This window comes from Mustela putorius, unplaced genomic scaffold (assembly GCF_011764305.1).
Source record: "Mustela putorius furo isolate JIRA1106 unplaced genomic scaffold, ASM1176430v1.1 tig00001215_pilon_pilon_pilon, whole genome shotgun sequence".
Taxonomy (NCBI): domain Eukaryota; kingdom Metazoa; phylum Chordata; class Mammalia; order Carnivora; family Mustelidae; genus Mustela; species Mustela putorius.
In genome coordinates this window covers 488590-632768 of record NW_025421638.1, presented here as the reverse complement: position 1 = coordinate 632768, position 144179 = coordinate 488590, and the positions used below count along the sequence as shown (strand labels likewise).

The 144179-nt window shown below is 34.3% G+C and overlaps 1 long non-coding RNA gene across 1 annotated transcript; it reads right to left on the bottom strand.

Moving 5' to 3' along the window:
* Nucleotides 1-50151: 50151 nt before the first annotated feature.
* LOC101692780 lies at nucleotides 50152-114050 on the bottom strand. The gene is made up of 3 exons (XR_006608828.1): nucleotides 113917-114050; nucleotides 100180-100212; nucleotides 50152-50331 (listed from the first exon to the last, which is right to left on the bottom strand). It is a non-coding gene; the product is annotated as an uncharacterized LOC101692780 (long non-coding RNA).
* Between the last annotated feature and the right edge of the window lie 30129 nt (nucleotides 114051-144179).

Sequence of the window (144179 nt, the reverse complement as noted above, 5' to 3'; positions counted from 1 at the left end):
GATTATCATGGAGCTAGCTGGGCTCAAAAAAAGTGTGGAATATATTGGAGAATCCCTTTATGGAAAAATAAAATCCCTTTCTGGTGAAATAAAAGAACTAAAATCTAATCAAGTTGAAATCAAACAAAGCTATTAACAAGGTGCAATAAAAAATGGAGGCTTTTCCTGCTATGATAAATGAGGCAAAAAGAGAATTAGTGATATACAAGACCAAATGATGGAGAATAAAGAAGCTGAGCAAAAATCAACCAACTATTGGACCCCAAGAAGAGATTTCAAGAGATAAGCCATACCATAAGATGAAACAATATAGAATAATTGGGATCCCAGAAGAAGAAGAAAGAGAGAGGGGCAGAGGATATATGGGAGCAAATTTTAGTAGAGAATTTCCCCAATATGGCAAAGGGAACTAGTATCAAAACCAGGAGGCACAGAGAACGCCCCTCAAAATCAATAAAAATAAGTTCAGACCCCATCACCTAATAGTAAAACTTACAAGTTTCAGTAATAAAGTAAAAATCCTGAAAGCAGCTTAGGACAAGAGGTCTTTAACATACAATGGTAGAAATATTAGATTGTCAGCAGACCTATCCATGGAGACCTGGCAGGCCAGAAAGGACTGGCATGATATATTCAGAGCAATAAACAATAACAACATGTAACCAAGAATACTATATCCAGCTAGGCTTTCACTGAAAATAGAAGGAGAGATGAAAAGCTTCTAGAACAAACAAAAATTAAAAGAATCTGTAAACACCAAACCAGGTCTACAGGAAATATTGAAGAAAGTCCTCTAAGCAAATAGACAGCTGTAAAGTAACAGACCAGAAATGGATAGAAACAATATACAGTAATAGTCACCTTACAAGCAATACAATGGCATTAAGTTCAGGGTATCAGAATGGATAAAAAACTAGACCCATTGATATGCTGTCTATACGAAACTCATTTTAGACCCAAAGAAACCTTCAGATTTAAAGTGAGGGAGTAAAAACAATTTACCATGCTAATGGACATCAAAAGAAAGCTGGGATGGTAATCCTTATATCAGATATTAGATTTTAAGCTAAAGAATATAATAAGAGATGAGGAAGGACACTGTATCGTACTTAAAGGGTTGGTCTAACAAGATGATCTACCAATTTTAGATAACTCTGCCCCTAAGAGGAGAGGAAACAATTATATAAACCAATTAAGAACAAAACGAAAGAAACACATGAACAATACTACACTAATAGGGGACTTAAACATGCCCCTCAATGAAGTGGACAGATCATCTAAGCAAAAGATCAACCAGGAAATAAAGACTTTAAATGACACACTGGACCAGATGGACATCACAGATATATTCAGAAAATTCATCCCAAAGCAACAGAATATACATTCTTCTCTAGTGCACTATGAAAATTCTCCAGAATAGATCATCACATCCTGAGCCACAAATCAAGTCTCAACTGGTACCAAAAGACTGGGATCTTTCCCTGTAAATTTTCAGATCACAATGCTCTGAAGCTAGAACTCAATCACAAGAGGAAAGTTGGAAAGAACTCAAATATGGAGGCTAAGGAGCATCCTACTAAAGAATGAGTAGCTCATTCATTAAATTAATTAAACCAGGAAATTAAAGAAGAATTCAGAAAATTCATGGAAACAAGTTTTTTTTTTTTTTTTTTAAATTTTTTATTTTTTATAAACATATATTTTTATCCCCAGGGGTACAGGTCTGTGAATCACCAGGTTTACACACTTCACAGCAAACAAGTTTAAATGAAAACACACTGTTCAAAATCTTGGGACACGACAAAGGCAGTCGTGAGAGGAAGATATATAGCAATATAATCCTTTCTCAAGAAACAAAAATGGTCTTAAGTATAGAACCTAACCCTACACCTAAAGAAGTTGGGGAAAGAACAGCAAAGAAACCAAGCATGAGAAGAGAAATAATAAAGATAAGAGCAGAAATCAATGAAATAGAAACTAAAAGAACAATTGAACAGATCAATGAAACTAGGAGCTGGTTCTTTTGAAAGAATTAATAAGATTGATAAACCCCTGGCCAGACTTAACAAAAAGAAAAGAGAAAGGACCCAAATGAATAAAATCATGAATGAAAGAGGAGAGATCACTACCAACACCAAAGAAATACAGACACTTATAAGAATATATTAAGAGCAACCATATGCCAGACAATCTGGAAGAAATGGATACATTCCTAGAGATCTATAAACTACCACAACTGAACCAGGAAGAATAGAAAACCTGAACAGACCCATAAGCAGTAACAAGATTGAAGCAATAATCAAAATTCTCCCAACAATCAAGAGCCCAGAGCCAGATGGCTTCCCCGGGGAATTCTACCAATGCAAGGAAAAATCCCAAACTCCATTTATGAGGTCAGCATTATCTTGATCACAAAACGAGACAAAGACCCCATCAAAAAGGAGAACCACAGACCAATATCCTTGATGAATACGAATGCAAATTCTCACCAAATACTAGCCAATAGGATCCAACGGTACATTAAAAGGATTATTTACCACAACCAAGTGGGATTTACTCTTGGGATGCAAAGTTGGTTCATTATTCATAAATTAATCAATTTGTTATAATACATTAATAAAAAAAGAAGAACCATATGATACTCTCAATAGTTGCTGAAAAACCATTTGACAAAGTACAGCATCCTTTCTTGAACAAAACTCTTCAAAGTGTAGGGATAGAGAGTACATACCTCAATATCATTAAAACCATCTATGAAAAACCCACAGCGGATATCATTCTCAATGGAGAAAAAGCTAGAGCTTTTCCACTAAGGTCAAGAACACCACAGGGATGTCCATTATCAGCAGGGATGTCCATTATGCTATTCAACATAGTTCTAGAAGTCCTGGCCTCAGCAGTCAGACAACAAAAATAAGTAAAATGCATCCGAATCAGCAAAGAAGAAGTCAAACTGTCACTATTTGCAGATGATACGATACTTCTTGTGGGAAACCCAAAAGACTCGATTCCAAAACTGCTAGAACTCATACAGGAATACAGTAAAGTGTCAGGATATAAAACCAATGCACAGAAAACAGTTGCATTTCTATGCACCAACAGCAAATCAGAAGAAGAAGAAATTAAGGAGTCAATCCCATTTACAACTGCACCAAAAACTGTAAGATACCTCAGAATAAACCTAACCAAAGAGGCAAAGAATATGTACTCAGAAAACTATGAAGTACTCATGAAAGAAACTGAGGAAGACACAAAGAAATGGAAAAAAAATGTTCCATGCTCATGGATTGGAAGAAAAAATATTGTGAAAATGTCTATGCTACCTAAAGCAGTCTACATATTTAATGCAATCTCTATCAAAATACAATCATTTTCCCCAAAGAAATGGAACAAATGATTCCTAAAATTTATATGGAACCAGGAAAGACTCCAAATAGCCAGAGGAATGTTGAAAAAGAAAGCCAAAGTTGGTGACATCACAATTCCAGACTTCAAGTTGTATTGCAAAGCTGTAATAATTAAGTGTGGCATTGGCACAAAAATAGACACATAGATCAATGGAACAGCATAGAGAGCCCAGAAACAGACCCTCAACTCTATGGTTAACTAATCTTCAACAAAGCAGGAAAGAATTTCCAATGGATAAAGGACACTCTCTTCAACAAATGGTGTTGGGAAAATGGTGTTGGGAAAATACAGCACACACAAAAATAGACTCAAAATAGATGAAAGACCTTAGTGTGAGACAGGAATCCATCAAAATCCTTGCGAAGAACACAGGCAGCAACCTCTTTGACCTCAGCCACAGCAACCTCTTCCTAAAAACATCACCAAAGGCAAGGGAAGCAAGGGAAAAGGTGAACTATTCAGACTTCATCCAGATCAAAATCTTCTGCACAGCAAAGAAAACAGTCAACAAAACCAAAGGACAAATGACAGAATGGGAGAAGATATTCGCAAATGACATATCTGATAAAGGGTTAATATCCAAAATCTATAAAGAACTTATCAAACTGAACACCCAAAGTACAAATAATCCAATCAAGAAATGTAGAGGACATGAACAGACATTTCTGCAAAGAAGACATCCAGATGGTCAACAGAAACATGAAAAAGTACTCCACATCATGTGGCATTAGGGAAATACAAATCAAAACCACAATGAGATACCACCTCACACCAGTCAGAATGACTAAAATTAACATGTCGGAAATGACAGATGTTGGAGAGGATGTGGAGAAAGGAGAACCCTCCTACACTGTTGATGTAAATGCAAGCTTGTGCAGCCACTCTGGGAAACAGCATTGAGGTTCCTCAAAAGTTGAAAATAGATCTACCTTATGACCCAGCAATTGCACTAGTGGGTATTTACCCTACAGATACAAATGTAGTGATCTGAAGGGCATGTGCACCCCAATGTTTAAAGCAGCAATGCCCACAATAGTCAAACTATGGAAAGAACCTAGACGTCCATCAACAGATGAATGGATAAGAAGAGGTGGTATATATATACAAAGGTATATTATGCAGCCATCAAAAGAAATGAAATCTTGTCATTTACAATGATGGGGATGGAAGTAGAGTGTATTATGCTGAGTAAAATAAGTCAATCAGGGAAAGACAACTATCATATGATCTCTCTGATATGCGGAATTTGAGAGGCAGGGTAGAGGGTTGTTGACAGCACAGAAAGAAAAAATGAAACAAGATGGGGCAGGAAGGGAGACAAACCGTAAGAGACTCTTAATCCCATGAAACAAACTGAGGATTGTTGGGGAATGGGGGTAGGAATAGGGTGGCTGGGTTTTGGACTTTGTGGGGGTATGTGCTATGGTGAGTGGTGTGAAATATGTAAGCCTGATGATTCACAGACATGTACCTGTGGGGCACATAATATGTTATATATTAATAAAGAAATTAACTTACTAATTTATTTAAAAAAAGAATAGGTAAAAACTTCCCTAATCCAGAGAGGGAAACAGATATCCAAGTCTAGGAATCAGAGTCCCAAATAAGATGAAGCCAAGGAGGTCCACACTGAAACACATATTAATTATAATGACAAAAACTTAGTGGTCAAGAAAGAATTTTAAAAGCAGTAAAGGAAAACAGTTACAAAGGAAACCCAGAAAGCTATCAGCTGATTTTTCAGCCACATCTTTGCAGACCCAAAAGAAAATGGCAGAACATATTCAAAATGATGAAGAAAAAAAATTATGCAACCAAAAATATTCCACCCAGAAATGTCACTATTCAGAATTGAAGAAAATATAAAAAGTTTCCCAAAATTAAAGGAGTCCATCATCACCAAACCAGCATTATAGGAAATGTTAAAAAGAATTCTCTGAGTGGAAAGAAAAAACCAGATCTATCTGAAATTATGATAGAATATTATTTCACTGGTGAAAGCACATATATAGTGAGTGTAGATTAATCATTTGTAAAGTCAGTATTGAGGTTAAAACACAAAAGTAATAAAATCTATTAGATACAAAAACTAAAAGGGATACAAAATATAAAAGCATTTAAAATATGACATCATATACATAAAACATAAAGGGGGAGTAAAAATTAACTGTTTTTAGAATATGTTCAAACTTAAGTGAACCCAAAGGTAACCACAAATCATAAATCCATAGTAGATATGTATAATATAGAGAAAGGAATCCAAGCATTATACTAAAAGCAGGCTTCAAATCACAAGAGAAGAAGAAAGCAACAGAGAAGCACTACAAAAACAACCAGAAAACAATGAACAAAATGACAATAAATACATACTTGTTATGTAAGACTCAGAGCCAAGGGTGAATGATAACTCAGCAAGACCAAAGACATGACGCAGGACAGTGATTGAAACAAGGTTTATTGGACGAACTTACATATAGGGAGTTCCAGAGAAGCAGGTTTGACAAGGCATCCCACTGCTAGAACTGACAAGACAGGAATTTATAGTGTAGAAACTGGAATAGCAACTCTCTGTAGCCTTTTTGCTCCTTGCTGGCAAGTATTCCAAGTGCCTCCATCCAGACATTCTTCATTATAAAGAAAATACTCGGGTTGGTCACACCAGAGTCCCTGACCTTGAATCCTGAACAATATTTACCTACTCTGCTTGATGGGAATACAGAGAGAAGATGGAATCTGTACATTCTAAAGATAATTATTAGCAAGGGTATTCAGGATATGCATGTGCAAACCATCCATCCAGGATGTACCATACATAAATACACTAATAATTATTTTAAATATAAATAGATTAAGTGTTTCAATCTAAAGACATGTGGTAACTAAACAGATACTAAAATCAGGTCCAGCAATATGCTATCTACAAGAGACTCACATCAGGCCTTAAGGCAAATATAGACTGAAAGTGAAGAGATGGAAAAATACATTCTATGCATATGGAAATGAAAAAAAAAAAGTCACAGGGTAACAATGCTCATATCAAATAAAATAGACTTTAAAACAATGACATTAGCATGAGTCAAAGAAGGGCACTACCTAATAATAAAGCAATCAATCCTACCAGATGATGTAACAATTGTAAATATCTTTGCACCCAGTATATGAGAATATACATACACAAAGTAATTAACAAACATAAAGGGAGAAACAGACAGTAACACAGTAATAGTAGGGGACTTTTACACCTCACATCAATGGCTAGATCATCAAGATAGTAAATCAACAAAGAAAGAGTGGCTTTGACCGACATGTTAGACAACTTGGACATTACAAATATACACAGAATATGCCACACAAAAACAACAGAATATACATTTTTTTTTCAAGTGCATGGAATACTTTCCAGGATAGGTCACATGTTATGCCACAAAACAAATCTCATGTACCAAGATGATGAAAATCCTATCAAGTATCCTTTCTGATGACAGTTATAAAACTAAAAATTATAAGAAAAATATCTGGAAAAAAGCAAATATGTACAGCTTAAACAACATCCTACTAAAAACATTGAATGAGTCAACCAAAAAATCAAAAATGAAATGAAAAAAAATACATCAAGAAAATAAAAACAAAAATGTAATGGTCCAAAATCTTTGGAATTCAACAAAAGAATTCTAAGAGAAGAGATAATAGGGATACAAGCTTACTTCAAGAAACAAGAATAATCTCGAACAACTTTACCTTAAACCTAAAAAGGATAGAAAAAGAGGAATAAATTCCAAAGATATTAGAAGGAAGGAAATAATGAAGATTAGAGTAGAAATAGAAACATAATAGAAAACCTAATAAAAAAGATTGATGAACACAAGAAAACACAATAAAAAAGATCAATGAAAGCAAGACCTTATTCTTTGAAAAGACAAGATTAATAAGCCTTTAGCCAGATTCATCAAAAAAAAGAGAGAACTCAAAATCAGAAATGAAGGAAGAGAAATATAACCAACACCAAAGAAATACAAAGGATTATAATATAATATTATGAAAAACTATATACCAACAAAATGTATCCATTTTATCCATCTATTATAGATGGATAAATCCCTAGAAAAATGCAATCTTCCAAAACTAAGGTGGAAAGAAATAGAAAATATAAGCAGACCAATTACTATTAATGAAATTTAATCAGTAATCAAAAATTACCAACAGAGAGAAGTCCAGGACCATTTGGCTTCACAAGTGAATTTAACAAACATTTAAATAAAAGTTAGTATCTATTTTCTTAAAACTATTTCAAAAAAAAAAAAAGAAAGAAAAACCCAACTTCATTCTGTTATGCCAGCATCAGTCTGGTGGCAAAACCAGACAAAGACACCACAAAAAAGGAAAACTACAGGTCAATATATCTGATGGAAATATATTCAAAAATCTTCCAAATATAAATATTGGCAAACCGCAATACATTAAATGTGACAATACATTAAATGTGAGGTGACAACCTCACACTTGTCAGAATGGCTAAAATCAACAATACAGGAAACAACAGATATTGGGAAGGATTCAGAAAAAGGGGAACCCTCTTGTACTGTTGGTGGGAATGTAAAACTGTTGGTGAGAAATTATACCCACTCTGGAAGACAATACAGAGGTTCTTTCATTATTTCCTTCCCTCTAATATCTTTGGAATTTATTCCTCTTTTTCTATCCTTTTTAGGTTTAAGGTAAAGTTGTTCGAGATTATTCTTGTTTCTTGAAGTAAGCTTGTATCCCTATTATCTCTTCTCTTAGAATTCTTTTGTTGAATTCCAAAGATTTTGGACCATTACATTTTTGTTTTTATATTTGTCTTGATGTATTTTTTTTCATTTCATTTTGATTTTTTGGTTGACCTTCTAACCCAGGATAACACTACTATTTACCCGTAGGTTACAAAAATGATGATTCAAAGGGATAACCCCACCCAGATATTTATAGCAGCATTTTCAACAATAGTCAAATTATTGAGAGCTCAAATGTCCATCAACTAATGAATGGATGAAGAGAATATGGTATACACACATGCACATGTGTGCGCATGCACACACACACACACACACGCACACACATACACATAGAGGAATATTACTCTATGAAGTCTTGCCATCTGCAATGACTGGCATGGAGCTAGAGTATATTATGCTAAGCAAAATATGTCAGAGAAAGATAAATACCATTTGAGTTCACTCATATGTGAAATTTAAGAAACAAAACAGACAGACACAGCAGAAGAGGGGAGAAGAGAAGAGAGAAAAAAAGTCAGAGACTTTTAATAGTAGAGACCAAACAGGGCTGATGGAAGGGAGTTGGCAGATGGATGGGCTAAATGAGTGATAAATATAAAGGAGGGCATATGATGTGATGAGTACTGAGTGTTATATTATATATAAGTGATGAATCACTAATTCTATTCCTGATACCAATATTATATTATATGTTAAATAAGTAGAATTTAAGTAAAAACTTGAAGCAAAAAATTAATTAAAAAATAAAAACAGAACTACCACATGATCCAGTATTCCCACTTTAAAAAATTGACAAGATCTTGAAGAAAATATTTGTGTATCTGTATTCATTGAAGCATAATTCTAATAGCTGAAATTGTTAGCCAATCTAAATATTTGTCAACAAATGAATGGGTGAAGGAAATGTGAAAAATACATACAATATAATATATTAAGCCATAAAAGGAAAGGATTTATATAATATGTAACAGAATGGTTGAACCTGGAAGACATTAAGTTAAGTGAAAAAGAATAAAACAGTCACAGAAAAAGAAATTTATATAAGTTATCTAAAATAGTCAAGCTCATGGTCAACTAATCTTCAACATACCAGGAAAGAATGTCCAATGGAAAAAGTCTCTTCAATAAATGGTGTTGGGAAAATTGGACAGCCACATGCAGAAAAATATAATTGGACCATTTCCTTAAACCAAATATGAAAATAGACTCAAAATGGGTGAAGGACCTCGATGTGAGAAAGGAATCCATCAAAATCCTTAAGAGGAACACAGGCAGCAACCTTTTCGACCTCAGCTGCCACAAGTTCTTCCTAGGAACATCACAAAAGGCAAGGAAAGCAAGGGCAAAATGAACTATTGGAACTTCATCAAGATCAAAAGCTTTTGCACAAAAAAAAAAAAAAAAAAAAAAGCTTTTGCATAGAAAAGGAAACAGTTAACAAAACCAAAAGACAACTGACAGAATGGGAGAAGATATTTGCTAATGACCTATCAGTTAAAGGGTTAGTATCCAAAATCTATAAAGAACTTAGCAAACTCAACACCCAAAGAATATATAATCAAATCAAGAAATGCTCAGAGGACATGAACAGACATTTCTGCAAAGAAGACATCCAGATGGTCAACAGACACATGAAAAAGTGTTCCACATCACTCGGCATCAGGGAAATACAAATCAAAACCACAATGAGATACCACCTTCCTCACACCAGTCAGAATGGCTAAAATTTAACAAGTTTCAGAATGGCTAAAATTTAGCAAGTTAGGAAATAACAGATGCTGGCGAGGGTGTAGAGAAAGGGGAATCCTCCTACTCTGTTGGTGGGAATGCAAACTGGTGCAACCACTCTAGAAAACAGCATATAATATCAGGATATAAAATCAATGCACAGAAATCAGTTGCATGTCTCTACACCAACAGCAAGACAGAAGAAAGGGAAATTAAGGAGTCAATCCCATTTACAATTGCATAAGATACCTAGGAATAAACCTAACCAAAGAGACACAGAATCTATACTATAGAAAACTATAAAGTACTCATGAAAGAAATTGAGGAAGACACAAAGAAATGGAAAAATGTTCCATGCTCCTGGATTGGAAGAATAAATATTGTGAAAATGTCTATGCTACCTAAAGCAATCTACACATTTAATGCAATTCCTATCAAAGTACCATCCATCTTTTTCAAAGAAATGGAACAAATAATGCTAAAATTTATATGGAACCAGAAAAGACCTCAAATAGCCAAAGGGATATTGAAAAAGAAAGCCAACGTTGGTGGCATCACAATTCCGGACTTCAAGCTCTATTACAAAGCTGTCATCATCAAGACAGCATGGTACTGGCACAAAAACAGACACATAGATCAATGGAACAGAATAGAGAGCCCAGAAATAGACCCTCAACTCTATGGTCAACTAATCTTCGACAAAGCAGAAAAGAATGTCCAATGGAAAAAAGACAGCCTCTTCAATAAATGGTGCTGGGAAAATTGGACAGCCACATGCAGAAAAATGAAATTGGACCATTTCCTTACACCACACACAAAAATAGACTCAAAATGGATGAAGGACCTCAATGTGCGAAAGGAATCCATCAAAATCCTTGAGGAGATCACAGGCAGCAACCTCTTCGACCTCAGCCGCAGCAACATCTTCCTAGGAACAACGCCAAAGGCAAGGGAAGCAAGGGCAAAAATGAACTATTGGGATTTCATCATGATCAAAAGCTTTTGCACAGCAAAGGAAATAGTTAACAAAATCAAAAGACAATTGACAGAATGGGAGAAGATATTTGCAAACGACATATCAGATAAAGGACTAGTGTCCAGAATCTATAAAGAACTTAGCAAACTCAACACCCAAAGAACAAATAATCCAATCAAGAAATGGGCAGAGGACATGAACAGACATTTCTGCAAAGAAGACATCCAGATGGCCAACAGACACATGAAAAAGTGCTCCATATCACTTGGCATCAGGGAAATACAAATCAAAACCACAATGCGATATCACCTCACACCAGTCAGAATGGCTAAAATCAACAAGTCAGGAAATGACAGATGCTGGCGAGGATGCGGACAAAGGGGAACCCTCCTACACTGTTCGTGGGAATGCAGAGTGGTGCAGCCACTCTGGAAAACAGCATGGAGGTTCCTCAAAATGTTGAAAATAGAACTGCCCTATGACCCAGCAATTGCACTATTGGGTATTTACCCTAAAGATACAAACGTAGTGATCCAAAGGGGAACGTGTACTCGAATGTTTATAGCAGCAATGTCCACAATAGCCCAACTATGGAAAGAACCTAGATGTCCATCAACAGATGAATGGATCAAGAAGATGTGGTATATATACACAATGGAATACTATGCAGCCATCAAAAGAAATGAAATCTTGACATTTGCGACAACATGGATGGAACTAGAGCGTATCATGCTTAGCGAAATAAGTCAAGCGGAGAAAGACAACTACCATATGATCTCCCTGATATGAGGAAGTGGTGATGCAACATGGGGGCTTAAGTGGGTACGAGAAGAATAAATGAAAGAAGATGGGATTGGGAGGGAGACAAACCATAAGTGACTCTTAATCTCACAAAACAAACTGAGGGTTGCTGGGGGGAGGGGATTTGGGAGAATGGGGTGGTATTATGGACATTGGGGAGGGTATGTGTTTTGGTGAGTGCTGTGAAGTGTGTAAACCTGGTGATTCCCAGACCTGTACCCCTGGGTATAAAAATATATGTTTATAAAAAATAAAAAATTATATAAAAAAAAAAAAGGAAGAGAAAAGAAACACAAAATAGAGTCACTTGTGTTAGGCCCACATCATTAAATCAAAGCTTAATACCTAACTTACAGTTTCAAACTCTCCCTGATCAGCACTAGTAAAACAATCTGCCTGATAGCCTCCTGTTGTTCCCTAAAGGAAGTTGATCTTCCAACAAAAAGCCACTTCTTGCTAGTAAATTCCTTGTGTCATTCCTTTCTGCCTATAAGCCTTTCATTTTGTACAGCTTTTCAGGGCTCGTTTTTATCTGCTAGATGGGATGCTGCCCAATTTATAAACCATTAGATAAAGCTAATACAATCTTTAAAATTGACTCCGTTGAGTTTTGTTTGTTTTTTTAACAAGATCCTAGGAATTGTCATTAGACAGCTTTTTAGTTAGTGTTTTCTATCTAAATTTTAAGTTTATTATATAACAGCCTATATTTTTCCATTTGCTCATCTTAGCCCCTACTTTTTACTATGTGGAGTGATTCAATTGTTTATTTTATGCGTTTCACTTCTTCAGGCTCCCAGCTGAAAATTTATTTTGTCAATATTCTTATAAATATAAATGCTAGAAATCCATCTATTGGCTTAAAAGAAAATTCATTTGTTTAAGGAATGAATATTGCCCAGGAAAGTCAATACCTTTAACAGAGACAATAGTAGAGCTTACCATGTAACAACAAAGTCATTATCAGCTCTTTATCCTTAAAGCTGGCTCCCTTCATACATGTCATAAGGTATAAGTCCTCTTTCTCTAGCCATGACAACGTAAAAGTCACAGCCTTATGCCAACAAGACCAGAGAAGATAGAACTTTACCTTATTTTATAATGAAAAATCTTTAGCTTCACTCAAATCAGATCAACTTATTTCACACATGTGTATCTTTAAATCACCCAACAAGTTTCAGTGTATGTAACATTTATTAAGAAAAGATGAGATATACGTGGAAGGAAGTGGTCAATTCCACTCAAATGAAATTATGTAAGAGTGAGGAGTGGTTTCCCATGGAAAATTTAAGAGTTCATTTTCTGGAAGAATAGTAGAACAGTACACTTCAAGAGTTTATTTTCTGGAAGTAAAGTAGAAAGGTACATTATTATTCCAGGATACTGTGGTGCTTTTTTTGTTTGTTTGTTTGGTTGGTTTTGTTTTTTTCCTTAAGATTGCATTTATTTATTTGACAGACAGACATCACAAGTAGGCAGGGGCAGTGGTGGGCGGGGAAGCAGTCTCCTTGCCAAGCAGAGAGCCCAATGTTGGTCTCCATCCCAGCACCCTGGAATCATGACCTGAGCCGAAGGGAGAGGCTTTAACCCACTGAGCCAGTGACCCAGGCACCCCTACTGCAGTGCTTTTAAAACTGTTAAGGGATAGTTTCTTGAGGGCAAAGCCTTTTTCTTGTTTGAATGCCATGTCAAAAACATTAATTTGAATGAATTGTTTTATAACAGAAGAAGGGTGGTCCAGCTTTATACTACAGGCTTAATCTTTAAGACTTTTTTTTCTCTTGCTATTGAAAACAGAATCCCAGTTTCTAAATTTAGTATCCATTATCTTCCCAGAGTTTGTAGATTATGGTTAAGTTCACATACAAAAAAATATATATATATATATTTCCTTCATTCTTTCCCTTAACTGTGTTCTTTACTTTGTGACATGAGGAGAAGTGGTGGGTGGGTAAAGCTTACAGATTTGGTGTTCAGGTTTGGGAATTTATACTAGACACATATATACACACATGTATTTAGGTATGTTCATTACTCTATGTCCATGTACAGATAGGTGGGTAGCTGGATATATACACCAAAATACCCTTATACTTATTTTATTTAGGCTGCAGACCTGAAAAAATAAAGTGGTAAAAGTTCATTATTTATACAATGAAACAGTAGATAGTCTTTTTTCACATGACAAAAACCTTTTCAGTTCTTGTTCTATTTTTATATTTTTTTCCATTTTGCAAACTTTAAAAATATGAATTATTTTGATATTACAAGCTTCTTTATTTAAAAATTCACAATAATTCTTTATCTAATTTAAAACTAGACTAAAATAATTTAATTATTTCAGCTAATTGATATATGCTACTTAATTATAATATTATTATAGTATAATCAAAACATATACCTGTTTCCATGTTTGTTACTTTTTAAATAAGTTCTACATCCAATATGGGGCTTGAACTTATGACCATGAGATCAAGAATCATATGCTCTACTGACTGAGCCAGCCAGGTGCCCTATCCATGTTCCATTTATTAATGCAAGCAATGTTTCAACCACAGAGTAGGCTACAAATGACTTTTAGGTTATGCATTTGTGCAAGGAACACATTTCTGGATGAATTCTGATCATAGGCCCTGGTATTAAATTATGAACTAACCCTAAAGATTGTTAGACATACTTTAGTACTTGAAAATTATAGGTCAGTATATATATCCCCCCCAAATCTACCTACTTGTTTCAGTGATCTGGTACATTGAATTATATACAATAGATTCCTTCTAAAGCTATACAGAAATATTAAACATGTAAATTGATATACAAGAAAACTTAATGTATTTAGTATTTCTAGCTAGAATTTAATATTAGGAAACATATACTTTCTTTAAATTATCCAGGAGACTCATTTTTATTCACAGGTAACAGGAAATTATTTCTGACAGAAAACTTGATCTAAACCAGGATTGTACGATTTTTCCAGTTGGCATAGTAAAGAAGGAATAAATTTCCATAGAGTGAGTTCATTATGACTAACTTTACAGCCTACTCGTAGATTTATGTTATACTATATGAATGTTTTTTTGACAAGTTTCAACTTTTAAAACATGTTATATAAATCATTAATACCAAATTCCCCTCTAAATTTTTACAACAACCTGTTGTTTACAACAGGACTCATTATTTTGATTTGATAATGCTATAGAAGAGTGTTCTCCCCCAGGATTATATTTTACTTTCAGTACAGAACTGATATTTACAGTAAGTGTTTTGGATCAAAAATGCCATCCTTAAGAAACAGCTAGAGATGCTAGTAGAATATAAGAATCCTGAGCTCCTTGGTCCCACAACTACACCTATGTAACCAACTCTGAAAATGATCTAAAGAATGACAGAACAGATTTTCCATGGCTAGTCATAGAGAAAGGGCCACTCTGAAAAGGATAGGAGAGGCAGAGAAGTGGTCAGAATACATGCTTTTCACATGACTAACCACAAACAGGAGAGAGAGCCCAAGAACAGAGAAATAAGGGGACCATGCTCCACACCAAGAACCTGACTGTGGGAACTGCCACTGGTAACACAAGTCCCTATAATATCTAGTTTTGAAAATCAATGGGACTTAACTCCAAGAGATCCAAAGCAATACAAAACTGAGTACTTTCCCTTAGAAAGCCAGCAAACTGAAACCAAAACAATACAGAAAGAGCAGTTTGAAAAGTGCCAGGGTTATACATGAAGTAGATTTATAGATTAATCTTAGAACCTGTGCTTGAGGTGGCAGGGATTTGCAGGGGATCTATCTAGGAACAAAAGTGGTGAGTGGTGTCATTTTCTCACCATCACTCAAACTAAGTAGCTGGAATTACAGAAGCCAGTTCTAAAAATCTCAAAATACTTTGTCATCAATGTGTGTCCCACCTGGCATTCCCCTGCAGACCTACCCTACTCAACCTGCCAACCTAGGCAGGCATTCCTCCAACCAACTCCTACCCAGTAGGCAGCCTCAGTCAGAAGTTGCACCATTACAAAGAGACTCCTGCCCTGGGTAAGTGGTAGGGGGGGAAGTGGGGTATGTGGACATCTCCACACACCAGCACACTTGGAAGTCCTGCAGCTGGTTTTCTTAGCTGACTGCACAGAGACGTAAGCCCTATCCTCCTGTATGCTTCCAACTGTGTCAAAACAAACTGTAGACAGATTGGTTGAGTGCCAACTCTATCTACCAAGAGGGCTGTGGCCAATATAGTCAGGTCTCTTAAGAGGACAGGGAGAAAACCCTGCCCAGTGCACCCACAACAGGCAAAACAGGTCATTGCAGATTGAACTGAAAGCAATTGTGGCTCATCATATCAGGAGGGCACATGGAGTGGGGACATCCCAGGAGTGCCTGGTTCTAGTGACAGTAGGGATTGTGTTATAGGGCACTTCAGGACCTCTTCTATATAAGGCCAGGACTTTCAAGACCAGGCGACATAGCTGGCCTAACCTAACGTATAGAAAGGAACACAGAGTTCAACAAAATCATGAGATTGAGGAATATGTCCCAAATATAAGAACAAGACAAAACAATGGAAAAAAAAGAGCTAAATGAAATAGAGATAGGCAAGATGCCTGATAAAGAATTCAAAGTAATGGTCATAAGGACACTCAGAAAACTTGAGATAAGTGGATAAACTCAAGGAAAGCTTTAATGAAGGGATATATAGATTATTAAAAAAGAAGAACCAGGTAAAGTTGAAAATACAATAAATGAAATGAAAAATCCATTAGATGGAACTGAAGCAGATTAGAGGATGCAGAAGAATATATCAGCAATCTGGAAGGCACAGCAATGTAAAGTACTCAAGGTAAACAGGTAAAAGAAAAAGGGAATTTTAAAAAGTGAGACTGCATTAAAGGATCTCTGGGATAACATCAAGCAAATTAACATTCACAATGTAAAGGTCCCAGAAGAAGAGACAGAGAAGGAGGCAGAAAATGTACTTGAAGAAATAATAGCTGAAAACTTTTCTAACCTGGGGAAGAAAACAGATATCCAAGTCCAAGAAGCAGAGAGGACCCCAAACATAACAAACCTGATTAGGCCCATACCAAGATACATAATAACATATTAAAATGCCAAAGATTAAAGATAAAGAGAGTCTTAGAGCAGTAAGAGAGAAACACCGTTTTAAGTACAGAGGAAACCCCATGAGGTCATCTGCTGATTTTTCAGCAAAAACTTTAAAGTGGCAAGAGATATTCAAAGTCATGGATTGATGGGGGCAGGGGGACTACAACAAAGAATACACTACATGGCAATGTTATCATTCCGAAATGTAGAGAAAAAGATTTTCCTAGACAAATACAAGTTAAAGGAGTTCATTATCACCAAATCAGCCTTATAAGAAATGTTAAGGGAATTTTAAAGTAGAATGAAAACTCCATAACTAGAAGAAAATTATAGAAGGAAAAAATTCACAGCCAAATGCATAGAGTAAAGGTAATATATTAACTACTTATAGAGCCAGTATGGGGTTAAAACACAAGGGCAGTGAAATTAGTTACATCTACAAACATTACTCAAGTGATATATAACTTAAAAAAATACATGATATACATAAAATAATGGATGGGAGAGTAAAAAGAACGTGTTTTTAAAATAGGTATGAACTTAAGCAAATATCAGTATAAACTTATTTAAAATAGGATATTATATACAAAACCAAATGTTAGCAAAAATCAAAAATTTATAATAAATACTACAAAAAAAGAGAAAGGATTTTGAGCATAACACTAACGTCATCAAACAACAAAGAGAGCAAGGGAAAAACAAAGGAACAGAAAAGCACTACAGAAAACAACTAGTAGCAATCAACAAAGTGACAGTAAGTACATATGTATCAATAATTACTTTAAATGAAAATTTATTAAATGTTCCAATGAAACGACATAGGGTGATTGAATGGATAGAAAAGCAAGACCCATCTACATGTTGACTATAAGAGACTTCAGATCAAAAGACACATAAATACTCAAAATGAAAGGATAGGAAAATATTCCATGCAAGAGGAAGTGACAAAAAAAAATAATAAGCCAGTGTAACAATAATTATATCAGACAAATAGAGCATAAAACAGACTATTGCAAGAGACAAAGAAATGAATTATACAATGATAAACAGATCAATCCATCAAGAAAATATAACAATTATAAATATCTACACAGTCAGCATAGGAACACCAAAACACATAAAGCAAATATTAAAAGACAAAGGAAGAAATTGACAGTAATATGATAGTAGGAGGGAAATTTAACACCCTAATTACATGAATTGATAGATCGCTCAGACAGAAAATCAACAACAAAACAATGGCTTTGAATGACACATTAGAGTAGACGGACCTAACAGATATATAAAAACATTCCATTCAAAAATAGCAAGATATACATTTTTTTTTCAAAGTGTGCAAGGGACATTCTCCAGGATAGATGACATTAGGCCACAAAACAAGTCTCAGTGAATTTAAGAAGACTAAAATCATATCAAGGGTTTTTTTTTTGTTTTTTTTTTTGTTTGTTTTTCCCCAACCATAGTGATATAAAATTAAAAATCAATTATAAGAAAAAACACGAACACATGGAGGCTAGTAGACAAATCAATAAATCAATAGATAAATCAAACAGGAAATAAAAAAATACATGGGGATAAATATGAAGACACATTTCAAAATCTTTGAGATGCAGCAAAAGTGGTTTAATAAGAAAGTTTATAGTAATAAGGTATACCTCAAGAAACAAGAAAAATTTGAAATGAACAATCTAACCTTACACCTAAAAGAACTAGAATAAAAAGAATAAGCAGATCCTAAAGCTAGCAAGATAAAGGTTAGAGCAAATATAAGTGTCATAGAAATTTTTAAAAAGTAGAAAAGATATCAATGAAATAAAGCTGATTGTTTGAAAAAATGAAGAAATTTAATTAGCCTTTATACAGAGTCATCTAAGAAAAATAGAAAGAAAGAACTCAAAATCAGAAACAGAGGGAAATAATAAACAACACCCCAGAAATACACAGAACTAGAAGTCTATAATACTCTAAGGGAATACAATTAACAATTATACACTAAACTGTACAACCTAGAAGAAATGGATAAATTCCTAGAAACAATCTTCCAAAGTTGATATAGGAACCAATAGAAAATTTGAACAGACTGGTTACTTGTAATAAAATTGAATCAGTTATCAAGAAACCACAAATAAAATGCCAGAACCAAATGGTTTCACAGGTCAATTCTACCAAACACTGAAAGAAATCATATTATCTGTTATTCTCAAACTATATAAAAAAATAGAAGAATGAAAATTTCCAAGTTCATTCTATAAAGCCTGCAGTTACCCTATGCCAAAACCAAAGACAACATCAAAAGAAAACTATATGCCAATATCACTGATGAACATAAATACAAAAATCCTCAACAAATATTACAAATTAAATTAAATTCAACAATACAATGCAACGGGGATGCAATAGTGGTTCAATATTAGCAAATCAATGTGATAAATCACATTAACGGAGCAAGGATAAAAACCTTATGATCATTTCAATAGATACTGGAAATCATTTGATCAAATATAACATCTGTTCATGATAAAAACTTTCAATGGATAGAGAAGGAGCACACAACATAATAAATATCATAAATGAAACACTTATAGATAACATCATACTTAACAGTGAAAAACTGAAAGCTTCCTCTAAGATCAAGAACAAGACAAAGATGTCCATTCTTGCCCCTTTGATTCAACATAGTACTGGAAATCCTAGCTCTGGAAATCAGGCAAGGAAAAAAAAATAACAAATTGGTAAGCAGGAAGTAAATATCAATCTATGCCGATGACAGATGCAGATGACATAATACCATATGTAAAAACTTTCCCTTACACCATACACAAAGATAAACTCAAAATGGATAAAAGACCTCAATGTGAGGCAAGAATATGTCAAAATCCTAGAGAACATCATCAGTAATCTCTTTGACATGAGCCAAAGAAACTTCTTTCAAGACACATCTCCAAAGGCAAAGGAAACAATTTACAGATGAAGAAAGTGAGACATAGGGGATAAACTGCCAATTATCACCTATTTGGAGGTAGACATAAGGTTTGAACTCAGATCGCTGCCAGAGTTCAAGTCTGTTGAAGTATTGCAACACACGTAAGCCAAATTCAGTCTGGAAACAGGCCTTTGTTCATAATATACCTGTTTATAGATTTCCATAATTACAATATAGCACAGGTGGCAAATAATGAAAGCCCCTATTCTCTAATACATCAAATACTGTTAGTCTACATATGATATGTATATGTTTCCAGATTATTTAATTTTTCATCTTTCTTCCAGGTGTTCCATCTTTCTCTTGTAACTAATACTCAATTAAATAACAGCAAGATATTGAGGACATTGGGTAAAATAGTAAAAAAAAATTTTTTTCAGGGTCCAAAAAAAGGAAAAGTGTTATTCTTCCTTTCCCTTTTGTTGGGGAGTTTATACACTGAGTTTATTTTACAAATCTTTAGAAATATGGACCACAATTTTACTAATTATAATAACTTCATATTTTAGAATTTTAAAATTAATTTTGCTAAATGCATTTTAAGATATATGCTTCATTAACTTATTTAGGTTATCTTTAATGTCCCACCATTTAATTAGAATTCTTTAATGTGGTATTAGTCTATTTCTTTCTGACTTATGTAACTTATCATTTTACCTTCTAGATCCATCTATTTCCCTGAAAATGACAATATCTCATGTTCTTTTTCAAAAAAACTTTTTTAATTGCCCAATTCATATTTTTTTAATTATTTATTTCAGGGGTACAGGTCTGTAATTCATCAGTCTTACACAAATCACAGCATTCACCATAGAAGATACCCTCCCCAATGTCTACTAACCAGTCACCGCATCCCTCCCCATCCTCCCACCCAACACCCCTCCAGCAACCATCAATTTGTTTCCTGAGATTGAGAGTCTCTTATGGTTTGTCTCCTGCTCTGGTTTCATCTTGTTTCATTTTTTCCCTCTCTTCCCCTATGATCCTCTGTCTTGTTTCTCAAATTCTTCATATTAGTGAAATAATATGATAATTGCCTTTTTCTGATTGATTTGTTTCATTTAGAGCGATACCTCTAGTTCCATCCACATCATTGCAAATGGCAAGATTTCAGGGTTTTTTTGATGGCTGCATAGTATTTCAGTGTGTGTGTGCATGCGTGCACGCACGTGTGTATGTATGCATATATGTATGTGATGTGATATATATCACATCTTCTTTATCCATTCATCTGTTGGTGGACATCTAGGCTCTTTCCATAGTTTGGCTATTGTGGACATTGCTGGTATAAACTTTAGGGTGCACATGCCCCTTTGGATCACATCACTTGTATCTTCAAGGTTGAATAATAATCCTCTTGTGTGTGTGTGTGTGTGTATACATCTACCACATCTTCTCTATCTAGTCATCAGTTGATGGATACTTAGGCTTTTTCCATAGTTTGTTGTTATAAATAATGCTACTGTAAACATAGGGGTGCATGTATCCCTTTGAATTAGTATTTTGTATTTTGGAGGTAAATACACTGTAGTGTGATTACTGGAGTATAGGGTAGTTTGATTTTTAACTTTTTAAAGAAACCCATGCTATTTTCCAGAATGGCTGCACCACTTTTCTTTGCCATCAACAGTCCAAAAGGATTCCTTTTTATCCAAGAGTTCACCAACATTTTTTTGTTTCTTGTGTTTTAGATCTTAGCTATTCTGGGAGGTGTGAGGTGATATCTCATTGTAGTTTTTATTTGCATTTCCTTGATGAATGATGTTGAGCATCTTTACATGTATCTGCTGACAGCTGGATGTCTTTTTTGTAAGATTTTATTATTTGGGGGCACCTGGGTGGCTCAGTGGGTTAAAGCCTCTGCCTTCAGCTCGGGTCATGATCCCAGGGTCCTGGGATCGAGCCCCACATCAGACTCTCTGCTTGGCAGGGAGCCTGCCCCCCTTCCTCTATCTGCCTGTCTCTCTGCCTACTTGTGGTCTCTGTCAAATAAATAAAGAAAATCTTTAAAAAAAAAAGATTTTATTATTTGTCAGGGAGAGAGAGAACACACAAGCAGGGGAAGTGGAAGGTAAAGAGAGAAGCAGGCTCCTCGCTGAACAAGAAACCCAGTGTGGGACTCAATTCCATGACCCTGGGATCCTGACATGAGCTGAAGGTAGATGCTTAACCAAATGAGCCACCCACGTGTCCTAAGATGTCTTCTTTAGAGAAATGTCTGTTCATGACTTTTACCCATATTTAATTGGATTATTTGCTTTTTGGGTGTTGAGTTTTTGAAGTTCTTCATAGATTTAGGATACTAACACTTTACCTTATATGTCATCTTGTCCCATTTCAGAAGTTGCCCTGTAGTTTTGTTGATTGCTTCCTTCATCACACAAGAAAAAAATATACAGTGGAAAAAAGGCAGTCTCTTCAATAAATGGTGCTGGGAAAACTGGACAGCTATGTGTAGAAGAATGAAACTTGACCATTCTCTTGTACCATACACAAAGATAAACTTGATATGGATAAAAGACCTCAGTGTGAGTCAGGAATCATCAGAATCCTAGAGGAGAACATAGGCGGTAAACTCTTCATCATCGGCCACAGCAACTTCTTTCAAGATATGTCTCCAAAGGCAAAAGAAACAAAAGTGAAAATGAACTTTGGGGACTTCATCAAAATCAAAAGCTTCTGCACAGCAAAGGGAACAGTCAAGAAAACAAAGAGGCAACCCATGGAATGGGAAAGTTATTCACAAATGACACCACAGACAAAGGACTGATATCCAAGATCTATAAAGAACTCCTGAAACTCAACACACACAAAACAGATAATCATGTCAAAAAATGGACAGAAGATATGAACAGACACTTCTCCAAAGAAGACATACAAATGGCTAACAGACATATGAAAAAAATGTTCATTATCATTAGCCATCAGGGAGATTCAAATCAAAACCCCATTGAGATACCGCCTTACACCAGTTAGAATAACCCAAATTAACAAGACAGTAAACAAAAGGTGTTGGAGAGGATGTGGAGAAAGGAGAACCCTCTTACCTTGTTTGTGGGAATGCAAGTTGGTGCAGCCACTTTGGAAAACAGCATGGAGTTTCCTTAAAAAATTAAAAATAGAGCTACCCTATGACCCTGCAATTGCACTACTGGGTATTTACCCCAGAGATATTAATATAGTGAAAAGAATGGACATCTGTACTCCAATGTTCATAGCAGCAATGGCCACAGTCGCCAAACTGTGAAAAGAACCAAGATGCCCTTCAACAGATGAATGGGTAAAGAAGATATGGTTCATATATAAAATGGATTATTATGCCTCCATCAGAAAAGATGAATACCCAACTTTTGTATCAACATGTACGGGACTGGAAGAGATTATGCTGAGTGAAATAAGTCAAGCAGAGAAAGTCAATTATTATATGGTTTCACTTACTTGTGGAGCATAAGGAATAACATGGAGGACATTGGAAGATGGAGGGGAGAAGTGAGTTGGGGGAAACTGGATGGGAGATGAACTATGAGAGACTGTGGACTCTGAGAAACAAACTGAGGGTTTTGGAGGGGAGAAGGGTGGGGGGATGAGTGATCCTGGTGGTGGGTATAAGGAGAGAACATATTGCATGGACCACTGGGTGTGATGTATAAACAATGAATGCTGGAACACTGATAACAAATAAAATAAAATGAAAACAAGCAAACAAACAAATAAATAAATAAATATGGCAATAAGGACTTCATTAAAATTCATTAGAATTACTACATAATTTAGTAAACTTGCAGGATAAAAATTAATATGCAGAAATTGGTTGCATTTCTTTTTTTTTAAGATTTTATTTATTTATTTGACAAAGATCACAAGTAGGCAGAGAGGCAGGCAGAGAGAGAGAGAGGAGGAAGCAGGCCCCTACTGAGCAGAGAACCTGATGTGGGGCTCAATCCCAGGACATGGGATCATGACCTGAGCCGATGTCAGAAGCTTTAACTCACTGAGCTACCCAGGCACCCCTGGTTACATTTCTATATACTAATAATCAAGTGGAAAATCAAGAAAGCAATCTCATTTGCAATTTCACCAAAAAGAATGGAATGCTTAAGAATAAACTGAATCAAGTAGATGGAAGAACTATGTACTGAAAACTATAAGATATTGCTGAAAGAACTTAACGAGGACATAAACAAATAGAAGGATATATAATACTCATGGATTGGAAGAACGTTAAAATGCCCATACTACCCAGAGCAATCTACCATTTCAATGTACTCTCTATCAAAATACCAACAGATTTTTTTTCACAGAACTAAAATGATTCTGAAATTTATAAGTAACTATAGAAGACCCAGAAGAGCCAAAGTAAATTTGAGAAGGAAGAAGAAACCTAGAGGTATCACAATCTCAGATTTCATGATGTCTACAAAGCTGTGGTAATCAAAAACAATATGGTACTGACAACGGTCGGGGGGCAGGGTGAGGATGTGGAGGAAGAAAGAAAAAGAAAAACAAAACAATAACAACAACAACAAAAAGACCCAAACAGATCGATGGAAACTGATAGAAAGTCCAATATGAAATCTATCCATTTGGCCAATTAATATATGACAAAGAAAGCAAGAATATTCAATGGGGAAAACAGGGAAACAAAAAGCAAAAATAAATTACTGGGGCTACACCAAAGGCAACCACACACACACACGCATGAAAGCTACTAAATGGAAGAAGATGCTTGCAAATAATATATCTGATAAAATATTAATATCCAATATATAGAAATAACTTACACATCTTAAATCACACCGAAAAAAAAAAATCAGTCTGATCAAAACTGTGCAGAGAACCTGAATGGACACTTTTCCAAAGAAAACATACAGATGGTCCACAGACACATGACAGATACTCAACAACACAGGAATCAGAGAAATACTAATAAAAACCACAATGAGTGAGGTCACTTCACCTCAATCAAAATTACTAGTACCAAAAGACAACAAATAACAAATGTTGTCGAGAAGGTAGGGAAAAGGGAACACTATTGGTGGGAATGTAAATTGGTGCAGTCACTGTGGAAACAATATGAAATTTTGCCAAAAAGTTAATAAAAATATTATATGATCCCGGGGTGCTTGGGTGGCTCAGTAGGTTAAGCCTCTGTCTTCACCACAGGGCATGGTCTCATGGTCCTGGGATTGAGGCCCACATTGGGCTCTCTGCTCAGTGGGGAGCCTGCTTCCCCTTTCTCTCTGCCTACTTGTGATCTCTCTCCTCTCTCAAGTAAATAAATAAAATCTTTAAAAAAATATTATATGATCCAGTAATTTCACCACTTACTTACCCAAGGAAAATAAAAACATGAATTTGAAAATTTATATACTCTTTTTCATTGTAGCACTATTTACAATAGCCAAAGATTGGAACAACTCAAGTGTCCATTGACAGATGAATAAAGAAATGCTGTAGGGGCACCTGGATGGCTCAGTCAGTTAGGCATCTGCCTTGGCTCAGGTCATGATCTCAGGATCCTGGGATCGAGCCCTTTGTTGGGCTTCCTTCTCCATGCGTAGCCTGCCCCTCCCCCTACTTGTATACTCTCTGTGGCTAATTAATTAATTAATTGATTGATTTTTTAAAAGTGCTGTATGTCTGTGAATATATACACATATATCCAATGGAATATTACTCAGGTATAAAAAATGAGATCTTGACATTTGCTACAAGTTGAATGGACCTTTAGAGTATTATGCTAAGTAAAATACAATCAAAGACAATTACCACATGATTTATATGTTACACCTGAGAAAGAAAGAAGCAAACAAACAAAAAATCAAAACAGACACTGGAATACAGAGAAATGATTGTTGTCAGAAGGGAGGTGGGTGAAAGATGGGAAAATGGTAAAGAAGATTAAGAGGTACAATTTTGTAATTATAAAATAAGTCATGGAAATATATATAACACAGGGAATATACTAAAAATATTGTAATAGTGTTTTTTGTAACACAGCAAGCATTGAATAACATAATTTTAACTGCTATGCTATACATCTGAAATATAACATTATAATTACACTTTAAAAATCAAATATCTCATCTGATTATTCACTTCTGTGAGATGCCAATTCCTATGGGGACCCACTATGACCAAATTTCATTGCTTCCAGACTGTCACTTCTATCCTTTCAGACCCAAGAGCTATATGGACTATCCTTTCAGGCTGAAGGTTCTCATACTGAGTAAATAATTGTAAAATTAATCTATTTATACTTCTGGCTACCTTAGAAATTTGTGAGGAAATTGATAATGGTAAATAAAAAACAAAAGAAAATATTGGTAGAGTATATCTAATTTTTTAGGAGTGTATAAAATAGAATTTCTGAATTCAATGTATGATACTGAAAGAGTAAAGTGACTGGGATGCCTGGTGGCTCACTCAGTTGAACATTTGACTCTTGATTTCCCCTTCAGTCACGATCTCAGGGTTGTGAGCCCACGTGAGGCTCTGCACCCAGAAGAGTCTCTTATTCCCTCTCTTTCCTCTTCCCCCACTCGCTTGCCCCTGCTTGCTCTCTCTAATAAATAAAATATTTTTTTAAAAGTGTGAGTAATAGTCATTAATAGTCATATTACTCATATAGTCACAATAGTCACATGTAAGTGACTAATACCTTGCTTGGTTGACTGAAAACTATTCAGTGTATATTAATTTATGATACAAGTTCTTACTTTGTATAGTATATACAAAGAAATGCAAAGTTCTACAAAGATAGGGATACTAAAGTGTCTGTATTCTATGTAACTTACTTCAACATCATCCATAAGAGCTAGATTATTACAAGGTATTGCACGGTTCATGGGTTATCAAAATATTAGCACTGCTGGAATGTTCTGTAGAGACTGTTCTCTGAAGACAAGTTATGATGGTATCACCATTGGTCACCTGATCTCAATGATGTCAATAGAATATAGGACAGAGAGGGTTAATAGAAGTTCTGTACTACATTATTCTGTCCTGGGGAAGCCCAATAGCAAAAATTAACCTACGAGCTTCCTATAGAGACTCAATGTCCAAACCTTCTGTTGTGTATGCCAAAGATATGTACAACTGAAAAGATGAGTCCCATTGAGAACATTTTTTTGTCAGGATATACAAGGTCTGTATAAATTAAGTAGGTTAAAAATGGTGAAAAATAGATGTATACAGTAACTAATGGAGAATATGTAATTGTTTATTTAAAAAATCCAAGTGTGAGGTTAAAAAAAATTGCACCTTTAACATAATACAGAAACAGCTCATGTGATTTTTCCCTTATATCGTATTTTTCCAAATAAAGTTAATACTAAGGTATACAAGAATTTTTTAGCTAAGGGAATACCTATTAGATTTACAAAAAATATTGAACTCCCTGTTATGACTTATGTGTCCTGACAGGGGTGGACCTGTTCCCCCCTTTGCTATGTTCTAGCCAAGGGCCATTTTGCTTTCATCTGCAATATATTTATTAGATTTCTCCTAATCCTGGATATCCATTGTCCTAGAATTCTGTTCTCATATCTACATGTGTTTGACTTCTTCTTAGTATCCATCCAAATGTCACTTCTTTGTCGAGACCAACCTTGAGTTGACCAATTAAAAATTTCCATCATCAATCTATCATTTTCCCATATTTTTATGTTCTCATAGTATTTATCACTATCTGAAATATCGATTTATCTATTTACATGCTAGCATGCCCTCCTCTCCCAATTTAAGTATTATAAGAGCAGATATTCACTGCTGTAACATCAGCTTTAGGACATAATGGCGTAAGACACATAGTGGGTGCTTAATAAAAATCATTATTATGTGCAAGTCATGAGTTACAGGCTATTTTTTTAAACATTTTTGGGACAGAGTTAATATTTCCTTTAGATAAAATAAGTCTATGCATTTTTTTAATCTGAAGAATTTATTTCTTTTTGTAGAATCTCTTTATCAACACATAACCTTTGTAAACTTCAAAAATACTTTTATTGAAAATATCAAGGAAGACCAGATGAATTGGATCAAGTAGGTAGAACCTCCAAATGGTAACTGTCTGTTCACATGAAAGGTAAATGTTTATGATCTGTAAGTCTCGATGAAGACTGAGAACAGATAATGCTCTTGTCATAAGGTTGAGGTAAAATATATGGAAGTTTACTGAAGACTTCAGATCTCATGGTAGACTCAATATAAAATAAAGTGTTAGGGCACCTGGGTGGCTTAGTTAGATAAGCAACTGCCTTTGGCCCAAGTCATGATCCTGAAGCCGTGGGATCTAGTTCCAAATTGGGCTCCCTTCTTGACAGGGAGTCTGCTTCTCCCTCTGCCTTTCAACCTCTTGTGCTCCCTCTCTAATTCTCCCAATCTCAAATAAATAAATAAAATCTTTAAAACAATAAAATAAAATGATAATTTATGGACTCAGGACTTAAATCACAGCCTCCTAACAGAGAGGGGGTGGGAAGTGAACATGGAGGAACAAAGTCAAATTCCAATGCATTGAGATTCCAGAAAAGCAGATTGAGATTCAAGGACTGAGCCTAATTTTCATGTAGGAAATGAAAAGCTGACCAAAAATTCAAGATTTATGCCATTGTATGGACTGGATGAAGATGGGGGGAGATAGAAAGACTGGAACTCCTCCTTGGCTGCTCAGGTACCTGGACCTTGCAGACTATGGGATCATCCAGGATGGTAAAACAAAGTCTATTGTACTTCAGGGCATAAAATTTTGTTCTGAATATAGGGGAATCTCATAGGAATAATACTAACACAATATAATATAAGCACGTAAAACAATGAAATAAATGAAATAAAAGCACTATTGAAGACAGTACATCATTACAAACTGATGGGACTTTTAATAACATCTGTATGTATTAAAAATTATCTATATCTATCAGCATTTAAAAATATAAATTATATTCTATAAAGATTAAGTAGAATCCTTTGTATAACAGGATATTTGAAAGTTTACTAAAATCTGACAGAAAATCAAACCTTTCACTTGGGATAAATACTATGTATTGCTATCATTTAACATTATCTAATTTTCTGGCAAATTTATGCAAACACACACAAACTAACCAGTAGAAGAAATAATTTTTACTGATCTGTTTTTTACCTGACCAATCCAAAGAATTTCACAAATTGAGTATTTTTTAAAATATGATAAGGTGGTTAGATACAGAAACATGCTACAAAAAATAGGTTTGTCTATTTGAACAAATACTGCCTAGAAATGAAAACGAGAATCAATCTAACTACTTAGAAATGTAGGTAGACTATATCAGAACATATATGAAGAATATGAAATAATACTAAAATGTAAAATAAAAGTCTGAATAAGTAGCAAGATATACTATGTTTATGTATTCTCTGTGCATTTCTTTCAAGTGAAATAAATTTAATTGATTCTAATTAGAATTTTGTTTTTCAGTATTAGGGAAAAAAATCTTAAAATCTGGAATACCTTTGTGATGACGACTGGGTGTTAGGTAGAAGTACTGAATCACTAAACTGTATACCTGAAACTAATATTACACTGTATGTTAACTAATTGTAATTTAAATGAAAACTTTTTTAAAAATCTGATTATAAAGTGAACTGAAACTAAGATTAGGTTAGGGATCTTGCCTTACCAGATAGCAGAATACATGATAAAATCTGTGTGATCAATATGCCCTAAGGATGACAAAAAATAGATCACAGGATAGATGTGAGAAATCAAGCAGATGTAAGAGAATCCAACTATATAAAAATGTAGTTTAACACAGAGACCATCAATAAATTATTTGAAAGAAGGCATTGGCACCAAAACATGACTAGATGATAAATGGGTCCTTACGTTATATCATACACAAAACGAAATCTTAAGGTTTTCAGTACATTTACCTATTTTGTTATAAACTCTGCTCCCTGATCCACCACAGGGGAAGAACTTTCTGCAAACCAGACAACCATTATTTGCTTTTCCTTTTTTCTTAAATTGCTCCTCAATCGCCTCCTAGACACAATCCTATCTAGTTTATCAAAAAAGAAATTATTCCTATGAGCAAATTTCCTGGTCTGCAACTTAGATCAAAATATTCTTGGAATATGTATATACATTAGTATAAAAGAAGAACAGGGACCCTTGAGAGAGAAACAGGTTAGAAAACACCTGAACATATTAAATATTTGAAGTAAACCCTGCATCAAATTATTTTAGATGATGCAATTTAATCATGTTGATTGCTACATCAGGACCACAAATGTTTCTTACTAAATATGTGTCATTTAACTATATGTATGCTGATATACTTTCAATTTCCAGAAAATCAACTGAATTTATCTTTATGGTAGCATCCAAATTAAGATGAACACCATTCTGGGTTTTTATGTTTCATGAAAATGCTTTCTTCTGCTAGTTATACTTGAGGTTTACTTATTATTCATGCTGAAACTCAAAGGTACCACAGGGCACATGTGGTTCAAAAGTCTCTAGTGATATAGTTTAGTTATCTGATCTCCTTTTCTTTCAGCTCTCATTTGACAGCATGGAGAAGCCTGCCCTTTTGAAAAAAAAAAATTTTTCATTCACAATATTTTCTCTTCTTATTATTTCATCAGTACAGTTTAAATCAAAACTTACTTTCACAGTGAAACAGTGCATGCCATCTCTGAAGAATGAACTTTTAGGTAAACAAAACTCCAAACATGTTTATAAAAAATAACCCAATTCTGTTCTGTGTACAAAACCTTGGCTCATTACATGTGTGTTTTTAATATTTGGATTTTTGTGTGTTTTTAATATTTTGATTATAATCTAAATTAAAATTTAGATAATATCTTGGGTACATGTTGGAAATATTTTTTTCCTCTCAATTATCTTTATGTGTGTATATGGTATATATTACATTAACATTGATACCTATAAAAAAAGAATTTTCCTTGTGATTAATAGCCTTTTTTTTTTTAATACTCATTGGGAAAAAAGATGGTCTCTTCAATATATGGTGTTGAGAATACTGGAAAGCAACACGAAAAAGAAATTCAACCACTTTCTTATACCATAGACAAATCTAAATTCAAAATGGATTAAAGACCTAAATGTGAGACTTAAAACCATAAAAATCCTAGAAGAGAATATAAATAGTAACCTCTTTGACATTGTCTGTAGCAACTTCTCTCTAGGCTAGGCCTACTGAGAAAAGGGAAAAAAAGCAAAAATAAACTATCGGGATTTCATCAAGATAAAAAGCTTCTGTGCAGTGAAGGTAACAATCCACAAAACTAAAAGGCAACCTTTACAATGGAAGAAGGTATTTGCAAATTATTTGATAAAGTGTTAGTATCTAAAACATATAAAGAATTTATATATTCAACACCCCCAAAAAATCCAATTAAAAAAAGCAGAAGACATGAATAGCCATTTTTCCAAAGACAACACCCAGATGGCCAACCGACACATGAAAAGATGTTCAACATGACTGATCATCAGGGAAATGCAAATTAAAACTACAATGAGATATCAACTCACACCAGTCAGAATAGCTAAAATCAACAACACAGGGCACAGGAGCTACTGAGTATGTAGAGAAAGGGTCAGGATCCTACACTGTTGGGAATGCAAACAGCTGCAACCACTCTGGAAAACAGTATGGAGGTTCCTCAAAAAGTTAAAAATAGAGTTATCTTATGATCTAGCAATTGCACTACTAAAAAAGACACAAGACACAAAAATACTGATTCAAAGGGACACATATACTCCAATGATTATAGCATTATCAACAATAGCCAAATTATGTAAAAAACTAAACGTCCACCTACTGACAAATGGATAAAAAAGAGGAGGTATCAATACACAATGGAATATTACTCAGCCATCAAAAAGAATGAAATCTTGCCATTTACAATGATGAGGATGGAGCTAAAGTGACTTATGCCAGGCAAAATAAGTCACGTAGAGAAAGACAAATACCATTTGATTTCACTTGTATTTGGAATTTAAGAAACAAAACAGATGAACATAAGAGGGAGTTAAAAAAAAAAGTCAAATAAGGAAACAGACTTAGCTATAGAGAATACACCGGAAGGTTACTGGAGGAGAGGCAGCAGGGGGTAGGGTTTAAATGGGTGATGGGGAGGTCACTCATGACGAGCACTGAGTGATGTATGTAAGTGATGAATTACTAAATTCTACACTTGAAACGAATATTAAACTATATGCTAACTGAAATTTAAATGAAAACAGAAAAAGAAAAATATGTATTATTTTTTGTATTCTTTGTATCTCTAAACTTTTGGTAAAGAAATTCTACGTTGGCATTTAGACATTTGAAAATAGATGGTTGCTTTTCTGACTTGCAAAGCAGAAAATAATCACCACCCACACTTGAAGTTACAAACCGATCATGTAGACAATTCACCATTTGTTACTGTAAGTACTAAAGATTATGTGAATCCTCCATATTGAGAAAACTTAAGGTACAACATGTTTAATTTCCATATTGTTAATGCTTTATACATTAAAACTGAGAACATAATTCAAATGTATTAAAACAAAAATACTTCTTTATCCTTACTTGAACATATCAAATTTGAGCATCTTTTAGAGGAGGGGAGAGAAGTTACAGCCTGTCATTGTACCTGCTATTTACATATTTGAGATATAGATTTTATCATAACAGTTTTGTAGAAAATACTTCATTATAAATTTCAAAGGATAAATCACTGAGTCATTAACATACACAGTTCATTATGGGCAGTCCTGGCTTTCCTGTATATATATTCTTAAATCTAGCCTGCATTTAATAAATATAATGATTTGAAAAATACATACAACTTTAATATAGTATTTCAAAATTGTTTAAGTCATTGCTTGACTTAAAAATATGTACCTACTACATAGTAATGTAAAGTATAAACTTTCTCAATCTAAAAATTAAGAAATTTACATCTTTATAATAAAATAATCTCACCCATGCTGAAGAAAATAATTTTATAAAGAGTTTTATAAAGTGTTTGAAGTGTGTAAATGAGATTGTTTCAGCCAAAAAAATCAAAATAAACTTTTAATCCTATAAATATTTGTCTATTATTCAGTATTTCAGTGGAAAAGGACAAAAGGAAATTTCTGGCTACTATTATAAGACTTTCAAGGTCTTGCTTGGCAAAAATTGGGACAAGAATGTTAGCAATTGCTGCTTCATATCAAGTCAGCAACTAATAAGATTCCATACCTCACGGTCATTTATTGAGCTACATTTCCCAGGGCATTAAGTCGCCCAAGTTCTGTTACAGGTGCTGATTCATTTTCTACTCACAAAGAACAGTCTAGAAGAAACAATAAAGCAAAAGAAGTTAAATATGATGTGATTCTAGAAATGTATTATCCCCAAACAAACAAAATTCTTAAGAAAGGTCAATAAGGGCTTCTGAGTGGCTTAGATCGTCGGGCAGCTGCCTTCGGCTCAGGTCATGATCCCAGATCCTGGAATCGAGTCCCGCTTGGGGATCCCTGCCCAGCAAGGAAACTGTTACTCCTTTTCCTACTTCCCCTGCTTATATTTCCTCTCTTGTTTCCTCTCTCTCTGTCAAGTAAATAAATAAGGACCTTTAAAAAAAAAAAAGACCAAAAAATAAAAAAAGTAAATAAACTTGGTAGAGGAGGACATTCTTGTAGGAATCAAAATTTAAGATAAAATTGACATTTATCACAAAAAAAGAAACAGAATAAACTGAAATTCAAAAAGAGACAAGAGTCACTTATGGTTTGTCAAACCTGGTGATTCACAGACCTGTACCCCTGGGGATAAAAATATATGTTTATCAAAAATAAAAAATTAAAAAAAAAAAAAAAAAAAAAAAAAAAAGAAAAGAGACAAGAAATTTAAATATACTAGAATAAACTTTAGTAAAATATAATTTTGAGAGTTATCATTTGGGAGGAAAATGGACTTCCAAATTCAACATTTTTACACCTTAAGATTTTATGTACATTTATCACTTCATTCATAATGATGCCTGGCTCTCACTGTCCTCGTTAACCTGTTGCCGAATCTTATGTTAACTTAGGAGAAAAAAAGTTCCTCATTTAACTTCTGCAGAAGAAAGACATTTTAACAGGTGGATAAATGAAGCAAAGGGATTACTGCACTCAATTCTCAAAGTATCAATTAAGATATGTAAAATTTAGCCACAAAAATAAGCTGATTTGGGCCAAAAAATGTGTTTTTATTGATTTTCCCATTTAGCTTATGTGGTATTTTGATATATTTAAGGGTTTTTCAAAATTTTATCATCCCAAAACAAAAACTGCAGAATGAAAATAATTCAAAAGAATGCTTATCCACTATCCTTTAAAAATACATGTGTAAATGGAGAGCTTCATGATATGAATGAAACATTCATAAACATTGAGTTTAGGTAACATCCCTTGCTCATCTCCAGTATTTTTATGAATTGTTTTTTCCTAGTCTCATTTGTCTTTCTGAATCCCTGTTGAGAAGTTAAAATGTTTTCTGAATATATAAGCGTCTGTTCAGGACAGACTGGTGATATAAATAGTCCTGTCTGTTTCCTCATGCTGAGGAAAAAATGTATATTGATAACTGAAAATTAATACTCCCACCTAAGAGATTAAGAACACTTGTCTTCAGAAATAACTTTAGTTTCAAAAATACTTATTTTGGGGGGGGGGGTATTTTTGTAGTATGCTTCACAATTGATTTTCTCCTTCTCATTACTCATTCACTGCCTGTAGACATTTCTAAGAGTGTTACTTCCCAGTAGACTATCATCTCTTCTTCTTAAGACGAACAGGTCAGCAACCACAGCAAGATTGTATAAGTTTTAAGGAAGATTATTTTTCTGTATCAATTAATGACACTAGAGTTGAAGTGTAGCTGAAGGTATTTAGGGAAATCATCCCCATTATGTTCCCAAGAAATGGAAAAATGCTGTCTATGGAAAACAAAGAACCAAACCAGAATTCCTTAAAAATGATAACAAAATTTAACCTTATTTCTTCCACCTGTCCAAAATGTAAAACACAGTTTTTATTTTTCTTCACAACAATGCAATTATAATAGTGATAATCATTTTGTCGTGTACACATGGGATGATATATGTATATAAGATTGCACAGTACAGTACAAGTACAAATACAAATACTTGGTCTCTCTATCTCTCAAATACACACACACACACACACACACACACACACACCCCTATGCAGAGACTGACATGTGAGGTCACCAGCCATAACAAGTTTTCAATTTCTTGCATGCAAGAACAACAAACTTATATACATTATGTGTTTAGTAATTATTCTATTGGTACTAAATATTAAAAAGTTCTTAACAATTTCTACTTAAATGTTTTAACCATCATACCTTATTCTTAGCAAGTGGGCTCTGGATCATTCCTCAAACTCCTGAATAAATGTAAATGCATTTTGGCATGTGTCCTTATGGAACTACAGTTTAAATGCTCTAGAAAACTTCAGTAAAAGATTTCACTTAATTAAAATAAAACAAAACAGAAAAATGAAGGAAAGTGAGGTCCTTGAAAATCATTCCCTTCTGCTTTTCCCTGTGGATATTTACAAATTTTAATTTCTGTTACTAAAGTATATAGCTAGTGATAAAAATATTTAAAAACTGAAGTCCAGGAGGAGGCAAAATTAAAGTTCTGTATGACAGAAGCTTATTAAAGTTAATGGATACCTGAAAGTATAATCAACAGTGATTTGCTCAGAAACCTCTAAGCTAAAAAGATTAAAGAAACAAGGCACTTATTTTATAATATAGATTCTTAGTAAACAATATATGACTGAGATTAGTTTTTAAAAGAAAAAAAATACCATTGGTGGCAGACATTTAAAAAAAAAACTGTAAGAGGAAAAAAATTACAATTATGCTAAAGTAGTTCACACATTTATCTTAGCAAATCTCAAGTTTTAAAGTTATCAATGCTTTTTGATATTTTATTCTATAGAAAAATTACATCTAAAATCCAAACCAGGGGTGCCTGGGTGATTCAGTTGATTAAACATAAAGCATCTGTCTTTGGCTCAAGTGATGTTCCCAGGACCCTGCAAAGAGCAGGGAGCCTTCTTCTTACTCTCCCTCTGCCTGCCACTCTCCCTGCTTATGCACATTCTGTGTCTCACACACTATCTGTCAAATAAATAAATCTACTTTAAAAAAATAAAATCCAAGCCAAACCAATATTTTATGGAAGCCAACATTAGCCTTTTGCCAACAAAATTTTCTCAGTAAGACGCTCTCTTTCAGAAATGCCCAGGTATTTTGATAAATCCCACCTCCCTTCACAAAGATGGTTCCTCCCAGATCTAAGAATTATGCTCTCCTTTGTGTTAAAAAAGTGAAATGAAGTAGAGATCAGGCAATGTAGAACAGAGTTTATTTTTCATTTAAAGTTTTAATTTAAATTACAGTTAGTTAACATATAGTGTAATATTAGTTTCAGGAGCAGAATTAGTGATGTATCACTTACTTATAACACCCAGTGCTATCACAATAAGCACCTTCATGGTAAAGTCCTCGTTCATTACCCAAGAGTGTTGTGGAATATTCCTGCAGCTAATCGAGTGTTCCAAAGGCAATGAAGAGTTTCCTGGGGTTGTCTCGAAGACTAGTGTATTTAGGGCCAACACTTCTCATCTCAGGACCAAAGAATGATAGAAAAATAGAATAAGAATAGGCAAGTCCATGATTTTGACATCATTGGTCCAATGACAAAATCTCGAGAAAAATATTTAAACAACCTAATAATGGGACACCAAGTGTCTGTATTTGATTAACTTTAATTACAATTCTGGAGGTAAAAACATATGAAATGCTAAAATGAGTTATACTTTTATGACACATTTCTAGGCTTGGTATCAATAAATAAGTTTACAGCACAAACAATAATAACTGTATTTGCAAATTAAATACTAACTTAACCAAACTGGAAATGATTGAGTTTTTTTAATTGACTAAAAACTTTAATCAAGCATTTTATCACCATTTGTGGTGTAGTGAAAAAACGTTTTAAGTTTAAAAAAAAATCCCTTGGGGGTGCCTGGGTGGCTCAGTGGGTTAAGCCGCTGCCTTCGGCTCAGGTCATGATCTCAGGGTCCTAGGATCGAGTCCCGCATCGGGCTCTCTGCTCAGCAGGGAGCCTGCTTCCTCCTCTCTCTCTCTCTCTGCCTGCCTCTCTGCCTACTTGTGATCTCTCTCTGTCAAATAAATAAATAAAATCTTAAGAAAAAAAAAATCCCTTGGATATCATACATACCGAAGTACTTCTGAAATGGATTCATAGGTGGTTTTATTACATTATTTTCAAGTTTAGCCAGGTTTTGAAGTCATTTCAAGTTCAAGTCATGAACTTAAATTAAAAGCATTTATAAATAGTGAAGCTAGATGTTTAAATAAATTGGTATTTTCCCCCAATTCGTTATTTAGACACTAAATCTATCAACAAGTTCATTGAAGCAATTTTATATTCTAATGGAACTAAATAGGCAGTACTTTCTTCTTATTCATTCTAGAGACAAAAAATGAACGAGAAACACTACTACCCCTTAGGAAGAAATAAAGTCAGAGACAGTTATTAAAGCTATAATTTAGTACTTCTCTCCATGTATTAGTTCACACTGATTGGGAGTTCTTAAATATATTCATGGAATTAGCATAATTCCATGTTCAGAGTAAATCTTGTATTAATAATGATTAGGAAATAATTATTTGATAATTTTGCTTGCAATTTCCTTAAAATTGAACAGTGGAATAAAAATTAAACTTTGATAGATACCTGAGAACTTTACCTATCAAAAATCTTCCTTAAGTGATGTATTTTTTTAATTTTATATGTTGCTAGGTCAAAAATGATCTTAACAGATTTGAAATGATCCAACTTTCTCTAATTCTATTGATAACCATCACAATATCATACCCTATTCAAAGTATTAATGTAAGGCAAGATGTTGATTTCCTTTTCTCTGAAGAAATTGGGAAATGTTATGCTGGGAGTTAGATGGCCAAATATTTAAGGAGAATGGAAAACTGTAGAAGTAGCTGATGTGAAAGTTAGGAGAAAAATGAAAGATTGTCCTGCAACAATAAAGGCACAATTGAATTAACATTATAAATTAGGAGCAGAAACACTGAGTTTTTATGATTTTACACAGTATCCAGCCGCTTCAAATTTCACATACGGAAAGAATAGTTGGGGTTTCTAACACTTAAGGATACAAGATTAGGGTTTATTTAAAAGAATATAGTGGGAATGATTGAATGAGAAAAAATGACCTAAAATACGAAATTTGAATTTGAGATTTCAAAGATGTAGTAAGTCAATATTATTTTAAAAAAAGAACAGAATATAGCCTTGAAATATTCATGCAAGGATGTCCAATGAATAGGAGGGTTCATACAACAAAATACTAGATGATCTTGGATATTAGAAACAAAACCAGAAGTCAGCAAAAATCTAAGGTTGTGTTCTACATTTGAAAACCAACACTAAATTTAAGTTTACTTATAATCAAGAAGAGCTCAAAAGTGCTATAGTTTACAGTTTTTAGCCTCAGTGGAAGAGAACTATTTTACTTATGGCAGGAGTTGGGGGGCATTTACATGCAGCAGTAAACAATATCACACAGGTCTGGGCTCCCACATTGTTTTTAGGGCCGTGGGTAATGGAGAATAAAGTATTGAAATGAGAGTATAACAGAAGAATTTTCGTTTCAGTACAATGTGACTAAGGGAATGGGAAGAGACAAGTTAGGATGAATTGTTTTCTCAACACATGTACACCAAAACAAAAAGTTTCCAGAAGATTCAGTGAAATGATTTGGGAATGGAAGAGAGGGTTTTGGGTAAAGCCAAGTAACTACAGGCTTAGATAAGATGATAGTGTGGGAGACAAAACACAACCAGAGAGTATTATCTTGGGATCACAGGCAATAAGATATAAAATTCAACAGTTTTAAATGGCCAAAGCATTTCCTCAAGTTTTAGTTAAAACTGTACCCAGATGGGGGCACCTGGGTCGCTCAGTGGGCTCAGCCTCTGCCTTCGGCTCAGGTCATGATCCCAGGGACCTGGGATCAAGCCCCACATCGGGCTCTCTGCTCAGTGGGGAGCTTTTCCCCCTTGCTCTCTGCCTCCCTCTCTGTCTACTTGTGAGCTCTCTCTGTCAAATAAATAAAAACATACAAACAAAAAAATAAAACAAACAAACAAACAACAACAACAAAAAAAACAGTGCCCAGATGGATTGGTGCAAACCAGACTGTCAATGACAGTCAACACTGGCTTAGCGGGTTGTACCTTTGATGGGTATTTATTGTTTAGTACTTATGGGGACTCCTATTTGAAAGGGTAGAAGATTGAAATATGTAATTTTAAAAACTGTTTTCACATGCTCAACTAGGAAGAAAATATAAGTTAGAGCAGGGTTTTAAGAAAATCATAAATACTATATTGAAACTCAAAGTTGATAATTATGTTAAAATTCAGATAAGAAAAAACAAAAGTCTTGGCATTTTATGAAGCTTAATCAATTAAAGGAAGAGAAAAAGATTTAGGTAAGTATCTGGCTATAGAAGGAAATACACAACTTAATTAAAAATGCACATTTCATTCATGTTGGATTTTGAATAAGTTGAGATGAATCCCAACAGTAGCAGATGGTCCCAAATTTCAACTTTATTCCTGATAGAAGCCAGATCGGAGATTGAGCCTTCCTACTTGTCACCTCAGCTTCTTACTGAACTTATTTGTGAGGGTATGGATCATGATGAACCTGTAAGGCCTACCCCAACAGGGTAGAGCTCCTGCACAAATAAATACCTGAAGTGGTGAAGGAGACTGCTCTGTGAAGCAGGATGGCACTAGAGGAAGGGTGTGAGTCAGTCATGTCCTAATGCTCTTCTCAGATTATTAGGCAAGGCAAGATGAAGTAGGTGAAGGAGAAGAGAGTCTAAGAACATTGTCCAGGAAAACCTGTCCACAAGAACATTAGAAGTAGGGAAAACACATTTCTAATACAAAGCAATTTGAAAAAAAAAAAAAAAGCAAAATTAAAAGGCAATAAATAAGTTGACCTTTTCCATTGGATATTCAAATAAAAACATATTAAGTTTTAAGAAAAAATCTAAGTGTTTAAAAAAGAGAAAAAAAGACAACGTGTGTATGAGAGTGGGGGGGACAAATGTGTCTTTAAGCTATTGGTTATTTTTACTTTCTTGTAATTAATCACTTTTTATTATCTGTTCCAGCCAAAGCTTAGAAGTGTGTGTATTCTAAATGGAATATGTAGTCCTTTTTTTTTTTAATTGTGTTGTGTCAATCATCATACAGTACACCATTAGCTTTTGATGTAGTGTTCCATGATTCATTGTTTGTGCATAATACCTAGTGCTCCATGCAATCTGTGCCTTCCTTAATACCCATCATTGGGCTCACCCATTCTCTAACACCCTCCCTTCTAAAACCTTCAGTTTGTTTCCCAGAGTCCCTAGTCTCTCTTTCCTGGAGTCCCTCTGTCTCCCCTGTCTCCCACTCCAGTTTCATCCCCTTCATTTTCCCCTTCTTTCTCCTAATGTTCTCCATGCTATTCCTTATGTTCCACAAATAAGTGAAGTCATATGATAATTGACTTTGTTTGACTTATTTCACTTAGGAATATGTTGTCTTAATTTGTTCTTTTTTTCATTCAAAATGCTAGTCTTTAGTGTGTTTATTTTACACTTTCATACATTTATTCATCCTATGCCTATTTTTTCAGTGCCACTTTGTGCTTAGTTTATATGTACAAGAAATTGCATGGATTAGAAAACAGGGTCTATATCCTCTAAAAATGTAGAGTTATTTGGATGAAAAGGAAACCAAAGTTTTGATACACACAATTAAAAAAGCTAGACTTTTTAATCTAGATGAACAAGACCAAGAGGCAGACTAGCTTTGTACTTCCTAGTCACATATATTCATTAGGTCTATGTGAGCCATTGTTAGCTAAACTAAAGCCCTCCAATTAAGTGAGATCACATATGTGTTATTAAATTCATCTTTTTCTTGGCTAAAAGAAAAATGTTGCTAAGCACATTTTACGAGCTGTTTACATAGTTTGGATTTGCTGGACTGGTTGGTCTATTGACAGGTGGATTGTTTTGCATCTTTACAGGCATGCATGCCATGGAACGGACATGAGGGAGAACGCTTGCTTGGTGGTGAGCTGTTTGAAAGTTGCTATCTCTCTGCCTTGGACATATCAGTGATAGACATAGAAAATAGCATTTTCTTAAAATGTTGGAAAATAAACTAGGTATTGGTAATTTTTCCTCAACAGGGAATTAAGAAAATTCTTGCTCACAGGAATGCCTAGCTAGCTCAGTCACAGATCCTGTGGCTTTTGACTGTGGGTTCATAAGTTCGAGCCCCACAGTGGTGTAGAGATTACGTAAATAAACTAAAAAAAAATTCTTGCTCACATTTTTTTTTCAATATTGAATTAGGATTTATATAATTTGTGTCAGATATATGTATCTCAAAAGATCATATGAAAAATAACATGTTTTTAAGACGCTTTGGTCAACTTTGCTCTAAATTGGATGTATCACAAACCTAATATGAAGGAAATGACAAAAATCCATTATCAACTAGAAATGAAGGGACACAATGGCAAATTAGCTTCTAAGCTGTAGTGTTTTCTCTTTTATTGTTTCTGCTCTATTTGTTAAAGTTTTACTGGAAAACAAGGACCTTATCCCTTTTTACTTTTACTATTTTTGACTTCTATTCTTTCACCTCATTTCTAATTTTATTTGAGGAACTATTAGGATTATAAGCCTCTCCTGCCATGGGTGATAATGTCTGTAGTCCTATCTCACCCATCACTTCAAAGCTCGATCTTTCAGGGCCTGAATATCCACTAAATCATGTAATTTAAAAAAAATGTTTAAAGCTAAGTTTAATTTCTTGAATTATACAATTTAACGTGTTGACTCCATATAATTGCTACCAAAAAAAAAGAGATAAGCTGTTAATTCTTTATTTCCTAAATTTCCTTTGTATTTGATGTGTTATTTAAAAATCCAGCTTAGTTTTATTATATGTCTGTTAGATATATTTATGCAAAATATATGCTCAACTGTGAATGTTAATGAAACATCAGCATGAAAGTTCAAATATATTATCTTTTCCATGAAACAAAATCAACAATTAGAAGGTGACCTATTTATGCAATAGATTTTTTATGTCAGAAGGTTAATCATAAGTATATAGGAGTTTCTTTAAAATTATATGTGTGGTAAATAAGATTAGAGATCGTTCAAACCTAGGTAAACGTAATGGAACAAAAACAATCCTACACATCCATATACTAATGCAATAAAATTCCTAATATTCTAATCATATTATGCATTTTGCTTCACATCAGGGCTGGCCTTCCTCTTGCTCCCACACATGAAAACTCTAGGAGAGGGGAAAAGTAGCTCTCTGCTACACTCGAAGTCTAAGTTGTCTCATAATACAATTCCTGGTCCCAAAATATTTTAGTTTACTATGAATTTGATTAGAAATTTTCAACTCACTTGGTTTGTAGAATTCCTTCTCAAGGCTGTCCATCAGCCACATACTTAACTGGAGCAAGTATCTGGTGAGATCAGAGTTTACTTCTGACCCTCATCCAGTATTGGCTTCATATGAAATGTTTCCACTGCCCTCTCTCTCTGAATCTTGGTGTTATTAAAGCAACACTAAAACTGAACTTTAACATCCTAAGTAGACTTTTTAAAACAGGGAAGGACAAAGTCTCAGTCAACAACAAAGCAGCTCCTTCATTGTGACATTGTCTGGGAAGAGGGTTTTTGGCCTCTCATGACTTTTTTTCATTGTCCCAGTGTACAATTTAGTTCTTGATAGTCTGATTAACAAAGTTATCAGATTTATCATGCATACAAAGGGACAAATTCTCATAATGCCTTTCAACAAAATAGAAACATTCAGTCTCAGATTTTCAAGTGTCATCAAGTAACATCAGATTGAAAATCAACTTCTTATAGACAATGGCAGTTTTTGTCTAAGGAAGAATTTGATCAGCTATTTCTTGAGAGGAATAGCACATTTTGGTAGGCCTACTTTGATTTAATGAAAATTTAAGTTGGTTTGAAATACTATTAGTAAGTATTTTCAAAAAAAGTCTCTATTATTAAGACTTTTTTGACTAACTTTACATTTACAGCAAAAATGAGAGGAAAGTATAGAAATTTCCCATATAACCCCTAGTTTCATGCATGCAATGCCTCCTCCATGATCAACGTCCCCCACAACAGTGGCACATTGTGTATTTCTTTTCTGAGGTATCTGCTAAAGTCTTTGACTTGTTTCTCAGTTAGAGTGATTTTATATTGTTGAGTCTTTTTTTTTTCTTCCAGATTTTATTTATTTACTTGAGAGAAAGAGAGAGAGAGTATGAAAGGGGAGAGGTCAGAGGCAGAACAGAAGAACACTCCCCCTGAGCAGGGAGTTTGATGTGGGACTTGATCCCGGGACTCCAGGATCGTGACCTGAGACAAAGACAGTTGCTTAACAAACTGCGTCACCAAGAATCCACTATAAAGTTGAGTCTAAAGAGTTGTTTGGATATTTTAATAATAGTCTCACTGACTTTCTGCCTGCCAGGTCAGTCCATTTGGATAAAAGTTGTGTCAAAGCCACCAACTATAATAATGGATTTATCTATTTTTCCTACAGTCCTATCAGTTTTTCCAACACTACAGTCTGGAAACTTTGTTAGACACATAGATTTTAAGGATTGATAAGGCTTCATGGACAACAGAGCAGTTTATCATTATGTAATGCCCTTCTTCATCACTGACAACTTTACTCGCTTTTAAGTTAGCTCTGTGTGCAATTAATATAGCTACTCTTGCTCTTTATGATTTCTCTTAGCATGATATATTTTCATCACCCATCTACTTACAATATTCATCTTTATATATAAAGACAATTTGTCTTTTAACTGGGGCTTTTAGACTATTGATGTTCTGTCATTATTGGTACAATTGGATTATCATAGAACTATCATGGTTTTCTATTTGCTGCCCGTGTTCTTTGTTCATTTTATCTTCCACTGTGTTTTCTGATTTTTATTGAAGATTATATAATTTCCTTTCTTAGCATATAAGTTATAAAAAATGGTTAACCTAGAGTTTGCAATCAACGTTCTTTGATTGATAAGAAGAGCAGAATTAAACCATAAGTGACTCTTAATCTCACAAAACAAACTGAGGGTTGCTGGGGGGAGGGGGTTTGGGAGAAGGGGGTGGGATTATGGACATTGGGGAGGGTATGTGCTTGGGTGAGTGCTGTGAAGTGTGTAAACCTGGTGATTCACAGACCTGTACCCCTGGGGATAAAAATATATGTTTATAAAAAATAAAATATTAATAAAAAAAAAAGAAGAGGAAGAGCAGAGTGCTCTGAGGTATCACAGAATGGTTTCTTTTCCCTCCGTCTGCTGGAAGCTCAAAGGGATTTATCTGATATTTACTAAGAATTTGATGGGGAGCCTAGAGGCAATCAGTGCCAGGATAAGAAAACATGAACTATAATTGACAAATTGCTATGACTCAGTATGGACAACCCCATCAAAAAGGCAAAGGGTACTCAGTCACAGGGGAGTCTCCACAAGTTTGTGAATTTCATCTCTAGGATCTCTACTAGGTTCTTGGAGTAAAATCCTGTGCATCCAGCAGGCAAAGGGGAAAAGGAACCATTATGAAATACACCAGAAGCACCTTTCTTAACCAGGCGAGCCCTCAAAAGAAACTAACCAGAATAAAACTACTATATCTGTATGACATTTTCATTATACTGTTTTTCCTGACTATTACCAGATGATTATATTTAAAATATCATCTAATAGTTCCTAAAGCTATTTTTTTCAAGATACTTTAATTTCAATTCATACAGGATTCATGTACCCACTTCTCATATCAATTGGTACATTAATCATGTTCATTGATTAGTAATGGTACATTGTTTTTTTTTTTTTTAAGATTTTATTTATTTATTTATTTGACAGAGAGAGATCACAGTAGGTAGAGAGGCAGGCAGAGAGAGAGAGAGGAGGAAGCAGGCCCCTGCTGAGCAGAGAGCCCGATGCGGGACTCGATCCCAGGACCCTGAGATCATGACCTGAGCCAAAGGCAGCGGCTTAACCCACTGAGCCACCCAGGCGCCCCAATGGTACATTGTTTTAATAATTAAACTCAAGTACCTTTATCTCATACTAATGTAAGGGCTTATATATGGAATGTTTTACTATTAACAGAGATTAAGCAACTCCAGGTGAAAATACAAAAGAACTGTTCAATATTCCAATCTAGTAGTTTAATTGCTATATATAATTTTATTTGTGATCATTTCAAATGGTTCAGATTTAAATACAGGCAATGAGTTTATAAAAATTAAAACGTGAGTCTAAGGAAGAGTCAAGAATTCTTAAGTCCAGTCTCTGATCTTCAAGACAATCACATATAAATAAGTAATAGGACTTCTAAACTTTTAAATAAAGGAAAATTGTTCTTTGTCCATTATAAGGACAATAATTTTATTAAATATATAAATATAATAATAAAACTATGTTTAAAGTTTGTTCCCCTCCCAGAGTAAGCCAGTTTTGTATTTATGGATTTTTAGAAATATTTTTTAAGTAACAAAATTCAAAGGATACTCATTTAGATTGTTGTTTTGTGCTTCCCTGGTTCACTAAAATGACCTTAGTTTCCCCCCCCCCAATTTAATTACCTATCCATCTGCATAAGTTAACCAGAGTATAGAATTTTGGAAACATGCAGAGCAATGTCTAAAAATAATATGCTAAGATATAGAAATAATAAAATGGTAACTGAAACCAAATACTTACAAATGACCAAAATAAAGAAGAATCAGATTAGCTGAGCAGAGGTTCTTTCAACATAGAGAGATGCTCTCTATTCCAGATGTAGTCCATCTTATACAGCAGTGCAATAACAGGAAAGAAAGTTTTACCTTAACTTTTATTATAAGTTTTCCACCTTATCATATGGTTGGTAAAATGAAGGCTCAATACCATATGAATCAGAGGACAATCCTCAAAAATTTCTTATTAAATATCAATAATAGTTATATACATACCTACACATATATTCATATATTTTAAACATATATGTATATATTTTAAAATATGTATATTTTAATACAGACTAAATATATATATATACACACACATATATATATATGTATATACACATGTATATATAAAGAGAAAGTATTTGCTGTTAGGACTTCTTATTTCTTTTTCTCTAACACTGGATGGCACTGTCATTCGAACTTAATATGTAAAAGTGGACAATTGGCTTTCACTGCTATTTTTATTAAGTGAATTTCATATAAAAATTAAGTAATGAGTTATGGATAATCTCTTTTTTTAAAGATTTTTCATTATTTACTAGAGAGAGAAAATACAGTTACAAGTGGTAGAGAGGAGCAGAAGGAAAGAATCAATAGACTCGCCACTGAGCACTGAGCCTGATCTCCCAACCTTGACATCATGACCTGAACCAAGACAAAGAGTTGGATGCCTAGCTGACTGAGCCACCCAGGCACCTTGGATAGTTTCTATTCATTTACTCCAAGAACACTTTTCCTGGATGGACACTTTCTCTTAGTTTGCACATGCTTTCAACTATTCTTTTTATTAAAATGGCTCTGAATCCTATGTTCCCTTTTTTGATTTCATAAGCCAAAAATGGACTAAATATCCAGACAGGAACCATAAATTCAGCAGGTATAAAACTTAAAAGTCATCATAACCGCCAATGAATTTCATTATGATCCAGCTCTTTCTACCAACACCTTGTAACTGAGAGCAAAAATCTGGAAATCATGACCAATAAACTCTCTTCAACACTGTTGTGACCTGACCTCTTCTTAATACATGAGGAACCTGCACCCAGTTTTGGTTTGAATACAGAGACACACGATGCCACACACACCAACAAAGGTGTTGTGTGAAAAAGATTACTATACTTACTTATTTGAGGTCTCAGAGATGAGCAGAGCAGTCTCAAGAAGTTCCACAACAGCTTGAGAAAGCAAGGAAAGCATCCAGGGCTGGGGTTTTTGTTGTGGTCAGGGGTGGGCCTGGGTGAGGACTCCCATAGAAAGGCAGGAAATTGGGTGGTTTGAATCTCCTGCAAGTGCTGAAGGGAAACACTTGGGGTTCCTTATCTCTTTGCCCAGGTGTGGGGCACAAGAAGAGGCAAACGTGAGGTCTAAAAGCTGTTTAGAGTCAATCATCAAAATAGAATTTAACTCTTATTACAAATAAAATCACTAACATTTTCTTACAGTTTACCACCAAAATTTTCTTCCCTCTCCACTTTTGAACCCCTTCTAAGAAGTTATCGTCTGAATCTCTATGATAGATTTCTGACCCATCTTATTACTATAGTTATGCATTCATGTTCTGTCTTTCACACATATAGGTTCTAGAACACAGCAAGAACTACACTGTTCCCCACAGCAATACCTCCTCCAAAAACCTTTTGTGCTTAAATAAAACTGAAGGACATCTTTACTATTACATATGCAACCTATCTATTGATCTATGCTTTTATATATCCATTAATTTATCTTCCTCAATAACCATTTTAAATGGAAGCCATACCTACTATTATTGTATTATGTAAATTACCTGTGGCTGGCACAATGAATGGCAATAACAGTTGCTGAAAATTTGAGCATTTAGGGCTCACAACCATGGAGATCCCAACCAGGATTAGTCTCCCTGCTTTGGCTTTAGTTTTCTGAGATGCAATCCAATGTGTAACTTAGAATTAGATCAAATAATTCAAATTAGTTAATTATAATTAAGAATTAGAACCAATTTCAAAGAATTCAAAATATATCTTTTACAAACACATTTCTCCCTAATGATGAGCAGTTGTAAAGTATTTTACATTTGTTCAATGCCTCCCAAATGTGTTTGTAGGCTTCTTCCATTGTATACTCTTAGGCAATGGATTCACCTGAAGAACAACAGAAAGGCACTACCTACTTTGAATAAAATTGTGTCTGCACAGAAATTCATTAATGGCCAGACTACCACATTCTAAAACAGCAGCATATTAACATTTGAGTAGATATTTTAAAGGTTTTCAATGTATTTCAAATGGAAACATAGACAAATTTATGTATATCCTATTTTTCCCAAGCAGACAACACATTTGGACCATTAATTCAGCTCATAAGCAACACTGGATTTCAAAATTAACTAGCTGAAAACGTAAATATATCTTTATTATTATTTTTGTATTATGTTAAAGGAGAGAGATTAAATGTTGCCAGAGTACATGAAGTGTTGCTTGTTTGTTTTGTCTTCCCATACTTAGCTGATAACATTTAATATATTCTTAGCTTAACCCTTATTAAAATAGCTAATAGTTGAGAAATATTTAATACCTAGAGGGGAAAAAATGCATCTTTAATAAGATACAAGTTTATTCTCTGATTTGATCCTAGATATTATTCAAAATTGACACTGTTGTACAGAACAAAGATTAAGAATCAAATGTCACAAATTTTTCATTTGTGAGTGATCCATATATAATATAAAACAGATAAGATCATCCAGTGGTTTGGTTGAAAATTTTAATAATTGTAGTTCACTCTCGTTTATATTTTATTAATAGACCACAAGTTGTTATGTAACACAAGACATTCAAAATATTAAGCATCTTCAAATTGATTTTTCTTATTTATCTGCAGCAGTTTTACCCAATTTGTAATGTAATTTAAACATAGCACAAAGGTCTTCATAGGTGTACCCATATGTTTTTCATAAATTTGGAAAGTCAATTTAAATCTTTTTGTTTATATGTGTACAAATGTGGTTTGAGTGTATCTTTCTCTCCACTTAATTTTCTGAGTTGAAAATAATATTGCAGAAGATAAATAACATAATTGGCTTTCGAAAAACTTTCTGAATTTGCCATATATATCAATTTTAATTCATACAAACTAATTATCAATTCATCTTAATTTTATATTTAAGTCAATTAAACTAATAATATGCCTTAATGGTAAATAATTTCTTCAGCGAGATTTTTGAAAAATGGTATCCACTTGGTAACTGTGGATTCAAATAAAAAACAGTTCAAAGATCATGACAAGCTACATGCTTTGATACTACCTTCACTTATAATAGTTCAATTTGAAATATATTATATATTATATATTGTTTGAAATATATTATATATTATATATTATATATTGTTTGATCTGAGGAAGAGAAATAAAATTTGAAAGTTTGATGTAATAGATACAACTAATATCATTTGTGATCATCACTGCTTTCTCCTTCCTTAAAAGATCATCAATATTTACAATATTTACCCAAAGATAGTACTAGCTCTTCCCTGAAAAGGAGGTGATATCATTAAATATAATTTTTTCCAACCAAAAATCACATTGCTTCCAAAAATGGCTACCAAATGAAGGCTATGAACTTATTCCTCCAAACTAATAAGGACCATGGTAATGTTGGTCACACCATAGGCTCACATATGGGTTACTGTTATAGACTCAAATTGACCTAGATGATATTTGGATACAGCTTAATACCTTAATTTTGGGTTACAGTATTTTAGTGAGTTTCCTTTATTATGAAGATTCAGCTTCTATGTGTATTTCATTCAGACCTAGTTGTATTATTTGTAACCTAGCAACAACATTTAGTTTTTTACTATTCCTACTAAAGTTCATGCAACCTTTCCAAAAGAGCCTGAGACATCATACACCCTGAGAAGTGCAGGTATGAGATAAATGTGGGTGTAATTTCTAATAATACTTGTTTATACTGAGTGGTCTCTTTTGTTCTGAAGGAATATAATCTTTCACTGAATTTTATTCATGTTTCTTAAACATTCTCAACAGCTGATGGACTTCCATATAGCCCTAGCATTTCTGAAGAGCTGGTTGGTATGCATTTGTCTCACCTCCATAGTCAGGGATAACCCTTGAAGAATATTCTCTTCCTTCCACAAATCCACTCACATGGACCCATTAATGCTAGCTCAATATCCAGGCCTTTCATTATTACCTGAAGCTATTTGGCTTATTTTCTTTTTCTTTCTTTCTCTCTTTTCTTCTTTTCTTCCTTCCTCCTTTTTTTTTTTTTTTTAAAGATGATTTATTTATTTGAGACGGAAAGAGAGGATTGAGAGAGTGCAAGTCAGGGAGAGACAGAAGCAGACTCCCTGCTGAGCAGAGAGTCCAATGTGCAACCCAATCCCAGGACCCTGAGATCAAGACCTGAGCCAAAGGCAGATCCTTAACCTGTATTTAGCTTATTTTATTTTCTCTTTTTCTTAAACAAATATGGCCATAAAGAAGTATGTCCTTTGCTCTTCTTTCAGCAACTGCAAAGAAGTCTTAGTTGGCCAAACCTTATTTTGCAGATCATGTGTTGTGGGAATAAGTTCCATCTGAAAGATATATAAAAGCAAAATTTCTATGAGATTCCTCATATATATAATATAAATCATAAAACTTATTCACTTGGCTTTTCTGAAGATAAAGATCATATATATGATAATGGCAGTGAAGAAAAAGGATACAGAGGAAACAACCCCATCCCACATTCAGCATTAAATGTGAGTCTTTAGAGGAGTGAGACTTGAACTTTTTCTTAAGACATATCGCAGGTTAAACAGAAACCAGGGCTTCTTAATCTAATTGGTACTATGTGTGAGTATGGTAATATTTAGAATACACTTTTCAGGAGTGTAGTTTAATAACTGCATACAGAATAAATGTTCTATTCTAAAAAATTACCACTTGTATCCTGTGTTTGGAAGAAATTTTTGTTCTTAGCTGCATTTAAGAGTGTAGTAATAGCATTCCTTGATATTTATCATTTCCAATTTTAATCTAGCAAAAACAATTATAGAACTTAACATTTTGTTTGAATGAGAAAATAATACTTTAGGAAAACAAACATCTCCCTGCTAAGAGTATTTGATAACATCATCTTTTTTTCATGTGTTATTTAATTTGCCAGTAGATGGTTAGAGGTAGAATTAATATGGTAGGTATTAAAACTCCAAAACTGTAGGAGAAATGGAGGTTACACTGCAATCAGATTTTTCACTGGCATTGGTCTCACAGTCAGCCAGTGGAGTTTTAAAAAATACATCAATATCACAGGATATATTGCACTAAAGGGACATAACAGGTGAATTTAATTCTGTTCCTTTGAAAGGTTTATTTCTTTAATCATAAAACCACATTCCAACTTTTAATAGGTGAATTTTGTCAATTTCTTCAGCTAATTCTACAGCAATATTAGATAATTTTATAGCATTAATCAGGTTATGTGAGTGGCTCATTATTTTTTTCTTTCCATTAAGTGATCTGAAATGTGTACAATTAATTTCCGACTTTGAATCACTAGTGAAAAAAAGACTAATACTAGCTAAGAAGGGCTTAATGAAAAAGATAGAGTGTGGAGACTCAAAAGTTCTTTACAATTTCAATCCAAGTGCCTTATGATTTAGGGAGGGAGAGAGAAAAAAATATTTTCTCAAAATAAGATCATATAAATTTATCATTTTTTAAAATTTTCCATTGATTATATACAATTATTCATGAATATAAAGGTCAAGTAACCAAATTAAGTATGCTATCAAGACTTGAAATATCGATGCTTTGGGATTAAATGTCATTTGGTTAGAATGTTTTAATTATTTTCTCAAAACATCAGTCTTTTCTGTGTGTGTATTTCAGTAAATTCTCAAGCTTTTTTATGGAATTAAATATTATGTTTGATTTATAATATGTAAGTATTTAAGTGATAAATATTATGGTGAAAACTGAATTTAAAATAACTTTAACAGGGGCGCCTGGGTGGCTCAGTGGATTAAAATAACTTTAACAGATCTGACTCACCACCAAAGGAATGTGGGATTTTTTTTTTTAAAGATTTTATTTGTTTATTTGACAGAGAGATCACAAGTAGGCAGAATAGCAGGCAGAGAGAGAGGGGAAAGCAGGCTCACTGCTGAGCACAGAGCCTGATGTGGGGCTCCATCCTAGGACCCTGAGACCACCCTGTGAGAGGAAGGCAGAGGCCTAACACACTGAGCCACCCATGTGCCCTGGAATGTGGAAATCTTTACAGAAAATCTCATTCAAGCTTATTATTGGGGTTAATTTTGATATTGTGATTGGCATTGCATATACTGAAGTAAAATTACTATGCAGTGCTGTTTAAAGGTACCCTATAATTAAATGAGGGTTAATACTCTGCATCTTCTTTTTGATGCTTTCAGAATTCATATTTCATTAGCATATCATGTATAATTAGACACAAATTAATTATTTAACACAACAGAAACGTAGTCTTTACCAGCCTCATTATTCTACCTTGAAATTAAAATTGCCTTTCTATGATAAAACTATATCAAACTGATACAAAAAATTCATTTTTCAGAATCTAGAAAATTTTAGCAGAATTAAAGTTCTTTATGTATGGTAAGAGTGCATTGTGTAAAAATGGTACTTTTTAAAAATGATAATTGTCTTAGGTTTGCTTTTTTATGGTACGTTTGAATATAGAATTAAACTATGCAATAGTGACAATGTAATCTGTTTGTTATTTCTTAATATTCAACATGAACGTGTTGAGATTGAAATTCTAATGTTTATCTAAAAGGTAAAAAGAATGAGCCAGAATTTTGCTTGATTTATTGATTGATGCTCTCTTGAATTCTGGAGTTACTGCAGATCCTTGAAGAATATTTTTGAACATTCAGCAATGGTGAATGGGTCAATGTGATAAGCAACCATGTATGGATGTAAGAACAAATAAGAGGAGTGAAAATAATCAGTTGCAAATAATTGTGTTTGCCTGATAATGATCTATCATACATTCCTTCTAGAGGCACTTAGAAAAAATAAAAAAACTAACCTAAGTCTACCATATTGTTTTTTGTTTAACCCTAAAATTTAATTATAATACAAAATGTTAATTTAAAGATAAAATTTATAAGTCAAAAAAGTGATATTCTTTGAAATGGTTTAAAGACTAAATATATTTTAAGCAAGCTATGCCCCTCGGCATAAGATTTACCTTTTGATAACTGCTTGGAACTAGTTGGACTTCACAAAAATATTGTGTTCATTGGCCCAGAATATTTTGCATTTCATATGCTTATTAGAAGTTGTGTGTTATAATTAGGGTTTTAAAAAGGAAAATTATTCATGCCAACTACACATCAACTGCAATAGAAGCAGCTCTGATAGAGCTAAATGAAGGCTGTTTACATGTCTGATAAAACACAGCAACAAAAATCGCTTCACTTCTGAATTACTGCCATGTGTCAATGGTGAGATTGTTTTGGGGAACATTTGTGTGTTTGTGTATAAATGTGTGTGTGTACATGACAAAATGCAAAAATATGTCTGTTATAAATTTACCCTCTTTTTATCCATTAGGAGAAAATGTTTGAGGTTGGGAAAAAAATGCTCCAGAATATCTGTGTAAAATATAAAAATAAATACATATACTTGAATCTCTAAAAATGAGACATGCAATATTAATAAAACTTTTATTTGTAGAAAAAAGAATTGTAGGCCAGACGTAAGGCCAAATACTTTCAAATGCAAAATGGTAACTATCCTTTAAATTTTATAATTTGATTTTAAATTGTTAAAATCCTTTTCAAATATGAAGAATAAGATATACATAGAATCTTAATAATATTCATGATATAATATTTTATATCATGGATATTACATGGTTTGCTTTAAGTAATTTTAATTAATTTGACTATAAAAATCATGAATTTTAAAAACAAATACTAAATATGGAAAATAAGTGCTCATATACAGCCAAATTACTTTGGCTCTATGTAATGTTTTTTTTCTGTTATTAATCTCATATTAAATGTTCTTAATTATTAAAAAGTTATCATTAATCCTTATTTTGACACTGGTGAAAAATGATTCCCTTACATAGAACTGGTTCACTTTGCCAATTTCTGAAGGGACTGAATTCATCACTAGTTATATAGATATGTGGTTTATTACTGCATGTAATGAAAATCTACCTGCCTTGAAATTAATGTAATATTGTATATTAACTATATTAAAAAGAAAAAGAAAAACATTTATCTGCCCATATCCATATTCTGCTGTACAATTTCCCACTTTACCACTTAACATGGTAAGAAAAGATTGAATATGAGAAAGAATATTTCTAAATGTCTTCTGCTTCTCAGAACACAGAGAGTCTTCACAATCATTCTGAGTAACAAAGAAGAGTCTACCAGAACTAATAGTTGATTTGCCTGAAATCTAATTTTGAAAATAAATTTTGTGTCATAACAATTAAAATTATAAAAAATAATCTTTAATTCTGTAATATTTTTAAATCATTTGCAAAGGTCTATCACAATATATCCAAGCCTATGGGGCACCTGGGTGGCTTAGTTGGTTAAGCATCCAACTCTTGATTTTGGCTCAGGCCAGGAACTCAGGGTTGTGAGATCAGCCCCACACAGGGTGCTGCACTGGGCATGGAGCTGGCTTGATTCTCTCTTCCCCCCTCTCTATGCCCCTCCCCTGACTCCCTCTCTAAAACAAAACAAAACAAAATGAAACAAACAAATAAACAAAAAGAAACCCTTCCAAAACTTATATCCCCAAGAAGTTATACAGAAAATGAGAAAGAAAGAAATCTTGACATTTTTGAATATATGGATGAAATTTGGAAGTATTATGCTAACTTAGATAAGTTCAAGAAACACATATCCTGGCTGGTATCACTTATATGCAAAATCTGAAAAAGTCAAATGAAACAGAATAGAATGATTGTTACCAGAGGTTAAGGGGTGGAGGAACTGTGAAGATGTTGGCTGAAGGATACAAACTTGAGTTAGATGATGAATAGATTCTGGAGATTTAATGTACAGCATTGTGATTATAGTAAAAAATCTTGTAGCACTGATTGCTAAGAGACTAAATCTTAAATGTTCTCGCCAAAAAAATAAATAAATATGTGACATGATAGAGGTATTAGCTGATGCTATGATGACAATCATTTTGCAATATATAAATGTATTGAATCAACACATTTTACATACACCCTAAACTTACACAATATTATTTGTCAATTACACCTCAAAAATCTTTAAAAAATCAACAGAAATTGTTCAATGATTATTAGGAATATTTATAATGATGACAAGGAACACAGAGAGGTACAGTAAGATCAGATGAGTTGCTTTGAGTGGTATTTCTCAATTTGTGCATCAAAATTGTCTGGCAAGGCTGTTAAAGATACAGATGTGTGCTTGAACTCACCTCCTCCACAAACACACTGACTCTACACGTCTCTACATAGCAATTCATCATGAAGAATAACTAAGTGCTGAATGAAAAGCTTCTGCACAAGAAAGGATAGAGAATCGCACAAAGCAGGAAAGACAGAGACACTGTTATGAAGAGAACCCTCACCTGCAACACTGAGCACTGAGCACTGGGGGGTTGGGAGCAGATTTATCTGCCTTGGGGCACAGAAATTAAAAAAAAAAAGTCATGTTTAAAAGGACAACTAGAATATAAAGAAATATAAAGAAACTTGCCCTCTGCCAAACTGCAGGGGAACTCAATCCAGAGTGCTGTGGTTTTCATTTCCCTTACACCTTGATAGCACTAACAGTAGCAGGGTCTGGATGCCATAGTTGGCGTGCTGCCTCAGTCAATCCTGAGCCCCTAGTCCATACTAGTCCCATCTATCCCCATAAGACAGCCCCAGTACAGATCATACTGGGACACCCTGGACAGTGCCCACTATAGTTTCAGTCATCTCACCTGGTTTCACAGGCACAAAACACCCTGGGATACCCCAAGCCAACACTCACTTCAGCTGCAGGTGACTTGCTAGAGTGCTTCCTCCATGAAATGCCTCAGGACTTCCTACCTGTACCTGCTTCAGTGATACATGTGCTGCCAGGGTCCCAGCACAGAGAACCCCAGGACTCCCCAACCTGTACCCAATTCACCTCCAGGCATTGCACCAAACAATTTTGGTGTGGAGCACCCAAGGAACCCCTGGCTTATGCCTCCTTTGGCTCCAAACACTGCTACAGATGTCCCTTTGGAGAAACAACCAGAAACTGGCAACTTGCAACCACTTCAAGCTTTAACTACTCTGCCAGGGTTCCTTCTTTGTGTTCAGCCCTAGGACTCCTGCCCCACTTGTGCCCACTTTAGTTTCAGCTCTTACACCAAGGTGTCCCCAGTTTGAAATACTGAGGGACTTGCATGTTATGCTCACCACGGTTCCAGCCAACCAATTAAAGCTTCCAGGCAAACACAGTCTACAAAAGAGACTTCCTATACAAGTCCATTCCTTCAAGTTTAGAAGCAGCTATTCTGTTTAATTTATAGAAACAAGCATAGAAAGTCAAGTAAAATCAGGAGATAGTGGAATATGCTCCAAATGGAAAAATAAGACAAAACCCTCAGAAATAAAAAGTTAAACAGAGAAAAAAAAATCTATCTGATATTGAGTTCAAAGTAATGGTCATAAAGATGATCACCAGACTGGACAAAAGAGTAGATGAACTCAATGAGAATTTCAACAAAGAGATTAAAATAATAATAATAATAGGAATAAAAAACCAAAATGAAAAATACCCTAGAGGAAGCAACGAGATTAGGGGATGAAAAAGAACAAATCAGTGTCTGAAGACAGTGTAATAGAAAACATCCAAGCTGAACAGCATAAAGAAAACATAAATAAATAAAAATGAAATTTTTTAGGTAAAAGGTAAAGAGATCTCTTGGAAAACATCAGGTAAACTAACATTCACATTATATGGGTCACACAAAAAGAAGACAGAGAGAAGGGGGAAGAAAAACTTATCTGCGGAAATAATAGCTGAAAATTCCCTAACCGGAGAAAGAAAATAAACATTCAGGTCCAGGAATCACAGAGAGCCTCAAACAAGATGAACCCAAGGAAGTCCACACCAAGACACATAACAATTAAAAAGACAATAGTTAGGGGTGCCTGGGTAGCTCAGTGGGTTAAAACCTCTGCCTTTGGCTCAGGTCATGATCTCAGGGTCCTGGGATCAAGCCCCTCATCGGGCTCTCTGCTCAGCAGGGAGTCTGCTTCCTCCCTCTCTCTGCCTGTGTCTCTGCCTGCTTGTGATCTCTATCTGTCAAATAAATAAATAAAGTCTTAAAAAACAAAACAAAACAAAACAAAGCATGATAGTTAAAAATAAAGAGAGAATTTTTAAAACAAAGAGAGAGAAATGACTCCATACAAAGGAAACCCCTGAAGGCTATCAACTGATTTTTCAGCAGCAACTTAACAGCCAGAAGAGAATGCAATGATATATTTAAAGTGCTAAATTAAAAAAACAACAACAACTTCAACCAAGAATACTCTACCCAGCAATTATTCAGAATTGAAAGAGAGATAAAAAGTTTCCCAGGAGGGCGCCTGGGTGGCTCAGTGGGTTAGGCCACTGCCTTCGGCTCAGGTCATGATCCCAGGGTCCTGGGATCGGGTCCCGCATCGGGCTCTCTGCTCAGCAGGGAGCCTGCTTCCTCCTCTCTCTCTGCCTGCCTCTCTGCCTACTTGTGATCTGTCTCTGTCAAATAAATAAATAAATTCTTTAAAAAAAAAAAAAAAGTTTCCCAGGAAAACAAAAATTAGAGAAATTCATCACCACTAAACCAAGAAATGTTACAGGTACTTCTTTAGTGGAAAAGGAAAGACATAATAAGAAGAAAATTGTGAAAGAAAAAAATTCACAAGTAAAAGCAAAGATACAGTTAAGGGAGTAGATCAAACACTTATAAAGCTAGTATGTAGTAAAATCAATTATATCTAAAAATTAATTAAAGGCCTTCACAAAATAAAGGCATAAAATACGAAAATCTACACATAAAACATGGAGGGTAGAAGTAAAAAAGTTCTACGGAAATGTGCTCAAACTAAAATGACTAACAACTTAATATAAACTTTCATACACATAGGATATTACAGATGAGCCCTCAAGCCAAAAACATGATAAATACAGAAAAAAAGAAAGAAACCCAAGCATAACATTAAAGTCATCAGTCACAAGGAAAGAGCAAAAGATGAAGAAAGGAACTGAGTACTACAAAACTACCAGAAAGTTAGTAACAAAATGGCAGTAAGTATATATCTATCAATAAATGTAAATGGACTTAGTGCTCTAATTAAAGGACATAGGGTGATGGAATGGATATAAACAAAAACAAAAACAAACCAAACAAAACAAAAAACAAGACCATCTATGTGCTGCCTACAAGAATCACTTGGACATAAAGATGATATAAACTAAAAGTGAAGACATGGATAAAGATATTCCATTCAAACGGAAGCAAAAAAATAAATAAATAAAATGGAAGAACCTGGAGTAAGAATACTTATATTAGACAAAATATACTTTAACCCACTGAGCCACCCAGGGGCCCCAGACAAAATATACTTTAAAACAAAGAGTGTAGCAAGAGACAAAGGACATTTGCATAATGATAAAGGGATCAATCCAACAGGAGGATATAACAATTTTAAGTATCTACATATACAATATAGGAGGACCAAAATACATAAAGCAAACATTAACAAACATGAAGGGGGAACTTGATAGTAATACAACAATAACAGGAGACTTTTAAGACCCCAGTTACATGAAAGTATAGATCATCCAGACAGAAAACCAACAAGGAAACAGTGGTTTTAAACAACACATTAGACTGGATGGACTTAACAGGTATATCCAGAAACTTCCATTCAAAAACATCTGAATGCACATTCTTTCAAAGTGCACATGAAACATTTACTAGGGTGATCACATATTGGGCTGAAAATCAGTTTTCAATAAATTTCAGAGGACTGAAATGAGATCAAGCATCTTTGCTGACCACAACTAGAAATCAACTATGAGGAAAAAATAAAATAAAATAAAGGAGAAAACACAAAGATTTAAAAGCTAAAAAATAGGGGCACCTGGGTGGCTCAGTGGGTTAAAGCCTCTGCCTTGGCTCAGGTCATGATCCCGGGGTCCTGGGATTGAGCCCCGCATCAGGCTCTCTGCTCGGCGGGGAGCCTGCTTCCTCCTCTCTCTCTCTGCCTACTTGTAATTTCTGTCAAATAAAATAAATAAAATCTTAAAAAAAAAAAAAGCTAAAAAATAGTCCACTAAATAAACTATGGGTCAATGAAGAAATCGAAAAGATAATAATAATAATAAAAAATACATGGGAACTAATGAAAATGAAAACACAATAGTCCAAAATATTTGGGATGCATTGAAAGCAGTTTCTAGGAGGGAGATTTATAACATAACAGGTCTACCTCAAGAGACAAGAAAAATCTCAAACAAACAATCTTAATTTATACCTAAAGTAACAAACAACAAAAAGGAACAGCCCAAAGTAAAAAACAAAACAAAACAAAACAAAAAACAAAAAAACATACAAAAAAACACACCTGTCAGTAGAAGGAAGGAAATAATAAAGATCAGAGAAAAAATAAATTGAGAATTAAAAAAATAGAAAAGATCAATGAAAACAAGAGCTAATTTTTAAAAGATTAAAAAAATTGATAAATCATTAGCCATGATTATCAAGACAAAAAGGCCTAAATAAATCATAAATGAAAGAAAAAGCAACAACCTACAACATGGAAATACAAAATATTTGAGAGAATACTATGAAAAATCATATGCCAACAAATTGGACAACCTAGAAGAAATGGATAATTTCTAGATACAAATAATCTTCCAAAATTGAATCAGAAAATAAAATAAAATTGAAAAGATCACTAGTGACAAAATTGAATCAGTAAACAAAAAAACTACCAACAAACACAATTCCAAAAACTTTTACAGATGAATTCTACGAAACATTTAAAGAAAAGCTGACGCTTATTCTCAAAATTTTCCAAAACAGAAGAGGAAGGAAAATTTCCAAATTTACTTTACAAGGCCAGAATTACCTCAATACCAAAACTAGACAGAGATGCTGCAGAGAAAGGAAACTACAGACCAATATCCCTAATGAACATAGATGCATAAATCCTCAACAAAATATTAGCAAACTGAATTCAACAATACATTAAAAGGTACATTGACCACAATCAAGTGGGATTATTACTATCAAATTCTCCTTTATGTTCAATATTCACAAATCAATCAACATGACACATTGTATTAATAAAGATAAGAATCATATGGTCATCTCAACTGATCCAAGAAGAGATGACAAAATTCAATGTCCTTTCATGATAAAAACTCTCAAAAAAGTGACTTTGGACAGAATATACCTCAACATAATAAAAGCCATATATAAAAATCTCACAGCTAAGATCATACCCAATGGTTAAAAAAAGAGAGCTTTTATTCTAAGATCAGGGGCAAACAAGGTTATCCACTCTTACTACTTTTATTCAGCATAGTACTAGAAGTCCTAGCTGCAACAATCAGACAAGAAAAAGAAATAAAATAATCTAAAATGGTAAGGAAGAAGTGAAAGTGTCGTTAATTGCATGATATTATATATAGAGAGCCCTTAAGACTCCACAAAATAGCTATGAGAACTAATAAATTAATTTAGTAGTTATAGGATACAAAATTAACATAGAGAAGTCTGTTGCATTTCTATATGTTAATAATGAAGTAGCAGAAAGAAATGTCAAGAAAAAAATTCAATTTACATTTTCACCAAAATGAAAAGTACCTAGAAATAAATGTAACCAAGGAAGTTAAAAAAAAGATCTATACACTGAAAACCATAAAACATTGCTCAAAGAAACTGAAGATGACATGGGCAAATGGAAAAATATTTCATGCTCATGGATTAAAAAAAATAAAATGGTCAAAATTTCCATACTACACAAAGTAAACTACAGAGTTAATGCTATTGCTACCAAAACCATTTTTCACAAAATTAGAATAAATAATCCTAAAATTTATGTGGAATCACAAGAGATTCCAATTACCCTCAAAAATCTTAAGAATGAAGAACAAAATTGGAGGTATCACAGTTTCATATTTCTTTTTTTTTTTTTGAAGATTTTACTCATTTATTTGACAGACAAAGGTCACAGGCAGGCAGAGAGGCAGGCAAAGAGGAAGCAGGCTCCCCGCCAAGCAGAGAGCCCAATGCGGGGCTTGATCCCAGGACCTTGAGACCATGACCCGAGCCAAGGGCAGAGGCTTAACCCACTGAGCCACACAGGTGCCCCCACAGTTTCATATTTCTAAGATATACTACAAAGATATAGTAATCAAAGCAGTATGATACTGGCACAAAACACACACACACACACACACACACACACACACACACACAGACTAATGGAATAGGATGGAATGCCCAGAAATAAATCTACACTTAATATGGTCAATTAATCTATAACAAAGGAGGCAAGAATACACCATAGGAAAAATACAGTCTCTTCAATAAATAATGTTAGTAAAGATGGGCAGTTACACACAAAAGTATGAAATTGGATCATTTTCTTACACCATATCCAAAACAAACAAACAAACAAACAAAACAAAACACTGAATATGTATTAAAAACCTAAATTTGAGACCTGAAACCATAAAACTTCTAAAAGAGAACATCGACTTTAGCAACATATTTAGGTGTGTCTCCTCAGGCAAGGGAAATAAAAGTAAAAATAAACTAGTAGAACTACACCAAAATAAAAGCACTTTACAAAGCAAAGAGGGCTATCAAGAAAACAAAAACACAGGGGCACCTGGGTGGCTCAGTGGGTTAAACTTCTGCTTTGGCTCAGGTCATGATCTCAGGGTCCTTGGATTGGCCCCCATCAGGCTCTCTGCTCAGCAGGAAACCTTCTTCCCCCCTCTTTCTGCCTGCCTCTCTGCCAACTTGTGATCGCTCTCTCTGTCAAATAAATAAATAAAATCTTAAAAAAACAAACAAACAAACAACAAAAAACAAAACAAAAAGACAACCTACTGAATGGGAGAGGATATTTACAAGTGATGTACCTGATAGGTAGTTAATATCCAAATAAAAAAGAACTAATATTACTCAACACCAAAAAAATAAAACAACAACAAAAACAACTTAAAAAAAAGGCAGAGGGCCTTGAATAGACATTGTTCAAAATGCATTGCAGAAAAGTTATTAAGATTTGAATTTATATTTTCCATAGACGGAGAAATGATAAGAAACACAAACACAGAAATAGATGGGTGGGGATATATAGAGAGTTTGTCTAAAATCTGACATATTTGACCAGATTCTAAAATACAAGTATATATAAAAGTATATTTTAAGTCTTACTCAATTATTCAGTGTAGAAACGTAATACATCACTGCACTTGCTGTTTAGAGTATCAAAAATATATAGAATGTGAGATTTTAAACTATACTAAGGGATACATTGTAATACTTTATATTTTTATGTTTTCCTATTTTTTCTATCTATATTCTATCTACATTATATTTTGTTCAGAATTCTATCACCTGTCTGCTAAAAATGATAATAATCAGCTGATTCATTTTCCTGCTTCCAATATTAACCCATTAAATCCATTATCCACTTACCTTCTAGAAGTAATTTTCTAAAAAAAAAAGTTGATTAATATAGTCATTGTCCCACCAAAGTTCAAAGATCCTTCCATGACACAAAATCTGCTATTCATCTACACCCTCATCTTTTCTCTTTCTTGCATGCTTAATCATCAACAATGAGAAAGACTTCTTTCCCATTTACATAATTTTGTTTCATTCTTCTGTATCTTTATGCTTCCTGCATGATTGAATTATATTCCCCTTTGACACAGTCTTTATTTTTCATTTTATTCTTGTGCCTATCTTGAGATATGCTACTTATAGAACTTTCTATAAAGTTTACTGGATTTTGGCCATATCCAATCCTCATGTTTTCCCCAAAATGCTTCACTCAGTTTAGATTGCTTCTCATCTGTTCTCCATAATATCCTACATGTCTGCCTACCTTATTTCTTTCTCTACCACCTTCTGAAAAAGGGTTGTTAGTTTTATTTGTATATTCAGTACCAGAGATGCATACATACACACATACATACACACATCATATATATGAATATATAATAGGTGTATATGTCTATATAACTGCATATACATGCATACACATATATAAATGAATATATAATTACAATATTCCAATGTAATTGTTTGGTGGTTTTATTACTCATTTAAATTCTACTGAGGAAACTGAACTAATTAATTTGTCTCTGTTTAGCAATGTAAATATAGGATACAGATTTGAACCCAAGAATACCTGAGTCAAAGCTAGTGCTCATTTCACTATGCTTCATGTCTCTAATTGAAATACTAGATTTAAATGTGTTGAACATTCATAAAATAAATGGGTATCATATTTTAAATGGGAACTCATTTCCCAACTTTCTTTACTCTGAAAGCATTTTCATACCAAAAGGTATATAATTATTATACATTCTAAAAATTACATATGTCATATTTACTTCAAATTATTTATATTGATATATAATTATAGGGTTGGCAGATTATATCCATAACCTTATAGTGAAAACTAATACATAGTTACTAAAGAATTCAAACATATTACTAAAGTTGAATAAAATCAGGAATACTGAAACAAATTTTTTCTAGACATTAAAGACATTTATTTACTTAAAAAACTTTCTACTTCAGATTTATATGCACACGAATGAAACAATCAATTCACATATCCAAATATATGCCAAAGTAACTGTAAAAATATTTACTATTTTTAAAGGAAACGTAATTCTTTTATTTTTTTATCTGACATCCATTACATCATCAGATTTTCTTCCATCTGCATACAACATTACTTGGTGTCATAAATCTAGAGGCATCAAAAAAATACAGGCCTACACAAAGCATCCTACTTATGCAAATAGTCCATCTGCTACTGTTTGAGGAAGCCAAAGACAATTTCCAAGTAGACTCAGACATCCATAATACCGTGAAGATTAAATAAATCAAAACCAAATTATATTAGAAATATTTAAAAGCTTAAATATCATCATGTACAACCCACTCATAGAGTCACTTCAAATTTCCCTGGAAATTTGGATGTTGAATCATATTTTCATCTACCAATACTCATTGTTCCCAAAAAAGAAAGTTTCCTCTGCATTTTAATAAGTATAATTAGCATTTCTAACTATTTCACATTGTTACTATATTAACAATTTATTTTCTAGTTAATATTAAAATCTTTCTAGGATTCACCTATAAGAGGTTAAAGCAAGGGCAAAATAACATTTTTCTCGGGTTTAAATATTTTATGGATTATTTTCTCTGTATAAGAAAATACTGGTTGGACATTTATGCTTTTAATTGCATTACTAATATGTGTGACTGAAATAAAAAATGTTTTACAATTTCAGAAATATGGTTATATATTAATTATTAAACAGTTCATTTCCAGGCCAAATTGTATATAGAATCTTTCAAGGCCAACCACAGGCTATCACAAGGCTTTGGCTGGCAAGTCTTAAAGGGGAAAGCAGCCTTCCCCATATTAGACTTAGTGCCCACCCAGGGCATTACAGTTTTTTTAGAGAGAGGTACAGACCAGGAACCAGCCCTCAACTCCTCCTCCAAGTCCCTCCTTCCATGGCCTGCCATGTTCATACACATGTCTTTGTTGCTAGCCTTGCTAAGATGTTTTGGGGTGAGGTCTTGACTAAGGTATTTCTCCACTGTGACTCAGTACTTTTCCCCTCCCAGCTCTTTTATTTCTCCCTCCCTCAGACCCCCCAGGTCCATGAAATGGCAGAAACTTTTTATTCAAGGTTCTTCAACAGTGAGGGGTTTACCCCCATTTATACTACATGTCATTTGACTGACACTGTACCAATACAGGTCCAAGGGGGAAAATGAAACATTCCTACTTCTCTTCGTGGCCTCTTGCTTACACTATTGTAGTAAATGGATGAAGATTTGATTGTTACTTTCAGTTGGAGGTCCTTATACTAAAGTGACCACTTCTATAACAGAAGCTCAAAACTTAATCTTACATTTCTTCCAACCACTCTGTGAAGAGAGCTGTTGAACTATTGAGTGTTCATATATCAAGTTGAAAATCCATGCTCATTCAGCAAATACATATTTTAAATGTAAGATACAGTTTTCTGAATCCTGCAGACATTTAAAATTTGCTAAATGTGTAGAGCTATTAAGTTTATATTACACTTAATACTATTGAATTTACTTATCTACATATTTAGTAAAAACAAACTGAGTGATATTAGGTATTAAATTATTTACAGATGAAACAAATTATAAGACTTACATTGGCTAAGCAATGTAATACAAAGCAGTAATTGTAATACAAAGCAATGATATTTGTAATACAAAGAAATGATCTTCAGAATATGTATTTAACTGTTACTACTATTGACCTCAATTTAAGAAGTGATTTATGTTTTATTCTAAAGATATTTCTGAGCCTATTTATTGTTAATTTTTTTGACCTAAGGATATGATGCATTATATCAGTATCAGTGACCAGAGACTCATTATAAATAATTTGTAATGATGAGGTAGGGGAAGAGGATATAATTACAAGTATTCATGACTGGTGGTTCTCTTCCTACCTCCTGCAAGGGTATATATTGCCTTATATTGTCTCCAATGTTTTAGACTACTGTTTAAAAAAATAATAAAAACAGGAAAGGGAAATGAACACAAAGAATTCTGTACCCCCTTCTTAAAATTATCATTTTAAAATGTTTATTTTGTATGTTTATTGTGATATATTTCATGTTATCAAATGTAAAATTTATAAAACAATACATTGTAAACATCTAGTCCCCATCCTTGTGCCCTCAAGTCCAGTATCTAGATGCAAATTAAAAATATATATATATTAGTGTATTGAAGAAAATTCTAAAAGTGATATATATTCAAGTCAAAATATATACTCTTTTTATGCTTTTTATACTAATGGTGCCATATTATTACTATTACTACTTTTTAAAGGAGCTCAGAATTAAAGAAGGAAAAACAATATATATATGAATATGCATTTGTCAAGTAAATCATGAAATTTCTAGAAATTTCTCAGGTCCCCACAGCTGTATGTGGGAGATCCAATGGTGTAATATTATTAATAATATTCAGTACTCAGCTCTTTTATATCTATACAGATTTTATGTCTGTGTATCATCATGATCAATTAATATTAGGGCATAAACGCATTGCTCATTCATATTTCAGCTACACAGAAGCTTTACTGACATAATCTAACTTATTTATCAGTCTCCTGTGGACAAGCATCCTGTTTCAACATTATTTTGTTATCAGACATAATGATGTAATCAATGATGGTACAATAAATAACCCTCTATATATTTTGTATGTACAAATATATCTGTAGAATCAATCCCTTGAATGAAGACTGCCTGGTCAAATGATTGTATAATGGCATCTTTTAAAAGTATAAATTATAAAATGATTTATTTGCAATCAATTACTTAATGTCTGTGTTGTCCACTAGAGTATATCAGCTTGGTAACTTTATCTTCTTTCATAAAATTTAGTGCAGTCCGAAGTGTAATATACTCTTTTGTACCATGTCAATGAAAACTTATGAAATTAATAGCTACCTCTATATTCTTAACCAACATACTTTCTTTCTAGAACTGTTTTTCTCCATCTTGAAACACTATACTTCTATTGGTTTCTATTGACTTCTTTGCTAATACTATTATACCATATTATGGCTAATATTTTTATACTTTTGGCTACTCCTTTTATTGCTGTTACTGTTGTTTATTGGGCCCTATTCAAATACCTAAGCTTATATGTTGTACTGTTATCTATATTCATCTAAATAATTTCTTTTTTTTTAAAGATTTTTATTTATTTAGTTGAGAGAGAGACAGTGAGAGAGAGCATGAGAAGCAAGAAGGTCAGAGGGAGAAGCAGACTCCCCATGGAGCTGGGAGCCCGATGCGGGACTCGATCCCGGGACTCCGGGACCGTGACCTGAGCAGAAGGCAGTTGCCCAACCAACTAAGCCAACCAGGTGCCCCTCATCTAAATAATTTCATCTGATCTTTTGTTTTTAGACACCATACTCTAGCTTCCCACCTAGACATCCCAGCACTCTTCTTTAGATGCCCCTATTAAACTGCCTTCTTGGAAGCCTGAGGACATATCTGTTTTTGGTGAATTGCACCACCAAACCCTCTGTTGTCAATGCTGGAATCAACTACTGTGCATATGTAGGCCAAAATTCTCTTTTAATTAAACCATTCACTCATCTCTTCACTTTTTTCTAATCTGTTTTTCCTAAAACTCATTCTTTCCGCTGTACACAAAGTGAACCCTTACCAGTCTAACTCAGTTCATGTCATGTCTTCCTCAAGTCAGGGAGTGGCTTTTTATTGTCTTTGTTCTTCTTCCATATGTCAACCACTATTCCTTTTGATATTCATTCTCTAAGTTTCAGAAACAATGGTTACTTTGATATTTTCTTATTCATTTGTCAAATATCTATTACATGCCAGTCTTTACTTTCAATAATGGGGATACTACAGATAACAACAACAAAAAAGACAGATAGTCAAAAGTATAAACTTCCATTCATAAAATAAAGAAGCCACAGAAATATAATGCACAGCGTCATGATTGTAGTTGATAATATAGTACTATAGTATACATTTGAAAGATGCTAAGAAAGTACATCTTATCTTAACAGTTATCTTAACAGTAGATCTTAACAGTTATCATGAAGAAAAAAATATAACTATGTACAATGATGGATGTTAAGTAGATTTATTATGATCATTCTTATTTTATATATATATACATATATATGTGTGTATATATATATATATATATATATATATAGTCATTATGTTGTATACCTGAAACTGGAACAAAGTTATATTCCAATTCCATCTCAATTTAAAAAAAGAAAGAAAGAAAGAAAGAAAGAAAACAGAAAAAAGAAAAAATGTCCTGTATTTATAATGCTTCACTTTACTGGAGGAAAACAGTACATGAATAAATAAATACATATATAATATGCTAAGTGGTATAAAGTACTAGAATGAGAAAAAATGGGTTAAACGTTAAGGGTCATAAAATGATGACAGATAGTGTTTTTAATAGGATTGCAAGTGAAAGACAGAGATACAACTGTGGAAAAGCACAGTGGGATAGAAGATGAGCAGTTACAAAGGACCTGAAACTGGAACATTCTTGATGAATTGAAAGAAGAGTATAACCACTGTGGCTGGAATGGTGTTGGTGAGTGAACTAGGAGAAGGAACTGAAGACAGATTGTCAGTAGGGGAAGAATTATATAGAAACTTGCTTGACAGGGAAGTTCTTTGGCTTTTACCATGAGAAGAGAGCCACAGAGACATGACATGATCTAACCTCAATTTTTAAAGATCACAGCATAAAATGTGGAAAATACAGTTTGTAGATATGGAAACAAGGATATAAGAAAGGAATTCCTTATAGACTAATGCAACATCTAAGTGAAGATGATGGTGCCATGAACACAGGCTGAACAGTGCAATCCAAAATGAATTTCAAATTGGATTTGCTAATGAATTTCATGTGAAAGATGACAGAAACATTCAAGATGCAGCTGTGGTTGTTGTTTATTTTTTGGCCAGAGCAACTAGAATATGTAGCAAATTGAGCAAATTTAGAAAAAACAGATATTAGGGGAGCGGAATCTTTCCTTGTTCACAGGTTAGTCATCTGACATGGAATAGAAAAGGAGGAAAAGAAGCAGCAGCCAGGAGGTAGGAGGAGAGAATGATCAGCATAGTCAAATGCTGCCAATAGGAGAGGGTGATAAGTAAGAATCACTGTTGGATTAGGTGGTGTCAAGGCCTGGGTTGACCTGGATAACTTCAATTTTTGTGGAATTATGGGGATTTGAGCCTTATTAAACTGTGTTTAATATGCAATTACAAGAGTACTAATGTAGACAGGGAACATAGACAACTCTTTTTGGAGGTTTACTATAAAAAAATGATAGTTTCTAGAGTGATATGAGGACAAGCAAATTATATATATATATATATATATATATATATATATATACACACACACACATACACTGATATGGGAATAATACAACATATTGCTATAATGATGGAAATAATAGAAATTTTAGTTAAAAAATGACATGGCAATATGAGAGAGAGAGATGGTAGATAAAGGTAAGAATGTGTAGGCTGCCTGTGCTCAAATGCTTAAATTAAGCATAGCAATCTGATTTTCTCTTTACTAGTTCTTTTTATTTATAGAGAACTGTAGAGGACCCAACTATAATTGTGGAATCATTCATTTCTCATTTCAGTTCTTTCAGTTTTGCTGTGCATATTTTGAAGTATTCATTGAGTTTCCTGTTATATTTTTTAAAGATTTATTTATTCATTCATTCATTCATTCATTCATTCATTTATTCATTTGTTTGACAGAGAGAGAGAGATCACAAGTAGGCAGAGAGGCAAACAGAGAGAGGGGGGGAAGCAGGCTCTCCCCTGAGCAGAGAGCCTGATGTGGGGCTCCATCCCAGGACCCAGAGACCATGACCTGAGGCAAAGGCAGTGTTTTTAACCACTGAGCCACCCAGGAGCCCCTAGCTTCCTGTTATATTTTATTATTGATTCCTAGTTACTTTCATTATGGTAAAATAATGTAGTTTATATTATTCCAAATTTTTAAATGTATCTAAATTTAATTTCACAGACCAAAGTAAGTGTTCCATGTGCACTTGAGAAGAACAGAATACATGTTTTGTTATTATTAGGTGGGGTGTTTTATAAATGTCAACTAGATCCAGTTGCTTGAAGATTTTTGTTTGTTTGTTTGTTTCCCAATCCCCTATATCCTTTTTGATGTTTGATTTACTAGTTCTATTAGTGACAGGAAGTGTTAGACTTCAATTATAATTGTGGATTCACATATTTTTTTCTTTAAATTCTTTCAGTTTTTGTTTTGCATATTTTGAAGTTCTATTTTTAGGTGTAATATTTAATACTGTTATTTCTATTTGGTAAACTAATCCTTTTGTCAATATGCAAAACTCCTTTTTCACCATTGGCAATTTTCTTTGTTTGGAGAACTATTTTGCATATTAATATAGCCACTCAAGCTGTGAGTAACTTTTGTATGACAAAAGTTTTCCCATCTTAACTTAGCCTACCTATATCATTAATTTGAAAGAGAGTTTGTTATAGATAGTACATAGTTTAGTCAGATTTCTGAACATGTTTTGACAATCTATGTCTTTTAACTGGTGTTTTTAGATCATTTATACTAATGTAATTATTGATATTATGAAGTACTATTTTTTGTTATGTTTTCTCTTTCTTCCCTCTTATTAGTTCATTTGTTTCCCTTTTATTATTTTATTTTGGGTTATTTGAATGTTTTTCTGCTCTGGCTTAATTTAACTTTTGTAATTTTGGCAGTATCTTGAATAATGTTTTAGTTGTTACCTCAGCATTTAAAATTTATACTTATTTTTCATAAACCATTTAAAAACAATATTTTCTACTTCACCCCCTCACTTTAAATCTGGAGGTGTCTTCGTGCTAATGGACATCAGAAGAAAGCAGGAGTGGCAATCCTTATATCAGATCAATTAGATTTTAAGCCAAAGACTATAATGAGAGATGAGGAAGGACACTATATCATGCTCAAAGGGTCTGTCCAACAAGAAGATTTAACAATTTTAAATATCTATGCCCCCAACGTGGGAGCAGCCAACGATATAAACCAATTAATAACAAAATCAAAGAAACACATCAACAATAATACAATAATAGTAGGGGACTTTAACACTCCCCTCACTGAAATGGACAGATCATCCAAGCAAAAGATCAGCAAGGAAATAAAGGCCTTAAACGACACATTGGACCAGATGGACATCACAGATATATTCAGAACATTTCATCCCAAACCAACAGAATACACATTCTTCTCTAGTGCACATGGAACATTCTCCAGAATAGATCACATCCTCGGTCCTAAATCAGGACTCAACCGGTATCAAAAGATTGGGATCATTCCCTGCATATTTTCAGACCACAATGCTCTAAAGCTAGAACTCAACCACAAAAGGAAGTTTGAAAAGAACCCAAATACATGGAGACTAAACAGCATCCTTCTAAAGAATGAATGGGTCAACCGGGAAATTAAAGAAGAATTGAAAAAAATCATGGAAACAAATGATAATGAAAATACAACGGTTCAAAATCTGTGGGACACAACAAAGGCAGTCCTGAGAGGAAAATATATAGCAGTACAAGCCTTTCTCAAGAAACAAGAAAGGTCTCAGGTACACAACCTAACCCTAAACCTAAAGGAACTGGAGAAAGAAGAAGAAAGAAACCCTAAGCCCAGCAGGAGAAGAGAAATCATAAAGATCAGAGCAGAAATCAATGAAATAGAAACCAAAAAAACAATAGAACAAATCAACGAAACTAGGAGCTGGTTTTTTGATAGAATTCATAAAATTGATAAACCCCTGGCCAGACTTATCAAAAAGAAAAGAGAAAGGACCCAAATAAATAAAATCATGAATGAAAGAGAAGAGATCACAACTAATACCAAAGAAATACAAACTATTATAAGAACATACTATGAGCAACTCTACGGCAATAAATTTGACAATCTGGAAGAAATGGATGCATTCCTAGAAACATATAAACTACCACAACTGAACCAGGAAGAAATAGAAAGCCTGAACAGACCCATAACCAGTTAGGAGATTGAAACAGTCATTAAAAATCTCCAAACAAACATAAGCCCAGGGCCAGACGGCTTCCTGGGGGAATTCTACCAAACATTTAAAGAAGAACTCATTCCTATTCTCCTGAAACTGTTCCAAAAAATAGAAATGGAAGGAAAACTTCCAAACTCATTTCATGAGGCCAGCATCACCTTGATCCCAAAACCAGACAAGGATCCCACCAAAAAAGAGAGCTATAGACCAATATCCTTGATGAACACAGATGCGAAAATACTCAACAAAATACTAGCCAATAGGATTCAACAGTACATTAAAAAGATTATTCATCACGACCAAGTGGGATTTATTCCCAGGCTGCAAGGTTGGTTCAACATCCGCAAATCAGTCAATGTGATACAACACATCAATAAAAGAAAGAACAAGAACCATATGATACTCTCAATAGATGCTGAAAAAGCATTTGATAAAGTACAGCATCCCTTCCTGATCAAAACTCTTCAAAGTGTAGGGATAGAGGGCACATACCTCAATATCATCAAAGCCATCTATGAAAAACCCACCGCAAATATCATTCTCAATGGAGAAAAACTGAAAGCTTTTCCACTAAGGTCAGGAACACGGCAGGGATGTCCATTATCACCACTGCAATTCAACATAGTACTAGAGGTCCTAGCCTCAGCAATCAGACAACAAAAGGAAATTAAAGGCATCCAAATCAGCAAAGAAGAAGTCAAATTATCACTCTTTGCAGATGATATGATACTATATGTGGAAAACCCAAAAGACTCCACTCCAAAACTGCTAGAACTTATACAGGAATTCAGTAAAGTGTCAGGAAATAAAATCAATGCACAGAAATCAGTTGCATTTCTCTACACCAACAGCAAGACAGAAGAAAGAGAAATTAAGGAGTCAATCCCATTTACAATTGCATCCAAAACCATAAGATACCTAGGAATAAACCTAACCAAAGAGACACAGAATCTATACTCAGAAAACTATAAAGTACTCATGAAAGAAATTGAGGAAGACACAAAGAAATGGAAATATGTTCCATGCTCCTGGATTGGAAGAATAAATATTGTGAAAATGTCTATGCTACCTAAAGCAATCTACACTTTTAATGCAATTCCTATCAAAGTACCATCCATCTTTTTCAAAGAAATGGAACAAATAATGCTAAAATTTATATGGAACCAGAAAAGACCTAGAATAGCCAAAGGGATATTGAAAAAGAAAGCCAACGTTGGTGGCATCACAATTCCGGACTTCAAGCTCTATTACAAAGTTGTCATCATCAAGACAGCATGGTACTGGCACAAAAACAGACACATAGATCAATGAAACAGAATAGAGAGCCCAGAAATAGACCCTCAACTCTATGGCCAACTAATCTTCGACAAAGCAGGAAAGAATGTCCAATGGAAAAAAGACAGCCTCTTCAATAAATGGTGCTGGGAAAATTGGACAGCCACATGCAGAAAAATGAAATTGGACCATTTCCTTACACCACACACATAAATAGACTCAAAATGGATGAAGGACCTCAATGTGCGAAAGGAATCCATCAAAATCCTTGAGGAGAACACAGGCAACAACCTCTTCGACCGCTGCCGCAGCAACATCTTCCTAGGAACAACGCCAAAGGCAAGGGAAGCAAGGGAAAAAATGAACTATTGGGATTTCATCAAGATCAAAAGCTTTTGCACAGCAAAGGAAACAGTTAACAAAATCAAAAGACAACTGACAGAATGGGAGAAGATATTTGCAAACGACATATCAGATAAAGGACTAGTGTCCAGAATCTATAAAGAACTTAGCAAACTCAACACCCAAAGAACAAATAATCCAATCAAGAAATGGGCAGAGGACATGAACAGACATTTCTGCAAAGACGACATCCAGATGGCCAACAGACACATGAAAAAGTGCTCCATATCACTCGGCATCAGGGAAATACAAATCAAAACCACAATGAGATATCACCTCACACCAGTCAGAATGGCTAAAATCAACAAGTCAGGAAATGACAGATGCTGGCGAGGATGCGGAGAAAGGGGAACCCTCCTACACTGTTGGTGGGAATGCAAGCTGGTGCAGCCACTCTGGAAAACAGCATGGAGGTTCCTCAAAATGTTGAAAGTAGAACTGCCCTATGACCCAGCAATTGCACTATTGGGTATTTACCCTAAAGATACAAACGTAGTGATCCAAAGGGGCACGTGCACCCGAATGTTTATAGCAGCAATGTCCACAATAGCCAAACTATGGAAAGAACCTAGATGTCCATCAACAGATGAATGGATCAAGAAGATGTGGGATATATACACAATGGAATACTATGCAGCCATCAAAAGAAATGAAATCTTGCCATTTGCGACAACATGGATGGAACTAGAGCGTATCATGCTTAGCGAAATAAGTCAAGCAGAGAAACACAACTATCATATGATCTCCCTGATATGAAGAAGTGGTGATGCAACATGGGGGCTTAAGTGAGTAGGAGAAGAATAAATGAAACAAGATGGGATTGGGAGGGAGACAAACCATAAGTGACTCTTTATCTCACAAAACAAACTGAGGGTTGCTGGGGGGAGGGGGTTTGGGAGAAGGGGGTGGGATTATGGACATTGGGGAGGGTATGTGCTTGGGTGAGTGCTGTGAAGTGTGTAAACCTGGTGATTCACAGACCTGTACCCCTGGGGATAAAAATATGTTTATAAAAAATAAAAAATTAATTAAAAAAATACAAAATTAAAAAAAAAACAATATTTTCTACTTCAGGTGAAAGTTTATAAACTTTACAGTTATCTTCACCCTTTCCACTTTAAGTAAGCTGTATTTAAATTATATATTACATTTACATATACTGAAAACATTTTCAATGCTGTATATATGTCTGTGTATATATATTTACTATATTTGTGTATGCACATATAAACCCTTCTCTTCCAGAGTTCTTAAAACATGTTTGCAATTGTATAAATACACACACACAAACACAAACACACAAACACACAATGCAATTACCAAACACATTTTAAAAACTCTAGAAGACAGACTGGGGTTCAAGATGGCAGCATAGGAAGACATTGAAATTACTGCTTTCCATGGATACACATATGGAATAATCCTTTCTGAAAAATACCTAAAATTAGCTGCATAGGCTCCTCTAAAATGATGGACAAAATGACCACATGAAGATGGTTAGGAGAGGCAGAGATACAATCCTGTCAAAAACATTACCCCTGGTGTGGCAATCACTAATAAAGAAGAAATTCACAAATATGGAGCTTCTCCCTTAGGAGCAAGGAGTTTGTGCCCCATACAAGACCCACCAACCCAACCCTTAGGACCAGTACCAGAGAGATGAACCCCAAAATGTTTTCCTTTTCAAATCAATGGGGACTACATCTAGGAGACCCAAGGGAATATAGGAAACTGAGATACTTCTCTGAAGGGGCTTGCAAGCAGACTCAATCAACCTGAGACCCACCTGGTACAAAAGCAGTGATTTGGAAAGAACTTGACTGTACATGAAGAATTTTCATTTTCTAATCTTAAAGTGTCTGCCAGAGGGTAATATTTCTGTTAGAACTCACTCCAGGGATGGAGGCACTGGTAGGCATCATTTTTGAACTCTTCTTATACCTTGCTATCACCAGTGGGGAGGCACAGTCACAATACTCTCTTGTTGTCTCAAGAAAGCTGGCAGGTATGAATTAGCCTTGCACTCTCCTGCTGAAATGTTAAGGCCAGCAGGCATGCCTTTGCTCTACATTCTCCAGTTGCCTTGCTAAAGCTAGGGGTACATGCAGTCCACACAAAGATGCCCTTTGATTACAGGGTACTGACAGGCAGGGGCTTGCATATCTGGCATCATGTGCCTATTAAATTGAAAAGACATTTCTTGGCGGGCTACAGGTCCCAAAACATTCTACAGTAAGCAGCCTAAAACACACTCCTAATATTTCTGTGAAAAAGGATTATTTATTTGTCCTTAAACTTTTGGCCTGAGGGATAGACCTCATGCTTGCCACATATTTAGAGGTTTCAGAGGTGCTTTCAGGGAACAATAACCAGGAAAGTCATCTTTGCCACCTGTCTTGGCCTTGTTGCAGTTCACTGGTACCTCATCAAAAGAAGCCTATGCACATGTCTGGAGTCCTGATTTCTGCAACTCTCACCAGGGTACATTTCCAGATCACCTGGTCTGGAGGCCAGCAGTTATTGATATGGTCTCACAAGACTGCATACATTTACACAGTTAAAAATTGCTGTCTGTGGATCTGGCTTCCAGTCATCCTCAAGCTAGATGCTAGATGCTGACAGATCTTGGCATACCCTCAGCAACTGGGATGCATCTAGAGTGAATAAAGCTATTTACACAATCACAAAAATTTGAGAGACAATCAGGAATTATGGCAAGGTTGAACAATGAGGTTCACCTCTGATATAAGACCACTTCTTCAAGACTGGGAGAGGTAGCTGTTTCACCTAATAAATAGAATTATACATCAAACCAATATTACACTGTATTTTGACTAACTGGAATTTAAATAAAACTTGGAAAAAAAGAAAAAAAAGGAACAGAGAATCACACAAAATAAGAAAACAGGAATATATTTTAAATAGAAGAAAAAGGAAAAGAAAAAAAAGACACAATAAAAATGAAGATAGGTATTTTACATGACAAAGAATTAAAAGTAATGGTAGTAATAGTCACAAAGATGTTCATAGAACTCAGAAGAAGAATAGATTAACATAGTGAGAATTTCAAAAGAGAGATTAAAAAATATCTGAAAGTACCAAACAGAAGTACAGAACTAAAGAGTATAACAACTGACTTAAAAAATACACCAGAGGGTTCAATAGAGGACTAGATTAGTCAGAAGAAAGAATCAGTGTTCTGGAAGACAAGGCAGTGAAACTTACCCAATGAGAGGAAAATGAAAACAACAACAACAACAACAACAACAAAAACCCACACATACACACAACAACAAAAATCAAACAAATAAAAAAAAACTTTTTTTTTAAGATAACTCAATGAAACTATAAGACAACCAAGAACAAAAATAATGTTAGTATAATAGCAATAGAGAAGGAAAGGAGATAAAGTGGCAAAACTTATTTGAGGGTCACCTGGGTGATTCAGTTAGTTAACTGTCCAGCTCAGATCACGAGCTCAGGGTTGTGTGATCAAGTCCTGTGCTGGGTCTCAGGTCAGGCTCCTCACTCAGCAAAGAGACTACTTGAGTTTTTCTCCTTCTGCCCCTCCCCACTCCCTGTGTATTCTCTCTTTCTCAGATAAATAAATCTGAAAGAAGAAGAAAGAAAGAAAGAAAGAAAGAACAAATTTGAAGAAAGTATGGCTGAAAACTTTCCTAACCTGAGAAAGTAAATTGACATCCAGATCTAAGAAATCTGGTGAGTTCTAATTAAAATGATCCCAGAGAGCCACACTATGATGTGCTATAATTAAAATGTAAAAAATTTAAGATAAAAATAGAATCTTAGAAATAAGAGAAAAACAACTTATTATATACACAGGAACTTTCATATGGCTATCAGCAGATTTCTCAGCAAAAACTTCATAGGCTAGAAGGGCATACAATGATATATCAAAATGGTGGTAGTAGGGGATATGGGTGGCCAGAATCTCCCAAAAAAAAAATACTCTACCTAGCAAGATGATCAGTTAGAACATAAATCTCCTTCAGAGTTTTCCAGAAGAGCAAAGCTAAAGAAATTCACCACTAAACTGGCCTTATGAGAAATGTTAAAGGGATTTCTTTAAGTTGAAAAAAAATGGCACTAAGTAATTACACAAAAATGTATGAAAGTAAAAATCTCACTGGTAAAGGTAAATATAAGTAAAGAGAGTAAATTAATCACTTTTAATGCTAGTATGAAGGCTAAAATAGGAAAGTAGCAAAAAATAATTGTGGTACACAATACAATTTAAAATGTGACAAATAGAGCATAAAACATTTTGGTGTCAGTAGAATTGCAGAGTTTTAAAATGCCTTCAAATTTAATTTGCGTAGGGTATTATACAGATAGAATATTACTTGTGAATTTGAAAGTAACTTACAAAGAAAAAGCCTATTGTAGATACACAAAAAGTAATGAGAAAGGAATAGAAACATAACACAAAGAAAGTCATCACAACAAGGGAAGAAAACAAGAAACAAACCACAAAACAGTCAGAACTAATTTACAAAATGGCAATGAGTACATACCTATCAATAATTGATTTAAATGTAAATGGATTAAATTCTCCAATCAAAAAATACAGAGGGGCCACATGGATTAAAAATAAGACCATTATATATGCCAAATGCAAAAGACCTACTTCAGATGTGAGGAAACACACAGACTAAAACTTAGGAGATACAAAAAAGTGTTTTATGCAATAGAAACAAAAGGAAAGCTGTGATAGCTATACTTACATCAGACAAAATAAACTTTAAAACAAAGACTATAGTAAAAGAAAAAGATTGGCAGTAAAAGATAAAGAGGGCAATTCAACAGAAAATGTAGGTTTTTTTAAACATGTATGTACTGAGTTTGGCAAACCTAAGTACAAAAAGCAAATAACATACCTAGAAAGAGAAATTGACAACAATATGTAATAGTGGGGGACATTAGTATCCTGCTTACATCAATGAATAGATGATCCAAACAGAATATCAACTGGAAGTGTTAGACTTAAATAACACATAGGCCACACTAATTATAACCCCAAACCCATATAATCCAAAAGCAGAATTTACCTTATTGTCAAGTACACATGGAATGTTATTGAGGATATTTTAGGCCACAAAAGAAGTCTCCACACATTTAAGAAGTCTTAAATCATATTATGCAACTTTCCCAACAATGGTTTTAGAAATAAATTTCAAGAAAACTTTAAAAATATATAAATATATGGAGAAGAAAAAACTTGCTACTGAACAACTAAATGAATCAATGAAGAAATCAATGGAGAAATAAAAAAATACCTGGAAACAAATGAAGATGGGACTACAACATACCAAAATCTATGGGATGCAGCAAAAGCAGATCTAAAAGCAGAGTTCATAGTGATACAGGAATACAGTGATTAAGGAATAAGAAAAATCCCAAATAGAGGAAGGTGGGGAAGATGGTTGTTCTGGAGCATCCTGAGCTTACCTTGTCACATGGACACACTGAGGCAACAGCTATATGTATAGCAGTGAACTCTGGAGTAACAGATCTTCCACAGCTAACGTTGGGAGAATGCTCCATCATAAAGGGTAGTAAAGGTGGAACACAATTGAGAATGAAACCACTGGTGTGACTAACAATAAAAGGTAGGGGCATAAAAAGCATGAATGAGGAACGCCTGGGTGGTTCAGTTGGTTAAGCCGCTGCCTTCAGCTCAGGTCCATGATCCCAGGCTCCTGGGATCAGTCTTGAGTTGGGCTCCTTGCTCAGCAAGTCTGCCTCTCCCTCTGCCCCTCTGCCTGTCACTCTGCCTGCTTGTTCTCTCTCTCTCTCTCTCTGACAAATTTAAAATAAATAAATAAATAAATCTTTAAAAAAAAAAAAAAGCATGAATGAGTAAGGGGATCAAGCATCAGGCACCACCTAGCCCCAATTTAGGAAGATGAGCCCTATAATGTCTGGCTTTGAAAATCAATGTGGCTTAAGTCTGGGAGCTTTAAAATTCACCTGGGTTTAACTCCAGAAGAGTCAGAGGGCTACAGGGAACAGAGACTACACCTATAAAGAGCCCCACACTAAGTAACATGGCCCAAGACACAGCACAGAATCAGCAGTTTGAAAAGTGCCTAAGTTATATGTAAATGGAGTTTATTGACTAATTTTAGGACCTATGCCAGAGAGGTAGGGATCTGCAGGAGATTTCTCTGAGAACAAAAGTGTTCATGGGTGTAATTTATCTTGCTCTCCTCTAGAGCTGGATGCTTGAAGCCTAGAGAGCTAAATGCTTACAGAAGCCATTCCAACACTTTCCATCTTCCTTTTTAGCACCACATGTTATTTCCCAGTATTCTCCTGAAGACCCACCCTCCCTAAACTTCCCACTTTGGGAGACACCCATCAAGTAGCTCCTGTCCCCGGGGAGAGGGGAGAGATAATCCAACACACCAGGGCATGCCCAGTTCCTACAGCTGGACATCTTGGTTGGCTGTGCAGGGAAGGAGCAAACCTGCCCTTTGCTGTGCCCACAGCTGTCACGGTGGCTAATTTAAGAAAGCTGTGCTGACTGCTGGCCCGTCAAACCAGCAAGTGAGCCCATAACAACCACAACTGGGCCTCTCAACAGTGTGGTAGAAAACCTGCTCAGTGTACCCACAGCAGGCAAAGTAGGCCATTATTCCAGGTGGGCTGAAAGCCAGCCCCACCCTTAGTCTTCTAACAGAAATTGTGACTTAAACACAACAGGAAGGCTCATGCAGCCTACTCAGGAGACAACCTTGAATTGCCTGGTTCTGGTGTCCAGGGGGGATTGTCTTCAGAGCACTGCAGGACTTCTTCTACACAAGGCCACCACTTTAAAGACTAAGCATCATAGCTGACTCATCTGTTACATGGAAAGAGAGAATTTGACAAAATGAGGAGATAGAGGAATATACCCTACACAAAAGAAAAAAAATATCACAGAAAAAGAATTGAAATCACAGAAAAAGCAAATGAAAAAGGATAAACAACATGCTTGATAAAGAATTCAAAGTCATAAAGACACTCACCAGACTTAATAAAAGAGTGGATAAACTCAGTGAGAACTCTGACAAATAAATAGAAAAAAAGATAAATAAATAAAATAAAATAACCAGTCAAAGCTGAAGATTATAGCAACAACAATGAAAATATGATAGAAAAAATCAATAGCAAATTAAAGGATGCTGAAGAACAGATCAGCAATCTGGAAGACAGGATAATAGAAAGAAACCAAACTAAATAGCAAACAAGAAAAAAGAATAATAAAAAATGAGAATAGGTTAAGAGAGCTCTATGACAGCATTTATAAGTCTGCATTATAAAGAACCCCTCCCAAAAATGAGAGAGAGGCAGAAATATAAATGGATAAAGATGTGGTATGTGTGCATGGACACACACATACATACATGCGCACATACATATGAATAATGGAATATTACGTAGCCATATGATAAAAATGAAATCTTGCCATTTACAACAACATTGATGGACCTAGAGGGTATAATACTAAATGAAATAAGTCACAGGAAGACAAATATCATATGGTTTCATGTATATGTTGAATTTAAGAAGTAAAACCTATAAAGAGAAAAAAAACAAACGCGTAAGTACAAAGAACACACTGATGGTTGCTAGAGGGGAGGTGGGTAGGAGGATGGCTGATATAAAGTAAAGGGGATTAAAAGTACATTTATCTGGATGAGCACTGAGAAATGTATGAATTGTTAAATCACAAAATTATGGAACTGAAAATAATATAGCACTGTATGTCAGTTATAATTCAATAAAGACAAACAAGTTGGGAAAAATTGGAGTGTGGAAGAAATAATAACTGGAAACTTCCCTAACCTGGGAAAAGAAACAAGACATCCAGTTCCTGAAATCAAAAAAAGTCCCAAGAAAGTGAACTTGAGGAGGCCCATGCTAAGACACATAAAAAGAAAATTTTAAAAGCAGCAACAAAAGACAGTTATATACAAAGGAAATCCCATGAGGTTATAGTTGATTATTCAGCAAAAACTTTGCAAGCCAGAAGAGAATGGCAGGGTATATATTTAAAGTATAGAAAGATAAACAAAATAAATATGTAAACAAAACAAAACAAAAAACTACAAACAAGAATGCTCCATTCAGTAAGGTTATTTAGAATAGGAGAGATAAAAAGATCCCCACACAAACAAAATTTAAGAGTTCATTATCACTAAACCAGCCTCATAAGAAACATTGAAGAGAATTCTTTAAGTGGCTAAAAGTGACCATAACTTAAGATAAGAAAACAATGAAAGGAGAATATTTCAGTGGTAAAAGCAAACATAGAGTAAAGGTAGTAATTTATTTTATTTTATTTTATTTTTTAAAGATTTTATTTATTTGACAGATCACAAGTAGGCAGAGAGAGAGAGAGAGGAGCAAGCAGGCTCCCCGCTGAGCAGAGAGGCCGATGCAGGGCTTGATCCCAGGACCCTGGGATCATGACCGGAGCTGAAGGCAGAGGCTTTAACCCACTGAGCCACCCAGGTGCCCCTAAAGGTAGTAATTTAAACACTTATAAAGCTAGTATAAGGATTATAGTACAAAAATAGTAAAATCAACTATGTCCATTAAAAAATAGTCAAAGCATACACAAATAAAAAGATGTAAAACATTATATTATGTACATACAACATGGAGGAGAGGAGTAAAATTTTAGCACTTTTAGAATGTGTTTGAACTTAAGGAACCATCAACACAATAGGAACTGCTATACGAATAGGTATTATTTATGAATCCCATTGTAAACCACAAAATAAAAACCTACAATAGATATATGAAAAATAAAGATAAAAGAATCCAAGCATAATACTAAAGAAAGTAATCAAGCTATAAGAGAAAAGAGCAAGAGAAGAAGAATGGAATAGAGAAGATATGCGAAACAGAAAACAACAAAATGTCAATAAAAATATACATATCAGTAATTACTTTAAGTGTAAAATAAAAAAACATATGATGACTGAATGGATTTTAAAAAAAAAACCTACATGCTGCCTACAAGAGACTCACTTCAGACTTAAAGATCACACAGATTAAAAGTGAAAGGATGGGGAAAGATACTACATGCAAAAGAAGTGAAAAAAAAAATAAGGACAGCAATACTACAGAAATCTTTAAAACAAAGACCATAGCAAGAGACAAAGAAGGGCATTACATAATGATAAAAGGATCAATTGAACAAGAGGAAATAACAATTGTAAATATCTATGTACCCAACATTAGAGCATCTAAATACATAAAGCAAATTTTAACAGACACAAACAGAGAAACTGACATTAATAAAATAATAGTGGGGACTTTTAACACCCACTTACATCAATGGGCAGATCACCCAGGCAGAAAATAAACAAGGAAAAGGGGCTTTGATCAACATATTAAGCTTAACATATTAACATATTAAGCTTAACAGATATATATAGAACATTTCATACAAAACAAAACAAAACAAAACAAAACAGAACGCACAGTCTTTTAAAGAGCATATGAAACATTCTCCAGGACAGGTCACATGTTAGGTCAAAAAACAATTCTCAATAAACTTAAGAAGACAGAGATCATGTTGAAGCAATGTTATTTCTGACCACAGTACAAAACTAGAAATAGATTAATAGAAAAAAAATTGGGGAAAGTACAAATATTTTGAGGCTAAACAACATGCTACTAAACAATGGGTCAAAGAGAAATAAAAAGAAAATTAAAAAGATACACAGAGATAAATGAAAATGAAAATATAAAGGTCCAAAATCTTTGGGACCAAGCAAAAGCAGTTTTAGTAGGGAAGCACACAGCAATACAGGCCTACCTCAGAATACAAGAAACATCTTAAATAAACAATTTGACCTTAAACTTAAAGGAAAACAGGAAAAGAGGAACAAATCCCATCTCAAAGGACACTGAGAATGCATTTGAAAGAAAATAATATTCATTCATGATAAAAACTGTCAACAAATTTGGTTTAGAGGGAACATATCTCAACATAATAAAGACTATATATGACAAGCCAACACCTAACATCATATTTGATTGTGAAAAATGCTGAATAGTTTTCCTCTAAGATTAGAAATAAGACAAGATTGGCAACTAGTGCCACTTATATTCAACATGGTATCTGAAGTCCTAGTCAAAGCAAGTAAGGGGAAAAAAAAAAGTAACATATCCAAGTAGGTAAAAGAAGAGGTAAAAATTCTCACTACTTTTTGACTACATTATTCTATATTAGAAAACCCTAAAAATTCCACCAAAAAGTTATTGGAACTGATAAATGAAATTTTCAGGGTTCAAAATCAATATACAAAAATTGGTTGCATTTCACACACTAATAATGAGCTATGAGAAAGAGAAATTAAGTAAATAATCTCATTTATAATTTCATTAAGAAGAATAAAATACCTGGAAAAAAATTAACCAAAGAGGTGAAATACCTGTGCTCTGAAAACTGTAACACACTAGTGAAAGAATTTGAAGATGACAAGAAAAAAAAAAAAATCAACGCTCATAGATTGGAAGAATTTTTATTAAATTTCTCATACTACTCAGAGAAATCTACAGATTTAATAGACTCTCTATCAAAATATCAATGGTATTTTTCAAAGAAATAGAATACAGAGCCCTAAAATTTATATGGAACCACAAATGACCCCAAATACTCAAAGCCTCTTTTTTTTTTTCTCTCTTCCAAAGCAGTCTTGAGAGAAAAAAACAAAAATCTGAAGGAATGACTCTCCTGACTTAAGCTATAATACAAAAGCAAAGCAATCAAAAAAGTATGATATTGGCATAAAAACAGAGATATAGAACAATGGAACAGTATAGAAAGCCAAAAATAAAGCCATATGTAAATGGTTGATTAATTTATGCAAAGGAGCCAAATATATAGCCAGTGGGAGAAATGATAGTCTTTTAATAAATGGTGCTGGGAGAACTGGACAGTCACATGCAAAAGAATGAAGCTTAAACACTATCTTACACTAGACACAAAAATTAACTCAGAAATGGATTAAAGATTTGAATGTAAGACCTTAAGTCATAAAACTCCTAGAATAAAACAGTAAAATAAGACAGTAAGCTCCTTGATATCAGTCTTGGCAGATTTTTGGGATCTGATTCCAAAAGCAAAGAAAACAAAAGCAAATACAAAAAAGTGAGACTACATGATACTAAAGTTTCTGCACAGCACAAGAAAAAGCAAACTACTGAATAGGAAAAAAGAAAAAATTGCAAGTCATGTGTCTGGTAAGGGGTTAACATCCAAAGTGTGTAAAGAGCTCATACAACTCAATAAAAACAACAAAACCAATTCAATCAAAAAAACAAAAACAAAAAACAAAAACAGGCAGAGGATCTAAATAGAGAATATTAAAAAAAAGACATAGAGGTTGCTCCCAACAGACACATGAAAAGATGCTCAACATCACTAAACATCAGGGTAAAGCAAATCAAAACCACAATGAGATCTTTTTCACACTTTTTAAAATGGAAACTATCAAATATATAAGAAATAACAAGTGTTGATGAACATATGGAAAAAGGGACCTGTTGTTGGGAATGTACATTGGTGTAGTCACTGTACAAAACAGCATGTAAGATTTTCAAAAAATTAAGAAGTGGAACTTCTAAATGATTTGGCAATTACACTTCTAGGTATTTATTTGAAGAACATCCAAATTCTAATTGAAAAGTTATATGCACCCCCATATTCATTGCACCATTATTTACAATAGCCAAGATATGGTAACAACCTGAATTTCCACAAGTGGATGAATGGAGATATATATATATATATATATATATATATATATATATATATATACACATATATACACACACACACACACCCTAAATCTTTATTCACCATATCCATATATATATATATATATATATATATATATATATAAAAAAACACACACACAGAGACACAGACACACACACAATGAGATGTTACTCAGCCAAATAAAGAATGGAAACTTGCCAGTGGCAAGGATGGATCATGACAGCATTATGCTAAGTGAAATAAGTCAGACAGAGACAGAAAAATCCTGTATGATTTCTGTAATCTAAAAATGTGTGTAATATAAAAAATAAACAAACAAAACAACACTTGTAGATACAGAGAACAAATTAGTATTTGCCAAAATAGGTGGGGGGTTGTGGGGTGGATGAAATGGGTGAGGGAGTTATACTTTAATTTATAAAATAAATAAGGTATGGGGTATAATACACAACACAGAGTACAGTCAGTAATTTGGCAGTAAAATGGCACACTGTAAAGTTGGTAAGACAATGGGTCTTGAGGGTTTTCATCAGAAGAAAAAAATATGTAACTTTGTGTGGTGACAGATGATGGCTGAACATGAACCAATAATAATTTTACCATGCATGTCAACTTTTAATTGCTGTGTTTTAAACCTGGAATTAATATTATACATCAATTGCACATCAAATTTTAGAAAAATGTGTTTAAAAAAATAATTCTAGAATAGAATAGTTATTATATTTACTCGAATATGTGATTTCTGTTACCAATTCTTTCTTCTGGATGTTCTAGTGTTTTAAGTTCCCTGCTGATATAATTCCCCTTTGGTTTAAAGACTTTCTTTACCAACAATTTTAGAGCTTCTTTGTTGGCTATGAATTGTCTTAGGTTTTCCTCATCTGAGAAGGTTTTTATTTCACCTTCATTTCTGAAGCATATTTTCAGTAGGTATAGAATTTAACACTGACAATTCTTTTTTTTTTTCTTTTTAATACTTTAAATATGCATGTCACAGTTCCTTCTTGGACTTCACGGTTTCCAATGAAATAATTATTTGAATTCTTATCCTCCTAATACTTCTTTCTTTACCACCAATGAAGCTGTCAATGCCATGGAATTGTCTATGATCTGGGGTATGAGGAAACAGGAAAAAGTAAAAGAAAAAAAAATTATAGGGGATTTTATACCCTCACTCTGAACATTATATGTTTCATTTCCTGTTTCTTAAGCCAGAAGTAAGAAGCTTCACTTGCAGGTATCTGTACCATGATACTCAATCCAGATTCCCAGTTTAGCTAAATTAATGTGGGAGATTAGGGAATTAGTAAGGAAAATTAAAAATAAGCTCATGCAGTTTTAGTGGTGCTTGGAATTTTGGTGTTCTTCTCTGGTCCAGCAGTTCCTATTTACTTTTCATTCCCTAGATACTTTCCCTATGCATCATGTCCAGATTTTAACCCACTGAGTCACAAAGGCACCCCTGTCATCATGTCCAGATTTTAATCCTGCATTCCATGCAAGAGTCAGGCAGGGCAGCATATGTGGACACTATATCGCCTGCACAAAATCCTACAGAAATTACTTATGCTTTCATCTAGGAAAAGGGAAATGAGGATTAAGGACCTACAGAAATAATTTAAATAAAATGTAGAAACAAAGGGAAAAATTTTTTTTAATTAATTAATTTATGTATTTGACAGAGAGAGAGAGATCACAAGTAGGCAGAGAGACATGCGGGGGAGGGGGGAAGCAGGCTCCCCACTGAGCAGAGACCCCGATGCAGGGCTTGATCCCAGGACCCTGAGATCATGACCTGAGCTGAAGGCAGAGGCCTAACCCACTGAGCCACCCAGGCGCCCAAAAAAAACTGTCTTATACCCACATTACAGTTCTATTCTACATGTCAGTTAATATATAGAGTATTTCAATATACCAAATATACCTATGTTGTATCTGCTGTGATATGCTGTACTTCTCCCAACTTGTACATAAATATTTTATGTTTGGGGCCAGCCTTTAATTTATCCTAAGCAACATACATTAATTTGGAACTCAATTCCATCATCCAACTTTTCCAACCAAATTTGGGAATAATTTCATCAGTTGTCTTTGGTTTCTACATCCAAAGGCATTCCTAAAAAGTTTGAGATTATGGGGGCACCTGGGTGGCTCAGTGGGTTAGGCCGCTGCCTTCAGCTCAGGTCATGATCTCAGGGTCCTGGGATCGAGTCCCGCATCGGGCTCTCTGCTCAGCGGGGAGCCTGCTTCCTCCTCTCTCTCTCTCTGCCTACCTCTCTGCCTACTTGTGATCTGTCTCTGTCAAATAAATAAATAAATAAAATCTTTAAAAAAAAAGTTTGAGATTATGAAGATATGATGGATAAATACATTGGGATATGTGCATATGTCTGAGGCAATTCATAAGAATATTAGGTCTGTCCAAGAGGTGCCTGGGTATCTCAGTTTGTTAAGTGTCCTACTCCTGATTTTAGTTCATAAGATCAAGCCCCACATTGGTCTTCGTGCTGGGCATGGAGTCTGCTTAAGATCCTCTTTCTCCCTCCCCTTTTGCCCCTCCTCTTCTCCACTAGCTTTCTTTCTCTCCCTCTGTCTAATTAAAAAAAAAAATAAAAATAAAAAAGAATATTAGATCTGTTCAAAAATGTTTCTGAGTCAAATAATTTAAAAGGGATATGTCACCCAAACCCTGTGACAGTTTTCCTATATTGACTAACACTCAAATCTCATCTTCTACATTAGAGTCATTATAGTGCATCTCATGCAATAGTTTCATTTTCTGTGAGAATCACAATAACTGAGAAATATTTGCAGTCTCTACACAATGAGGCCATAAACAATTTGGAACAACTGCCCTGTAATATTGGTGAATGTTAAATTTTACTTTATAATAGTTCTAGGACATTTTTAAAAGAAGGATTATAATAATCTGAATGGCTGAACAAAACCACCCATTTCACAATATTTTCACAGCTAGAAACCGAAGTATACAATTTTATGATTTGCAATGCAATGAAAAACATGTTATCATCAGCCTAAATTGCAATTTTTATACAGAAAATGAAAGCCCAGGACTTAAAATGTATCAGTGAGTAAATGAGAATTCTGTGTACTTTTAATGAAATTTCAGAGTCAATCAATGAAGGGATAAGCAAGATGTGCTACCTTTGCCAAGCTGTCATTTTATGTAACTACCTTGTGGGAAAGCCACTATTAATGGTTGAGAGTCCTTAATGCCTTAGGACTCTCTTCATTTCCTAAGACATGATAATCAGCTATGCCAGGCTGTGTGGGCTCTGTCTCTGCCAACTCATGAATATATTTCTCAAAAAGTTTCATAAATAGAAGGAAGATAAGCTGCTTCTGTCTTCACAGCCTTCTGTCAAGAATTAGAAGCTCTCTTATTTGGATAGAAAAAAATAAATGGAAGCCAAATTGAAAATGTCAGTCCTTAGCAGGAAAATACATTTAGGTCATATTCGACTCTAAATGATCTTAACATTGCAAGAAAAAAAGCAACATTGTAATTTCTAATCCAAAACATTTGAACATCTAAAACATATGTTAGTGAGGCATAGTCTTCTGAGCTATCTAAATTCTGTGAGAAAGTATCATATTATTCTTCTGCTTCACTAAAATGATGTTATACGTAACCTGACTGGGTTTTTTTGTTGTTCTCTATGGCTTTCTCTTCCACTTTTTTCAGCTGGATTTCTTTCTTCTAGACTTCTTTTAATTTGATATTTAGGGGGAGAATAAGTTAATTTTCAACATGAAGAGACAGAAATATATGTTTGCTATTTTTAATTTATGCTGCTATTACCCGATCATCACTATGCTAGAATCATAATATAGAATGCAAAAATTGTCTGAATCTATTTTTTTCATTGTGGCCATTTCCTTTGTTAGTGCATCACTTGGTTATATTATTTCCTTTGACCAATGAGACATTAGCAAATATGAAATGCTGAGACTTGTTTTCTGGTTATTTTAGGAAATGTAGTAGAGTTCAAGACACATCTCCTAGCTCCTTCAGAGTCTGTCTCAGTGATTTATGGTGCTGGAGGTGAAGCCTTTCTGGTATTCACTACTCACTCTAGAACTCCACGAGGGACTGGAATGGAATAAGGTTTCACTGGAGCAGTTTCACAGTTTGACTTCTCTCTTTCCAACTCTGATTCTTCTGGTTTCTTTTTATAGGTGTTGATCACAAACAAATAACTTGCACCTCACAGTTCATCTCCTGGCCTGATATCAGAAAACTCAGTCTGAGACAGAGAACTCTATTACCATGGAAAAAGCTTGGATTAGTCTGCTGGAAGAGAAGATAGTATATGGAGAATATATGAATTATATCAACGGAGGCCTCACTGAATCAACCAGCCTGAGCCAACTGGTTAACCAATTAAAGACATGAATGAGCCCAGGTAAGAAGAAGAGAAGAGTCACCCAGCTGAGCCCAACCCAAACTGTTAACCTGTGGTTTGTGATAAGATTAATATTTGTTTAAAAACAAAACAAACAAACAAAAAACTCCACTTTGTTTTGTGCTAGGTTTATTATAGAGTTAGCAACAACAACAACAAAAAGATACATAATTAAAGGGCTGCTGACAAAATCTTACACCATACATCACTGATGTGTTGATTTAAGTATAAATTGAACTAGCAAAAGGACCAAGGGCTTGAACTAAAAAAGAGTATGAGTTGAACTTTGAAGAGGACACGGGGCCTCAACTGTCTCCAAGCAGAAAACACATTGGCAGAGCTATTTAGTAGCAAATATGGACCATTTGTTAGGGAATATAAAGGAAGAATATAAAGAGAATATAAAGGAGAAAAGAGCTAATAAACCTGAGAGCAGAGCCAAGAGACTCAAAAGAATGTTGAATGGGGGAGGATTCCTATAGAAAATTGAGGGCAAAAAATGACATAGGACTCACTTCCAGGGAACACAAGGTAGGCATAAGGAAGATACATCATTTGTTATAAGAAAAGGTAGCCTTTGCAAAATGTGCCAAGCTGCATTTCAGAATGCTAAGAAGAAGGAACTCTTATGGGAATATAAATGTCTATAGCAGGTAATCCCTTGTCTCAGCATTGGATGTTGGGTGAGTCAGATGCAGAAAACATCTTTTAAGTTCATCAGTCCCTGTATTAAAAAATTTCCTTAATACATAGATCATGAAATCCTGGGCTTTGAGGCTGATACAATGGTTTTATTCAATTTGTGGAGGTTCTAGAGTAGCATTAAGGATTTTTTTTTAATGTTTCCAACAACCCTTTTATTTTATTTTTTTATTTTTAAAAAAACATATAATGTATTTTTAGCCCCAGGGGTACAGGCCTGTGAATCATCAGGTTTATACACTTCACAGCACTCACCATAGTACATACCTTCCCCAATGTCCATAACCCCACCACCCTCTCCCGACCCCCCTCCCCACAGCAACCCTCAGTTTGTTTTGTGACATTAGGAGTCTCTGATGGTTTGTTTCCCTCCTGATCCCATCTTACTTCATTTATTCTTTTCCTACCCCCCAAACCCCCCACATTGCTTCTCCACTTCCTCCTATCAGGGATATCATATGATAGGATTTTTTGGGGGGAAAGATTATGAGTAGTTTATGGCCAGAGGTAAAACTGTTTAGTAGTTTGTAAAAATGGCTACAAAAGTTTCCTCTCCCTTGTTTCGTGCCCTCCCATAATAAGTTCCCATAATGACTTTAAGATTGGCCCGTTTCTGGCTTTACCAAAAGGATAATAAGCAAATGTAACAGAAGCATAGGCTTAAAAATGATTGTGTTTTAGGGAAGGTTCACTAGTTGATCCTGGGAAACACAGCACCATACAAACAATGTAACCTGCTGGCTGGTCAATGAGAGACATTATGGAACAAATATGAGTCTAAACAGCTGAGGTCTCCCTAGAACAACAGGTGTCTTCTTCATCAGTTGGCTGGTACACAGAAAGTTAACTAAATCAAATATAAAGTGTACTCTAAATTAATAATTTTAAGAGCATTAAGCCATAATATAACACAGTGAACTTTTAAATTCAAAATGCTACACAATTGTCAAGCTGTTGTGTGCATTAATATTTTAGATTTAATTCCTTCCATTTCATCAAAGTTTAATTTTGCCTGAGAATACAAGCATATTATTATGAGAAATATTATAACACATTGATAGCTTAATTCATGAAAATAAACAAAATTCAAGTAACATTTATTTATTTCAATTAATTATATCATGATTGCTTATCAGCTCTTGGACATATGGGTCAACTGTTTTTGATAATTTGATACTTTAAAAATATAAATTACTAAAACAAGTTTTACATAACCTGTATTTCTCATTTTGAAGTACTGTATTCAATATTTAAGAATTTCTTCATTCTTTAGGGAAAAAAAATCACCAAACCATCCTATCTGTTGAAAATAAAGAACTTGAGGCGAGGGTTTAAACTATTGCTCAGTTATATAATCTCTTAATGTGCCAACAACAGCTGGGCAATCACGTTTCCATCATAACTATCTACAGTGAGCAGCTTGCCCACAGCCAAGTCAATAATTATAGAATCAAATGGTTCATCAACTTTCTTCTAAGGTTTAATTTGGCACACAGTGCTTTGAAAAGTAAAACCATTATAAATATTATTATGAATCTTGAATTTAATATCCTTCTAGTGTTTCTGACCTAGTTAGGTGGAATAAATTGAAATCCTTTTCATTAATATGTTAACAGAATCATTTTAAAATTGAATTTTGATAGTAATCCCCTTGAAATTGCTTATAAAGAACTATGCTATATTGCTGAGTTTCTTATGCTAATTTTAAACAGATGATACTTGTCTTGTGACCTTAAAATATCAATGCAAGGTTCTGTGTCAATTTCTTGGCAACAAAATAAGTTTTAATCTGATTACTCTTGATTGGAAGATTCGTTAATTCTCTTGTTTAATTTGTGAAGTTAAGTTTTAGTAGAATGTTTCATAGATAACCTACAATTATAGGAGGTAAAAGTGACCTTATTTTATAAATATTGCTGAGGTGGTGTCATACCTAACTAAATATGTGGTTTATAAATATTGGTGGGTTAAAAAATTTCAGATGTCTGAAGAATCGTGTTGGTGACACTGTACATGTTAAGTAAACATGTGTTAAGTAAACGCTAGATGCCCCAGGATTTCTGAACCATCATTCTAAAGGAATTCCTTGATGATGATATCATGTAAATGAGTGTATTAGATACTATAAAAGAAATATTGGTCCTTTTCAATATAACAGAGCTGAATGAAGTATTTTGAAACATTTTCTCTATCGCCCTCTAGAAAGGTAATTCTTAGTCCTCAAAGCAGTAAGAATTATGTTACCATAAATATAAAAATAGTCTCAGAAATACTTGTTCAAAATGTAAGTTTCTATTCTACTTCTCCTTTTCTCTTGAATCAGAATTTCATGAACTAAGGATAAGAAAATGGATTTTTAGCAAGTCTAGAAACTGACTGAATAAGTGGTTCTCAAAGTGGTTCTGTAAAATAAAGCATTTACTAACAATATATTTTTGTGTTGATATGCTGTTGCTTATTAAATCTCCTCCTTTAACAGGCATGCAAGTACCTCTTAATCTTATTCATTTTACTACTCAAAACAATCATATGAAGTAGATATACTTATACCTATGTTACAGGTGTAGAAACTGCTATAAAAAAACTAAATTAACCCAAATCATACAGATATCAAGGAATAAAGCTGGGAAGTAACCCTGGTATGTCTGACTTCAATGTTAATGATAAGATTTATCTAAATGCCCTCATATTTTACTTTGATTCTTCAAGTCTTAAGAGGGCTAAAATAATCAAACTCAGTAAATTAAGGCTACATAAATATTGCTGTTTTGTGTAGATATTTAGAAATAGACTGCATGATAAACAGACATTCAAGACAGAAGGAATTACTAGGAGAAACTTATTGATACATAAGTGATATCTGAATCTAAACAGGTGCATTTCTTTAAAGTCGTTTTAAATTATTATCCCATTTTCATATTCCAAAGTTAAAGAAAACCATGCATAAAATACCATATATAAACACACACACATATATATACACACACATGAATACATATATATACACACGTGCATATGTATATATATGTGTATATATAGTGTGTATTATATATATACACACGTATGTCTATATACATATTTACATATAAGTATATATATACTTATATATATTATATATACATGTATATATGTATATATACTTATATGTGTGTGTGTGTGTATATATATATATATATATAATTAAAAAGCTAGAAGGTGGGTGGAATAAGTAAATAAGTGCTGATAGACTGAAGTAGGTTAAGATCCTTATATGAATAGAATATTTATGAAATACTCTTTACATTATCGAAGGTTGTACTTTCCACAATTTTTTTCCCCCTTGGGATATCTTTGTCTGGTTTTGTCATTGGCATAATATTGGTCTTGTAGACTTAGTTTAAGTGTTTCCTCTTACTTTTTGGAAGGGTTGTGAAAAGTGAGTGTTAATTCTTCATTAAACATTTATAAAATTCAAAGTGAAGGTCTCTGGTCCTAGGCTATTCTGCTTTTGGAGATTTCCTTTTTTAGTACTAATTCGATCTCTTTTGTTGTTATAAGTCTATTCATATTTTCAGTTTCTTCTTGAGTAAGTTTTGGTAGTCTTAGTAGGCATTTGTTCATTTCACTAAAGTTCTGTAATTTCATATTATTCATGGTCTTCCCTTGTAATCATCTCTATATTTCTGTAAGATCTGTAATGATGTTCTCTCAATTTTGATTTTAGTAATCTCCTTCTTTCCTAATTTTTCACCTGTATGTTCAGCAAAAGGTTTGCTACTGTGAAGATCTTTTCAGGAAATGAGTTTTGGTTTCATTGATTTTTCTCTCTTATTATTCTACCCTTTACTTCCTTTATTTCTGTTCTGATCTTTATTATTTCCTTTCCTCTGCTTGCTTTGATTTTAGTTTGTTTTTGTTTTCTTACTTTCTTATTTGATATTTTCCCTTTTAAAATATAGACTTTTAAAAGTAACTGTTTAAAGTTGTGCTCCATAAATTGTGGTATGTTGTCTTTATTTTCATTTACTTCTGTTATTGAAATTCTCTTGTGAATTCTTCTTTGATTCATTGGTTATTAGGAGATTTTATATCTTCCTATTTTTAAATTTCTCTTTAATTTTAATTTCCCAAATTTCTGTTATTATTTACTGATTTCATTGTATTATGTTGAAGAACATACATTGATTTAAACACTTTTAAAATAATTACATTTGTTTTATAGTCTAGCATGTAAATAACATGTGCACTTGAGAAGAATGTGCATTTTGTTATCATGGGTGGAGTCTTCTATACTTGACTGCCCAACTGGTTCATAGTATCATTCAAATTTTGGTAGTTGCTCCAGTCATGGAAAATGAGGCACTGAATTCTTCAATTCTTATTATTATATTGTCTATTTTTCCACTCTATTAATTCTTGCTTCATGCATTTGTTGTTAGTTGCGTATATGTTTATAATTTTATATCTTCCTGATATGTTAACATTTCATAATTTTATAAAATGTCCTCTTTATCTCCATTTATAATTTTTCTTACTAAAGTTTGGTTTGTCTGATATTAGTATATCCAATCCAGCTCTCTTTTGATTACTGTTTATTTTTTATTTTTTATAAAAATATATTTTTATCCCCAGGGGTACAGGTCTGTGAAAGTTTACACACTTCACAGCACTCACCATAGCACATACCCTCCCCAATGTCCATAATCCCACCCTCCTCTCCCAACCCTCTTCCCAGCAGCAACCCTCAGTGTGTTTTGTGACATTAAGAGTCACTTATGGTTTGTCTCCCTCCCAATCCCATCTTGTTTCATTTATTCTTCTCCTACCCCCTTAATCCCGCCATGCTGCATCTCCACTTCCTCATATCAGGGAGATCATATGATAGTTGTCTTTCTCTGATTGACTTATTTCGCTAAGCATGACACCTTCTAGTTCCATCCACATAGTCACAAATAGCAAGATTTCATTTCTTTTGATGGCTGCATAGTATTCCATTGTGTATATATACCACATCTTCTTTATCCATTCATCTGTGGATGGACATCTAGATTCTGTCCATAGTTTGGTTATTGTAGACATTGCTGCTATGAACATTCAGGTGCACATGCCCCTTCAGATCACTACGTTTGTATCTTTAGGGTAAATACCCAGTAGTGCAATTGCTGGGTCATAGGGTAGTTCTATTTTCAACATTTTGAGGAACCTCCATGCTGTTTTCCAGAGTGGTTGCACCAGCTTTCATTCCTACTAACTGTGTAGGAGGGCTCCTCTTTCACTGTATCCTTGCCAGCATCTGTCGTTTCCTGACTTGTTAATTTTAGCTATTCTGACTGGTGTGAGGTGATATCTCATTATGGTTTTGATTTGTATTTCCCTGATGCCGAGTGATGTGGAGCACTTTTTCATGTGTCTGTTGGCCATCTGGATGTCTTCTTTGCAGAAATGTCTATTCATGTCTTCTGCCCATTTCTTGATTGGGTTATTTGTTCTTTGGGTGTTGAGTTTGCTAAGTTCTTTATAGATTTTGGACACTAGCCCTTTATCTGATATGTAATTTGCAAATATCTTCTCCAATTCTGTCAGTTGTCTTTTGGTTTTGTTAACTGTTTCCTTTGCTGTGCAAAAGCTTTTGATCGTGATGAAATCCCAATAGTTCATTTTTGCCTTACTTCCCTTGACTTTGGCGATGTTCCTAGAAAGATGTTGCTGCGGCTGAGGTCAAAGAGGTTTTGCCTGTGTTCTCCTCAAGGATTTTGATGGATTCCTTTCTCACATTGAGGTCCTTCATCCATTTTGAGTCTATTATCATGTGTGGTGTAATGAAATGGTTCAATTTCATTTTTCTGCATGTGTCTATGCTACCTAAAGTAATATACACATTTAATGCAATTCCTATCAAAATACCATCCATTTTTTTCAAAGAAATGGAACAAATAATTTTAAAATTTATATGGAACCATAAAAGACCTCGAATAGCCAAAGGAATATTGAAAAAGAAAGCCAAAGTTGGTGGCATCACAATTCTGGACTTCAAGCTCTATTACAAAGCTGTCATCAACAAGACAACATGGTACTGGCACAAAAACAGACACATAGATCAATGGAACAGAATAGAGAGCCCAGAAATAGACCCTCAATTCTATGGTCAACTAATCTTTGACAAAGCAGGAAAGAATGACCAATGGAAAAAAGACATCCTCTTCAATAAATGGTGTTGGAAAAATTGGACAGCCACATGCAGAAAAATTGATTACTGTTTAAATGTATATCTTTCTGTTCCATTCTAATAGAATCAATATATTTTCTTTCTATTTGTTTTATGTTTACTTCAACCAATTTGTGCTTTTGAATCGAAAGTGTGTCTCTCAGCACACAACGAATCACAATGTTTTATAAATATATATCAATCTCCCCTTTTTGAATGGAACTTCTAATCCATTTTAATTGAGTGTAATTATTGATATAGTAGATGTTATGTCTCTTATTTTGCAATTTGTTTTCTATTTGTCTTACTATCTTGGATCTTCTTTTTACACTACTGCTTTCTTTTGTGTTAAATAGATATTTTTAGTGTACCTTTTTGTTGTTGTTGTTATTGAATAAATATGTACCAGATTTGGGTGCCTTGGTGGCTCAGTGGGTTAAGCCTCTGCCTTTGGCTCAGGTCATGATCGAGGGTCCAGGACCATGCCCCACATCTGCATCCAGCTCTCTGCTCAGCAGGGAGCCTGCTTCCCTCTCTCTCCCTGCCTGCCTTTCTGCCTACTTGTGATCTCTCTCTGTCAAATAAATAAATAAAGTCTTTAAAAATTTTTTTAATACAAATAAATAAATAAATATGTACCAGATTGTTGCATACCTTCAGTTAATTTACAGAGTTTTTAAAAAACCCTGATATTAGACTTTTTAAATTTTTTGCCTTTCTCTGCTCGGCAGGAGGCCTGCTTCTCTTCCTCTCTCTCTGCCTGCCTCTTTGCCTCCTTGTGATCTCTGTCTGTCAAATAAATAAATAAAATCTTTAATTTTTTTTTTTTTGCCCAGTTTTCTCATTCCTTTTATGGAAGTTAGAATATTTGGAGGGTTTGTTATTTTTTCTGATGTCATCTCTATGTACCCTTTTTAACTGACATGTGAGAACTATCTTAATGACTATTAATTTAAAAAAGCATAAAAGTGAATCCACACAAGTGATTAATTAACTATTATAATTTTTAAGGGCAAAGTTTCTGTCACATTAGCTATCAAATTCATATTTTAAAATATTCTTAATAATAAAATGGGTTTATAAAAGTCCCAAATGAAAATCATCTGGCTTTAAGAATTGCTCTAATTACAAACATTAGTATTCCTCTATTACACACCCTTTTTTCATATTGATTTCAAAGTAAATTTCTGTTCACTAAATAAAATATCAAATTACCCAGACAGAATATTATAATTTCTTGTCCCAAAATGTATCTAAGAAACTTGGAGGAATGTTTTTAATTTTTTAAATGTTTAATTTTATATAAGATTGGCTTAAGTGAAAAATGAGTGACCTATATATTTCTTCAGTTTATCATCTTATTGCAGTAGTATGACTAAAATAAGTTTGTAAAGTCATCTAATCTGTATTTCTATTATCTCATTAACAGATGGTAACTCAAAATTTATTTCAATACTTGTAAGTATTAATAAAAAACAATTCCTGAGACAGCCTGGGAAGCTCTAATTATTATCTTTTATTCTCAGCTAAATGAATTCTAATTATTTGAAATTTATATTTTAGCTCCCGCCTGGATTCTGGAATAAAACAAAACAAATCTGTTACTAACATACTGAGGGTCTTTTTCTTTTTCTTTTCTAATGATTATAAATTGAGTAAGTTTGGAAAAATCTTACTTTGGGAAAGGGACATTAATATGACGTAGTGGATAACTCCTTTTGGACAAATTGATTTGCTGTTGTTTCTACATCTGAATGTGTAGTTGAAATATACTTGTTATATATCTTTGTCCTATGAAGTACTGGGCGGGGGGAGTTGGATTGGAAAGAGGCACATGTAGAAAAGTACAAGTACTTTTGGGTACACACAACTTTAAGATTCCTTTGAGTTAAATGTCTCTGGGGTTGACTTTGAGATTTGGAGACTCTGGAAAAAGGTGTCCCTTGGGATGTTGTACTCATCACCTCTCTGACATAGCTATCAGGAAAAACACTTTTGAAGAGCAGATTACTACTGGACTTTTACTGAAATTTTAATGTCTCATTCATAGAAACCATGCAATTTACATATCCGATGTTCCCATTTTGGGTGAGTCAACTCAGATTTGGTGACTACAATAAATTGGAAGTCCTCCACACCCCTCTTATCAAATGAAGATAGTATGTTTAAGAGTTGACATGTACCCCATAGCATCTAGGTTTAGATGAAAACACTGAATGAATATTTATTTTTTTTTAAGATTTTATTTGTTTGTTTGACAGAGAGAGATCTCAAGTAGGCAGAGAAGCAGGCAGAGAGAGAGAGAGAGAGAGAGAGAGGAGGAAACAAGCTCCCTGCCAAGCAGAGAGCCCAATGTAGGACTCGATCCCAGGATCCCGAGATCATGACCTGAGCTGAAGGCAGAGGCTTAACCCACTGAGCCACCTGAATCGATATTTCTGAAATAAATTTATTCCCACTCTGCTGCTTGAAGCAACAGTAATTATTCATTGAAACCTTTGATTCACAGAGGTTTCCCAAATAGCTGGGCCTTGTTGGTTTACTGATGATCCAGCTAATCTGGAAACTAATGGTGTCTATTGGGCCACTGTGGCTGATCAGCTTAAGAAGAAGTAATCCAGAAATGAAAGTACACACAGTTGTTAAAGTATATAAGCAGAAATAAAGGCTGTTCTCATGACTCTGACCAATATTCCCCTTGATAAACTGTTATATTTTTATTGACTCTTGGATGGTTTTCAATGATCTAGCTGTTTGGACTGCTATTTGGAAATCTATAGACTGGCAGATTAAAGATAAATCTATCTGGACTGTGGATTGTGGACACAAACTATGGTTGTTGACTGAACTGTTTGGGTCATGAATATAAATGCCCAGAATAAGGGCAATTCTCGGATGAGAGAACTAGATTGCCACTATTGCTGCTTAGATTCATTATCATACCAGATGAAACAACACATCCACCAGTAAAAATACAAGGCACAATGTATTGCAGAATGATGAAGAGGCTAGCACTGCATGCCAGATTTGTTATTTCTGTCAAAATCTGACTCATTTGTCTAGGTGAAGGAGACCATATTAGGTGTCAAAAATCTGACTCATTTGTCTAGGTGAAGCAGACCATATCCTCTTGTCCTCTGGCTCCCAGCAGTTTGACTATCAGGTATTTGGTGCTTCCTCACTGTTGTCAACACAGTTCTAATTATGCTGTTGCTGTTCTATCACAAACAACTGACTGCTAATGGGTGTTATATGTTTGGCTTTCCAGATCATTCATAGTCTGACAATGGTATAATGTTAATTGTAAAAATCACTCAAAAATGAACTCATAATCAGTGTGTTCAATATATTTTTCATGCTATCTACCACCCAGTCATCTAATATTTTTGACCATTGGAACAGCTCAAAAATTAACTCAAAACATTAGTGACATACCTCGTCTTGATCTATACTCCTCAGCAAGGGAATTTGGTTAGTCACTGGGTATAATTGTCCCCCCAAAAGAATTTTCTTGTCTTTGCCACTTCTTAAGGAATGATCAGGATTAAAGTAGTAAAGAGTTATACAAACCTTTTTAGAAAATTCTAGATTCTTCCCTGGATACTCCTTGGTATTTGTTTTTCACCTTTCTCCTTCTAAATAGCTATCTTCCTTAACAGAGGTGTAGGGGATTCAAACAATCTCACTCACCTGCTTGGATTATTTTTGGGTGTTGTCGTGTCTCTGGAAAAAAAAAAAAAAGAAAATGACCACTTGGTTGAGTACACCCTGAATATTACACCTACGCTGGTTCAGGTGAGCTAAAGTAGGGGATATATAGTTCTCCATAATTTTATGATAATATTTTTGTTCCTCTTAAACCTGAATCTTTTTTCTACCAGTCTTGGTGTAAGTAGAGAAAAGTGAAAAAATGGAAGAATTATAGTTATTGAAATGGGACACTCTGGGATTTATGGCAGTGGATGGAGATAACCCAAGTAGTAGGTGGGGGAACAAACTTAAGGCTTGAGAAGATAGAAGGGGGAAATGAACATTAATGATCTCTTCCACTTCTATACCTGGAGCCATGTTCAAGAAGAAAATTCCTGGTGAGCTCTCCAAAAGTATTGAAAATACCTCAAATTTAACTGACTCTCAAAGTTTGCCATTATCCTCCAAATGACTCCTTGCAAAAATAAAACTGCTCAATTATTTTAACTATTTGGTGACCTTAAGATCTACTAACTAGTCATGAGGCAAGAAGGAAGTGCTGTCAATCTATGCCCTCAGTTGATATAGATCTTATTGGGGTCCCCACCAATTGCAGGCAACATTTTATTTCCAGGATTATTAATAACCCTGAAGGTATCATATCTTTTATATGAAAACAAAGCTTTAGTGGACTTATCTTGTAGAAAAATCATGACTTACATTTTAAGAGCTGTTACAAAATACCATAGAGTTTAATGAGATATCACCAGTAGATGAATAAGATGGTATGTGTAGTACCTTCATGATTATAGAAATGTCTCCAAACTCAGGCTACTCTTAGTTAACTGAGGAGTTTTCCAGAAGAATAACATTATATGGATAGTAATTCCTAAGTTGATAACCATACACTTAAAAGAACTGGTGTAAAACTTCTTCTGATTTTAGATGATCAATGATACCACTTCAGCCTGTAAGTCATTCATGTGAGCCTTAATTCAATGGCCCTGGTTGTTATTAATGATGGAATTGTCCTAAACGTCCTCCTTAAAATCCAAGATAAAGTCTGTATAATGTCTAATATATTTTGCTTCCCCATGTGTTAATTAATGCCTTAGTCCAAGTGAAAAAGCTAACTGAAATTATAGAGAAAGATGCTTGGATTTCTAAGGTACACACCAATAGTTTATGAGATTTATTAAGCTGGTTGGGTCTGGGAGCTTGGTGTTATAGCTGGGTTTAATTATACAAATGGTCTTATGTTTCTTGGAGTCTTAATGATATTTATATTAATTAAATATTGTGTGACACAAAATCAACAAATTTTGTCCATCCTTGGTTGATCAGATTTACCAAAGAGGTTAACCAAGTTGTGTACTGATGGAAACATTCACTAGAAGCCAAAAAAGATGTAGAAACTAGTGGTGAACACTGTTGAGAGACAATTCTCCAAGGTATCTCATATTTCTGGATATCTTGCCATAAGATATATTAGTTGTCCTTTTCTTACAAATACCTTTAGAAGAGGGACAGCGGATGGATCATTGGATGAGCACCCCACTCTTGGTTTTGGCTCAGGTCATGATCTCAGGGTTATGAGATCAAGCCTTGAATCAGGCTCCATGCCCAGTACAGAGTCTGCTGGAGATTCTTTACCTTCATCCCCTGCCCCTCCCCTCACTTGCACTGTCTCTCTTAAATAAATAAATAAATAAAATTTTTTAAAAAGGAAACAAGAACAAATAGCCTTAGAAGGTAAAGATTGTATCATTCTCTGAATCAGTGGGAAAGTTTTCTCACTGAACTGTCTAAAAATAATGTCTCTTACTGAAGCAAGGTCAGTGAGATTTAGTAATCTTATAAGATTCAGTTTCCCTATATTTGGTAACACACCCCACTGCATGCACTGTTATCACTTGTACCTCTTCACTTTGCTTTGTGGGAATTGGAGTCTGGGGAGAGTGCACATATGCTTAAATTCTGGCTATTCTTATCATTATCAACAAAATGCTATATCCCTGTCTCTGACCCATGAGTCTTGTGTCTTCTATCATCCCTGAACTACAGCAGCCTAGTATTTAAGTTTTCAGAAAAGATAAAATCTAGGCCTTATACAGTTTTTTACAACTTTTTTCTGAGATAGCATAGTAAGTATGAGCTTGATTGTTTCCTGAAACTGAAAAGTTTTTTAGAAGAAATTTGATGTGATATTAACAAGTGTTGTGAATGGATAAAACAATATCTCACAGGTATCAGCAGATGTTGTAAATGGATCTGACTTTATCCAACTATGAAATGTTAATAAACAATAAAATAAATACAATAACAAATGTAACATATAAGAATTTCAAAACCTATGAATTTCAAAACCTTTACATGACTATACAATTACAAAGTATCAAGATTTACCCTTTAAATAGATCTATTTCTTAATTTAAACTATGTATCAACAAGGCTGAAAAAAGTACTAAGCATTATTTTACAACATGATTTTTTATAGTAAAAAAAAAAAATTCATCCCAAAGATTATCAAGATTTGTTTAAATGGGCTTCAGACTCTCACAGCTCCTAAACGTAAAGATCTTTCAGAAATTGCCAAAAATGGAATTTCCAATGAAAAGCATAAAGAGCTTCCTAGCTTAACTTGGATAGGCTTTGCAATTATTTGACATCTTGCTTTTTAAAATACCAGTTTAATATGACTTTTAAAAATTTATATTTACATTGTATATTTATATTTAATGTTCAACTATTCCTGTTAGTTTACAAAGTTCATGAGATCAAGACTCACAAAATTTTAATTTTATTTTTAGATATCTAACATCATTCCTAGAATCTTGGTTATTCTAGCAATAGTCAAAACTCAAACCTAAAGCAAGGACCTCTCAGCCTCTCTTTCCTTATAGTTTCCATTTACTGTGGAGGCTTTTTGGTTAAAAGTTCAACCATATACTAGGAACTTTATTTCAAGACTACTACTCTAAAGGTAGAGTAATATGACATAAGATAATAGTAAGGATCCTACAGCTTCCAAATCTTGACTGTAGAGTCACAAAGGAAACCTGTAAGAAGGTCAGTATTGAATAGATGATAAGCCAACCCCATAGGAGATGCATGTGCAGTGAAACAGTTCTCATTTTGACATGAATCCCTAGACTTCCTTTTTTTTTTAATAAAAATATAATGTATTATTAGCCCCAGAGGTACAGATCTGTGAATCACCAGATTTACACACTTCACAGCATTCACCACAGCACACCCCTCCAATGTCCATAAGCCCACCACCCTCTCCAGACCCCCATCACCCTGGCAACCCTCAGTTTGTTCAGTGAGATTAAGAGTCTCTTATGGTTTGTTGCATCTCCACTTCCTCATATCAGGGAGATCATACGATAGTTGTCTTTCTCCGATTCATTTATTTCACTAAGCATAATACCCTCTGGTTTCATCCATGTCATCACAAATGGCAAGATTTCATTTCTTTTGATGGCTGCATAGTATTCCATTGTGTGTGTGTGTATGTGTGTGTGTGTGTGTGTGTGTGTGTGTGTGTACCATATCTTCTTTATCCATTCATCTGTTGAAGGACATCTAGGTTCTTTCCATAGTTTGGCTATTGTGGACATTGCTGCTATAAACATTTGGATGCATGTGCCCCTTCAGATCACTATGTTTGTATCTTTAAGGTAAATACCCAGTAGTGCAATTTGCCGGGTCATAGGGTAGCTCCTAGACTTCCTTTTATTTAATTTTCCTTCTTATATATGCCTTTCAAGTCCAATTTCCTTTGTGGTTCCTATGCCTTTTTCAGTTTTTATGGTTTGCAGAAGTACTAGCAGCTATGAAAATAAATAAGTCCCTGGCATCTGTTTAGTCATATGGGGGAAGTGGAGCATAAGTCATTTTCATATTTTGTTTGTGAGCTACAAACAAATTGAAGGATGAATTTTGGAACCACAGAAAATATGATTTGTATGTAAGGCCTAAATACAGTTGAAATGCAAACAGTTCAATAGGAGTAGAAACGAAGTTCTCCTTTCCTTCTTTTTCCCAAATCTCAAGTCAAAGTCTGAAAATCAAGCAGATATAATGCTGAACTCAGAAAAAAGATGATTGAGACTGGAGTGCAGACTAGGTTGAGAAAGAAAACAAGACAGACATCCATTTTAGTTGACCAAAATAGAGGATAGGATATTTACTAAAAGGAGAAACATTCAAAGGAAAAAAAAAAAGATATCTAGACTATCCTTAGATATTTAATACAAATAATAACACTAGTAGTTAATAATAATGCCATTTGAGGTTTTAAACACTATTGGAAAATTTCAATAATTTGTCAGACCTAATTCTAAAAGCAACTCTACCACTTAGGTTGAGGAATAATTAATTCCACATCCACTGCCATTTAGTGTATTAAAATTAGCAACAGGTTCTGGCTTCAGATTTATCTGACTACAAAATTTATACACTTTCCTTCATACAACTTTCCTTGGGTATGCATGATATCTCAATAACTAGCCAGTAATTTAGTATCTAGACATCAACTCAAATCAGAGCAGGCTGTCATGAAGACAACTGGTATCTTTCTATAGTAACTGCCTTCACCCAGCTGTTTGCCAGTCTAGAAGAATAGAAGTAAAATCTGAAACACTGTACTGGCAGAATAGATCTCATGTTTTTGAACTATCAAAGAAATTATTCAGAGTATCTTGTATGGCTCTGTCTATACAGTTGAATTATAAAATAAATAAGTGATTTAAGCAAGGAATCATTACAAGGAGAAATGAAGCAACAACTAAACAAACAGGAATTATAATCTTGAATGAATGAGCAGGTTTCTCACATTTTTCAGCAAGCAATCCAAAGGAACAAAATTCAGATTTTTTTAAGGATTGCTTTCGCTGAGAATAGTAAACAGATTAGCCTGAGACAAAATATTATAAGGAAAACTATTAATGTTATCAATTAACAGATGGCATATAAAAGAAATCCAGAAAAAAATCAAGTTATGCATGAAATTTTCCTAGCAACCTTTCCAAGTCTTTAAAAACAGAATAAATGTGGCCACTATAACTATTTACACACAGACTATTTCAATAACTAAATAAACAAAAATAACAAATATTTTCATCAGGTTTACTGGTGGCTGAGTCTACAAGATTCATTTTACTTTTTATTAAGAAAAGAACCTGCATTTGGTGATGAAAAGATCATGAAGAAGCTGCCGGTGACTCATCACTAAAAATACTCTTATGAATTGACTAATGTAGAAAATAATTTTCAAGATATTAGAGAGCATAGGATACCTATGTGGCTCTCTCAGTTAATCAATGGACTTTTGGTTTCAGGTATGAAATTCTGTATTACAGACAAGTATTACTATTTATGATAGACTCTTCATGATTCTTCCTTCAGTGAAAGCTGAGATAGTGATGACCAAATTCTACTGTAGGATTTTTCATCTATATAAAAAGCATAGTGAAAATAAATAATAAATCATGGTAATTTTTAATTTCCAATTGATTCCTAATTAATACCTAATTGAGTATTCCCATTAAAATATTCTAAGATCTTATTCTTATCTATTTATTAAAGCCATATTAAAATCACTCAGAAGGCCTATGAAACACTCTGAGATATGAAAATATGAAAAGCAATGATTCTCATCCTTATCTGTACATTAAAACCACTTAGTTGTGAGTCACTCATAGATATTCTCTCCCAGGAATTGCAACATACAGTCAGAGTTGAAAAATTAATGCTCTACAAAACAAACAAACAAAATCCAGTGTAGGAATTATTTTGAAAATAGTTTTAAACAATCCAAAATATTAGCTGTGAAAAAATAAACGGAAGTAAATTAAAATACAAATTGGGTACATGTTAAAATGGGAGAATTTCAAGAAAGATTTGAATAAAAAGAAAACTAACATTCACTGCAAAAGAAAAATGTTTTACCTTCTATTATAGACAAAGATTATTAGGAAAAGAACAGTTTCAAAAAAAAACATACAGAAACTATACAATGGGTTGTAAGTATTGTTAAGAATAAACTGGATACTCAAGTAGTCATTGATATTACCCATATTTCTGACTCCACATAAGCCCAAGATTAAAAGAAAAAAAAAAAGAATGATGGTAATTTTTAAAGGTCTTGCTTTTTTCTCTCATGAAAGATCTAAAACTTAACTTCAGTGTCTCCTGTATACCTCTTTTCCTTCCTTCATCACCACCTGTTATTAGGTATGACCAACAATATAATCTACTCAAGTTTTCAAACCACAGCTGTCATTTGATCCCTCTTCTCCATTAACCCTCTAGAATAGGATGCTGAGCTCACTTATGTTAATGACTGTGCTGTCAACTTCTGCCATCTTCCACTGTTGCCAGCAATCACACCTGTTTTACCCAGAAATCAAGCCATAGAGAACAACTGAGTTTATTCTTTCTGCAAAACCAACTATATATTCAAGATAAATACTGTACTGAATTGTCGTAACTTATGTATTCTCATCAAGTCAGACCACTCTGCTCTGCCACTTGTAGGCATGTGACACACAACCCAGCTTCTTCATGCTGGCACCTAAACTCTGCTCCAAGTCACAAAATTCTTATGGCCATACTCTCTGGCTTCTGCCTGCCACTGTGAGTACCCATCACTGTGAGCAAAGTGGAAAGTAACACCAAGGTCAGACTAGAGAATCATCCAATGCCCACTGGCCTTAGCTGAGCACTGTGAACCAGGAATACTCATCAGTCTCCAGGTGATGAACAGTACAAAATTCACCAAGCTCCATGAGCCTATTTTACTTCAGCATCATTTTCCTTTGCCAAGAATTTTCCCTCTTGGATTCTCATATTCGCAGGGCTTTGGTTTCTCTTTCTCCCTAATAACATGCTTCTCTTTTTCAACAAACCCCACTGAGCATGCCTTTTGAAATTCCTGTTCCATAACTTAAAATACTCTTTCTTGTCCAGTATTTTGTCTTTCCTAGGCCTGATTTATTTAGGAAAGGACAATGAATTCTTCTCTCATATTTATTGTACAGGTTTCTCTTTCTCTTCACTTTTTCACCTACTTAGCAAGGATAAATCATCTTTGTTTCCAACACACTCTTATTTTTGTCTGGTAATTCTGAGATGCAGTTATAAACTTGCCATTTCATTCCTACTAATCAGAATCCAAAGAGGTTGGTGATAGTAGCAAAACACAGAAATAGAAAACATGGGCAAACCAGAACAACTATAATCTATGGCAGGGGCTAGGATCTTTAACTGTGGTCCCATCTGTCAAATCATGAAGTCAGAGATGGGTAAACCCTCGGTGTTTCTAATGCCCAATTCTCTTCTATAAGGTATAGGAACTTATTTCATATTGTTAACTCCATTACTAAGACCATCTTCAAAAAAATATAAACCTAATAAAATTGACCTAAATGGATTATTAGTGAGGTGAAACATACTAATGCATAGACAGAAATTAACTTTATAACTTTTATAACTTATAAAACCTAATTACATAAAGCAATCTCTGATTCTGTGGTCAGAACTTCACGCATAGCAGAGATAACTTGTCTTTGTTCTAGAATGTCTGTAGCTTCATGCGTGAAACCCAAATACTGAGACCTAAAATCTTTTGAAGGATAATTTAGTCACAAATCTAATGGTTGATAGTGGCAGTCACCTAAGAACTTCATTTCCTATCTATGTGGTCTCTCCTGATAGACTGCCTCAGGCTTCCTGAAGCAAAGTGACTGGGCTCCATCTCCATGTGTTCTGACAGAGAAAAAGCCAGATAGAAACCGTTAACATTTTTAAGATCTAGCACTGAAATTACATAGAATTTGCTTCTACCATTTTCTATGGAGACAAACATTATTATTCTAAACCAGATTCAAAAGGAGGGAACATAGATCCCACCTCTTAGGTTCAAGAGTACAAGTCATATTGTAAAAACAGCAAATGAGAAGGGATATGTAGCCATCTCTGGAAAATACAATACACTACAAATACAGTTATGAATTTACCATTCACCTGAGAAAAGGAGGACTTCTCTTTTCTTCATCTTTTATTATTAAATATTATTAAATATTAAATATTTATTATTAGATATTCACAATTAATTAATAAAATCCCTATATACTAAATCACTTCCTTAACTACAAGAAATATGTAGATATTATACAATTCAATAATAAGAAAATCTCCATATTTTATGAATAAATACTTAATTTCAAAAAAATTCAATTTGTTTTGATGTGCAAATCAGACTATTTAACATTTCTGTAACTTACCTTGTTGTGAGATGTATTGTTACACCTATTTAGGGATCATAAATGCATTTGGAAGAAAATGAAGGTACCATTTCTTGAAAGATCTAAATTCCAATTAATGTAGAAAAAAAGAAACTGCCAAATAAATTCTCAGTAGTAACAACCTTACATAATATCATAGTTGAGGCACAGTATCATGGACATTTCTTTAAATTAGAGTTTATTTAAAATATGATAACTCTATAGAAAATTTTGGAAAAAGAATTTGGAAGAGGTAATCTATAGGTAGTACTTATCAATTCCTACAGTTTTATTAAGGCCATTTTTCTAAGTAAATTAATTCTAAGTGATTTTATGTTATTATCAATCTCTCTACCTTATTATGGTTCTCATCAGCTTACTTTGGTTAACACAGTCCCCAAAGGGAATTATAGTGGAATATACATATTTTTTACAATTATGAGAACATAAATAGTCAAAACTTACTTTAAGAAAAATAACAGGCAAAACAATACTCTTGATTAGACTTATTGGCAATATATTTAATTCAATACACTGCTTTTTCCTAAAATAATACTGCTTAAATTCCTTTCATTTCCCCTAAACATTTCTAAAATAAAACATATCTTAGGGTGCCTGGGTGGCTCAGTTGGTTAAGCTTCTGCCTTTGACTCACGTCATGACCTCAGGGTCCTGAGCTCAAGCTCTGCATCAGGCTCCCTGCTAAGTGGAGAGTCTACTTTTCCTTCTCCCTTTGCCCCTCCCCCTGCTCATGCTTGCTTGTGCACGTGCTGTCTCTCTCCCTCACTCATTCTCTCTCAAATAAATAAATAAAGTCTTTTAAAAAACATAAAAAGGAATGTGTATCTTTATTATAATATACAGACATCAATGTGGAAGGTAAGAAAAAAATCAGAGAAAATTCTTGAGAATTAGATTAGGCTAAGATTTTTTTAAACAACAGAAGAAATAAAATGCACAAAAAGTGATGAAATAAATTTCATCAACATTAAAAATGTTTTCTTTTTGAAAGGCATAGCTAAGGAAAGAGAAAGCAAAGTATAGACTTAGGGAATTTTTTTTGCAGATCTCACCATGGGTTCCTATACAAGATAAATAAAGAACTCTTACAACTAACAAATAATGTATGGCCCAATTAAAAAATCAATAAGATACAAATAGACACTTCACAAGGGAAGATAAGCAATGGCAATTTTTTATGTGAAAAGATGCTAAACATTACTAGCCATCAGAAAAAAACAGAAATTAGGATACCACAACTAAACATGCATCACCTAAAATGGCTATAGTTAAAATCCTCAGGTATGGTGAGGACAGGGAGTAAGGGAAACTTTCACACAAAGCTGATGGGTGCCCAGACTGTTAACCACTTTTGAAAACACTATTGCTGTATCATATAGAGTAAAACAAACACATACTGGGCAAACCAGGAATTCTACACTTTGGTACTTACCAAATTGAGATGAAAATATATGTTTATGCAGATATATACATGAATATTTACAGCTGCTTTATTCAGAGTAACTCAAAGCTGCAAGCAACCTATATGTCCATCTACCAGTGAATGGAAAAACAAACTGTGGCTCAACATGCTGTAGGTTATTACATGGTGATGAAAAGAAAAGAAAAAAATAATACACACAACAGCCTGGATAAATCTTAGACGTTACCCTAACTGAAAGTAGTAAACTATAAAACACAATTTAAGTCAATTTATACAAAATTATATAAAAGGGAAACTGTAGTGATAGAGAGCAGAGCCATCTTCCCTGGCACTAAGGGTACAAGGAAGTATCCACTACAAAAAAGGAAAAATTTTGTGGGGAAATGGAATCTGTCTACATCTTAATTATGATGTTGCTGGGTACATGTTTCTAGACAGTTTCCCAAATCCATCGAACTGTGGACCTACAATGGGTCAATCTTATTGTACATAAATAAATAAATGAAAGTTTGTTTCATTATTGAGAAAACAAAAAGAAAAACATATTCATAAGTCTATGTCACAATTTGTGTATCATTATTCATGATCCCATAAAAAAAGGTCATTTACAAAACTGTCTTAGTGAAAAGTCAGAGTATTTTCAATTGTGCAACTTAAATCTTCAGACTTGATGAACAATAACTGTCCCTTTCTATTAACAAAATCAGCAATAGGAGAAGTTTCATAGTCTGTGCTCTGGTACTCATCATTCTATAGACATCAAAATCCAAGATTATTTTTTAATGGTGCTAACACTGGCACAGTGCTAGAGTGAAAAATGAGTTGAAAATTTTAAGCAACCAGTAGTAAATACCTAGTGAGTGTACAATTTTAACTTGAAATTTTTCTCTGAGCAGAAAGAAAAGAAGATTATAAGTGTATTTTAGTGCTAATTCTATTATAATAAGTTCATGTTAGTCTTAATTAAATTTTCTGAATTAGAAACACTAGTTTTGATTTTTGAAGCACAATGATTTCCTGAAGCATATGAATTTCCAAAAAATTCTAAATATGATGATATTCTTTCTGAAAAAGAGAATATGACCTTTAGTATTTTATCATAAATATATATTTGTACATACTTACAAGTAATGTGCATAATAAATTTATGTAACCTTATATAAATACAAGGATGCTATAACTGAATTTGACTAAATTTTTAAATAATTTATTCTTCATGGTTTTCTATAATATCACTTGATTATACCATGTTTTCATCAGAAAATATTTATATATATAGAAAGTCATAGTGCGATTTCATCTATATGAAGTTTAAATGTATAATATATTTTCAAAAAAACTCTAAATTTTCTGTCTATTCAATGTAGTCTCTGTAACAGCAAATATGAATTGAAAAATCTTAATTATCTCTGTTGAAAATAAGAGACTTTCCTTTCCTCCTTTTTCTTATTTACTTTAGAAGACTTGTAATTGAAAATTTTCAGATACTTATGTCTTTTTAAAAGTTAAATAAGCCTGTTACCAGCTTTCAGACCCCAGAATAACTTTCTCTAGGACTGGGAATCATTTCTTCGTAGTGCAAACATCAAAGAAAATAGTGTCCCTCTCTCCCAGCTTTTGTGGGAAGGTGGGGACCTAACGGCAGTGGGCACTTCACTCTAAACTGTAAAATCACCTCCTGTCATACGAAAACGAGAAGTTTATTGTTCTTTTAGATAAAGCCAGTCAGTTAATAGATGTTCACCCCCATTACCAAGTTAATTTAGGATGAACTATGTGTGACAAATGGTGCTGTCAAATCCTCTCAGTTGATAACTTATTACTGTTTATCTTGAGAATATATATGTGATGGTTGAATCTGCTTGGTTATATTCAAGAGTGAGATTTCTCTGTCTTTGCAATACTTTGGAGATTACCAGTGATGTGCCTGACATTCTGGCCACTGCTTATGCAATTCTAAAATTATGTTCTTTCTGCTTTACATTTGTGAAGAGGTATTTTGGGTTGGAAGGAGATTTTTAAAAACATTATATTCCTCAACAACTCTTAACAATGATAAATTTTTTTAAATTTTACTATTTTGGTAATAAAATACTATTTTGTAAATATTTAATAAAGTACTATTTTGGTACTATTTTGGTTTACTATTTTAAAGATTTTATTTATTCATTTGACAGACAGAGATCACAGGGAGGCAGAGAGGCAGGCAGAGAGAGAGGAAGCGAAGCAGGCTCCCAGCTGAGCAGAGAGCCCGATGCTAGGCTCGATCCCAGAACCCTGGGATCATGACCTGAGCTGAAGGCAGAGGTTTTAACCCACTGAGCCACCCAGGCACCCCCAATTTTACTTTGCTTTGTAATCTTAAAATTGCTGTCAGCCTGTTCATAAAGCATTTATATTTTCAATTAAAAGAGACAGATGATTTTGATAGCATTCCACTAACCTGAATATTTTTTGTATATGTTGAAATGCACCTCAGCATTTCTTACTGAGAAAATATGTGTTTATATATTTTGGCTTGGATTTTACTATAATTACTGACTTCTCATTGACTCTCAAAAAAGAGTACTTTAAAGTGTAAATTTGGAAAGAAAATAGATGATAAATTTCAAAATCTGATGAAAACCACAGTTAACAAGAAGAACCATGATCTTGAGCACAGAATCAATCTCCTTCTCTCTCTCTCTCTTCTCTCTCTCTCTCTCTCTCTCTCACACACACACACACACACATACACACACACACACAGCCTTATCTGAGCATTGTGTGTTGTATGGAAGTATTGAATCACTATATTATACATCTGAAACTAATATTACACTGTATGTTAACTAACTGGAATTTAAATAAAGGCTTTAAAATTATTATAAATTATAATGAATCTAAATAAGGAAATTCAAAAGAAAATGGAATTATACATAAAGAATACTGAAGAAAATATAAACCAACCTAGAATTCTTTACACAGAAAGAAAGTTCCTAAAATGAAGAAGAAATAAAGGCATTCCCACAAATATATAGACTTAGCAGAATTTGTCACCATCAGATTCATCTTATAGAAAAAGAGCATTCCTTTATAGAAGGAAATGATTTTTTATTCAGAAATGTTGATATAAACACTTTAAAGCCAACCAAGGAATTGTTGAATAAATATAAGTTATATAACCTGTACAAAAACATAACAGTAAAATCATCTGGGATCAAAGGAATTTGTAAAAAAATCATTACATTTAATAATAGTTTAGCAAGGTAGCTGGATACAAATTGATATGTATCAAATAACTATTATTTTTACCAGGAACATACAATTTTAAAAATGAAACAACTTAAGCTACCATATACATTAATATAAAAATGTGAGGTAATATGAATAAATCTAGCAAAGGTTGTGCAATGTTTTATATGAGAAAATTTGTAAAAGGTTTATCAAGATTTACTTTAAAAAGACCCAACTTATCAGACAATAAAACACATTCTTGATTTTGAAAACATTATTCTATAAAAATTCAGGCTTTTGAGATTACAAAGAAAGACCAGAAACCAGGAAGATATAGAATCAGGAACATAAACCTCATTAAGTCAGAATTAACAAAAATACTGTATTATGATATATAATGAATCAAGGCAAATTATCCTTGTAAATATAGTAGAAAGGATTTTCAAATTGCAGTGCAAGTTTTTCTAAGTAGATGTATGTTATTGACATAAAAAAACATCTGAAGAATTTCCATTCCTCATCTCTAGATGTCAACCCAAAATTGTGAAGGGGCAATAATTAAGCAAAAGTGGTTGAGCTCAAAGAATTGCAATTTCGGAAAGATTTGGGCAACAACGCAAACAATGTGCCACTAGGAAGCAATAGTCAGACAGGGGTTTTTCAAGCAAAAAGTGAACATTTGTATCCATTGTTTATAAAGAATTTTGATTGGTGATGGTGTCTCAAAGCCAAATTTAACTGAACATAATTGATTATTAAAGCTCACATTAAGCAAAAGTCTCTTACTATAGCAAGTGGCAGGTTTTCTTGCAGAATCCTTGGAATTTTTGTGATTTGGCCTAGTTTAGAAGTCCATGGTTCCATCTGCTGAAAATGTGCATAATTCCCATATCTTTAATGGCCTCCCAGGTCCATTTTAGTCCACCTTTCACAAACACAACATAGTCAAACAGTTATCTACAGGGGGATGTTCCATTTTCTTTCTTAATTTTAATTACAATGTACTGTTATAATTAACATTTAGTATTTATGTTATACAGGTTCCCTGTGCCCTATATTCTGTCTATTTTCTCCTTAGGGTAAATTATTTAACTGAATCATGACATTATAGGATATAAGCCTTCTTTAGGCTCCACCAAGTTGGAAAGACACAAGCTCAGAACCATGATTGAGCTGACTGCTCTTCAGATTCACCAAAGATAGAGTAATCTCAGCTGGAGTCTGCTCACTTTACAGATACCAACTTGTAAGGAGCATTCAGATGGTCTGAGAATACTTTTTTAACTGACAATATTACTGAGATTATTGTCAATTGACATGCAGTTGAAAGAAAATAGAACAAAGATTTCCTACACTCTTAAACTAATATTCTTAAGGGGTAACATCTTGCAAAAATTTGCTACAATATCATACTGATAATACAATATCATACTGATAATACTTTGTGAAAGCTTGAATTCTGTTAACTATCTAATTCCTAATGAGTGTCCTGCATTATAATTATCTTCGATATTTTATAGACAACGTCCAGGAGGAGAAGCATACGAGAGAAAGAAGAGTGAGCATATCCTTCCTCTGCCCTCTGAGAATGTATATACACGGCTCACTGGTCCCATATCTGGCTGTGAGCTCCTAACACACTGAAATTTACCAGTAATCCCTCCCTAAAACAGAGTTCACTGGTTTGAAAGGAAAGATGTGGCCAACTCCGGAAACTAGAAACCCAAATTATCCATTTATCTGTCTCTTTACCACCCCCAAAGACAATGATCATGTGATCAGGAAGGATTGTAATTCTGCTGAGACCTAAGACTGAACCCTCTGCAGCAAATTTACTCAAATGCAAACATGATGACCATGTGGGCTTCCATCTAAGATAGGAAATTACTGCTGAAGTAATTAAACAGGGAGCCCATTAGACCAGGTAGGTGTAACGCCTTGGTATCATTTGCAAGCAAACCAAAACCTAATTCAGAGTCAAGGCACTTGAATTTAAGAAAGTGAAACTTAGGAACAACCCCCAACCAATAGCCAACGAGGCTTTCCAGAATAAGGCAAAGAAATAATGTCCTAGCTTTGTTTCTGCTTCTTCTGTGTAAAACCCAATGAAATAATACCCAATGAAATAATGTCCTTGTTTTGCCTCTGCTGCTTCTTTATAAAACCCTCAGTCTAATTCCTGTCCACACAACACTCCAAACCACTACTCTATTCCAACTGATGTATGTTCAAATATACAATCGAAATTTTTAATGTGCCTCAGCGTATTTTTTAAACTTTGCAAATGTTTGCAACAGGTTGCACCAGGTATCCAGTCACTTTCCCATCAGACACATCTTCCCACTTTATGACACTAGCAAAATCTCCTCCCCTCTTTTGTCACAGGCAAGGGAGGCTCCCAGAACATCCAGGAGCATTAGCCAAAGCGTAATTTTATTTTTACCCCAGGATTTTCAAATGCACTGTAAATACAACTGATGAAATTCATTCTTACTTAGTTACATGGTACATTTAAGGTGTTACCTTTAAGACTATAGACCTCATGAATTATCAGATATTCCAACACAGTCGATGTTGGAAACTTTGTGTTTGAGATTTGGAGACAAGACCAGTAATTTCAGAGAATGATATATCTCCCATTCAGCACATCCTAGTTTTAACACCCACATTCATTCCACTGCTCATAATTTCAGTGGAATAAATCACAAACACCTGCTTCAAGCAACCTATGGATTCCTCACAAAATTAAACAAGTATCTACCAGAGAAGCAGAACACACTCCGAGCTGTTTGCTATGCTATGTTTTTTGTTTTTGCTATGTTTTTGATGGGATTTTATTTTGCCCATCTCCCATGTGCCATCAAGGTTGTCACATTTCTGTTAATCACAAAGCATATGGATCATTAATAAACAATGTTGCCTCACTCAGGAGAAGCACAAATTTTAAATTGGATAGTGTGGTGAGATTCCATAGAATAATTTTCTTTAAATGAAAAGCACGTCTCTTAATGAAAGCAGGAGTCTCTGAAAGTGCCAAATAATCTGTGAATTTGGTTAATTTGAAAAAAAATGAGCATAAAATTATTACAGATTATAAGAATTCAAAACGACACACACACTAAACTCATTAATTATCAGATGTCATGACGTGTCTATTCATGTGACTCTCATCAGGTCCTGTCATTCCAAATAAAAAATCTGGATGATATATAAAAGTATTAAAAATGATTTGTTGTTCCTATTATTGTTGTTATGTGATAATGGTGGTGAATAAGTTTCATATAATTTTTGGATTGATTTTCTTCCCTAAAAATGCACCTCATGTATCCTCTCTGGTGCAACAAAAAAATACACAGGCAAAAGAGAAGGACCCTGTTTTCCATAAGAAGTACTCCCATGGTTATCAGTGTTGTATGAATACTTTTTTTTTCCTCAGAATGATCACTTTTATTTTTCAGCCTTTACTTTTATACTGTTTTATTGTCATCAAAGTCCAATTCATATTGGTTTTTGTTGCATTGAGAGAGCAATCTCATATACAGACCACTGAGGTGTCTTGTTGTTGAAATCACTGAATCATAGAAACTGCACAAACTGATGTAGAATATTGGAAACATATGGCTGAGTTTATTTTAGAAACTAACTGATATCAGAAAGGGGGGATAGTGTATGAAGAACTCAGACATACAGGAAAAATGGATAATCCTTACAATCCAGACATTTTCACATAAAAATATGATCTCGATTTACCTACATGCCATGTCTCATTAACATATACCACACCCTCAGCTTCTAGCTACTGTCTTGCTGTCTCTGCATCTATTATTTCCTTTATTTGAAATGTTCTTTCCCTCTTATTTAACTCTATGCATTTAGTCATTCATAGCTGATAATCCTGGAAAAACCAATCACAATGGTGCTGCTAGAAAAAGGGGGTTGGGTAGTTTTAGAAGGGAGGGGAATCCCCCCAAGTTTTCTGATGGGTGAGAAAAGAAAGTGTAAGGTCAACTGTATTATCCAAGAAACAAACTTAGAATTACACAAACACAAAATGAGTTTCAGGGGAAGGTTGGTGCAGGATTTGTCTACAAAGCGTACAGTATGGGGTACAATGATAATGAAATAGATGAAAGGAAGTAGACTTAAGCCATGGACAAATGAATGAAAAAATCAAGTTATCAGATTAACTAATCTTTTAAAGGTCTATGAAAGATTTTAAGTGATAAGACTAAGTAGAGATAAATTTTAAAATTCTTGCAAGTACCAATCCAAATTTGGAGGAAAGTATTTCTCTTCAGGGAATGATTAACATTCAAACTAGTTTTAATTATCTATAAAAGTTAACTGTATCTTCAGGAATATAGTATAATAAATGTATGGTTCAGCATTGTATACAAATTTCCATTACTTCGAATTTATTCAAATTATATCTGTGAGCAGATGTGTACATATAAATTATAAAATTAAAATGTTACTTTTAAGACCCTGAAACTTCATAAATCATCATGTATATAATATAATATCATCATATTATAAACACATATGCACACATATATGGGGCACACATATACACACACACCTCTTTTACTTTATTATGTTCCATCTGGCTTTCAGCACTAAAGAAAAACTGATCACGTCTATGCTTATATGGGAAATGTATGAATGATCTGGCAAATGGCTGAAAGCTGTATTTCTGGAGGCATTATCTGGTTTATTTCACAACTATATCTTACCAGGTTCTTACAACTATAACAAATTACCACAACATTTGGACCTTAAAATGTTTTTTTTTTCTTTTTTCTTTCACAGTTCTAAAGACCAGAAGTCCAGTATTGGTACCACTGGACTGAAATCAATGTGTCAATGGGCTGTGCTCCCTGGGGAGATTCTAGGGGAGAATCTGTTCCTTGCATTTCCAGCTGCCAGGGGCTGCTAGCATTCCTTGACCTGTAGCCACATTGCTCCAATCTCTGCTTCGTGTTGGGGTGTAGACCATACCTCTGCCCTCCTCGTATAAGAATATGTGATTGCACCTGGATAATCAAGGATAATCTCCATGTCAACACTCTTTACTCTACTACATCTCCAAAGATCTTTCTTTTTGTGTTTCAAAGTAGCATTCACAGAGTCCAGGGATTGGGAGGTAGAGATCTTTGGGGTGGGGAGCATTTTTTGGCCTACTACATCCACTAACCACCTGCCACCTTTGAGAAGTTACTCAAACTCTAAATCTTAGTGTCTTTCTCAACAGTATTTACCTTATAGTGATGACTAATAAAATAAAGAATATAAAGCAATAAGAATAATTCATGACACATGATAAATATCAAGAAATATTGACCATTATCGTCATTATTGTTTGTTCCATTGATTTTTTCACTAATATCTTACAAACGTGTTAGCTCTCCACTACGAGGAAGATTTAACATTATTACTAGTTCACTCTTGACACGATATGTCTTTCCCTGTTTCCTGAGCCATTTCCTTGGTTTGCTACACCTCCCTCTGGCCCCAATCCCCTCCACTGATAACATCAGGGCTCAGGCTATCAAAATAGAATGTTAATAGGAAGCCACACTCAACATGAGTTTTGGTTAATGACTGCAGATATTAGTTCAAGATTTGCATCCAGTAACAATGAGAATTACAGGAAATATCATCTAATTAGAAAAAGTTAAACTAAACTGAAGGTTGACTATTCTATAAGACTAATTACAACATTTTATAAGCAGTGTGTGTGTGTGTGTGTGTGTGTTGTGTGTGTGTGTGTGTATTCGTATATTCTTACTATTTCTGAGTTTTTGAATTTGACAATAAATGCTTATTTTGTAATCGGAGAAATACAAAATAGAAAGTATGCATTATTAAAGAGATAATCCTAAAAGACTTTCATGAAAGTAGTAGTGCTGGTAGAGTTCCTAATCTTACTGCATCTCTACATAAAATCCAACTCCATTCTAAATTGGCTCTCTGCTGTCATTCAACTTCTCATGTCATTACTGTCTTTCAAATATACATTATAGTTTATAAATGGATAGTCTATAACTGGATTTCTTTGCATAATTATTTGAGTTTCTCCTTAAATAGTAGGATACATGAAAGTTTACAGTGCATTTGTTTTGTTTGTTGTTATAACCTCAGTTTTTGGTCAGTTGCAACCATTAAATATGTCTGAACAAAAACTGATTTCATAGCCTCTGTCTTCTGTTCTGTTCTTCATTTATTCAATTATGTTGGTAAAATTAACCAGCCAATTTAAATGCAGAATAGATACTGGATAACTTAGAGAAACTTTAATACTTGTATAATGGATATGTAGACAATGCCTTTGACACTATTTTTCATTTCATTTGACCACATAAAATGATAATTAATTTTAGGCAATTATATATTTAAGTTACATTACAAAATTAAACCCTGCATTGTTTTTCTATCTATACATCAAATATTTTCTAAAGAGAGACTATATGACCAATACAATCTCAAAAAATGGTGCTTTTTTCCTTAAAAAATATTTTATTATTAATCTTCTATGAAAGAAAAAAATAATGTTCATCTGTTTAGAGTGACATGTTAAACACCATTACTAAGTAAATCATTTTGTCACTATCTCTATTAATTTGGAGGGGGAGGTTTGATTTAAATTTACCCTAGTAATTAAAAACACTATTTTACTTTAACACATTTTTTTCATTTCATATTTTGAGAAAGAAAAAAAACCTCTTAAATTTCTACTGATGAAAATACCCTATTAAATATTTCAATATTTTGTATACAAGAAATTCTGCAAACAAATGTAATTTAAAAATCACAGTAATGATAAGAAGTTAAACAGATTCACTGAACTACAAAAGGGAAACAAATCACTTTTGCTAGAATGCCCCGGCTTCTAAAAATAGGAGAAACTGAAGTCCACACCTTGTTAACAATCTTACAATATAGAGAATTTACCTTTACAATTACATGAATGTAAGACAAATTTTCTAAATGTTTGCATATTATGATACATTTTGGAGTTATACCTAGATAAAAGTAGTTTTCCTTTGATTTTCAACTGGATTTCTCTAAAAGCAATGACATTTGAATCATTATTTCATATTTAACAAACACATATGTAAGAAAATACCTCTCTCCAGAGGATGACTCTGTGTTTGTGTGTGTGTGTGTATGTGTGTGTGTAAATGCAAACAGTATACAGGAGAAAAATCAATTCATGAAAGCATATTTATTTTAGGGCAATATGTTTCCTAAGGGTGTTTCCTAAGGTGAAATTCGGGTTGATTACACACATATTTCATTTTGTAGGAGAGTATGGGAACTGAAAAGTCCTAGAACAGCTGCTGTTACTGGGAGGACGCAAGAAATGGTGACTACACCCAGCAAGGTGGCCAGATACACGTCATTATATAAAAGAAACTGATCTTTATCTAGAACAAAATAGAAAAATGAGTTTATAAATTATAAAGGTAACAGAAATTTGATTAACAAAATTGTTCTTTTTTATTACATAAATGCAATAAAACTGTTACTTCAGAAGGCACGATATATTAACTAAATTATTTAAATAAAATGTAAAAAATCCTATAGTACAAATTCTTTAGAAATCCAGTAACTGTAAGATTAGTTTAAAAAATGCCACTGGTACTGAAATAGATGTTAGGGGATGTATAAATGGTGGCAGATTAAAATTTTATTTAAAAATTATTTTAATATGGTATGACATTTAAATAATTTACATATAAGAGGAAGGCATTATATGTATCAAAAACCAAATTAAATTATGTATTAAATTTTTAAAAGTCTCTGAAAGATTTTAAGTGAAATAGATTTTATCTGAATATAAAATGGATAAAATTTGTCTCATTTAATATGTTCAAATATAAATCTTATATGGATTGATCTTAAACTGAATTTCTCTCTGTGACTTTTTTGTATGGGTGGTACTAAGAAATATGGCAGTACTCAAAGATTGAGAGAGGAAATAGTATATAATTGTTTCATCATGTAGCAGGACACCAGGTGGAACTGCAGTATGGCATAGGACAAAGCCAGAGAAGACATAAGGAACACTGAAACTTGGGGACTGAACCTCTAATGGGTGCCTAGAGTTTAGGCAAAAGGGAACCATACTGGAACTTGAATACTAGATGTAGAGTATAAAGTCCAATGGGTCACAAGGCAAGAGTGACCTGATTCTGGGCTTTATGCATAGGGAATTAAGGTTCCCTTATCACAGCCTGCCCCTTTGGCAGAGACTTAACATGCAGCCAAGTGGCCTCAGTTGTCTGGACAAAGTGCCTTAAAAAGAGATGAGACCTCTGTTTGCTTCTCCAGTTATTACTGCATGCCTTCCTCTTGGGACTAGTGTAGAGATGAAGGGCAGTAGGGACACATGGGGGTGGAAAGGGCTTGGAAATCTAGGCTGATGAAAAAAACAAAAAAACAAACAAAAAAAAACCCAACAACAACAAAAAGAAAGAAAAACAAACACTGAGTAGTTGAATGTGAAGTTTAGACCGGGTCATGAAATACAACCAGAAGACCAGGTGAGATAGAAAGAACTGAGTGACTGAGGTCTTGGTTATGGTCACAAATTGAAAAATATGTTCTTCTCTTTGCTTAATGGTTGAATCTAATGCATGTAATACTATCTTTTTAAATTGGTACACAGTCGTAAAATTTTAAAGTCATTAGGTTAATTATATTTTTATATATTTATGTATTTATTTGGCTATGTATTTAACTATAATAATATATACACAGTAATATATTTCATGGAACACTCCTTTAATTCTTATTTGGAAATATTACAGAATATCTACAAACTATTAAAGACTCTCAGATACTATCTTTTAGCTGTTATTTTAACTTATAACCTCCAAGAAAAATTTGTTTAGGGAAGAGCATGCCCAATTTTGTTGTATCCTGAATAGCTAGGTTATTAATTGCAAGTAAATCTAGCATGCTTTTATGAAAAGAGCTTTACTTAATTGAGAATGATAGGATTCATTTAGCTAAAAATATAGCAGGCAACTAAACTAATTAAAACATTATCAGACATTCCTTATGTCCACAATGTATTCAAATCACATTTTGATACTAAAATATTTTTTTGTTTTGTTTTGTTTTGTTTTTAAAGATTTTATTTATTTATTTGACAGAGAGAGATCACAAGTAGGCAGAGAGGCAGGCAGAGAGAGAGGGGAAAGCAGGCTCCCTGCTGGGTGGAGAGCCAGATGCAGGGCTCGATCCCAGGACCCTGAGATCATGACCTGAGCTGAGGCTTTAACCCACTGAGCCACCCAAGCGCCCCTAAAATCTTTTTTTAATATTAAAAATTGAGAAAAAAAATTAACTATGTTCAGTATTTAAAAGAATGATGACAAAGCAAAGAAAGTGGCCTTTAGTAAGATTTAATATTTTGAGAAACATTGTTTTATTTCTACTAATAATGTAATAGTGTTGTTGCTAAAGTTTATCAGTTGATATTTGCAAAATTATTTCATAATTTTAAAAAACTCAAATTTCTTTTGCCAAAACGTAATCACATTTTTTAATTGAGTATCTTACAGATGATACTGATTGATGTTTAACTCTAATGGTTTGTCTTGTTTTCTTAGTGATATTCTCCCTCATTTAAAGTCATAAAACAGGTTATATTTTTTCCAAATTGTTATAGCTGACCATTAAGTTCTTTTCAGTATGTCTTTTGAAATAATCATTTTTCTAAATATAAAAAGGGTTATTTATTCCTTTTTTTCCTCACTCGTTATTAATTTATTTGACAAGTAAGTAGCACACAGAAATCCTACTCTTTTGCAAACCCCCTTCTACTCTGTGGGAGCAGAGCAATAAAAATCATTTATTTCATCCTATCAGTCATTATACAATATACTGTTAGTGGTTAATAAACCCAAATTAGTAGCATTAATTTATCCCTACTTTTCATTTTGACTTTTACTATATTTATTTACATAGTTTCCTCTCTCAGAAATTCTTTCTTTCTTTCACAGATTTGAGAATAAAACACAAAATCATTTTCTCTGCACCCTAGATTGTTGCCAGAGCCCACAGCACCAATCTGAAACTTCAAAAGGAGGAGTATGAAAACTTTCTGGATGTAGGGAGGATTTTTAATGCTCCATATTGCAATCTCTCTCAAGGCTGCCCAAATTTACAATCTAGAGAATTGATATTTATGGATTAAACTTATTATTTAAAAAAAAAAAGTTGTTCTTGTTCTCAGAGGATTTGCCAATGTTTGGCAAAGGTGCACATGAAACTTTATACTTGAAGATAAAGTGAAGCTGGGTCTCATGATGCTACCCATAAAATAACAGTTTTCTGTTTGTACAAGAAAAAATAGGCTTAATAAATTCAAACTTTGTTTATTATAATTTTGAGTAAGGGACCATGTGGGTCAGCTGCCCAGACAGGCCAGATCTGGCAGTTTCAGGCAGAATGCGATTACACTTAAGTGAGCATCACTACCCTTAAAAACTCCGATTAGCCAAAAACAACAAACAAAACCCAAAACATTGGTGAGGCAGTCAGGCAGCATGGGATAAATGAGGTACACCTGAAATTAATTTAATGAATATGTCACTTATGTCTCAATAGATGAAAAAACTACAAAGTAAGAAACATTGTTTACCTGGGTGGCTCAGTGGGTTAAGCCTCTGCCTTCGGCTCAGGTCACAATATCAGGGTCCTGGATCAGGTCTCACATCAGGCTTTCTGCTAGGCAGGGAGCCTGCTTCCTCCTCTCTCTCTGCCTGCCTCACAGCCTACTTGTGATCTCTCTCTGTCAAATAAATAAATAAAATCTTTAAAAAAAAAAAGACTTAAAAATAATAAGAAACATTATAAGGGGCATCTTCAAATCTGATGTTTTTCCACTTCAACATCTACCATATGATATACCATAAAGTACAATGAAGCAGAAATGTACAGCTATTGGAATTGGAAAATTGTAGCTCAAATGTAGTTCTGCCACTTTTTCTTTAACAAAAAATAATACTTATTGCAAGGGCCTACTTAGCCAGAGCTACTCCATCTCTGTTGTTTGTGCAGTAAATTCAAATTGACCTTCCCCCCCCACCAGGAACTTACTTAAAAGCAAATCTGGGAAACCAGTAAAATATGGCCGACCAGTTCCTGATAACAGATCCCAGATACAAGGACGGGTCAGGTCAGGTGGAGATAACAGAGCCCAGAATGCAAAGATGAGTCAGGCCAGGTGGAGCCATCCAATCAGTAAAGCACACACACTATCTCCCTAACCACCAAAGAATGTAAACCCCACCTTTTGGGCACCAAACATGGGTGCCAATTCTGACCAAAGTGATAGGCTAGTTCAAAACAGCTACTATAGGGTAAATTGTAATTCAACTGGCCACCCGTGTGTGACCTAGCATGACTATACAACTTTCTCTGTGTGTTACAATTTCATTGGCCAGGCTCAACCACATGGTCTTTGATCTATAAATAGCTAGTCTGTGAGGCTGGGGGAGGGGTCTCTCTCTCCATAAGAGATGGCCCCAGTCGGTTGGTTTGATTCTCGCTGCTGGAATGAAATAAAGCTTTCCTTGACCTTCACTTTGTATCAGTCTCACTCCTTTGATCACAGACCCCATCACTTGTTTTTTAGAACTTACATTCATTCAAAAAGGAACCAAAGTGTTCCTAATGCCATGTGGGTTCCACCACTCTTTGTTTTCTTCATGTTCCAAATCTCCCTGTTTAGGTTTGCTTTTTCCTTAAAGAGAGAGAAAGCACATATATGAGTTGTGGGGAGGTGAGGAGGGCAGTGAAGAGGGAAAGGAAGAGAGAATCTTAAGCAGACTCCACATTCAATGAAGAACTCTAAGCAGGATGTGGGCTCAATCACACAACCCTGAGATCATGACCCAAGCTTATCAGACTCAGCCACCCAGTGGCTCCTCCTTAGGTTTTTGTCACTACACCCTACACCACTGTGGTGAGAGGCTATCATCTGAGTGTTGTGTGGCAGAGGAGACAATGGGGTCACTGACTGACCAAACCATCATTGTGACTCCAATGCCTTGATGAATGAGTAACCCATTCTCACATTCCTGGGAAATTGGAGTGTTTATTTTACAGCTCAGGAAAACCACGCAGTGAGGAATGCCAAGGAAAAGGAAGATGCAAAAGTAGGTTTGCAATATCTTTAGAAAACTCAATCTAGGCATGCTTTGGACTTTGCAACCTTTGCAGGGTAAAAGGAAGAGGGCCTCATAAATATGTGTTTTGTAGATGTGGTTAGTGGTTTAGAGACAGGCCACATGAGGGTGGTGTTTATTCTTCTCATAATTGAGTATCTACTTGAGTTACTTCCTGCTCTTTTTCCTTCCCAAACTAAGAACTGGCAGAAGTCTTGGGCTGTAGTTCAAGCAGTAACCAGACAGTTAATCACTTCTTTGTGATTCTGCCCCTCCCTCCAATATGAGTGTGATTAATGAGAGCTGAGATTGGTGAACAGTCACCCACCCTAATGTTATAGGTTCTGTCAACACAACTCCCATCTTTTCCTACATCTTTCCTCCATCTCTCCTTCACTCATTTTTCTAGTTGTCTTCAGCCCAAACTTCATTTATTTAAGGCAGAGAAACAGATTGTGTGTTTTTTGTTTTTAGGGGAAAAAAAAATGACCCAAGTACCTGTTGCCCCAGTCCTAAATATCACAGTTAAATCTGAGGTAAAATATCCATTCATTTGAATCATTCAGGAGTTAAACAAATGATGTCTGCCCTCCTTTATTCTCCATGGATCTGCCTTATTTGGTTTCCTTAAATCTCAAGTTAGGGATTTTTTTTTTTAATGTTAGAATTTTTTTACATTAGAATTTTTGTTTACATTAGAATTGATTCTATTATCTATAAGTGTTTGTTGCTTATTACTTCATCCATAAATAAAGAAAAAAAAGAAGATGGAATTTAGTTGTTCATGAATGAAATACCTTGGTCTTTTCTGGTCACTTCAATTTCCCAATTTCCCATGTTTGTCAGAAAGAAGGGCTAGAACTTAAATTCCTCAATTTAAGTGCTCTCACCTAGAGTTACTACAAGATTCTTATGTTCTTTATGTTATTGTAAATTATCACTTATTAATTGTATATAACTATTTTTATGATTTAGAACTCTTTAGTATTCACCCCACAGAATTTCCTATACATATATAAAAATACCTCTGATTGTGAATTTACCAATGCCAAATATCTTGCCAAAGGCTTTATAAGATTATCTCATTCGATTCTCATAAATAACCCCAGGTAGAAATCACTTTTAGCCCTTTTTACAAATGAGACTAATGAAACTCAGAAAGCAGAGGTAATTTGCTGCAGGTCAACAGAGTTTATGCGGAAGTATCTAAATTCAAATCTAATTTGAACAACTCTAAACTTGTGTGCTTTATATGACATACAGTTTGGAAATATGTTTGCTTTTTATAATTAATTATAATTTTGCTAAAATTTGCAATTAATTCCCTGACTCAATTTGGAATTTGCAAATGTTGTTGAACTTAGTGACTCAGGAGCTCAAACAACTAAAAGAAATGATAGGTAAGGGTGCCACACATCCACTTCAAAGACATCCATCTGGAGTAAACATTGCCAACTACATGACAGAGCTAAGTAGTAAAACAACTAAACTAGGTAAGAAACCAGGTCATTCCATCCATTCCACTTACACTTGTAGGAAACCCTGGGTGACCTATTCCCTTCCTGGACCCTAATTTTTGCTGTTATGTTTTCCCCAGTAAAGAGTAAACTCATGACACTTTAGGTAGCCCCTTCTTAGCCCCAATAAAGACAGAATTCCAGGTTCCCTCCTTCCATCTCTCTCTTCCCTCTTTCTCTACAAGCAAGCTCTCTATGGGGCCCCTGATGTGTCAGGTATACCCTCTAGGACTTATAAGTAACAAACCTTGCTTTCTCAATGTGCCTTGCTAGTTGTTGCTGAGGTGCTTCTTGCAATCAGAAGAACTACAAGGGCCAGTCTGATCAAAATAATGGCTCTGAAAGGGGGAAATACCCAGTGGAGCTCACCTCAAGTCAGAGGGACCCAAGTGAATGCCCTGGCCAATGCCACCCTTAGACAGACAAACACATAAACAAAGGGGATATCAACCTCTTCTATTTCAGATTCTTTAGCCATAGACTGCCTTCTAAACAGTAACAAAAATTTAAAAAAAAAAATCAATTTCCTAACTCACCAGTCAGGCTGAAATAGGATTAAAAACTCTTCTTCAACAGTATAACCTTGAGCATCTTTAAGCTAGTAATCTAAACACAGGATCTCTAGACATTGCCTCTGCCTCCTATTATTCAATGAAACATTGCAAGGAAATCACTTAGGACCATGCCTGGAACATGGTGAGTACCTAACAAAGGGCAAGCATTATTTTTCATCATTTCATCTTTATTTTTCTCACAAAATACACAAACCTTTCATAACTCAGTAGAAAAAAAATAAAAAAGTAGCACACTCCAAACTCAAAAAAATAAAGTCAAATGCACTGCTTGACAAAGCTATCTTTCTCCTTCCACTCTAAGCTGGCTAAATGGATGACATTTTCAAAAGGAAAAGGAAAGCCTTTCTTCTACTTTCAAAGTTGGCAATTTCCCAGTTTTAAAGATTTCAGAGTCACTATTACAATTTATTAACAATTCTCACAGCACTATTCTTTTTCTCTTCCTAGACTATGCTGGCTGTAGTACTGAGGCAGCCACATATCTTATATAGATAACTGTTAAGGCAAGACACTCCTAGCCTTGGTTGCAGCATGCCCCAGTGCTCCTTGTTCCCCTATGCAGTTCAAGAATATTATCATGTGAGCTCTGGGAGTCTCCTGGGGAAAGACAGAAAAGGATATCTTGGAAGACAAGAAGGAAAAAGAGACTAAAGTTTGTGATGAGAAAACAAGAAATGAAGAGGGCTTTATTTTTTAAGACTTAGAATTGAACAGAGAACTTCAGTTACTATATAATGTTTCCTGAATGCACTTAGATAGTCAAGGGTTTGTTTATATGGTTCTTCTTATAATTTTCCATTTTTGTCACGCCACACAGATCCATCAAGATCCAAGTGTCCAGTACACATGTTTGGGTCATTCCTCAAGCACTCCAGGACCCTTACATGTTTAGTAAACCATCCATCACCTTTTCCCCACTCCACACATACAAAGAATGTCAAGGCATCCAATAGAAATATCCTATAATTAGGCCAGGGCTAAAATGTTGAGGACCATCCTCTAGCCTTTAATGGCATGGTGTACGTTATACTATGACTTCAGTAGTTCAATGTTTATAATTTTGTTAGGGCCATTAAAAAACTATTATGTACAAATGGAAAGCTCTTACCCCATGAATATCTGCAAAGATGGCAAAACAATCCTAAACCAAGGAATTTTAAGAAAGACAATTAAGGGATCATGTTTCTTTTATTCTGAATAACTATGCTTCAAAGTCAAAACAAGGACCAAGGTGGAGAAGATGAGCAGATAATATCAAGAGAACTGCACACCAACATGATTTGACTTAAAGATCTTCCACTTATTTGCTTCAATGATCTAAATAGCAACTGTGAGCAAGGAGGAAGTGATGGAGTAAATGATGTGTGCTACCCATATAGGAAATGACCAGTCTCTCTCATTGCCCTGGACACTGCTTACGCTTGGCTGGCATGCCTGGTGATCTCTTCTGACAGATCTCTCTTCTATTTTCTGGAAGGTCAGGTGTCCCTTCATGGTCTGCATGTGGCATACCTAAAGCAGCTCAACATGCTCAAGAAAAATGCAGGAAGTCAATGTTAATGCTCCTCGATTTCTGGCAAGCCAGACGGTCCTCTGTAGTAATGGTGCTGTGCATTGCCTTAGACTCTCTTGACTTACAGCTGCATCTGCCATATTCTGACTGGTGACAAATACTCTTTCAATGGCCAAACTCCAATAAGGTTCTTCTGAAGCTTTTTCTGTCTAGGCCTCATCCTTTGGCCTCAGTTAGTTGTAGCAAGAATCTTACTAAGTCAGTTAAATGAGAGTCCCCTCACCCTTGATATCTCACCACCCTTAATATCCGATCAAATTCCTTATTCCTCTCTTTCAATATCTGATCACCCAGATCTCCTTCAGCACGAATCCTGTTGTGTTGGTTTAGCAAGAATGCCCCCACCCTTGAAATCTTCTCCACCAACCTTGATATTTCCATCCACCAACTTCCAACTGCTACCCACTCTACTCTTAGGTTATAAATCCCCAACTGTGTTTACTATATTCAGAGTTGAGCCTGATCTCTCTCTCCTCTGTTATGATAGTCTTGACACCTATTAAAATAGTCCTGGATAAAGTCTTATCATTTTAACTAGTGTCAGAACAGTATTTTTCTTGAATACCAATTATATCCAAAGTAATATAAAACCTTACATAGTTGATTATATTTTACCTACAAGTAATTCCTCTCCTTATTAATGCATGCAAGAACTTTTCAGTACTTTTCAAAATATGTTTGTAATTTTGGAGTACAGCAGGTATTTATCTCTTCTGAGCAGGTAACCATATGTGTAGGCAGGAGGGGGTAAATATGTTTCCAAATTTAACTACTTTTGAGGAAAATATTTTTATAAGCAAAGAACATTTTTGTTGGGAAAGCATATTCAAGTATAGCAATCAAATTTTTACTCACTCCTATCAAAATGTCGCATGAGGTATTCTTTAAAAAAAAAAATCACTCATCATTCTGGGGATTGTATATTCATTGTTATTTTCATTATTAGGAGGTAAAGGACAGACTGAATCATGACATAATTTTGTGTGATGCTTCTGGATATTATTTTATTCACTTTAAGCTACTTACATGAATAAGGCCTTTAGGATCTCTTTTGTTTTAAAGATTTTATTTATTTATTTGACAGAGAGAGAAAGAGACAGCAAGAGCAGGAACACAAGGAGAACGAGTGGGAGAGGGAGAAGCAGGCTTCCCCTGAGCAGGGAGTCTAATGCAGGGGCTCTATCCCAGGACCCTGGGATCATAACTTAAGCTGAAGACAGATGGTTGATGACTGAGCCACCCAGGCACCCTGAGCTTTAGGACCTCTTAAAATTACAATTACAACCTTCAAAAATCTCAAATTGAGAACACAAACACTCATTAAAATGTAATGTCATCTGTATCAAGGCCTATGTTTCACTGAATTTTGTGAAAATAAATGTGACCTCACTTTTTTCTAAAAACCTATTTGCATTTTTCATAAGCACATGGAAGTTTTAACAACTTATTAGTATATAAACAGCACTTAATTAATCTTTATGCTTATTAAACCCTTGAGGAGTCTCAAAAATATAAACAGAATAACTTGATAATATTAGAAATGAAAAAAATTTTTAAAGTATGTACAATTGTAGAAAATTATCACAATACCTATGTAGATATTGCAGCAGTTTTAAAAATTGCTTTTATGTTTATTTAATAGAAAAGATAATGTAACATACATATATCGATAATACATGTATACAATATAAATTTGAAAGTAGAAGAAACAATAGAATAAGAAGTCTCTTTCACTACTGTCCTTCACCTTCCACTTCCCAAATTCCTTCTCCAGAGGTGTTTAGTCTCACTAATTTATTATGAATATTTTCAAATAAACAGACTTACCTAGCTATGTGACCATGGACAGGTTATATAATCAGCCCCTAATTCAGTTTCCTAAGCAACAAAATAGGTGGAAGGATCTTGAATTAGGTAAACATTCTTTTTCTATATAAATTACATTATGTTCTAGTTCTATGTACTGTACCTTGTTTTATTTTTCTTTTTCAAGCTGTTAGAGCTTATTTCTTATCAACTATGTATTAGTGTCTCTGTATTTTTGACAATTATCCATTAGCCCATTGTATGCTTTCATGATAAGTTATCATATACACATATATATGAATATATATGCAATACATACGTCAAGTCATTAGGCTCTATACCTTAAATTTATACAGTACTGCATGTCAATTATATCTCAACAAAACTGGGGGGGGGAAATAATATATGTTAATCAACTCAATTATAAAATTGTGTCATCCTCAGACTTCTAATGTTTGATAATATTAACTCTTTAAAATAAAAGAGATTTTACAATAGCTTTCCCTCTATAGTTTTTCACATCTTCAAATTTAATTGAGTAGTTTTTCTGTAGGTTCAACTTTCACATGATCAAATATCTTTTCTGTTATTTATTTGTGTACTCAGTAAGATTTATTCAATGGTGACTATTCTAGTTGCTGAAGTTGGAGTAAGAAATATACATCACATGAATAACCTCTTGGAGTTCTCATATTAAAGAGAGGAGGAAAAAAAGGACAAATATTTTAAGAAAATAGTTTCAAGAACATTCCTTGCTTAATAAAATAACAACTCTCAAGAAAAGAGAAATGGCCAGGAGCTTTCTAAACCTGGTAGAAGGATCTATAGAAAATCTAAAGCAAACATCCTACTGAATGAAGTATCTTTAATCGATTTACCCCTGAAGAAAAGCAGAGTACTGCTCCTGCGTTCTCATCACTTTTATTCCACAATGTACCAAAGACCCTAGTCATTGGAAGAAGTTAAAACAATGTATGAATTAACACTGGAACTTAGGAATGAAAGTAATGATTCTCAACCAAGTGATTATATATTTTAAAAATATGTTCATTATGAATGTACAGATATAGATATGGGATATATATAAGAAATATATACAGATAAATGTTAGAAACTAATAAGTGCTATTACTAATATCATAGGATACAAAAGACATTTTATTTCCATATATCAGTGTTCCAGTTGTTTATTGCCACCCAAAATTTACTGGCTTATATGGCAAATAACTCTTTTCTTCAATCTCAAGAGTCTGTGGGTCACTTATTCAGGTTGGCTGGAAAATTATCCTATTGTATGGAACATCAACAAAGGTCTCTGTGGTGTTCTGTTAGTAAATGGGCTAAACTGGAACATTCAAGACCAATTTATTGACACGTCTGAAGTCTTGATGGAAATGGCTATAATCTTAGGCTCGGCTAAAACTATGGACTAGATATCCTACATATAGCTTCTCCAACATGGCAATCTCAAGAGCAATCAGAAAATCTGCATGACAACTCAGAACTCCCAAATGTAATGTGTCAAGAGATAAGAGGTGAAAATTGCCTGGGCTGGGAAAATGCTACAGAATCATTTCTATTAGCAAAAGCCATTTCAAAGCCCCTCAAGATTGAAGGAGACAGGACAACAATTTCATCTTTTCATGAGATAACTGACACAGCCAGTTATAAGTGGTAAATGAAGTCCTGGACCAAGTACTACACACAGATTATCTCCTTCAATTCACTCATACAATGCATTTAATTGACGAGAAATTCAAGGTACACAGAAGTTAAGTAGATTGGGCAAGACTTAAGAAACTAATTCACCTTGGGTGCCTGGGTAGCTCAGTGGGTTAAGCCGTTAAGCCGCTGCCTTCAGCACAGGTTATGATCTCAGGGTCCTGGGATTGAGTCGCACATCGGGCTCTCTGCTTAGCAGGGAGCCTGCTTCCTCCTCTCTCTCTCTCTCTCTGCCTGCCTCTCTGCCTACTTGTGATCTCTCTCTGTCAAATAAATAAATAAAATCTAAAAAAAAAAAAGAAAGAAAGAAAAAAAAAGAAACTAACTCACCAAAAAAAAACAAACAAACCAAAAAACCCAAGGAATTAAGCGGTATCTCTTTAGAATAGAAATATGTGATATAAAGATTCTATATACATAGAATAAATCAAAGCAGATTTCAAAACACATGTATTGATAACAGTATTAATTTGTTATACAATATATTAAAAGAAAAAAAAATTTTAGTGACAAAATGAAAACTTATAAAGGAGCCACGAATCACAAACAGTCCAGTTTATTTAAAGTACCAATGATACAGTGGTATGAAGATGCAGGTAGAGAAACGAATCTTGCAATAAAATGTCATAAATGCACCATACTTGTAATAGGGAAGTGTATGTGTGTGTGTGTGTGTGTGTGTGTGTGTGGTGTTCACTTCAGAAAAAGAACAGGATGGCAAAGAAAACATGCAGCTCTCAACTGAGAAAACTAAATATATAAAACATGACTCTAAACAGCTTTCTAAAGACAGGTACACTGTGTTAAACATGATTTATATATTTAGCTCCTGGCTTGAAAATGAAAATCATCAGTGGAGCTACAAAAGCTGTTGAATTTTTCTCAGCTTTAACACTACAAGAAATTGTTCAGTAACAACTTTTCTCAAGAAGCTGACTGGTTTGTGACTTTATGCAAATTTTCTACCTGGTAAATTCAGTATGGGGAGGCAGGGAGCAGAGAAGAAGGCAGGCTTCATTTACTTGGATGTATACTACATGGTTAGTAAATTGTAACAAGCACAAGTAAGTAAGAAATAGTTGCTAAAGGAGAATACAGGCAAAGAAGCATTAATTTTCCTCACTAACTGGACTTAATTAGCACAGCTCTCCTCTAGGGGCCAGGAAATAATGAGACCATGACAGTCCTTGACTGTGAAGGCTGCTAAATCTGTTTAAAACCAAGCAAACAAAAATAAACAAAACTACTACAACTGTAAGAAAGCTCTCCTATTAGATCTCCACAACTCTGTAATTTTAAAACCACAAATTTATATACACAAATACTACTTAGGCTATATACAAATTCCACAATAGGTTGAGTTTTTAAAGCATACAATGAATTGACAGTGTATTTGTAGTTGGTGTGCACAGTAAAATGGTACTTTCTGAGCACTCAAAACATTTCCTGAGATTATTCATGCTTTGTAGTATAGATAGAAAATTATTTGAGGACACACCCTTGTTCAGTCACTTCAAATATTATGAGACAGGTATTATTTCCATTTTATATATGAGATGACTATGGTTCAGAAGACTAATAAATTGGCAAGGTCTTGCCCTAATGTGTACCTGAAATTTCTACATTGTCTTGCTCAGGTCCAAAACACATTAACTTTTTGCTTTCCATATAGCCTTTTATAGTAGGAGAAAGACAATTCCTGGATTCAACTTGTATAAATTAAGATGTGTTTTGAGTTGTAACCATTAGTTTCATTTAGTTTTCCAATATAAGTCATTGGGGGTGGAGAGGTGGGTGTAGCAATAAAATGAACTACTCACTTAAACTTCTTCCTTAGAATAAAATGATTCAGGGCCCCTGCAGCTAGTATACCATGTGGTTCTAAGGGAAAAAAAAAATTCAGTCACCACACTAAATGATTTAAAATGAGCACTATTTGCATTATGGTGGCAGGAACAAACCAAAAGAAATACACCACATTATGTGATCCGCCAGAAGCCTACATTCTAATTTGAAGGCATTAAGTGAAATGTTAAATGGAGGAGAGTTTGTGATCTAGAACTTCAAATGAGACTATTTCATGAGTTAATTTAGGAATAAGACTTTCCCTAAAAGTTAGTGAGGCATTGGATTATTTCTGACTCCCTGCTACTTCTGTCCTGAGAATACCTGAGCTATGATTTTAATTGTGAAATGCTCCCAACATTGTCCTCTTCTCTTTCTTTCTTTTTTATTTTTTTAAGATTTTATTTATTTATTTGACGGAGACAGACATCAAAAGTAAGCAGAGAGGCAAGCAGAGGGAGAGCAGGAAGCAGGCTCCCTATTGAGTAGAGATCCTGATGCGTGGGGGCTCAATCCTAGAACCCTGAGACCATGAACTGAGCTGAAGGCAGAGGCTTAGCCCACTGAGCCACCCAGGTGCCCCCACCTTGTCCTCCTTTCTACTTCATTTGTTCATTTCCCCCCGACAGTATCTAGGAGGTAACATGTATTAGCTTCTTTTTATTTTTAATTTCTTTTCAGCGTAAGAGTATTCATTGTTTTTGCACCACACCCAGTGCTCCATGCAATCCGTGCCCTCTATAATACCCACCACCTGGTACCCTGACCTCCCATCCCACGCCCCTTCAAAACCCTCATATTGTTTTTCAGAGTCCATAGTCTCTCATGGTTCACCTCCCCTTCCAATTTTCTCCAACTCTCTTCCCCTCTCTATCTCCCCATGTCCTCCATGCTATTTGTTATGCTACACAAATAAGTGAAACCATATGATAATTGACTCTCTCTGCTTGACTTATTTCACTCAGCATAATCTCTTCCAGTCCCGTCCATGTTGATACAAAACTTGGGTATTCATCCTTTCTGATGGAGGCATAATACTCCATAGTGTATATGGACCACATCTTCCTTATCCATTCATCCGTTGAAGGGCATCTAGGTCTTTCCAAGACCGTGGCCATTGCTGCTATAAACATCGGGGTACAGATGGCCCTTCTTTTCACTACATCTGTATCTTTGGGGTAAATACCCAGTAGTGCAATTGCAGGGTCATAGGGAAGCTCTATTTTTAATTTCTTGAGGAATCTCTGCACTGTTCTCCAAAGAGGCTGCACCAACTTGCATTCCCACCAATAGTGTGAGAGGGTTCCCCTTTCTCCACATTCTCTCCAACACATATTGCTTCCTGTCTTGCTAATTTTGGCCATTCTAACTGGTGTAAGGTGGTATCTTGATGTGGTTTTAATTTGAATCTCCCTGATGGCTAGTGATGATGAACATTTTTTCATGTGTCTGATAGCCATTTGTATGTCTTCAATGGAGAACTGTCTATTCATATTTTCTGCCCATCTTTTGATATGATTATCTGTTTTGTGTGTGTTGAGTTTGAGGAGTTCTTTATAGATCTTGGAAATCAACCTTTTGTCTGTACTGTCATTTGCAAATATCTTCTCCCATTCCGTGGGTTGCCTCTTTGTTTTATTGACTGTTTCCTTTGCTTTTCAGAAGGTTTCGATCTTGATGAAGTCCCAAAAGTTCATTTTAGCTTTTGTTTCCTTTGCCTTTGGAGACATATCTTGAAAGAAGTTGCTGTGGCTGATATCGAAGAGATTACTGCCTATGTTCTCCTCTAGGATTCGTGTCTCACGTTGAGGTCTTTTATCCATTCTGAGTTTATCTTTGTGTATGGTGTAAGAGAATGGTGGAGTTTCATTCTTCTACATATAGCTATTTAGTTTTCCCAGCACCATTTATTAAAGAGACTGTCTTTTTACCTCCTAGAGCATTCTATATTTTTAATGTCATTCTGATCAAAATTCCACCGGTATTTTTCAAAGAGCTGGAGCAAATAATCCTAAAATTTGTATGGAATCAGAACAGACCCTGAATTGCTAAGGAAATGTTGAAAAACAAAAATAAAACTGGCAGCATCACATTACCTGATTTCAAGCTTTACTACAAAGCTGTGATCACCAAGACAGCATGGTACTGGCATAAAAACAGACACATAGACCAGTGGAACAGAGTTGAGAGCCCAGATATAGACCCTCAACTTTATGGTCAAATAATCTTTGACAAAACAGGAAAATATATGTATTAGCTTTTTAATCCTTAGAGTAAACCCATGAGATTTTACCTTGTCCAAATATGACTTGTGATTATCCTCCCTTACTAACTGGCACATACCATAAATTAGATGATTAATCCTTCGAAAAAACTATGAGATAGTTTCTATTAGGCTTCTCATTTCAAGCTGAGGAAGCTGAGGCCCTCAGGATATAAAACACCCATAACTAGAAAGTGGTGAAGATGGTTTGCAAACTCAACTTGTTCCAGAGTCCGTCCAATCAACCATGACACTATCACCAAATCCTTCAGATCTACCTTAGCAAGAATCTCAAACTAGATCACTTTTGGGGCACCCTATTGGCTCAGTAATTGACCAGTTGCCTTCAACTCAGGTCATGATCCTATGATCCTGGGATCAAGCCCTGCATTGGGCTCCCTGCTCAGCAGGAAGCCTACTTCTCCCTCTCCCACTCCCTCTGCTTATGTTCCCTCTCAGGGTGTGTCTCTCTCTGTCAAATCAAGAAATAAAATATTTAAAAAAAAAAGAATCATTTTTCTGCATCTTCAAGCTATTACCCAATGCTGGGTACTGCTAACTCAGATGTCCCAAAGATATTCAAACCTTACATACTAATTTTCTCTCTTGATCTTCTTTCAGTGTTAAAACCTGCCATATGTCAAACACTGTTATAAATAATTTTAATGCATGATCTTCTTCAAATTTCCTTCTAGAGCAAGTAATGAGACAGGTATTAAAATTTTGACTTTATAAATGGGCAAAATAAGGCACAGAGAATTTTTAAAACTTGCCAATGGCTGATAAGTGACCAAGATGGAAGCATTTATCTACAGTATCCACATTTTTACAATCACTGCACTATACACTTCCCCTTCTCCTAGTCTGCCCTGCTATAAGAATGCACTTCTAACCATGTGACAGGCAGACCAAATTCCTAGGCCTTATCCTGACTTCTACCCTTTTATTACTTCAATTATTCCCAACATACAATTATTAAGCACATGCTTTCAGCACTACCTTCACTGTATACCTCACACCTGATTATTTCTGTCCATCTTCACTGTGATTATCCTCCTACATTCCAGCATTTTCAAGTTCCTGAAGTACATCAATAGCACATTCCATATTTCCTAAAGTCCACCCTCTTTATATCAGCCAGTGTGGTCATTTTAAAACCAAATAAGGCCATGTCACTACAGAGCTCCTGGAATCGAATAAAATCCAAACTCCTCTCCAGGGCCAACCATCTCCCACAGAATCTCACTCCAGGCTCCCTTGCATCTGCTATGCTCTAGTCACACTGATTATCCTTCTCTCCCTGGATGACACAGGCTCACTTCATTTGAGCACCTCTTAGCCTGGATATCTAGATTGTAGGCTCTGTCAGTCTTACAGGTCCTAGCTCCTGTTACAGCAAGGTCTTGCCTTGGTCACCATCACCAACTCACTCTTGGGCACACTTGGCATGCTTTATCTCCTAACCTGTTTTGTTTTTGCATAGTTCCTATCACACTTGAAATCACCACAGACATTTATTTGTGAATTAATTTTCAGTCTTTCCTAACTAGAAGGATGGCTACTTGAGGGCCAGACTTGCCTGCTTTGTCCATCATTTTACAATCAACGCCTGGAAGTGTGCTTGGCACACAGTAAGCATTCAGATACTTTTTGAATAAATGAATGTCAAAAATGATTCTATTCTCTGAGTTTATACGTCTACTATTTTTAAGGAAACCATTTTACTTATTTTAAAATTTCACCTACACGGGGTGCCTGGGTGGCTCATTGAGTTAAAGCCTCTGCCTTTGGCTCAGGTCATGATCCCAGGGTCCTGGGATTGAGCCCCACATTGGGCTCTCTGCTCAGTGGGAAGCCTGCTTCCTCCTCTCTCTCTCTCTCTCTCTCTGCCTGCCTCTCTGCCTACTTGTAATCTCTGTCTGTCAAATAAATGAATAAAATCTTAAAAAAAAAAAAAAAGATGTGTGTGTCTGTCAGGGACATTGCACAGCTTAAAATAAATAAAATAAAATAAAGTTTCACCTATATGTTTTTCAATTATACTGTCCTTACTCATTGTCTAATTATTACAATAATAGTATACACTTATTAAGGATATACTGTGCTAAACAATTTATATGCCTTTTAATTCTCATGGATAATGCATATCACCTATGAGGTCCATGTTTTCATTTCACAGAAGGGAAACTGAGGTTAGCAAAAAGAGTTAAAGAAATTGCCCAGAACCACAGATATAAATTGACAAGGCTGGGATTTAAATAAAGGTTTATCGCATTCTAAATGTCAAGCTCTTTCAAATGTATCCAGTTAAGTATCTAATAAGGGTAAATAAATGATAAGTTTAAAAAAAATAAATTAAAGTTAAAAAATGATAAGTTTAAAAAATCTAAAATACAAATGTAAATAAACAAGAGGGAAATGGTTCAGTTCTATAATTGTAGGAGCAGAATAATGAATTATTTGGTTAAAGTGAGGGGCTGGGGGGTGCCTGGGTGGCTCAGTGGGTTAAGCCTCTGCAGCTCAGGTCATGATCTCAGGGTCCTGGGATCAAGCCCTACATCAGGCTCTCTTCTCAGCAGAGAGCCTGCTTTTCCCTCTCTCTCTGCCTGCCTCTCTGCCTACTTCTGCCCAATTGTGATTTCTCTCTCTCTGTCAAATGGATAAATAAATAAATAATCTTAAAAAAAAAAAGTGAGGAGCTGGTAAATTAATTTCATAAAAAAGTAAGCTCTTAGAAATCTCAGAGTAACAGATGGTAGAGCATAATTATATAAATATCTTAAAATATTTTAAATAAGTTATATTATAGATGGATAATAAATTATTTATGGAAACGAGGATGTCTTAAAATTATATCCCTTACCTGAAGAGACTAAGTCAGGGAGGCCAACAACACCTTCACATACAAGCCCTTTGGCAGAGCTGCTGGATGAAGCTTATATGACAGGGAGTTTAACTCTCAAAAAAGGGCATTTTGCTTACTCAATCTTGCCACATAATTACTATGTTCAAATCAGGTGCTAGATTTGAAATTTTAGAGAATCTCACATAGTTAGAACAAGTAGAGATTTCAGAAACGACTAAATTTAATTTTCAAATCTTCTATCTTACAACAGATAAAAAAAATTTATAATGTGTAAAGGGTATTCATGTCCATGTGTTTATTACATTATATTAACAGTCATTTGAAATAGGAGACATGACTATTTTCATTCCCATTTTTACAGAGGTTTAGGTCTAGGATGGTAACTTGAAGAGGAAAAGTCACCTGAAGGCTAGCCTGCTGTCAACTATCAACAGGACTCCTGCAGTACAGGAAGAAAACCAGAGGAGAAACATGAAATGCTGAGGCTATTTCTTAAAGAGCTTATGTAAGCCTTTCTCTATGGTGTGAGTGAGATTTTCTTAAATCTAATGTGTAAGAAGTTTTATATATTTCTCTGGAAGCATAGATATTAGAACTTCATTTACTAACTAGGAAACATACCATTCTATTTATGGTATACAAATAAAAGAAATACTGGCAACAGAGACATGAATTTATAAGAAAATTAATTCCTTCCTTTAGTTATAAGAATGAAAAAAAATTATAGGAAAAACTAGCAAACACTATTGTTCCCAATTTATATGTACTTTTTTCTTTGTGAAGCAATGTTATTAAGTAAATAAGAAAAAGTCCAACAGAAAAATAGAAATTAGCAATTCTAAAACTAAAATAAGACAATATAAAGTTAAGTTCAGATAGAAATGGGACACAAACAGATTTATAAATAAGGAAGATCAGCTTAAGTAGAGAGGAAAGAACAACTGTTAAAATTAAAACACTTAGGAGTGAAAGAAGATTGTAATGAGGAGTAGAATTTCACAGGTGTTTTCAAATTGGGATAACTGACAGTAGAGATTACAAGATGAAAACACCCACTAAAAAGAAAAAAAAAATTAAATGATAGGACAAGAGAGAGCTAAACTGAAATGGACAGACATCTTAAAAAGTCAGAAACATGTGAAAGTGTTAAAATCAAAAAGAAACAGGGAATAATCTTAAAAATTCTCTGAAGAAAACTTATTCACCGTATTTGGCAAGTCTAGATTTAACCTGGGTCATTTCTTGTTTATGCCTCTGCAAATCACAGGCAAGACTTGAATCATTTCCTAAGGTTGATATGACATAACCATTGACCAACCCTATCATTTAAGAAATTCTAATATATAACCAATCACTGTGAAGAATGAACACTTACTGCTTTCTCACTCTGCAAACTGCTTTTTTTTATTATGTTAATCACCATACAGTACATCATTAGTTTTTGATGTAGTGTTCCATGATTCATTATGTATACCACCCAGAGATCCATGGAATACATGCCCTCCTTAATACCCATCACCAGGCTCACCCATCCCCTTAGTTGGTTTCTGGAGTCCATAGTTTCTCAGGGTTCCTCTCCACCTCTGATTTCTCCCCCCTTCATTTTTCCCTTCCTTCTCCTAATATCTTCAATGCTATTCCTTATGATTCACAAATAAGTGAAACCATATAATAATTGACTTTCTCTGCTTGACTTATTCCATTTAGCATAATCTCCAGTCCCATCCATGTTGATGCAAAAGCTGGCTATTCATCCTTTCTGATGGCTAAGTAATATTCCATCATATATATGGACCACATCTTTTTCTATCCATTCGTCTGTTGAAGTGCTTCTTGGCTCTTCCCACAGTTTGGCTCTTGTTGATATTGCTGCTATGAACTTTGGGATGCATATGGCCCTCCTTTTCACTACATCAGTATCTTTGGGGTAAATACTCAGTAGTGTAATTGCTGGGTCATAAGGGAGCTCCATTTTTAATTTTTTGAGGAACATCCACACTGTTTTCCAAAGTAGCTGTACAAACTTTTATTCCCACCAACAGTGTAAGAGAGTTCCCTTTTCTTCACAGCCTTTCCAACATTTGTTGTTTCTTGCCTTGTCAATTTTTGCCATTCTAACTGGTGTAAGGTAGTATCTCAATGTTGTTTTGAATAGAAATTAATTATAAGAAGAAAAATGAGAAAAACACAAATATGTGGAGATTAAACAACATGCTACTAAACCATCAATGGGAGGAAATTTTAAAAATGCCTAAATACTAAACCTGGCGATTCACAGACCTGTACCCCTGGGGATAAAATATATGTTTATAAAAAATAAAAAATTAATTTAAAAAAAATGCCTAAATACCTTGAGACACAGGAAAATAAAAACAAAATTTCCAAAATCAATGGGACACAGTAAAACCAGTTCTAAGAGGGGAGTTCATATCAATATAGCCTACCTCAAGAAACAAGAAAAATATCAAGTAAACAGTCTAACTTTTCACCTGAAAGACCCCCAACCCCCATAAAAGAAGAGCAAACAAAGCACAAAGTTAGTAGAAGAAAGAAAATAATATCAGAGTAGAAATAAATGAAATTGAAACAAAAAAATAAAAAGAAAGAAAAGAAAAGATCAAAGGCACTAAGAGTTGCTTCATAAAAACCTGTGGCCAGTCTCCTTAAAAAAAAAAAAAAAATGAGGGCCCAAATAAATAAAATCAGCAATGACAAAGAAGTTGCAACTGACATCACAGAAATACAAAGGATCATAAGAGATTACTACAAATAATAATACACCAACAAATTGTAAAAAAAAGAAGAAATAGATAAATTCTTAGAAACACACACTATCCAGGATTGAATCATGAAGAAGAGAAAATGTAATAGACAAATTACAAGTTAAAAAAAAAAAAAGAAACAGTAATTTAAAAATTCCCAATATACCAAAATACAGGACCTGACAGCTTCAATGGTAAATTCTACTGAATATTTAAAGAGTTGGTATCCATTCTTCTCAAATTATTTCAAAAAATTGAAGAGGAAGGAATGTTTTGAAACTCATTTTAGAAGGCTGACATTATCTTCATACAAAAACCAGACAAAGACACCAGAAAAAAAACAAACAGGTCACTATCCCTAATGAGCATAGATACAAACATCCTCAACAAAACAGCAAGTCAAATTCAATAATACCTTAAAAATATCATACTGTGATCAAGGGGGAGCTATTCCACAGATGGAAACATGGTACAACATCTGCAAATCAATGAACAGGGCAGGCCACATTAATAAAACAAAGCTCAGCATAATAAAGGTCATATACAACAAACCAAGAGCAAACATCATACTCAATGGTGAAAATCTGAAAGTGTCTCCTCTAAATATCAAGAACAAGACAAAGAAGTCCACTGTTGCTACTTTTATTTAAAATAGTATAGGAAATCTTACAACAATCAGACAAGAAATTTAAATAAAAATCATCTGAATTAAAAAGGAAGAAGTAAAATTGTCATTAATTGCTGGTGACAGGATATTATATATGAAAAACCCTAAGGATGCCACCAAAGAGCTATTAGAACTAGTAAATGGAGATAGTAAAGTCACAGGATACAAAATTAACATAAAGAAATCAGTTGTGTTTCTGTACAGTAATAACAAACTATCAGGAAGAGAAATTAAGACAATAATCACATTTACATTTTCATCAAAAAGACTAAACTACCTAAGAACAAATTTAACCAAGAAGATGAAAGACCTGTATTCTGAATATGATAAGACACTAATGGAAACAACTGAAAATGACACAAATAAGTGGAAAGATATATCATGCTCATGAATTGTATAGATTAATATAGTTAAAATGTCCATACTTCCTAAAGCAATCTATTGATTCAAAGTAATCCTTATCAAGATACCAATGGCATTTTCCACAGAACCAGAATTCTAAAGAATTCTAAAATTTATATGGAACCATATAAACCCCCAAATAGTCAAAGAAATCTTGAGAAAGAAGAACAAACCTGGATGTATCACATGTCCTGATTTTAAACTATACTACAAAGCTATGGTAATCAAAAGAGTATTGAAGTGGCACAAAAGCAGACACATAGATCAATGAAAGAAAATAGAGACTCTGGAATCAAACTAAAGCATACATGGTCAATTAAACTATTACAAAGGAGGCAAGAATATACAATGAGGGGTAAAAAAGCTTCTTAAATAAATGGTATTGGGGAATCTGGATAGCTACATGCAAAATAATGAACTGGACCCCTGTCTTATAACATTAACAAAATAAATTCAAAATGATTTAAATACATGAATGTAATACCTAAAATCACACAATTCCTAGAAACAAACATAGGCCGTATGTTCTCTGACACTGGTCTTAGCAATATTTTTTTCTGAACCTTTGAACCAGTCTCCTTAGGTAAGAACAACAAAAGTTAAAATAAATGGGATTACATGAAAGAAAAAAGCTTTTGCACAGCAAAAGAAACCATCCAAGAAATGAAAAAGCAACCTACAGAATGATACTTGCAAATGATATATCCAATAAGGGGTTAATAGCCAAACTACGTACTGAACTCGTAAGTCAACACCAAAAAACCGAATAACCCAATTAAAAACAGGGCATAAGATTTGGATGGATTTATTTCCTAAAATAACAGATGGCCAACAGACCCATGGAAGATGCTCATCTTCAGAAATTAACAA